The 103,106-nt window shown below is 42.8% G+C and overlaps 5 protein-coding genes across 6 annotated transcripts in view; 4 read left to right on the plus strand and 1 right to left on the minus strand.

Moving 5' to 3' along the window:
- cnrip1b (cannabinoid receptor interacting protein 1b) overlaps positions 1-2,773 on the plus strand; it is a 9,173-nt gene extending 6,400 nt beyond the window's left edge. The window contains exon 3 of the mRNA XM_046367838.1: positions 1,669-2,773. Coding sequence (XP_046223794.1) covers positions 1,669-1,833 — 165 coding nt within the window. The 3' untranslated portion in view covers positions 1,834-2,773. The remainder of the gene's footprint in view (positions 1-1,668) is intronic.
- Positions 2,774-6,397: 3,624 nt separating this feature from the next.
- On the plus strand, positions 6,398-50,373 carry LOC124048080 (calcineurin subunit B type 1-like). 2 transcript variants are annotated; one of them, XR_006841175.1, is made up of 7 exons: positions 6,398-6,587; positions 26,408-26,447; positions 38,709-38,885; positions 40,488-40,547; positions 40,794-40,978; positions 47,234-48,544; positions 48,584-49,030. XR_006841175.1 is itself a non-coding variant. In XM_046368492.1 (6 exons), exons 1-6 carry the CDS (start codon positions 6,585-6,587, stop codon positions 47,279-47,281), a joined length of 513 nt encoding a protein of 170 aa, XP_046224448.1. In that variant the 5' UTR covers positions 6,398-6,584; the 3' UTR covers positions 47,282-50,373. The 2 variants fall into 2 exon arrangements, 1 of the variants encoding a protein (XP_046224448.1); XM_046368492.1 differs by having other exon boundaries at positions 47,234-50,373.
- An 82-nt stretch (positions 50,374-50,455) lies between these two features.
- On the minus strand, positions 50,456-56,953 carry pno1 (partner of NOB1 homolog). The gene is made up of 7 exons (XM_046368491.1): positions 56,652-56,953; positions 56,148-56,297; positions 55,977-56,060; positions 55,387-55,447; positions 54,709-54,826; positions 54,516-54,586; positions 50,456-50,994 (listed from the first exon to the last, which is right to left on the minus strand). The coding sequence occupies exons 1-7, from the start codon at positions 56,850-56,852 to the stop codon at positions 50,927-50,929; spliced, it is 753 nt and encodes a 250-aa protein (XP_046224447.1). The 5' UTR covers positions 56,853-56,953; the 3' UTR covers positions 50,456-50,926.
- Positions 56,954-57,154: 201 nt separating this feature from the next.
- On the plus strand, positions 57,155-71,793 carry dnaaf10 (dynein axonemal assembly factor 10). Its single transcript, XM_046368490.1, has 8 exons — positions 57,155-57,510; positions 57,932-58,032; positions 60,549-60,679; positions 63,575-63,676; positions 63,928-64,043; positions 67,549-67,683; positions 70,494-70,591; positions 70,937-71,793. The coding sequence occupies exons 1-8, from the start codon at positions 57,325-57,327 to the stop codon at positions 71,142-71,144; spliced, it is 1,077 nt and encodes a 358-aa protein (XP_046224446.1). The 5' UTR covers positions 57,155-57,324; the 3' UTR covers positions 71,145-71,793.
- An 11,755-nt stretch (positions 71,794-83,548) lies between these two features.
- On the plus strand, positions 83,549-88,388 carry c1d (C1D nuclear receptor corepressor). Its single transcript, XM_046368494.1, has 5 exons — positions 83,549-83,661; positions 84,327-84,469; positions 85,979-86,045; positions 86,197-86,252; positions 87,299-88,388. The coding sequence occupies exons 2-5, from the start codon at positions 84,332-84,334 to the stop codon at positions 87,713-87,715; spliced, it is 678 nt and encodes a 225-aa protein (XP_046224450.1). The 5' UTR covers positions 83,549-83,661; positions 84,327-84,331; the 3' UTR covers positions 87,716-88,388.
- The last annotated feature ends 14,718 nt before the right edge of the window (positions 88,389-103,106 follow it).

The following is a 103,106-nucleotide window of genomic DNA, read 5'->3' on the forward strand; positions in this document are numbered from 1 at the left end:
AATTTAGACCCTGCGTTAATTTGAAACAGGCGTTGATTTGCTGAAATGTGGGCCGTTGCCTGTCTATTAAAAGGGGCAGGTGGCTATTTGAGACTTCATTTCTGTATATCTACATCATATAGCCTGGTCACAGACCTTTTTAATATCTCTATCATATAGCCTGGTCCCAGATCTGTATCATATAGCCTGGTCCCAGATCTGTATCATATAGCCTGGTCCCAGTTCTGTATCATATAGCCTGGTCCCAGTTCTGTATCATATAGCCTGGTCACAGATCTGTATCATATAGCCTGGTCACAGACCTGTTTAATATCTCTATCATATAGCCTGGTCCCAGATCTGTATCATATAGCCTGGTCCCAGTTCTGTATCATATAGCCTGGTCCCAGTTCTGTGTCATATAGCCTGGTCCCAGATCTGTATCATATAGCCTGGTCCCAGTTCTGTGTCATATAGCCTGGTCACAGACCTGTTTAATATCTCTATCATATAGCCTGGTCCCAGTTCTGTGTCATATAGCCTGGTCCCAGATCTGTTTAATATCTGTATCATATAGCCAGGTCCCAGACCTGTTTAATATCTCTCATATAGCCTGGTCCCAGTTCTGTGTCATATAGCCTGGTCCCAGATCTGTATCATATAGCCTGGTCCCAGTTCTGTGTCATATAGCCTGGTCACAGACCTGTTTAATATCTCTATCATATAGCCTGGTCCCAGTTCTGTATCATATAGCCTGGTCCCAGTTCTGTATCATATAGCCTGGTCCCAGACCTGTTTAATATCTGTATCATATAGCCTGGTCCCAGTTCTGTGTCATATAGCCTGGTCCCAGATCTGTTTAATATCTCTCATATAGCCTGGTCCCAGATCTGTATCATATAGCCTGGTCCCAGTTCTGTATCATATAGCCTGGTCCCAGACCTGTTTAATATCTGTATCATATAGCCTGGTCCCAGATCTGTTTAATGTCTCTATCAGATAGCCTGGTCCCAGATCTGTTTGATATCTGTATCATATAGCCTGGTCCCAGATCTGCTTGTGTGGTATAATCAACTCCTATGGGCGTTGTCATGTCATGACCATAGGTTTTGGGGCAAGACAGCACAAACAGATCTGGAAACCAGGCTATGCATGATCCATACGAACACATTCACAACAATCCCTATAGCCCAATACGCATGTAGGATGTTCATTATCAGGCGTCAACTGTTCATGATGCAAATTATGAGGAAAGCTCTGAAGCAGTGTGTCTGTTTATTATTATTATTATTATTATTATTATTATTATTATTTATTATTATTTGTCTTTTCTTACTAGACATGACTTTGCTTATAGCTCGCTACTTTATTGAGTAGGAATGTACGAACTGTGACAAGTGGTTCTCTCACCTAGTTACCTTAAGATGAATGTACAAAATGACTAACATGTCACTGTAGATGTATAATTAGGGCTGTCACACCTCCTCAATGTCAACTTGTTTTGACATCGCATTTTCTTTATTTTTTTTTTAGCTGTATAGATGATGTATTTCTGGATGTTTTCAGTGTATTTTGAGCTCTTTCAGACAATCGAAAAAAGAAAACAAAAAATGTGTGCACTTAAAATGACAAAACGTTAACTTGAGTTAACTGATTAACTCTGACAGACCTAAATATTTTCCCTCACAGTTCACAGAGGTGGGCTCTTTTGAAGTGGTGTGGCAGGTGAAGTACTACAACTACAACAAGAGGGACCACTGCCAGGGAGGCAACAGTTTCAACAGCATCGAGTACGAGTGCAAGCCCAACGAGACACGCAGCCTGATGTGGGTCAACAAGGAGCTGTTCGTCTGATGGACCAACCAACACAGACAGCATCAGGGTTGTGTTCATTAGGCACCAAAACGGAAGTTAACGTAGTGAAACTGGGCGGTACTACCTGAAATTACAAAAGCTGAAGAACATACGCACATCCAGGTGCTTTCCGCAGGTGCTGGAGTTATAGGCAAACTCATGGAAAACAGAAAGGAAAACGCCTCACCTGAAATTAGCCAATGAAAATACCTGTTACAGTTTTCCGTTGCAAAATGTTTTGCTACGGTGTGCCCTAATGAACACGACCCTGATGCCACTGAAATGAGAGATGGATGACAATCAGCTGCTGTGTGTTTCAGCTGTAGCCAGCCTGTAAACCCCTCAAAGTGGATCATTTGCTGACTACTCGTGAAACTGTTAACCCAAACATCTTTTCCTCCGAGTCTGTTGTGGCATAATGTTCACCCTCAGGTCTATTCTGTTCCATGGAGTGTGTGTGTGTGTGTGTGTGTGTGTGTGTGTGTGTGTGTGTGTGTGTGTGTGTGTGTGTGTGTGTGTGTGTGTGTGTGTGTGTGTGTGTGTGTGTGTGTGTGTGTGTGTGTGTGTGTGTGTGTGTGTGTGTGTGTGTGTATCCATGAAGGTAGTATGTTAGTACGCTGTATGTGCAGATGTTGCGTGTGTTATAGTACTGTAATGAGCAGTCAGTGCTTTTAAAAATGTATTTTAAAATTGTTTTAGCTTTTTATGTTCAATTAAAATGTTGTCCCATGTGTCATTTTCCCATGTGTTGACAGAGGACAAGTAGTATAGGACATCTGTAGAAGTGAGTGTTTACATTTAGAAGATTTTACTAAATATTTTCACTAATTAAATCATTGAAATTATCTTATTTCTCTCTTTATTTTTGTCAAAATAAGTGTTATTATATTAGTTGGGAAAACACTATCAATACTGAACAACAATATATGTAAAGTGTGAGATAGATATATTAGTTGGGAAAACACTATCAATACTGAACAACAATATATGTAAAGTGTGAGATAGATTTGAGCCAAACTGTAACTCAGTAAAATCTTTGAAATTGTTGCAATGTTGAATTTATTTTGTTGTTCAGAATATATATATTTTTTAAACAATATAACTTACTATGAGATATGTAGTGAAAATGCAACAAAATGTTGTTTAATTATCAGAGCACTGTGTTACAACATCTTTATTAGATTGTGGATATGTTGTTAATCTAATTCATGGTAGTTTTAACATTTTGTGGAGGTATTTGTAAATATAGTAAATATATTTGGGAAGACATTTGTGTGCTTTTTGTTTGGTCATTTGAATGCTAGGAAACAACAAGTAAGTCTTAGTAATAAACTATGTAATTACTATTTTCCCATGTAATTTCTTAATACCTGGACATTTCTACACCCTAGAATATAGTAAAGTTCAACCCAGTTAATTGTGGTTTTCGGTCAGTTGCATCTTATTTTTTATTGAAAAAAAAGGTTTATAGTCTAAGAAAACATGAAAGAAGCGTGCTATTTATCCATCCATAGCATTCTGGTATGACGTTGGGGACTTGCCTTGGAAATGAAGTATGAAAACATTCTGCTGTGATGAATCTTGCATGAAAATGCACTCTTTAAGTAGGTTGCATAATAATGTTGTGGTCCTCTGTGGCTTGCAACACCAGGATTTTGTGTTTGATTCCCGCTGGGACCACCCATACAAAGAATACATGCGGTAGCCTAGTGGTTAGAGTGTAGGGACAGCAGGTAGCCTAGTGGTTAGAGTGTAGGGACGGCAGGTAGACTAGTGGTTAGAGTGTAGGGACGGCAGGTAGACTAGTGGTTAGAGTGTAGGGACGGCAGGTAGACTAGTGGTTAGAGTGTAGGGACGGCAGGTAGCCTAGTGGTTAGAGTGTAGGGACGGCAGGTAGACTAGTGGTTAGAGTGTAGGGACGGCAGGTAGACTAGTGGTTAGAGTGTAGGGACGGCAGGTAGACTAGTGGTTAGAGTGTAGGGACGGCAGGTAGCCTAGTGGTTAGAGTGTAGGGACGGCAGGTAGCCTAGTGGTTAGAGTGTAGGGACAGCAGGTAGACTAGTGGTTAGAGTGTAGGGACGGCAGGTAGCCTAGTGGTTAGAGTGTAGGGACGGCAGGTAGACTAGTGGTTAGAGTGTAGGGACGGCAGGTAGCCTAGTGGTTAGAGTGTAGGGACGGCAGGTAGCCTAGTGGTTAGAGTGTAGGGACGGCAGGTAGCCTAGTGGTTAGAGTGTAGGGACGGCAGGTAGACTAGTGGTTAGAGTGTAGAGGAGGTAGGGTAGCCTAGTGGTTAGAGTGTAGAGGAGGCAGGTAGACTAGTGGTTAGAGTGTAGGGACGGCAGGTAGCCTAGTGGTTAGAGTGTAGAGGAGGCAGGTAGCCTAGTGGTTAGAGTGTAGGGACGGCAGGTAGACTAGTGGTTAGAGTGTAGGGACGGCAGGTAGCCTAGTGGTTAGAGTGTAGGGACGGCAGGTAGCCTAGTGGTTAGAGTGTAGGGACGGCAGGTAGACTAGTGGTTAGAGTGTAGGGGTGGCAGGTAGCCTAGTGGTTAGAGTGTAGGGACGGCAGGTAGCCTAGTGGTTAGAGTGTAGGGACAGGTAGCCAGGTAGCCTAGTGGTTAGAGTGTAGGGGCGGCAGGTGGACAGGTAGACTAGTGGTTAGAGTGTAGGGGTAGCAGGTAGCCTAGTGGTTAGAGTGTAGGGACGGCAGGTAGCCTAGTGGTTAGAGTGTAGGGACGGCAGGTAACCTAGTGGTTAGAGTGTAGGGACGGCAGGTAGCCTAGTGGTTAGAGTGTAGGGACGGCAGGTAGCCTAGTGGTTAGAGTGTAGGGACGGCAGGTAGCCTAGTGGTTAGAGTGTAGGGACGGCAGGTAGACTAGTGGTTAGAGTGTAGGGGTGGCAGGTAGCCTAGTGGTTAGAGTGTAGGGACGGCAGGTAGCCTAGTGGTTAGAGTGTAGGGACGGCAGGTAGCCTAGTGGTTAGAGTGTAGGGGCGGCAGGTGGACGAGTGGTTAGAGTGTAGGGGTAGCAGGTAGCCTAGTGGTTAGAGTGTAGGGACGGCAGGTAGCCTAGTGGTTAGAGTGTAGGGACGGCAGGTAACCTAGTGGTTAGAGTGTAGGGACGGCAGGTAGCCTAGTGGTTAGAGTGGTTAGAGTGTAGGGACGGCAGGTAGCCTAGTGGTTAGAGTGTAGGGACGGCAGGTAGCCTAGTGGTTAGAGTGTAGGGACGGCAGGTAGCCTAGTGGTTAGAGTGTAGGGACGGCAGGTAGCCTAGTGGTTAGAGTGTAGGGACGGCAGGTAGCCTAGTGGTTAGAGTGTAGGGACGGCAGGTAGCCTAGTGGTTAGAGTGTAGGGACGGCAGTTAGCCTAGTGGTTAGAGTGTAGGGACGGCAGGTAGCCTAGTGGTTAGAGTGTAGGGACGGCAGGTAGCCTAGTGGTTAGAGTGTAGAGGAGGTAGGGTAGCCTAGTGGTTAGAGTGTAGGGGCGGCAGGTAGCCTAGTGGTTATAGTGTAGGGACGGCAGGTAGCCTAGTGGTTAGAGTGTAGGGACGGCAGGTAGCCTAGTGGTTAGAGTGTAGGGACGGCAGGTAGCCTAGTGGTTAGTGTAGGGACGGCAGGTAGCCTAGTGGTTAGAGTGTAGGGACGGCAGGTAACCTAGTGGTTAGAGTGTAGGGACGGCAGGTAACCTAGTGGTTACTAGTCCAACCACTAGGCTACCCTGCCACCCCAATACGATGACGGCCTACCGCGGCCAAACCCGGGCGAAGCTGGTCCAATTGTGTGGCCGCCCAATGCGACTCCCAATCACAGCCGGATGTGATACAGCCTGGATTCGAACCAGGGACTGTAGTGACGCCTCTTGCACTGAGATGCAGTGCCTTAGATCGCTGTGCCACTCACAAGGATATGTGAGAACCTTAGGGGTCAATGCTGGATGATAAAGCCCATAAGACCCCCTGTCCCTAGCGAAAGAGATGGGGGGGGACTGGACACGACATCCACAGGGCCCTTATGTCTACTGTCAAAACATAGCGGTAGCCCAACAGTAGGTCTGGACAATGGGGATATTCCTGCATGCACTGCACAGTTTCCACCACTGAGTGGTGCACTTGTGCAAACAGACATTGGATGAGAAAAAAATAGACCTTAGTTCCCCGGATGTACTGTAATTCTAGTATTTTACGAGTTTACGAGTTTCCCACGTGTTATGAACGCAACATTAATCCACAACATGGCGTTGAGGATGTGCTGAGATCTTCAAAATAAAAGTGATCTGTTTCACATAGCACTGAAGGGAGAGGAGTGTGCATGCGAGTTGTCCTTCCATTGTGCCCTTGAACATTGGCAGAACCCACTCTTATTTTCTATTTGGGGTAGGCTACATTGGAAGACTGGCAGTGGCTTAGACCCAAAGCATGAATTGCAGATTTTCTTTGTCCATATACTGCTCTACAGTAAGGAAACAAATAAGTAATGTTGAACTTTCCCTTTAAAACATATGGACTTTTATTTAGAAATGTAGGCTGCATGCCGGCTCCTCTCATCCCCCTCCACACCTACCTTGTCCCTCCTCCTCGTTCCTGACCCGCCCTGCGGGTTTCCCTGTGCCACTGCGGTGAAACCAACGGTAAAAGAGGATCTGGTTTAAAAAGTAAACAACAACCTGAATATCACGAGCGAGACCCCCCGGTTTATATAGTTTTTTTTCTTTCCGTTCACATCTCCGGGTCAACCTATTTCATCATCCAACCGGCAAAATGGTAAGCAAACGGCCGCGACACTTATTGTTACCCACCAAACGACAGAGAAACGCCACAGTAAATATGGTCAAATGTCTGCAGGTAGAGGGACTATAGTCTACGTTTTCTTGACAGTTTGTTGTGTTATTACCGTGTTATATGTGTCGCAGAGTGAGACGAAACCATACCGCCCTCCCTCGCAAGGGAAGAGGAAACGCTTTCCGTGCCAATTTCGCCTCTGTTTATTGGGCAGTGCTATGGCCGAGATATGCCCTTCCCAGTCGTAACCCTGTCTACGCTGTAAATCCAGCGATATGTTGTTATCCTAAAGTAGATACAAGTCAACACTCTCTATCATAGCATGTTGGGGGAAAAAAACATATTGTGCGACACTAGGAGATTTGACATGTTCTGCTTTCATGTTGTTTCCCCTGACCGTGAGTGAGTGACTATCTTGACCGATCTGTAGCCTACCCTAATTTGCTGTAATCTGCTTTATAAATAAGATTACATGGTGTGTACGTTGCATTTAGCAGGCAGGACTAGACATAAACAAATCAAGGAGAGGGGATGAGAAAAGACCGACGCATGTAGCCTTGGTGTTGCAACACTCAATAACCCCCTTTTATTTCGTCTCGCTACAGTGTGACTTAGTTCTGATCAAGATTACAAGGTAGCTACTGTCGCGCTCTCGAGCTCTAGCAACTTTATTTAACCTTTATTTAACTAGGCAAGTCAGTTAAGAAAAGGAAAAAAGGCCTCCTGCGGGAACGGGGGCTGGGATGAAAAATAAAAATATATAGGAGGAAACACACATCTTGACAAGAGAGACAACACTACAAACGGAGAGACCTAAAACAACAGCATAGCATGGCAGTAACACACGACAACACAGCACGGTAGCAACACAACATGACAACAACATGGCAGCAGCACAACATGGACACCTGCTCGTCCAACATCTCATTCCAAAACCATGGGCATTAATGTGGAGTTGGTCCCCCCCTTTGCAGCTATAACAGCCTCCACTCTTCTGGGAAGGCTTTCCACTAGATGTTGGAACATTGCTGAGCATTAGTGAGGTCGGGCACTAATGTTGGGCGATAAGGGCTGGCTCGCAGTCTCTGTTCCAATTCATCCCAAAGGTGTTTGATGGGGTTGAGGTCAGGGCTCTGTGCAGGCCAGTCAAGTTCTTCCACACAGATCTCAACAAACCCTTTCTGTATGGACCTCGCATTGTGCACGGTGACATTGTCATGCTGAAACAGGAAAGGGCTTTCCTCAAACTGTTGCCACAAAGTTGGAAGCACAGAATCATCTAGAATGTCATTGTATGCTGTAACGTTAAGATTTCCCTTCACTGGATCTAAGGGGCCCAAACCATGAAAAACAGCCCCAGACCATTATTCCTCCTCCATATAACTTTACAGTTGGCACTATGCATTAGGACAGGTAGCGTTCTCCTGGCGTCCGTCAAACCCAGATTCATCTGTCGGACTGCCAGATGGTGAAGTGTGATTCATCACTCCAGAGAACACCTTTCCACTGCTCCAGAATCCAATGCTGGCGAGCTACTTTTACGCTTCAGTACTCAGTGGTCCCATTCTGTGAATATGTGTTGCCTACCACTTCGCGGCTGAGCCGTTGTTGCTCCTAGATGTTTCCACTTCACAATAACAGCCCTTACAGTTGACCGGGGCAGTTCTAGTAGGGCAGAGTTTGATGAACTGACTTGTTGCCACATTGAAAGTCACTGAGCTCTTCAGTAAGCCCATTCTGTGGCCAAAGTTTGTCTATGGAGATTGCATGGCTGTGTGCTCCATTTTATACACCTGTCAGCAACGGGTGTGGCTGAAATAGCCGAATCCACTAATTTGAAAGGGTGTCCTCATACTTTTGTATATATAGTGTAGATCATTTTAGGCCAGCCAACAGGATACCACATCGATGAAGGCTCCACGGCTAGGCTACTCTGGGTTGTGAGTGACTGAGGTGGGGTGCAAGGAGGACGGCGGCACTTGCTTAAGCATGAATGACCTGATATGGGGACCGTATGCTGCCTAGCAATCGAGCACCACCCACATACATACATATCGACTGAGCGCTAGCCGGGTAGCACTAAACTAAGAGATAAAAGACGTGGCTTATTACCAGCACAAGTCATGATTCATCCTGTCTAGTTGCCTGGAGACGCTCCCTGTGTGGTGCCTGTCAGTGCATGTCTGCCCACTCACACAGGATTTATTAGCATAACTGTTGCATTGCTTCTTAGCGCAAGGAGCTAATACAATTGTGAACAGGCCTATATGATCTCATGAGTCCAGGTGAGCTAATGAAACATGCACCCCTGGACAAATCTTGGCTCTAGTATGATAACTGTGCATTGAATGGGTTCTAGAACAAGGAGCTAAGGTTGCATTTACACAGGCAGCCTAATTCTGACATTTTGCCACTTAATTGGTCCATCAGATCAGCTCTTCAGTCACTTAATTGATATTTTGACCAAATCGGATCTTTAGCCACTAATTGGGCAAAAGATCAGAATTGAGCTTCCGGGTGTAAACGCAGATCTCTTGAGTCCAGGTAGCCCAATGAAAGGTGTATACACCATCCGTTCTTGGAAATGTGATTTTTTTTCTTCCAATGAGCTTTGAAGACCTCCTGCCTATAAGGTATCAAACAGTCCAACGGGCAATCAGTCGAGCAATCCTGCATCTCAGCATTTTCACAGTCTGGCCAAACATAAGCCAGTATATGCCATATAGAGCTAGCTTTTACAGTCACGGTGCCTCGTGTAGGCCTTCTCACCTCTGTGCCGCAGACTTGGACTTTACACTCAGGCAGTTTATTCTTAATACATACCAATTCCCTCTTGACCACCCACCCACACACCCTACCAAATCCACACCATCCACCAACTCTGACAGAAGCATCAGATGGAAGGATGAAAGTCAGCTGGTTTACAACCTTTCTGCAGGAGTATAGTTTGACACCCTGCCCTAAACACACACACACACACACACACACACACACACACACACACACACACACACACACACACACACACACACACACACACACACACACACACACACACACACACACACACACACACACACACACACACACACACACACACGAGAGGATTAGCTAGTGAGAGTATTTAGCCTACTGATATTTAGATTATTCTTTTCAGATTAGCACGTAATCCGACCACATAGTGTTTCTCTAGCTCTCTTCCATTCATGTGGTTCTAGCTCTCTTCCATTCATGTGGTTCTAGCTCTCTTCCATTCATGTGGTTCTAGCTCTCTTCCATTCATGTGGTTCTAGCTCTCTTCCGTTCATGTGGTTCTAGCTCTCTTCCCTTCGTGGTTCTAGCTCTCTTCCATTCATGTGGTTCTAGCTCTCTTCCATTCATGTGGTTCTAGCTCTCTTCCATTCATGTGGTTCTAGCTCTCTTCCATTCATGTGGTTCTAGCTCTCTTCCGTTCATGTGGTTCTAGCTCTCTTCCATTCGTGGTTCTAGCTCTCTTCCATTCATGTGGTTCTAGCTCTCTTCCATTCATGTGGTTCTAGCTCTCTTCCATTCATGTGGTTCTAACTCTCTTCCATTCGTGGTTCTAGCTCTCTTCCATTCATGTGGTTCTAGCTCTCTTCCATTCGTGGTTCTAGCTCTCTTCCATTCATGTGGTTCTAGCTCTCTTCCATTCATGTGGTTCTAGCTCTCTTCCATTCATGTGGTTCTAGCTCTCTTCCATTCATGTGGTTCTAGCTCTCTTCCATTCATGTGGTTCTAGCTCTCTTCCATTCATGTGGTTCTAGCTCTTCCATTCATGTGGTTCTAGCTCTCTTCCATTCATGTGGTTCTAGCTCTCTTCCATTCATGTGGTTCTAGCTCTCTTCCATTCATGTGGTTCTAGCTCTCTTCCATTCATGTGGTTCTAGCTCTCTTCCATTCATGTGGTTCTAGCTCTCTTCCATTCATGTGGTTCTAGCTCTCTTCCATTCATGTGGTTCTAGCTCTCTTCCATTCATGTGGTTCAGCTCTCTTCCATTCATGTGGTTCTAGCTCTCTTCCATTCATGGTTCTGCTCTCTTCCTAGCTCTCTTCCATTCATGTGGTTCTAGCTCTCTTCCATTCATGTGGTTCTAGCTCTCTTCCATTCATGTGGTTCTAACTCTCTTCCATTCGTGGTTCTAGCTCTCTTCCATTCATGTGGTTCTAGCTCTCTTCCATTCATGTGGTTCTAGCTCTCTTCCATTCGTGGTTCTAGCTCTCTTCCATTCATGTGGTTCTAGCTCTCTTCCATTCATGTGGTTCTAGCTCTCTTCCATTCATGTGGTTCTAGCTCTCTTCCATTCATGTGGTTCTAGCTCTCTTCCGTTCATGTGGTTCTAGCTCTCTTCCCTTCGTGGTTCTAGCTCTCTTCCATTCATGTGGTTCTAGTTCCATTCATGTGGTTCTAGCTCTCTTCCATTCATGTGGTTCTAGCTCTCTTCCATTCATGTGGTTCTAGCTCTCTTCCATTCATGTGGTTCTAGCTCTCTTCCATTCATGTGGTTCTAGCTCTCTTCCATTCATGTGGTTCTAGCTCTCTTCCATTCGTGGTTCTAACTCTCTTCCATTCATGTGGTTCTAACTCTCTTCCATTCATGTGTTCTAGCTCTCTTCCATTCATGTGGTGACTCTCTTCCATTCATGTGGTTCTAGCTCTCTTCCATTCATGTGGTTCTAGCTCTCTTCCATTCATGTGGTTCTAGCTCTCTTCCATTCATGTGGTTCTAGCTCTCTTCCATTCATGTGGTTCTAGCTCTCTTCCATTCATGTGGTTCTAGCTCTCTTCCATTCATGTGGTTCTAGCTCTCTTCCATTCATGTGGTTCTAGCTCTCTTCCATTCGTGGTTCTAACTCTCTTCCATTCATGTGGTTCTAACTCTCTTCCATTCGAGGTTCTAGCTCTCTTCCATTCATGTGGTGACTCTCTTCCATTCATGTGGTTCTAGCTCTCTTCCATTCGTGGTTCTAGCTCTCTTCCGTTCATGTGGTTCTAGCTCTCTTCCATTCGTGGTTCTAGCTCTCTTCCATTCATGTGGTTCTAGCTCTCTTCCATTCATGTGGTTCTAGCTCTCTTCCATTCATGTGGTTCTAGCTCTCTTCCATTCATGTGGTTCTAGCTCTCTTCCATTCATGTGGTTCTAGCTCTCTTCCGTTCATGTGGTTCTAGCTCTCTTCCATTCATGTGGTAGCAGCCAGGAATCATGTTCTGACTTGTGCTGCTACAGACAGTTCATTGAGACAAGAGGGCCACAATAATAACCTCAAAGGTGGCAAATGGTAACTATTCTGTAAAACAAATCAAGCAGGTTAGTTGTAATCAAATGAGTCATTATATTAAAGAAAGAATGGTGCTATTTAGCAGATGCTTTAACCCAAAGAGTCTCACCGAAACACTTTGATCCAATGGTAGTCCATGCATACATTTTAGTGCGGTGACCCCAGCGGGAATCGAACCCACTAACCCACAACCGACAGGCAGCCCAACTCTGATCATCTTCAACTAACTGGTCTTTTTACCAAACAGATCAGAGTTTTTTTTTTGACAATATTTGGACATAATATCAGAATTGGGCTGCCTGTGTAATCGCAGACTTAGTTTCAACCTCCAACCCCCCCTCCCCAAAGAAGTGCTTGAAAATCAGTCGAATCAATATACATGCTCTCTGCATTAGTTAGTCTAACATATCATCTGTGTAAATACATTTCTGTATGTCATGTCAGGTGTCGGGCCAGGTGGAGAGTGTTAATGGTGCCAATTATATATGGAAGTTGGCCCTGCATCTACTTACAGTATTATCTTATAATTGGCATGTGTAATATACAATACTATATGAGATACGGTCAGAACCGGAGATTATTATTTTGGCGTTCGTTTTGAAGGCCTGATTGTGATTTGGACGACACGACTCCTGCTTGTTTGGACCGGAATAGAAATAACAAGGAGAGTTAGACCAGACACACATCCTCTCCCTATGGGTTCCCTTTATCCGGATGGGTATCTCTTCTAATTAGCTAGGCGTTGTTTGCCGTAGAGATCCATCAGCTGAACCAACAGTGTTGCCAGATTGTTAATCATGAAAAAATGTGTGTTTTGTGCTGTGTGCTAATTGATTCTGAATGAAACATACATTATTGATGAGAAAACACAGTCGGTGGCTCTCTCTCTTTCTCTGTCTCGATCGTTCTCGCTCGCTCTCTCGCTCGCTCTCGCTCTATCAATCCCTCTCTCTCTCTCTCCAGCTGCCTCTTTCTCTGTCCCCCTCTCCATAACTCTGCCCTCTGAGAGGCTTCATTTACATTTTAAGCAGCATATTAAGATGTGAGCTTTAATTAACACAACTTGTTTATTGATGAGAGGAAAAACAAAACAACCAGCCATGATATTTCTGACACAACCAACTGCATAGCCTAGTGGTTAGAGTGTTGGACTAGTAACCGAAAGGTTGCTAGATTGAATCCCCGAGCTGACAAGGTGAAAATCTGTCGTTCTGCCCCTGAACAGGCAGTTAACCCACTGTTCCTAGGCCGTCATTGAAAATAAGAATTTGTTCTTAACTGACTTTCCTAGTTAAATAAAGGTAAAATAAAAATGTAAAAATTCTGACACAGAAGAGGTGTTACTTCTGACACAACCAGCCTCGTTATTTCTGACACAACCAGCCTCGTTATTTCTGACACAGAAGATTTGTTATTTCTGACACAACCAGCCTCGTTATTTCTGATACAGAAGATTTGTTATTTCTGACACAACCAGCCTCGTTATTTCTGACACAACCAGCCTCGTTATTTCTGACACAACCAGCCTCGTTATTTCTGACACAACCAGCCTCGTTATTTCTGACACAACCAGCCTCGTTATTTCTGACACAACCAGCCTTGTTACTTCTGACACAGAAGAGGTGTTACTTCTGACACAACCAGCCTCGTTATTTCTGACACAACCAGCCTTGTTACTTCTGACACAGAAGAGGTGTTATTTCTGACACAACCAGCCTTGTTACTTCTGACACAGAAGAGGTGTTACTTCTGACATAACCAGCCTCGTTATTTCTGACACAACCAGCCTCGTTATTTCTGACACAACCAGCCTTGTTTTTTCTGACACAACCAGCCTCGTTATTTCTGACACAACCAGCCTCGTTACTTCTGACACAACCAGCCTCGTTATTTCTGACACAACCAGCCTCGTTACTTCTGACACAGAAGAGGTGTTATTTCTGACACAACAAGCCTCGTTATTTCTGACACAACCAGCCTCGTTACTTCTGACACAGCCAGCCTCGTTACTTCTGACACAGAAGAGGTGTTACTTCTGAAGCAACCAAACGGTAAGAGAGTTGACCTGAGGCCTAAACTTAGTAACTCTATAATCCTAAACACTCCCAATCTCCTTTCCTGTAGGCCTAAATCCTTACCTCACTCAACCTGCATTTATTTGACCAGTGTGGGCTACAATACGCCCAGAGCATTTTTATAAACAGACCTTTATTTAGAAAATAGTTACATCATGCATTGCCACGTTTTGGAATGAGACTGACCTTACCTCCTCTGGCTAAACTAGTATTCCACATAATTCTATACATCCTAAAAAATAGCTCTCTTTTATTAACAGATGTAAACCTTTATTTTGAAAACAGGCCTAGTTGCGTGCGTTGCCACGTCTTCCGAATGGGATTGATGCTGTCCGTATGACAAAGTGTAATGTATGTATGTATGTATGTATGTATGTATGTATGTATGTATGTATGTATGTATGTATGTATGTATGTATGTATGTATGTATGTATGTATGTATGTATGTATGTATGTATGTATGTATGTATGTATGTATGTATGTATGTATGTATGTATGTATTAGAGGTCGGCCAATTAATTAGGGACGATTTCAAGTTTTCATAACAATCGTTAATCGGTATTTTTGGACACCGATTTTCCTATTTTTATTTTACTTGATTTAATTATTATTATTATTATTTTTTTAAGTTACACCTTTTATTTAACCTTTATTTAACTAGGCAAGTCAGTTAAGAACACATTCTTATTTTCAATGACGGCCTAGGAACAGTGGGTTAACTGCCTTGTTCAGGGGCAGAACGACAGATTTTTACCTTGTCAGCTCGTGGATTTGTTTTTGCAATCTTCCAGTTACTAGTCCAACGCTCTAACCACCTGATTTACATTGGAATCCACGAGGAGCCTGCGTGGCAGGTTGACTACCTGTTACGCGAAGGCTGCAAGAAGACAAGGTAAGTTGCTAGCTAGCATTTAACTTATCTTATAAAAAACAATCAATCTTAACATAATCACTAGTTAACTACACATGGTTGATGATATTACTAGTTCATCTAGCATGTCCTGCGTTGCATGTAATCGATGCGGTGCCTGTTATTTTCTCATTGAATCACAGCCTACTTCGACAAACGGGTGATGATTTAACAAGCGCATTTGCGAAAAAAGCACTGTCGTTGCACCAATATGTACCTAACCATAAACATCAATGCCTTTCTTTAAAATCAATACACAAGTATATATTTTTAAACCTGCATATTTAGTTAATATTGCCTGCTAACATGCATTTCTTATAACTTGGGAAATTGTCATTTCTCTTGCGTTCCTTGCGAGCAGTCAGGGTATATGCAGCAGTTTGGGACGCCTGGCTCGTTGCGAACTGTGTGAAGTCCATTTATTCCTAACAAAGGCCGTAATTAATTTCCCAGAATTGTACATAATTATAACATAACATTGAAGGTTGTACAATGTAACAACAATATTTAGACTTATGGATGCCATCTGTTAGGTAAAATATGTAACGGTTCCTTATTTCACTGAAAGAATAAACGTTTTGTTTTCGAAATGATAGTTTCCGGGTTCGACCATTTTAATGACCAAAGGCTCGTATTTCTGTGTGTTATTATGTTATAATTAAGTCTATGATTTGATAGAGCAGTCTGACTGAGCGATGGTAGGCAGCAGCAGGCTCCTAAGCATTCATTCAAACAGCACTTTCCTGCATTTGCCAGCAGCTCTTCGCAATGCTTCAAGCATTGCGCTGTTTATGACTTCAAGCCTATCAACTCCCTAGATTAGGCTGGTGTAACCCATATGAAATGGCTAGCTAGTTAGCAGGGTGTGTGCTAATAGCGTTTCAAACGTCACTTGCTCTGAGACTTGGAGTAGTTGTTCCTCTTGCTCTGCATGGGTAACGCTGCTTCGAGGGTGGCTGTTGTCGATGTGTTCCTGGTTCGAGTTCAGGTAGGAGGTAGGAGAGGGACGGAAGCTATACTGTTACACTGGCAATACTAAAGTGCCTATAAGAACATCCAATAGTCAAAGGTATATGAAATACAAATCGTACAGAGAGAAATAGTCCTATAATTCCTATAATAACTACAACCTAAAATGTCTTACCTGGGAATATTGAAGACTCATGTTAAAAGGAACCACCAGCTTTCATATGTTCTCATGTTCTGAGCAAGGAACTGAAATGTTAGCTTTTTTACATGGCACATATTGCACTTTTACTTTCTTCTCCAACACTTTGTTTTGCATTATTTAAACCAAATTGAACATGTTTCATTATTTATTTGAGACTAAATTGATTTTATTGATGTATTATATTAAGTTCAAATAAGTGTTCATTCAGTATTGTTGTAATTGTCATTATTACAAATAAATACAAACAATTGTCTGATTAATCTGTATCGTCTTTTTTTGGTCCTCCAATAATCGGTATCGGCGTTGAAAAATCATAATCGGTCGACCTCTAGTATGTATGTAACACCAGGGAAGTAGCCAAGTTAGCGTTGTGGTGTTCTGAGAAAAGGGAAAGTTAAATTCTAATAGTCTAATCCCATGTATCCCCTTGCTCTTCGCTGCTTAAAATACCTTAGCACGTCTGGACTGGAGGGAACACAGTGTGTGTAAAGTGTGTGTAAAGTGTGTGTAAAGTGTGTGCGTGCGTGCGTGCGTGTATGTGCAGGCAATTTCCATACAGTGAAAACATTACACTTCACAACACATTATTACACACTACATCTACAATACATAATCCATAGGTACCTGTGTGTAAAGTGTGTGTGTGTGTCTCCACAGTCCATGCTGTTACATAAGGTCTAGTGTTATCTTTTTCTTTAAATCTGATTGTACTGCTTGACTGAGTTACATGATGTGGAATGGAGTTCCATGTTGTCAAAGGCCTATGTAGTACTATGTGTTTCCCGTAGTCTGTTCTGGCCTTGGGGACTGTGAAGAGTCCTCTGGTGACATGTCTTGTGGGTTATTCATGAGTGTCTTGAGCTGTGTGCTAGTAGTTTAAACAGACAGCTTTCAACATGTGAATAGTAGTGATGAAGTCACTCCCTCCTCTACTTTGAGCTAGGAGAGATTGACATGCATATTATTAATGTTAGCTCCCTGTGTACATTGAAGGGTAAACTGTGCTTCTCTGTTCTGGGCCAATTGTAATTTGCCTATGTCTCTCTTTGTGGCACTTGACCATATGACTGGACAGTAGTCCAGGTATGACAAAACTAGGGCCTGTAGGGCTTGTTTTGTTGATAGCAGTGTCAAGAAAGCAGAGCAGCACTTTATTACGGCCAGACCTCTCCCTATCTTAGCTACCATTGCATCTGTATGTTTGACCATGACAGTTTACAATCCAGGGTTACTCCAAGTAGTTTAGTCTCCTCAACTTGCTCAATTGCCACATCATTCATTACAAGATTTAGTTGAGGTTTAGGGTTTAGTTAACAATTTGTCCCAAACACAATGTTTTTAGTTTTTGAAAAATGTAGGACTATCTTATTTCTTGACACCATTCTGAAACTGACTGCAGCTCTTTGTTAAGCGTTTGCAGTGATTTCAATTGCTGTGGTAGCTGATGTGTGTAGTGTTGAGTCATCAGCATACATAGACACACAGGCTTTAGTCAGTGCCAGTGGCATGACATTTAGTAAAGATTTTAAAGAAGAAAGGTGCCTAGATAGCTGCCCTGGGGAATGCCTGACTCTACCTGGATTATATTGGAGAGGCTTCCATTAAAGAACACCCTCTGTGTTCTGTTAAGACAGGTAACTCTCAATCCACAATATAACATGGGCTGTAAAGCCATTACACAAATGTTTTTTCCAGCAGCAGATTTTGATTGTTAATGTCAAAAGTTGCACTGATGGCTAACAAAACAGTACTCTCACAATCTTCTCTCAGCCAATCATCAGAAATGTGTGTAAGCACAGTACATGTTGAATACTCTTCACTATGAGTGTGCTGAAAGTCGTTTTTTTAATTTGTTCGTCGTGAAATTGCATTATTGGTAACAGGCTGATTGGTTGGCTGTTTGAGCCAGTAAAGGGTGCTTTGCTGTTCTTAGGTAGTGGAATGACTTTTGCTTCCCTCCAGGCCTGAGGGCACACACTTTCTCTGTAGGGTTAGTTTGAAGAGGTGGCTAATAGGAGTGGTGTCATGCCTACTTCCACTCCGGTGCTCGACGTCGCCGGTCTACTAACCACCGGCCCTGTCAAAGTCATTACGTACACCTGTTCACCATCATTACGTACACCTGTTCACCATCATTACGCACACCTGTTCACCATCATTACGCACACCTGTTCACTATCATTACGCACACCTGTTCACCACGATTACGCACACCTGTGCACCCTCATTAAGCTCACCTGTTCACCATCATTACACACACCTGTTCACCATCAATACACACACCTGTTCACCATCATTACGCACACCTGTTCACCATCATTAAGCACACCTGTTCACCATCATTACACACACCTGTTCACCATCATTACGCACACCTGGTCACCATCATTACGTACACCTGGACATCATTATTTCCTTGATTACTCCCCCTTTATTTAGCCCTCAGTAGCCATTAGTCACTAGGTAGTATTGTTTTGATTCACATTCTGCACACATCTTATGTTTTGTTTATCTGCATTTATTCATTCTTAAAATCACCTTCTGCACCTGCTTCCTGACTCCCGGCGTATACGTAGCAAGTGGCAATATCGTCCGCTATCATCCTCAGTAATTTTCCACCAAAGTTGTCAGACCGAGGTGGCTGGTCATTGTTGATAGACAGCACAAATTGTTTTTCACCTCGTCCACATGCACTTTACTGAATATAAATGACAATGTTTGTCTTGTAGGTTCAGAATTAGTTGTTATCATGTCATGCCTAAGTTAGCTAATCTTGCCAATGAATAAATTAAATGAATGATGGCGACGAGTTCGCCTTTTTACCCAATATTTCATTTAATCAATCAGAGTCTAAGCCCTGTCTAAGCCAGGGGATGGGGGTTCTACTAAGCTATATGGAATTGTTTTTGGAAGGTACTAAGCTATTTGGAATTGTTTTAAGAAGGTCATACCAAGGATCATTTTAGCTCATTTTTTATTTTAAGACCCCTGGAAGTAAAAAAAACCAAACATTTATTTGATTAAAAAACATATCTTCCTGCTATTAGCCCATTCAAACGCATGGAACAACAGATAGTCCCCCCCCAAAAAATATCAAAAGGAATTTTGTTCTGAAGTATCTCTCCTATATCTGAGAGATATAAGAACAATTGGGAATTTTTATTTTCTATCTTTAAAAAAAAAAATTACCCCCACATTTTTGGCATTACTGTCCCCATATATACTGTACTTACATACATTTTTTCAACTGGTACTCGCGGAGCTTCAGACAAGTTTTGTGAGGCCTGTGAGTATCCTAGAGTAAGAGATGTATAGGAAATGTTCGTGAGAGTGACCGTTGTGCAGAAGGGGTCATATTAGGGGGTCCTATTAGAGTCTAGCCTGGACGGAGACACGAGTTTCCTGACTCTTGACGAGGCCATAGAGCAAAACGGAGAACACCATTGTGTTCGTAAGTGTCTCTTCTTTCCATAGAGGGTCATAATAGGTTGTAGGCTAATACGTTTGTAGACCGTTTGGACGATACAGACCGATTCTCAGGCTGTCACAGGGTCTGACAAACACCTCTCTAGCTCTGTCACCTTTCTCTCCAGATGTGGAAGTGTTACATAGGCTGTGCAGCCAATTCTGCCCCACATTGTAACAAAACAGATAATAGCCTGTTGTGTCTTAAATGGGTGGAATTTACACCAGTGAGCAGTTCTGCATTTGTGACAGATTTCACACCAGAGGCTCTACACACACACACACACACACACACACACACACACACACACACACACACACACACACACACACACACACACACACACACACACACACACACACACACACACACACACACACACACACACACACACACACACACTCTCTCTCTCTTTCTGCTCTGGCTCATTTGCAGTCAGGCTTTGGTCTCTGTCGGAAGTCACTAACATTCAGGCTTTGGCCTATGTCACGCTATGTCATAATCAGGCTTAGGCCTATGTCACGCTATGTCATAATCAGGCTTAGGCCTATGTCACGCTATGTCATAATCAGGCTTAGGCCCTACGTCACTGTCTTGTTTCAAGCAAGCTAATGCACAAGTGACCAGACCTGGGTTCATATACTATTTAGGGTGACTTACAGACAGTACCAGACCTGGGTTCAAATACTATTTATGGTGACTTACAGACAGTACCAGACCTGGGTTCAAATTCTATTTAGGCTTTGGTGACTTATGTCATAATCAGGACAGTACCAGACCTGGGTTCAAATTCTATTTAGGCTTAGGTGACTTAGAGACAGTACCAGACCTGGGTTCAAATTCTATTTAGGGTGACTTAGAGACAGTACCAGACCTGGGTTCAAATTCTATTTAGGGTGACATAGAGACAGTACCAGACCTGGGTTCAAATACTATTTAGGGTGACTTATAGACAGTACCAGACCTGGGTTCAAATTCTATTTAGGGTGACTTAGAGACAGTACCAGACCTGGGTTCAAATACTATTTAGGGTGACTTGTATATAGTACCAGACCTGGGTTCAAATACTATTTAGGGTGACTTGTAGATAGTACCAGACCTGGGTTCAAATACTATTTAGGGTGACTTGTATATAGTACCAGACCTGGGTTCATATACTATTCAGGGTGACTTGTATATAGTACCAGACCTGGGTTCAAATACTATTTAGGGTGTTTCAAAGAGATTTGGCATGTATTTAAAAACACTCAAAAACACAGTGTATTTTCCAATACTCCAACATACTTCCATGCGTTTAAAGACATTCTCCGGTACTTTTGTATATTTTCTAGCCAGTAGTTCTGAAAGTAACGGTCACGAGACAAAAGTGGTCCCCGAAAATGGCGTACTACAATCAGTGTAGATGAACGGGAGGAGGCTGGTTAAAGAAGGATTTTTAAGCCTTGAAACAGTTGACATGGATTGTGTATGTGTGCCATTCAGAGGGTGAATGGACAAGACAAAAGATTTAAGTGCCTTTGAATGAGGGTGTGGTAGTAGGTGCCAGGCGCTCCAGTTTGTGTGAAGAACTGCAACGCTGCTTGGTTTTTCACGCTCACAATAGTTTCCCCGTGTGTATCAAGAATGGTCCACCATCCAAAAGACATCTAGTCAAATTGACAACACTGGGAAGTATTGGGAGCCAACATGCATCCCTGTGGAACGCTTTCGACATCTTGTAGAGTGTATGCCATGACGTATTGAGGACAAAAAAGGGGAGGGGTCAACTCAATGTTAGAAAGGTGTTCCTAATGTTTGGAAAACTCAGTGTATATACAGTAAAAAAAAGTTTGGACACACCCACCCATTCCAGGTTTTTTATTTATTTTTTACTATTTTCTACATTTTAGAATAACAGTGAAGACATCTAAACTATGAAATAACACATATGGAATCATGTAGTAACCAAAAAAGTATTAAATAAATCCAAATATTTGAGATTCTTCTAAGTAGCCTCCCTCTCTCAACCTGCTTCATGGTCTCTTGGGTGGCGCAGCGGTCGAAGGCACTGCGTCTCAGTGCTAGAGGGGTCACTACAGACCCTGGTTCAGCGGTCTAAGGCACTGCATCTCAGTGCTAGAGGGGTCACTACAGGCCCTGATTCAGCGGTCGAAGGCACTGCATCTCAGTGCTAGAGGGGTTACTACAGACCCTGGTTCAGCGGTCTAAGGCACTGCATCTCAGTGCTAGAGGGGTCACTACAGACCCTGGTTCAGCGGTCGAAAGCACTGCATCTCAGTGCTAGAGGCATCACTACAGACCCTGGTTCAGCAGTCTAACACACTGCATCTCAGTGCTAGAGGTGTCACTACAGACCCTGGTTCAGCGGTCTAAGGCACTGCGTCTCAGTGCTAGAGGGGTCACTACAGACCCTGGTTCAGCGATCTAAGACACTGCATCTCAGTGCTAGAGGGGTCACTACAGACCCTGGTTCAGCGGTCTAAGACACTGCATCTCAGTGCTAGAGGGGTCACTACAGACCCTGGTTCAGCGGTCTAAGACACTGCATCTCAGTGCTAGAGGGGTCACTACAGACCCTGGTTCAGCGGTCGAAAGCACTGCATCTCAGTGCTAGAGGCATCACTACAGACCCTGGTTCAGCGGTCTAAGGCACTGCATCTCAGTGCTAGAGGGGTCACTACAGACCCTGGTTCAGCGGTCTAAGGCACTGCATCTCAGTGCTAGAGGCATCACTACAGACACCTTGGTTCGAATCCAGGCTGTATCACATCCGGCCGTGATTGGGAGTTCCATAGGGCGGCGCTCAATTGGCCCAGCGTCGTTCGGGTTTGTCCGGTGAAGGCCGTCATTGTAAACAAGAATTTGTTCTTAAACTGACTTACCTATAAGGTTAAAATAAATCAATAAAATTAGGTAGTCACCTGGAATGCATTTCAATTAACAGTGTATACAGTAACAGTGTATACACCCTCTGAAATGTCAAGACAATCCATGTCTCAATTGTCTCAGGTAAAATAAGGGTTTTCAAGCCTGGTCTCCTCCCCTTCATCTACACTGATTGACGTGGATTTAGTGACATCTAGTGACAACAATAGGGGATCACAGCTTTCACCTGGATTCACCTGGTCAGTCTATGCCATGAAAAGAGCAGGTGTCATTAATGTTTTGGACACTCAGTGTATATATTTTCTGGGACCAAGTAAAAAAAAAAATGTTTTGTACAATTTCAATTCATTTATTCAGTTTATATAACATGTACCCGCGAGCTGCCACTCCAAATAAATCAAAAGTATGAAATACATACAGAGAAATTATCATTCGGGTCAAAAAGGAAAAAAAATGTTATGTAAAAGAAAAATAAACAAAAAGAGGCCTATACAGTTGACATGTCAGAGCATAAACTAAACCAGGAAGTTGAAGGTACTGTCCATACATCCCCGAAGTAGAAGTGTGATGAGGCATATATCTGGGGAAAGGTATAAATCAAGTTCTAGAATGTTGAAAGATTCCAAGAGCACAATGGTCTCCATCATTGGGAAATGGAAAACATATGGAACTACCTAGACTCTGTCTAGAGCTGGCCATCTTGGCACACTGAGCAACAAGGCAAGGAGGGCCTTGGTAAGGGAGGTGACCAAGAACCCAATGACCACTCTGACAGAACTGCAGAGTTCCTTGGCTTAGATGGGAGAACCTGCCAGAAAGACAAGTCTCTACAACACTTCACCAATCTGGGCTTTTTGGGAGTGGCTAGACGGAAGCCACTCCTGAGAAAAAGTCACATAACAGCATGCCTGGACTTAGCAAAAGTCAATAGTATGCAAGTATAAACACCATGGGACCACGCAGCCATCATACCGCTCAGGAAGGAGACGCATTCTGTCTCTTAGAGATGCACGTCCTTTGGTGTGAAAAGTGCAAATCTTGAAAGGCACCAGGCAAAAGTTTCTGTGGCATGATAATAAAAAAAAAAACTCTTTGGCCAGAATGGAAAGCGCAATGTTTGGAGAAAAGCAGGCACAGCCCATCACCCATCTAACACCATCCCTACTGTGAAGCACGGTGGTGGCAGCATCATGCTCTGGGGATTCTTTTCAGCGGCAGGCACTGAGAGACTGGTAAAGTAAATAAATTGAGCCAAATACAGGCAAATCCTTAAAGGGAATCTGCTTCAGAGTGCAAACAACCTTAGACTGTGGCGCAAAAATGTACGTTCCAACAGGACAATGACCCCCAAGCAAACAGCTAAAGCAACACTGGAATTGCTTCAGAACAAACATGTAAAAGTCCTTTGGTGGCCCAGCCAAAGCCCAGACTTGTATCCCATTGAACATCTGTGGAAAGACTTGAAGATATCACTGCTCCCCATCTAACTTAACAGAGCTCGATCAAATCTGAAAGGAAGAATGGGAGAAAATCCCAAAATCCAGATGTGCAAAGCTGATACAGACATACCTAAGCTGACTCAAAGCTGATACAGACATACATACCTAAGCTGACTCAAAGCTGATACAGACATACCTAAGCTGAATCAAAGCTGATACAGACATACCTAAGCTGACTCAAAGCTGATACAGACATACATACCTAAGCTGACTCAAAGCTGATACAGACATACATACCTAAGCTGACTCAAAGCCGATACAGACATACATACCTAAGCTGACTCAAAGCTGATACAGACATACCTAAGCTGACTCAAAGCTGATACAGACATACCTAAGCTGACTCAAAGCTGATACAGACATACCTAAGCTGACTCAAAGCTGATACAGACATACATACCTAAGCTGACTCAAAGCTGATACAGACATACCTAAGCTGAATCAAAGCTGATACAGACATACCTAAGCTGACTCAAAGCTGATACAGACATACATACCTAAGCTGACTCAAAGCTGATACAGACATACATACCTAAGCTGACTCAAAGCTGATACAGACATACATACCTAAGCTGACTCAAAGCTGATACAGACATACCTAAGCTGACTCAAAGCTGATACAGACATACCTAAGCTGACTCAAAGCTGATACAGACATACCTAAGCTGACTCAAAGCTGATACAGACATCTCAAAGCTGATACAGACATACCTAAGCTGACTCAAAGCTGATACAGACATACCTAAGCTGACTCAAAGCTGATACAGACATCTCAAAGCTGATACAGACATACCTAAGCTGACTCAAAGCTGATACAGACATACCTAAGCTGACTCAAAGCTGATACAGACATACCTAAGCTGACTCAAAGCTGATACAGACATACCTAAGCTGACTCAAAGCTGATACAGACATACCTAAGCTGACTCAAAGCTGATACAGACATACCTAAGCTGACTCTAAGCTGATACAGACATACCTAAACTGACACAAAGCTGATACAGACATACCTAAGATGACTCAAAGCTGATACAGACATACCTAAAATGACTCAAGGCTGTAATCTCTCCGCCAAAGGTGCTTCTACAAAGTATTGCTTCGGGGGTGTGAATACTTATGTAAATGAGATATTTCTGTATTTAATTTTCAATCCATTTACAAACATATATTTAATCAATTTGGAATAAATTTGTAACACAACAAAATGTGGAATAAGTCAAGGGATCTGAATACTTCCTGAAGGCACTGTACATGTATATTTCTATTCTGGTCTTAAATTATTTTACAAAACATTTTTTTGGGGGGTGGGGATATTACTGCACTGTTGGAGCTAGAAACATAAGCATTTCACTGCACCTGCGATAACATCTGCAATACTATGTACGTGACCTATGAACTTCGATTTGATGGCTCAGTTTGTAGAGTATGGCGCTTGCAATGCCAGGATTTCGGGTTTGATTCCGGCGACCACCCCCATATGTAAAATGTATGCACTAATGACTTAAGTCGCTTGGGATAAAAGCAGCTGCTAAATGGCATGTCATTTATTACTAGCTAGCTTGCCTGTTGTCTTTTAGCCCCGTTTTGACCTCCTACACACAACCAGGAGAGGTTATCCATCTGCCCGAGTTATCCTCGTGTTAACGAGACAGGCCATTGTATGATGTGTAAATGTGGGCCACGTCGGGTGTCATTTGGGTTGTCACTGAGTTGTAGCTGTTGCATATTGATGTGCGTGTGAAGTGAGCTTTGTGGAAATGCTAATATAATGAATGATAAGAAATGCTCATTTTTCATTTTGTTGTTGTTGTTGTAAAACATTTTGCTACCGTGTGCCCTTATGAACACGAAACACATGTTATAGCTCTAGTCCCTGGGAGGGTTGACCTGCAATTACTAGGATGTGTATTAACCTCCATTTTGAGATAGTAGCACTGGAATAAGCTAGCAGTAGATCCTCTGCAGTACAGTCTGAAAGACCTGACAAGAATACATCATAATGAATGTATCCCAATGGTTTCCTATGTTTGACCAATATTTCTGTTTTCATAATGCAAATGTCTCACCTTTGCCTCCTGTATGTCTCACCTATTGTCTCACCTATTGTCTCCTGTATGTCTCACCTATTGTCTCACCTATTGTCTCCTGTATATCTCACCTTTTCCTCCTGTATATCTCACCTTTGCATCCTGTATGTCTCACCTTTTCCTCCTGTATATCTCACCTTTGCCTCCTGTATATCTCACCTTTGCCTCCTGTATATCTCACCTTTGCCTCCTGTATGTCTCACCTATTGTCTCCTGTATATCTCACTTTTGCCTCCTGTATATCTCACCTGTGCCTCCTGTATATCTCACCTGTGCCTCCTGTATATCTCACCTGTGCCTCCTGTATATCTCACCTGTGCCTCCTGTATATCTCACCTTTGCCTCCTGTATATCTCACCTATTGTCTCCCGTATGTCTCACCTATGGTCTCCTGTTTCTCCTCTTCAGGGAAATGAGGCAAGTTACCCCCTGGAAATGTGCTCGCATTGTAAGTATCTTTGATTTACTAACTAACTGCCTTTGTTTGTCCTGCATCAACATCAGAAAATGAAACTATCCTCACTCCCCTCCGCTCTCTGCTTGTCTGAGCTTGTATTGAGTATTCAACATTATAACAGAGCTTCATATGCTCAAATGCAACCCAACAAAAAGGACAGCATATATAGATTAGACTAACACCACACAGGGGCTTTCTGCTGGAGCCGGGGACACACTCAGGAGACTCGGGGACACACTCAGGGGAGACTCGGGGACACACTCAGGGGAGACTCGGGGACACACTCAGAGGAGACTCGGGGACACACTCAGAGGAGACTCGGGGACACACTCAGGGGAGACTCAGGGAAACACTCAGGGGAGACTCAGGGAAACACTCAGGGGAGACTCGGGAAAACACTCAGGGACACACTCAGAGGAGACTCAGGGACACACTCAGGGACACACTCAGAGGAGACTCAGGGACACACTCAGGGGAGACTCGGGGACACACTCAGGGGAGACTCGGGGACACACTCAGGGGAGACTCGGGGACACACTCAGGGACACACTCAGGGGAGACTCAGGGAAACACTCAGGGGAGACTCGGGAAAACACTCAGGGAAACACTCAGGGGAGACTCGGGGACACACTCAGGGGAGACTCGGGGACACACTCAGGGGAGACTCGGGGACACACTCAGGGGAGACTCGGGGACACACTCAGGGGAGACTCGGGGACACACTCAGGGGAGACTCGGGGACACACTCAGGGGAGACTCGGGGAAAACACTCAGGGGAGACTCGGGGACACACTCAGGGAGACTCGGGGACACACTCAGGGGAGACTCGGGGACACATTCAGGGAGAGGGGGGACACACTCAGGGAGACTAAGAAGGTGGGACACACTCAGGGAGACTCGAGGGGACACACTCAGGGGAGACTCGGGGGACACACTCAGGGAGACTCGGGGACACACTCAGGGGAGACTCGGGGACACATTCAGGGGAGACTCGGGGACACATTCAGGGGAGACTCGGGGACACACTCAGGGGAGACTCGGGGACACACTCAGGGGAGACTCAGGGACACACTCAGACACACTAAGGGACAAGCAGGCAGCTCAACAGTAGTTGCCGCGGTAGACCGAGGATAAGAAGGTGTGTGACCCTGACCCGAGCCGAGACCGAGGAAGGACTTCACCATTCCTGGATATTTACAGCTTCGCAAGGACCCTCCCACTCCCCACAGCCCACAGCCCATGCTCCACCCCCAATGAAACACAAACAAACACACATAGCACTAGCAACAGCCAGTGCCTGTATGCAGCCTCCCAAAATAACCAAGGCCTGCTTGTTGGAGTTCCTTGTTGCTAGGGGTTTCCCAGAGCCGGAGCAACGGTTGTCGAGGAGAGGGGGGTTGGGGGGGGGGGGGTGGATTCCATTACAATGGTTTATAAGGAGGACAGGACACCCACTCCCATAGATTTATGAGCCTAAAGCTATTGTATTAGAACTGTTCTACTGAATGATGTAGCCTGCAGTCTAATGAATGTGGAGATATTACTATCAGTCTGAATGCTGAAAACCTTACGTATAGATTTAATGTAGTTTTCTGCACAACAGAATCCATGTAGGGAGCATTACATGCTGCTGTCCTAGCCATTATCCATCCACTAGCCTTCATTACATGCTGCTGTCCTAGCCATTATCCATCCACTAGCCTTCATTCCATACTGCTATCCTAGCCATTATCCATCCACTAGCCTTCATTACATGCTGCTGTCCTAGCCATTATCCATCCACTAGCCTTCATTCCATACTGCTGCCCTAGCCATTATCCATCCACTAGCCTTCATTCCATACTGCTATCCTAGCCATTATCCATCCACTAGCCTTCATTACATGCTGCTGTCCTAGCCATTATCCATCCACTAGCCTTCATTCCATGCTGCTGTCCTAGCCATTATCCATCCACTTGCCTTCATTCTGTCAGTTGCACGAGAATCCAGAATCCATCCCCCTCCAAACCACACACACAGCCTCATTGGCTCAATAAAAATCCATTATGCTAAAAGGGTTGGTGTCATGTGTTGGCCTGGCAGCATAAGTACAAGGCTGCTCATTTAAAAGTACACACACACCCCCACAGACACAGGGGTCTAATGGACAAAACGATGATGTAATCTTTCTGTGTGGTGAGATTAATGTACTGCTACAATGCTCATTTGATTGCTCGTTGCGCAACAGTTTTCTTCTTCTCTGAAAAATGAAAGCCAGGAGCTGTGTGTGTGCCTGTGTACCATGCATACCAGGGTTTTTTCCAGTAATGAGCCGGCTTTTGGCCGATACATTTTTTTATATATATATATTTTTTGTTGTTGTTGAAAAGCCAATAAATAAAATTGCCTCCCGTCCGGGAGAAGAAGAATGAAAAAAAAATAAAAATAAAAGAATTTGGGATCTATCATCCCACAGTTTGTTTTGAAATAATTTTCTCGACAAGCTGATGTTTTAGTCATTTAGCAGACCCTCTTATCCAGAGTAATTAGAATTAAGTGCCTTGCTCAAGGGCACATCGACAGATCAGTTTCGGGGATTCAAACCAGTGACCTTTTAAGTTACTGGCCCAACACTCTCAACCACTAGGCTAGCTGCTGCCCCTGACTAATAGAATAGATCAACCTTTTCTTCTATGTGGGGACAGTAGATTGACAGGCTAGTGATTTTGATGTTCGTTACTTGTCTTGTTATCTGAGGCAAAGTTCATGTGGAGGACAGTCCTTCAAACATCTTCAAAAGTGCTCATCAGAATTAGGTAAGAATTAGAGCACATCGTTGCATCCTAGACTTGCACGTTCTGTTATTATGAATTACCATCATCTAAAAGAGGATTTCTGTCATTCTGAGCACCGTGGGTGGACGCCCTAATCAGGTTACTGACCCAACGCATGTGGGTCCGGTCAATTTTAAATGCTGTCTGTCAAATGTTCAGCTTATATGTCTATTTATGTCGGTGTTTGTTTGTTTGTTTGTGTGTGTGTGTGTGTGTGGTTTGGGGTGGCTAGCAGCAGGTTCTTGTTGCCTAGTAACACAGTTAAAAGTGAATCCAGTATTGATGAGCAAATGGTCTCTTTCTGCTGTGTGGAGTATCATCATAATGATTTTAGTCACTAAGGAGGACATCCCTCCAAGCAGGACATCGTTAGCATATCTCAACGAGACTATTCAAAATGGGGACTGCATTTCAGTAAGGGCTTCCGATTAGAGATCCTACGTCTTGCCTTGTGTATCAGACATCACAGGTTAGTATTGGGATCCCGAGTGGCACAGCGGTTTAAGGCACTGCATTTCAATGCAAGAGGGGTCACTACAGTCCCTGGTTCAAATCCAGGCTGTATCACATTGTATCATAATTAGTTCTTAACACTTGCCTAGTTAAATGAAGGTTAAATATATATATGTTCTTTAAGTTTAGCTTCATCCCCCGTCTCTCACTGTGGTCGTTCCATAGGTCCTCTCTCTCTCCCTCACTTACTAACAAACGTGACAACCCTCTTGGCCATGTCTCTTAGCCAATGACACTATTGAAGAGTAATGATTCTGTAGCATGGGTTGGAGACATTTCAAGCTGGGGAGTGAGGTTACCAAGCCAACTAATACAATATATGCCATTTAGCAGACGCTTTTAGCCAATGGGACTCACATTTTCATGTGAGTGGTCCGAGCGGGAATCGATCCAACTGTCTTAGCGATGTGCCATGCTCTACCAACTGAGCTACAGAGGACAACAACTCTGTTATGTTTGCTCATACTGATGGCCTCAAATGTTGTCATACTTTAACTGACAATACAGTCTACTACTCCTAGTACAGACTTTATCCGACAGTCAAACAATCAATCAAATTTATTTATAAAGCCCTTTTTATATCAGGCGATGTCACAAAGTGCTGTACAGAAACCCAGCCTAAAACCCCAAACAGAAAGCAATGCAGATGTAGAAGCACAGTGGCTAGGAAAAAACTCCCTAGAAAAGGCAGGAACCGAGAGGAACCAGGCTCTGAGGGGTGGCCAGTCCTCTTCTGGCTGTGCCGGGTGGAGATTATAACAGAACATGGCCAAGATGTTCAAATGTTCATAGATGTCCTAGGGCTCAGGTCCTCCGAGAGAAGAGAAAGAGAGAATTAGAGAGAGCATACTTAAATTCACACAGGACACCGGATAAGACAGGAGAAATACTCCAGATATAACAGACTGACCCTAGCCCACCGACACATAAACTACTGCAGCATAAATACTGGAGGCTGAGACAGGAGGGGGTCGGGAGACACTGTGGCCCCATCCGATGACACCCCCGGACAGGGCCAAACAGGAAGGATATAACCCCACCCGCTTTGCAAAAGCACAGCCCCCACACCACGAGAGGGATATTTTCAACCACCAACCTACTACCCTGAGACAAGGCCGAGTATAGCCCACGAAAATCTCCCCCACCGCACAATCCCGAGGGGGGTGCCAACCCGGACAGGAAGATCATGTCAGTGACTCAACCCACTCAAGTGACGCACCCCTTCCAGGGACAGCATGAAAGAGCACCAGTAAGCCAGTGACTCAGCCCCTGTAATAGGGTTAGAGGCAGAGAATACCAGAGCAGAGAGGAGAACCAGCCAGGCAGAGACAGCAAGGGTGGTTCGTTGCTCCAGAGCCTTTCCATTCACCTTCACACTCCTGGGCCAGACTACACTCAATCATATGACCCACTGAAAAGATGAGTCTTCAGTAAAGACTTAAAGGTTGAGACCGAGTCTGCGTCTCTCACGTGGGTAGGCAGACCATTCCATAAAAATGGATCTCTATAGGAGTTCGTCACTCCAATGCCTTTACGTTCACATTCATGTACAGCTGTGTATCATCCGCATAGCAGTGAAAGTTAACATTATGTTTCTGAATTACATCACCAAGCGGTAAAATATACAGTTTAAGTCTGAAGTTGACATACACTTAGGTTGGAGTCATTGAAACTTGTTTTCCAACCACTCCACAAATTTCTTGTTAACAAACTATAGTTCTGGCAAGTCGGTTAGGACATCTACTTTGTGCATGACACAAGTAATTTTTCCAACAATTGTTTACAGACAGATTATTTCACTCATACTTCACTGTATCACAATTCCAGTGAGTCAGAAGTTTACATACACTAAGTTGACTTTGAAAATGATGTCAGGGCTTAGAAGCTTCTGATAGGCTAATTGACATAATTTGAGTCAATTGGAGGTGTAAATCAAATCAAATGTATTTATATAGCCCTTCGTACATCAGCTGATATCTCAAAGTGCTGTACAGAAACCCAGCCTAAAACCCCAAACAGCAAGCAATGCAGGTGTAGAAGCACGGTGGCTAGGAAAAACTCCCTAGAAAGGCCAAAACCTAGGAAGAAACCTAGAGAGGAACCAGGCTATGTGGGGTGGCCAGTCCTCTTCTGGCTGTGCCGGGTGGAGATTATAACAGAACATGGCCAAGATGTTCAAATGTTCATAAATGACCAGCATGGTCGAATAATAATAATAAGGCAGAACAGTTGAAACTGGAGCAGCAGCACGGCCAGGTGGACTGGGGACAGCAAGGAGGGGTACCTGTGAAGGTATTTCAAGGCCTACCGTCAAACTCAGTGCCTCTTTGCTTGACATCATGGGAACATCAAAAGAAATCAGCCAAGACCTCAGAAAAGATTGTAGACCTCCAACAGTCTGGTTCATCCTTGGGAGCAACTTCCAAACGCCTGAAGGTAGAACGTTAATCTGTACAAACAATAGTACGCAAGTATAAACACCGTGGGACCACGCAGCCGTCATACCGCTCAGGAAGGAGACGTGTTCTGTCTCCTAGAGATGAACGTACTTTGGTGCGAAAAGTGCATATCAATCCCAGAACAACAGCAAAGGACCTTGTGAAGATTCTGAAGGGAACAGGTACAAAAGTATCTATATCCACAGTAAAACAAGTCCAAAACCACAATAAAAAAGCCAGACTACGGTTTGCAACTGCACATGGGGACAAAGATCGTACTTTTGGGAGAAATGTCCTCTGGTCTGATGAAACGAAAATATAACTGTCTGGCCATAATAACCATCATTATGTTTGGAGGAAAAAGGGGGAGGCTTGCAAGCCGAAGAACACCATCACAACCATGAATCACGGGGGTGGCAGCATCATGTTGTGGGGGTGCTTTGCTACAGGAGGGTCTGGTGCACTTCACAACATAGATGGCTTCATGAGGAAGCAAAATTATGTGGATATATTGAAGCAACATCTCAAGACATCAGTCGGGAAGTTAAAGCTTGGTTGCAAATGGGTCTTCCAAATGGACAATGACCCCAAACATACTTCCAAAGTTGTGGCAAAATGACTTAAGGACAACAAAGTCAACGTATTGGAGTAGCCACCACAAAGCCCTGACCTCAATCCAATAGAACACTTGTGGGCAGAACTGAAAAAGCATGTGTGAGCAAGTAGTCCTACAAACCTGACTCAGTTACACCAGCTCTGTCAGGAGGAATGGGCCAAAATTCACCCAACTTATTGTGGGAAGCTTGTGGAAGGCGACCCGAAACGTTTGACCCAAGTTAAACAATTTAAAGGCAATGCTGTCAAATATTAATTGAGTGTATGTAAACTTATGACCCACTGGGAATGTGATGAAAGAAATAAAAGCTGAAATAAATAATTCTCTCTACTATTATTCTGACATTTCACATTCCTAAAATAAAGTGGTGATCCTAACTGAACTAAGACAGGGAATTCTTAGGATTAAATGTCAGGAATTGTGAACAACTGAGTTTAAATGTATTTGGCTACAGTGTATGTAAACTTCCAACTTCAAATGTACAGTTGAATATGTATGTACAGTATATCACAAAAGTGAGTACATCCCTCACATTTTTGTAAATATTTGAGTATATCTTTTCATTAATGACTGTGTGTTGAGTTATTTTGAGGGCACAGCAAATTTACACTGTTATACAAGCTGTACACTCACTACTTTACATTGTAGCAAAGTGTAATTTCTTCAGTGTCGTCACAGGAAAAGATATACTCAAATATTTACAAAAAGTGTACTCACTTTTGTGATATACTGTATATATATGTATGTATGTATGTATACCTCTATAGTCTACCACTCCTAGTACAGACTTTAACCAACAGTCCAGTGTACAACCGAATAGTGGTGTCAGCCAGACTCAAACACATGATGTCACCTAATAGTGGTGTCAGCCAGACTCAAACACATGTCACCTAATAGTGGTGTCAGCCAGACTCAAACACATGATGTCATCTAATAGTGGTGTCAGCAAGACTCAAACACATGATGTCACCTAATAGTGGTGTCAGCCAGACTCAAACACATGATGTCACCTAATAGTGGTGTCTGCCAGACTCAAACACATGATGTCACCTAATAGTGGTGTCAGCCAGACTCAAACACATGATGTCACCTAATAGTGATGTCAGCCAGACTCAAATCCTAATTTTGGAGGAAGGGACAGTTTACTGTAAGTGTGAAGTAGCAAGGCATAAATTAAAGGAATATTACAAAAACTATCTTTTGGTATTTGTTTCATTAGTCCATTGTTGACATAGTCCTAAAATGTTTTGCTTTTCAGCAATCGAGTTTAAAAGTTATGTAACTTTTCAAATTTAAGAATCATCCGTGTATGATGTATTTTGCATCATGATGTAAAACACAGCATCGTGTGATGTAAAACACAGCATCGTGTGATGTAAAACACAGCATCGTGTGATGTCACACAGCATCGTGTGATGTCACACAGCATCGTGTGATGTAAAACACAGCATCGTGTGATGTAAAACACAGCATCGTGTGATGTAAAACACAGCATCGTGTGATGTAAAACACAGCATCGTGTGATGTAAAACACAGCATCGTGTGATGTCACACAGCATCGTGTGATGTAAAACACAGCATCGTGTGATGTAAAACACAGCATCGTGTGATGTAAAACACAGCATCGTGTGATGTAAAACACAGCATCGTGTGATGTAAAACACAGCATCGTGTGATGTAAAACACAGCATCGTGTGATGTAAAACACAGCATCATGATGTAAAACACAACATCGTGTGATGTAAAACAGCATCGTGTGATGTAAAACACATCATCGTGATGTAAAACACATCATCGTGATGTAAAACACAGCATCGTGTGATGTAAAACACAGCATCGTGATGTAAAACACAGCATCGTGTGATGTAAAACACAGCATCGTGATGTAAAACACAGCATCGTGTGATGTAAAACACAGCATCGTGTGATGTAAAACAGCATCGTGTGATGTAAAACAGCATCGTGTGATGTAAAACAGCATCGTGTGATGTAAAACACAGCATCGTGTGATGTAAAACAGCATCGTGTGATGTAAAACACATCATCGTGATGTAAAACACGGCATCGTGTGATGTAAAACACAGCATCGTGTGATGTCAAACAGCATCGTGTGATGTAAAACACATCATCATGATGTAAAACACAGCATCGTGTGATGTAAAACACAGCATCATGATGTAAAACACAGCATCGTGTGATGTAAAACACATCATCATGATGTAAAACACAGCATCGTGTGATGTAAAACACAGCATCATGATGTAAAACACGGCATCGTGTGATGTAAAACACAGCATCGTGTGATGTAAAACACAGCATCGTGTGATGTCAAACAGCATTGTGTGATGTAAAACACAGCATCGTGTGATGTAAAACACAGCATTGTGTGATGTCAAACAGCATCGTGTGATGTAAAACACAGCGTCATACGGAGATGATATCTGTGTTTTGAAAGTTACATAACTTGAAAAACCACTTAATTATCAGGTAGAACAGGAATATGTGAATAGCCCTGCATTAGGGGATAATCTCAGACATTGGGTTCAGTCCCACACACAGAAATATCATAATCTACTGTATCTGTGTACTGCAATCTAGTTAACCACTTTCATTAGGCCTAAACAAATGTCAGTTGGTACATTGTCAATATATCTAAGAAAAAGTAAGAAAAAGTAGTGAGAGACAGATGGCACAAGGCAGATTTGTTCCCCAGAGATCTGGTTGTGGAGTGCCTGCAGCAAATGCTGCCTCTATACTCGTATACCACTCACACAGTCATCCCTCTAGCTTCTGTTTAGTCATCAGGCTAATGCATGGTGGCGTTGTCCAACCCAAAATGCACACACACACACATCTCCCTCTCCCTTTCTCTCACACTCATTCCATTTCTCTCTGGCTCATAGCTTTCTGCAACAGCTAAGTGTCTCTGTTTTTACATTTACATTTAAGTCATTTAGCAGACGCTCTTCTCAGTTTAACTCCCCCCTCCTCTCTCTCTCTCCTACCTACCTTCTCAGTTGACCCCCCGCCTCTCTCTACTACCTACCTTCTCAGTTGAACTCCCCCCTCCTCTCTCTCTCTCCTACCTACCTTCTCAGTTAAACTCCCCCCTCCTCTCTCTCTCTCCATTCGGTGAGGTTTGTCTAAAGATGAATAGCTATATCTGACTATAAGGTAGGACAGATTAGAGTAGTATTGTGTGGGGAGGGGGGGGGGGGCAGTAGACCGGTTCACGTGATCATAGCGTGTCTGAATAAGCTTATACTGTAGTTAGTATCTATGTTATTACAAGGCTTACCCCATGCTACTGTGAGAGGGGACAACAGAACCTAGGTGGGATCAGTACTCTCTGTAATGGCAGGAGCTCACAAGGCACAGGGCAACAAGCTCTCCTCGGGGACTGGGACAGCTAGGGCTGTTTGTACGACTCACATCGACATGGCCAACAACAGATGTAAGTTCACTCAACTGGAAGATTTCAGGAAATGTTTGTGTAGTTAACTTGACCCCGACCCCCCCCCCCTGTGTGTCAGGTCTGTTGCCGTGTTGGGTCGGTGTAGGTGGGGAGGAAGAGAGTAGTCCTCGCCTACATACCGTCATTAGACCACATTATGTATGTGTGTGGGTACAGGGTTTGCTGGGTGCCTACCTGCATAGATCTACCCGTGTTAATGTGGTAATGTGTTGCGTGTCCATATTCCAGGAGATCTAGGTAAGTTGACGGCTACTTTTAACGGCAAAGGTTTTTACTTGCTATGACTGTGATACTGTATGTGGTTGTCTTGCCTACGTTGGTTGAATACACTGACTGGAAGTCGCTCTGGATAAGTGTAAAATAATTACCAAAATGTAACGTCTCTACTCATGTAATTTTGTTCATGATCCCTCTCTTTTCTCCTTTCTCGCTCTCTCTTTTCTCCTTTCTCGCTCTCTCCTTTCTCCTTTCTCGCTCTCCTTTCTCGCTCTCTCTTTTCTCCTTTCTCGCTCTCTCTTTTCTCCTTTCTCGCTCTCTCTTTTCTCCTTTCTCGCTCTCTCTTTTCTCCCATCTGTCTGTCGGTCTCTCTTTTCTCCCGTCTGTCTGTCGGTCTCTCTTTCTCCCGTCTGTCTGTCGGTCTCTCTTTCTCCCGTCTGTCTGTCGGTCTCTCTTTTCTCCCGTCTGTCTGTCGGTCTCTTTTTTCTCCCGTCTGTCTGTCGGTCTCTCTTTTCTCCCGTCTGTCTGTCGGTCTCTCTTTTCTCCCGTCTGTCTGTCGGTCTCTCTTTTCTCCCATCTGTCTGTCGGTCTCTCTTTTCTCCCGTCGTCTGTCGGTCTCTCTTTTCTCCCGTCGTCTGTCGGTCTCTCTTTTCTCCCGTCTGTCTGTCGGTCTCTCTTTTCTCCCGTCTGTCTGTCGGTCTCTCTTTTCTCCCATCTGTCTGTCGGTCTCTCTTTTCTCCCGTCGTCTGTCGGTCTCTCTTTTCTCCCGTCGTCTGTCGGTCTCTCTTTTCTCCCGTCTGTCTGTCGGTCTCTCTTTCGGTCTCTTTTTTTCTCCCGTCTGTCTGTCGGTCTCTCTTTTCTCCCATCTGTCTGCCGGTCTCTCTTTTCTCCCATCTGTCTGTCGGTCTCTCTTTTCTCCCATCTGTCTGTCGGTCTCTCTTTTCTCCCGCCTGTCTGTCGGTCTCTTTTCTCCCATCTGTCTGTCGGTCTCTCTTTCTCCCATCTGTCTGTCGGTCTCTCTTTTCTCCCATCTGTCTGTCGGTCTCTCTTTTCTCCCATCTGTCTGTCGGTCTCTCTTTTCTCCCATCTGTCTGTCGGTCTCTCTTTTCTCCCATCTGTCTGTCGGTCTCTCTTTTCTCCCGTCTGTCTGTCGGTCTCTCTTTTCTCCCGTCTGTCTGTCGGTCTCTCTTTTCTCCCGTCTGTCTGTCGGTCTCTCTTTTCTCCCGTCTGTCTGTCGGTCTCTCTTTTCTCCCGTCTGTCTGTCGGTCTCTCTTTTCTCCCGTCTGTCTGTCGGTCTCTTTCTCCCGTCTGTCTGTCGGTCTCTCTTTTCTCCCGTCTGTCTGTCGGTCTCTCTTTTCTCCCGTCTGTCTGTCGGTCTCTCTTTTCTCCCGTCTGTCTGTCGGTCTCTTTCTCCCGTCTGTCTGTCGGTCTCTTTCTCCCGTCTGTCTGTCGGTCTCTTTCTCCCGTCTGTCTGTCGGTCTCTTTCTCCCGTCTGTCTGTCGGTCTCTTTCTCCCGTCTGTCTGTCGGTCTCTTTCTCCCATCTGTCTGTCGGTCTCTCTTTTCTCCCGTCTGTCGGTCTCTCTTTTCCCCCATCTGTCTGTCGGACTCTCTTTTCTCCTGTCTGTCGGACTCTCTTTTCTCCTGTCTCGGTCTCTCTTTTCTCCTGTCTCGGTCTCTCTTTTCTCCTGTCTCGGTCTCTCTTTTCTCCTGTCTCGGTCTCTCTTTTCTCCTGACTGTCGGTCTCTCTTTTCTCCTGTCTGTCGGTCTCTCTTTTCTCCTGTCTGTCGGTCTCTCTTTTCTCCTGTCTGTCGGTCTCTCTTTTCTCCTGTCTGTCGGTCTCTCTTTTCTCCTGTCTGTCGGTCTCTCTTTTCTCCTGTCTGTCGGTCTCTCTTTTCTCCTGTCTGTCGGTCTCTCTTTTCTCCTGTCTGTCGGTCTCTCTTTTCTCCTGTCTGTCGGTCTCTCTTTCCCCCAGTCTGTCGGTCTCTCTTTTCTCCCGTCTGTCTGTCGGTCTCTCTTTTCTCCTGTCTCGGTCTCTCTTTTCTCCTGTCTCGGTCTCTCTTTTCTCCTGTCTCGGTCTCTCTTATCTCCTATCCGTCTATCGGTCTCTCTTTTCTCCCATCTGTATGTCTGTCACTCTTTTCTCATGTCTCTCTTTTCTTGTCTCTCTCTCTCTACTCCAGTCGATGCTGATGAGATTAAGCGTCTGGGAAAGAGGTTTAAGAAACTGGACCTTGATAACTCTGGGTCCCTTAGCGTGGAGGAGTTCATGTCCCTCCCTGAACTCCAGCAGAACCCGCTGGTCCAGAGGGTCATCGACATCTTCGACACCGATGGAAACGGAGAGGTGGACTTCAAGGGTAAGCCAGAGTAGCCTGGTCCCAGATCTGTTGTCTCCTTCTATAGCCTGGTCCCAGATCTGTTGTCTCCTTCTATAGCCTGGTCCCAGATCTGTTGTCTCCTTCTATAGCCTGGTCCCAGATCTGTTGTCTCCTCCTATAGCCTGGTCCCAGGTCTGTTGTCTCCTCCTATAGCCTGGTCCCAGGTCTGTTGTCTCCTATAGCCTGATCCCAGATCTGGTGTCTCCTTCTATAGCCTGGTCCCAGATCTGGTGTCTCCTATAGCCTGGTCCCAGATCTGGTGTCTCCTTCTATAGCCTGGTCCCAGATCTGGTGTCTCCTATAGCCTGGTCCCAGATCTGGTGTCTCCTTCTATAGCCTGGTCCCAGATCTGGTGTCTCCTTCTATAGCCTGGTCCCAGATCTGGTGTCTCCTTCTATAGCCTGGTCCCAGATCTGTTCTCCTTCTATAGCCTGGTCCCAGATCTGTTTGTGCTTTTGCCTATACCATTGTGTATGACAATTTGTACTAGTGAATAAATGCTTGGGGCCGACAATGTCTTTGAATTTAAGCTCATTTGCTGAAATCAAAGTCAATAATATCAGGGACATCAGTGTTGGTTAACGTGTCTATTGTCCTCCTGTCTGAGAATGTCCCAGCAGAGTACGTGGTGGCCTACACTAGAGGGGTATAATACAAACCAGGATCAATGAGCGGTCCAGAAAATGAATGGTCCGAAATAAAATTTTGTTTAGCAAGAAAAGCTTGATATGGGCATTGTCTCATTGACTCAACAACCAAACACACACATCTAAGTTTAGCTTTCTTAATTAACCAGAATATTATTTCTGTCTGTTCACCTCAGTTAGCTGGCAAACTCATTGATCCTGCTTCCTGATAGTTGTTGGTTAAATATACAATCTCCACAGGACCTTGTAATCAGCAGGTTTCCATATCACCATGCAGTAAATTCATTAATAGACCAATAACAAAGAGAGTTCTGAACCTAGTTCTCAGTTTTCCCCTCCCCACTCAGAACATATCCAGACAGTCCTAGCAAGAATCTCACTTGAGAAATAGCTATTTTTACCTAATTTAATGGAAATCATTAGACTAAGGTACTTTTATAATTTTATATTGATATAAAATGGCTGCATTGTGCCTTTAATCACATTGCATGATTAACAAAAAAGGATCTTGATGACCAGGGAGACACTTAACACAGGACCGTCAGGACTAGATAGCCCGGATTCCATCCGGATACAGCCCGGATTCCATCCGGATACAGCCCGGATTCCATCCGGATACAGCCCGGATTCCATCCGGATACAACACAATTGACATTTTTAAAGATAATTTCCGATTGAGCCGACATGTCCATCGTTTCACCGTGAATGCGGTCTCCGTGAAAACATTGCCTATAAAAGTTGCATAGAGGAAAAGGGGCGTTCTGATTGGATATAGCCCTAAACATGGATTGTAGTAGTTTGCTACTGATATTTTGATTGAACTTATGAATGCATAAGTTGTGTATTTTCTCACTCCGATTTATATAAAATCATTGCGTACAGTATAAGAAGTGAAAATAATGTCTGACTCTAAACCATCTGTCCCCCCCATCAGAATTCATTGAGGGAGTCTCACAATTCAGTGTCAAGGGTGACAAGGAGTCAAAACTTCGGTGTAAGTAGACAAATCTACTCCATCTCCACTACATCCTACACCTATACACCTCTCACCACACAAAGTTACATGATCTGATCTACAAAAACCATCCCCTGTCCTCCACTTGCCAAAGTAGAAAAGGAGTGCCTGACAGCATCAATGATGAGGCTTTCTCCAAAATACAACACCAAAAAGGTCTGTGTTCACGATCTCTGACTTACCTACACATCCTTCCACGTTTCTCTGACCCCCCCCCACCCCTAGTTGCCTTCCGGATCTACGACATGGACAAGGATGGCTACATCTCCAACGGAGAGCTCTTCCAGGTGCTGAAGATGATGGTAGGAAACAACCTGAAGGACACCCAGCTGCAGCAGATCGTGGACAAGACCATCATCAACGCAGACAAGGACGGAGACGGCAGGATATCCTTCGAAGAGTTCTGTTTAGTAAGTCTGGGGTGGTGGGTGGCTAGGGAACTGGAGTGGTGGGTGGCTGGGGAACTGGGGTGGTGGGTGGCTGGGGAACTGGGGTGGTGGGTGGCTGGGGAACTGGGGTCGTGGGTGGCTGGGGAACTGGGGTGGTGGGTGGCTGGGGAACTGGGGTGGTGGGTGGCTGGGGAACTGGGGTCTGGGGTTGTGGGTGGCTGGGGAACTGGGGTCGTGGGTGGCTGGGGAACTGGGGTGGTGGGTGGCTGGGGTTGTGGGTGGCTGGGGAACTGGAGTGGTGGGTGGCTGGGGAACTGGGGTGGTGGGTGGCTGGGGAACTGGGGTGGTGGGTGGCTGGGGAACTGGGGTGGTGGGTGGCTGGGGAACTGGGGTGGTGGGTGGCTGGGGAACTGGGGTGGTGGGTGGCTGGGGAACTGGGGTGGTGGGTGGCTGGGGAACTGGGGTGGTGGGTGGCTGGGGAACTGGGGTGGTGGGTGGCTGGGGATACTACAGGATGCTACTGTACCTGTAGACTTTAGCCAGTTAGCATTGGCTTGCGAAACTACCTCTAACTTCCTTCATACTGCACGCAGAGGACATTTTTCAGAATTGTGCAACCCTATTGGGGGGTAACTCCAGTTCTGGAGGACTGTTATGGTTGATGGCTTCTCCTACCCAGCCCGAACACACCCGATGGCTCATTCAGTGGAGGGTTATGTATAGAGCATGATTCCAGCCCCATTTCACTAAGAAAGTTCTGTATTCTGTTTCACGCTTCTGAATAAGCTATATTAGGCACGTATTTTTCTAAGGCAGCGGTTCCTAAACTTTTCCGTTCCCGGGGACCACCAAATCACCGTCAAAAACTCTCGAGGACCACCATTGGCAGTAAATTTAGCAGTGAATGTAACAAATTAGTCTTATTATTATTATTATAAACTATTGGAATTTTGAAAAGTAATGGCAAATTGCTTATAATACAATTAATACTCCCAACTGTTATTTTCTTTGGAAAATAAAATTGTATTTAATTACATTTATCAAAAATAATTGGCTGAACACAGGTTGGAAAACACTGCTCTAGAGTCTTGAACTGAAACACTGTTCTTGTGGGAGTATTATCTTCAGGACAACTGTTGGACCGTGGTTATAGTTGGTTTGTGCTGGAGTAGACCAAGGTTGTCGTGAAGGGACTGTGTGACTTCATTTGAAGAGACTCATTCATTAGAATAGCTGAGTGTAAGACAGTATTACAGAAAATACAAGGAGTGAACGGAATACTGTAGTTATACTAGTGTTAACAGGATACTGTAGTTATACTAGTATTAACAGGATACTGTAGTTATACTAGTGTTAACAGGATACTGTAGTTATACTAGTGTTAACAGGATACTGTAGTTATACTAGTGTTAACAGGATACTGTAGTTATACTAGTGTTAACAGGATACTGTAGTTATACTAGTGTTAACAGGATACTGTAGTTATACTAGTGTTAACAGGATACTGTAGTTATACTAGTGTTAACAGGATACTGTAGTTATACTAGTGTTAACAGGATACTGTAGTTATACTAGTGTTAACAGGATACTGTAGTTATACTAGTGTTAACAGGATACTGTAGTTATACTAGTGTTAACAGGATACTGTAGTTATACTAGTGTTAACAGGATACTGTAGTTATACTAGTGTTAACAGGATACTGTAGTTATACTAGTGTTAACAGGATACTGTAGTTATACTAGTGTTAACAGAATACTGTAGTTATACTAGTGTTAACAGAATACTGTAGTTATACTAGTAACAGGATACTGTAGTTATACTAGTAACAGGATACTGTAGTTATACTAGTAACAGGATACTGTAGTTATACTAGTAACAGGATACTGTAGTTATACTAGTAACAGGATACTGTAGTTATACTAGTAACAGGATACTGTAGTTATACTAGTAACAGGATACTGTAGTTATACTAGTGTTAAGGGGTTAACAGGATACTGTAGTTATACTAGTGTTAACAGAATACTGTAGTTGTACTAGTGTTAAGGGGTTAACAGGATACTGTAGTTATACTAGTGTTAACAGGATACTGTAGTTATACTAGTGTTAACAGAATACTGTAGTTATACTAGTGTTAAGGGGTTAACAGAATACTGTAGTTATACTAGTGTTAAGGGGTTAACAGGATACTGTAGTTATACTAGTGTTAACAGAATACTGTAGTTATACTATTGTTAACAGGATACTGTAGTTATACTAGTGTTAAGGGGTTAACAGGATACTGTAGTTATACTAGTGTTAACAGGATACTGTAGTTATACTAGTGTTAACAGGATACTGTAGTTATACTAGTGTTAACAGGATACTGTAGTTATACTAGTGTTAACAGGATACTGTAGTTATACTAGTGTTAACAGGATACTGTAGTTATACTAGTGTTAACAGGATACTGTAGTTATACTAGTGTTAACAGGATACTGTAGTTATACTAGTGTTAACAGGATACTGTAGTTATACTAGTGTTAACAGGATACTGTAGTTATACTAGTGTTAACAGGATACTGTAGTTATACTAGTGTTAACAGGATACTGTAGTTATACTAGTGTTAACAGGATACTGTAGTTATACTAGTGTTAACAGGATACTGTAGTTATACTAGTGTTAACAGGATACTGTAGTTATACTAGTGTTAACAGGATACTGTAGTTATACTAGTGTTAACAGGATACTGTAGTTATACTAGTGTTAACAGGATACTGTAGTTATACTAGTGTTAACAGGATACTGTAGTTATACTAGTGTTAACAGGATACTGTAGTTATACTAGTGTTAACAGGATACTGTAGTTATACTAGTGTTAACAGGATACTGTAGTTATACTAGTGTTAACAGGATACTGTAGTTATACTAGTGTTAACAGGATACTGTAGTTATACTAGTGTTAACAGGATACTGTAGTTATACTAGTGTTAACAGGATACTGTAGTTATACTAGTGTTAACAGGATACTGTAGTTATACTAGTGTTAACAGGATACTGTAGTTATACTAGTGTTAACAGAATACTGTAGTTATACTAGTAACAGGATACTGTAGTTATACTAGTAACAGGATACTGTAGTTATACTAGTAACAGGATACCATAGTTATACTAGTAACAGGATACTGTAGTTATACTAGTAACAGGATACTGTAGTTATACTAGTAACAGGATACTGTAGTTATACTAGTAACAGGATACTGTAGTTATACTAGTAACAGGATACTGTAGTTATACTAGTAACAGGATACTGTAGTTATACTAGTGTTAAGGGGTTAACAGGATACTGTAGTTATACTAGTGTTAACAGGATACTGTAGTTATACTAGTGTTAACAGAATACTGTAGTTATACTAGTGTTAAGGGGTTAACAGGATACTGTAGTTATACTAGTGTTAACAGAATACTGTAGTTATACTATTGTTAACAGGATACTGTAGTTATACTAGTGTTAAGGGGTTAACAGGATACTGTAGTTATACTAGTGTTAACAGAATACTGTAGTTATACTAGTGTTAACAGGATACTGTAGTTATACTAGTGTTAACAGGATACTGTAGTTATACTAGTGTTAACAGGATACTGTAGTTGTACTAGTGTTAACAGGATACTGTAGTTATACTAGTGTTAAGGGGTTAACAGGATACTGTAGTTATACTAGTGTTAACAGAATACTGTAGTTATACTAGTGTTAACAGGATACTGTAGTTATACTAGTGTTAACAGGATACTGTAGTTATACTAGTGTTAAGGGGTTAACAGGATACTGTAGTTATACTAGTGTTAACAGGATACTGTAGTTATACTAGTGTTAAGGGGTTAACAGGATACTGTAGTTATACTAGTGTTAACAGGATACTGTAGTTATACTAGTGTTAAGGGGTTAAAAGGACACCGTAGTTATACTAGTGTTAAGGGGTTAACAGGATACTGTAGTTATACTAGTGTTAAGGGGTTAAAAGGACACCGTAGTTATACTAGTGTTAACAGGATACTGTAGTTATACTAGTGTTAACAGGATACTGTAGTTATACTAGTGTTAACAGAATACTGTAGTTATACTAGTGTTAACAGGATACTGTAGTTATACTAGTGTTAACAGGATACTGTAGTTATACTAGTGTTAAGGGGTTAACAGGATACTGTAGTTATACTAGTGTTAACAGGATACTGTAGTTATACTAGTGTTAACAGGATACTGTAGTTATACTAGTGTTAACAGGATACTGTAGTTATACTAGTGTTAAGGGGTTAACAGGATACTGTAGTTATACTAGTGTTAACAGGATACTGTAGTTATACTAGTGTTAAGGGGTTAACAGAATACTGTAGTTATACTAGTGTTAAGGGGTTAACAGGATACTGTAGTTATACTAGTGTTAACAGGATACTGTAGTTATACTAGTGTTAACAGAATACAGTAGTTATACTAGTGTTAAGGGGTTAACAGGATACAGTAGTTATACTAGTGTTAAGGGGTTAACAGGATACTGTAGTTATACTAGTGTTAACAGGATACTGTAGTTATACTAGTGTTAACAGGATACTGTAGTTATACTAGTGTTAACAGGATACTGTAGTTATACTAGTGTTAACAGGATACTGTAGTTATACTAGTGTTAACAGGATACTGTAGTTATACTAGTGTTAACAGGATACTGTAGTTATAATAGTGTTAACAGAATACTGTAGTTATACTAGTGTTAAGGGGTTAACAGGATACTGTAGTTATACTAGTGTTAACAGAATACTGTAGTTATACTAGTGTTAACAGGATACTGTAGTTATACTAGTGTTAACAGGATACTGTAATTATACTAGTGTTAACAGGATACTGTAGTTATACTAGTGTTAACAGAATACTGTAGTTATACTAGTGTTAAGGGGTTAACAGGATACTGTAGTTATACTAGTGTTAAGGGGTTAACAGGATACTGTAGTTATACTAGTGTTAACAGAATACTGTAGTTATACTAGTGTTAAGGGGTTAACAGGATACTGTAGTTATACTAGTGTTAAGGGGTTAACAGGATACTGTAGTTATACTAGTGTTAACAGGATACTGTAGTTATACTAGTGTTAACAGGATACTGTAGTTATACTAGTGTTAACAGGATACTGTAGTTATACTAGTGTTAAGGGGTTAACAGGATACTGTAGTTATACTAGTGTTAACAGGATACTGTAGTTATACTAGTGTTAAGGGGTTAAAAGGACACCGTAGTTATACTAGTGTTACCAGAATACTGTAGTTATACTAGTGTAACCAGAATACTGTAGTTATACTAGTGTTAACAGAATACTGTAGTTATACTAGTGTTAACAGGATACTGTAGTTATACTAGTGTTAAGGGTTAACAGGATACTGTAGTTATACTAGTGTTGTTAACAGGATACTGTAGTTATACTAGTGTTAGGATACTGTAGTTATACTAGTGTTAACAGGATACTGTAGTTATACTAGTGTTAACAGGATACTGTAGTTATACTAGTGTTAAGGGGTTAACAGAATACTGTAGTTATACTAGTGTTAAGGGGTTAACAGGATACTGTAGTTATACTAGTGTTAAGGGGTTAACAGGATACTGTAGTTATACTAGTGTTAACAGGATACTGTAGTTATAATAGTGTTAACAGGATACTGTAGTTATACTAGTGTTAACAGGATACTGTAGTTATAATAGTTTTAACAGGATACTGTAGTTATACTAGTGTTAACAGGATACTGTAGTTATACTAGTGTTAAGGGGTTAACAGGATACTGTAGTTATACTAGTGTTAAGGGGTTAAAAGGACATGCTAATTTATACTAGTGTTAACAGGATAAACTGTAGTTATACTAGTGTTAACAGGCACTATAGTTATACTAGTGTTGTTAACAGGATTAGTTATACTAGTGTTAAGGGGTTAAAAGGACACCGTAGTTATACTAGTGTTAAGGGGTTAAAAGGACACCGTAGTTATACTAGTGTTAAGGGGTTAAAAGGACACCGTAGTTATACTAGTGTTAAGGGGTTAAAAGGACACCTTAGTTATACTAGTAACAGGACACCATAGTTATACTAGTGACAGGACACCATAGTTATACTAGTGTTAAGTTGCCTCTCTTAGTTGGAATCATGTTGCGTGATTTTGAATATCATTAAGAATCAATCTGTTCCCGCCTGCTTTTACTATAGAATTGGAATTAGAACTACAATAACAACTATTTGGTTCTGTTCCTTCTCCCTTCCCCTAGGTGGTGGGTGGCCTTGACATACACAAAAAGATGGTGGTAGACGTGTGAGCATGTCCCTCCGCTCCTCTCCCTCCCCTCGCTTTCTTCTCCATCGGTCTCTGAAGATCTGCTCAAGACGTCTGGCAAACACTTGGTGTATCAATGGAAGTATTCTCTCTCCCCGTGAAGCCACTTCTTATTCCCTAAACAAGCCACAAGCTTCGCGAAGCCAATTTAGTTGTGTTATTGAACTCCAATCCTCTCGATAACCTGAAGGACAGCTATTTTTTGTTTGTAAGAGCATCCCAGTTTGAGGGAGGGAGGGGAAAGGTTGGCTTGATTATATTTTGTCAACATTTCCTTTTTTGTAATGTTATTATTTTTTTTTTAAATATTTATTTTTGTTCTGGTTCTTTTTTTTAAATAGACAAGTATATCTATAAATGTTTATTTAGTGGGGAAATGTGTCATTATCTGAGGTGTTGCGTTTAAATAATATACTTGATTTGGGTTACAATTCAAAACGTAGGGTATAAAGTGCCAACCAGGACATATGGTATTGTTATCATTAAGTATCCACCATTGCGGTCAGTGATGGACTGGTCTGTGATGAGTCAAACGTACGCTGCAAGATCACTAATGGTTAGATGCTAATTTCATTTTCTAAAATAAACAGCAGTTTCTTTTGCACTATTTGACTCTTGAGCAGGTTGGATTAGATCAATTAAGACATTTGACTCTTGAGCAGGTTGGATTAGATCAATTAAGACATTTGACTCTTGAGCAGGTTGGATTAGATCAATTAAGACATTTGACTCTTGAGCAGGTTGGATTAGATCAATTAAGACATTTGACTCTTGAGCAGGTTGGATTAGATCAATTAAGACATTTGACTCTTGAGCAGGTTGGATTAGATCAATTAAGACATTTGACTCTTGAGCAGGTTGGATTAGATCAATTAAGACATTTGACTCTTGAGCAGGTTGGATTAGATCAATTAAGACATTTGACTCCTGAGCAGGTTGGATTAGATCAATTAAGACATTTGACTCCTGAGCAGGTTGGATTAGATCAATTAAGACATTTGACTCTTGAGCAGGTTGGATTAGATCAATTAAGACATTTGACTCTTGAGCAGGTTGGATTAGATCAATTAAGACATTTGACTCTTGAGCAGGTTGGATTAGATCAATTAAGACATTTGACTCTTGAGCAGGTTGGATTAGATCAATTAAGACATTTGACTCTTGAGCAGGTTGGATTAGATCAATTAAGACATTTGACTCTTGAGCAGGTTGGATTAGATCAATTAAGACATTTGACTCTGAGCAGGTTGGATTAGATCAATTAAGACATTTGACTCTTGAGCAGGTTGGATTAGATCAATTAAGACATTTGACTCCTGAGCAGGTTGGATTAGATCAATTAAACTTCCGATCACATTAAACATACAATACCTGTTGGAAGTTTAGAGTGATGGTTTTATTATGTTTATACTTTGAGATTATTATTCTAAGCGTAGAGATAGACGCCAAGAAAGTGATGTCTTTGCGTCTTTATTTGTATTGGACTTACTTTAACGACACGTTTTTACGTTGAACCATATGACAATCCCCCAATGCAAAGTAAATGGGCGGCAGGTAGCCTAGCAGTCAGAGGCGAGCCAGCAACCGGAGGGTTTGCTAGTTTGAATCCCGGGTCCGACGGGAAAAAATCTGAAGGAAGTGAGCTGGTAACCAGAGGGTTGCTGCTGGTGTCAAATCCTAGATGGCATAACCTGCCGTTGTACCCTTGAGCAAGACCCTTAACCCTAGATGGCCCCCCCCCCCCCCCCCCCCACAGCAACTGCTCCATGGGTGCCGTAGTGTGGCAGCGTCCCCTGCTCTAACCTGTGTGTGTATGTGTCTTGGGATAAAGTCAAATGTTCTGTTGCACCTTGTGTACAATTGAACGAATAAAAGGATCTTATACAGCTTGATCACTCAAATTAAAAAAAAATAAAAAAATCTTTAACATGGACCATCTAAGTATTTTATTATATTATATCTTAAACTGAGGAATATCCTAAAATATCGAGATGAGAAAGATTTTATGAATGTCAGTGAGTTTGAGGGAATATAGAATGTTAGAGACTCAACTGCAGGCAGCATAGTGACTGTATATTAGGTCAATGTTTGCTCATCTTAGTAGAGAGGCTGCAGCAGCCAATGTCAACCCCCCCCCCCAAATCAATAGTGCATTTACAGTACAGGGTTCTTTCTAATGCAACAACGGAGTTACTCGTAAACGTTTGACATGATCAATGGACATACGGTACATTTGAGATCGTACATTAGAAAGTGCAGATTTAAGAACCTATCACGATCGCCTCATCGGTCCTCTCCCTCCGTGGTATTCACAGTAGGGAGACTTGACACAAGTTTAAGGTGAAATGGGCATCCTGAGAATATAATTGTAACAAAAATGGCGGCGGGTTGTATTTTAATGATTTGATAGTTGGTTTGGAAACCATTGTTTTTAGTGAGACGTGTCAAATGCCTCCCTGCATAGTGTACTACTTTTTAACCAGGGCCCATAGCTCAGGTCAAAATGAGTGCATCATATAGGGCACTGTAAGTGGCTTTTCTTGGGCCTCCTAAGTTTGCATGATGATTTTCCTTGTGCATGTAGATGATCCATTTAAATAATCCTTGTTAAAACACGTGAATAGTGAGGTTAGTAACAACGATATTTAATAATCTACTGGGAAACATTAGATTTTGTCCTAACCTTGTTAAATGTTGACATTATGGAGCAGTAAGCCAAACGAACTGAACTAAACTTTGTATCCCCCCCCGGATCAGCGCAATGAGGATTCTATTCCTGGTCCCAAAGTCAACTGCCACTCACTGTACTCAACACGGTTTTGTATAGAAGCTTTCCATTCCGTTATCTATATAGTTCAGATTTTACTTCCGCAAGTACTACTTTCTCTATTTTCTTTGAAGGGGACTCGGGGGCTCTTTTAGTTTTGTGTGGAAACTGAAACGGTTAAGTTTGACTAATAGTTATTTTCCCCTTTCTCTGCATGGTGCATCTGATGCTGTGGGACTGTTGGAAACTTGATATTGTATGAAAATTATAAAAAAAACATTAAAAAAAAACACTTTGAAACATTTTAAGTACAAGTTGTGTGTGTGATCACTTTGTTTCCCTGTTGTGTCGTGGTGTTTCTGGATCAATTTGGCACTTTACAGTCTCACATTAGGGTTTCTGCATTTTTATTTACATTAACTCAAATTTTCACTTTGTAACAATTAATTGTTGGCCTCCAAATACTTTTAGGTTCAGATTTTATTTAAATCAAACTGAAATCCAGGGGCAAATCATTTACATGCAAATATCCCCTGTGGGAAGAGATATGCACACATGACTGTAAGTCGCTTTGGATAAAAGCGTCTGCTAAATGGCATATATTATTAGATAGGCCAGTCCAGATGTCGAAGGCAGATAGGCACTCCCCAGATCAATATGTCCAGCTTCAACAACAAAAGTCCTGGAAGATGTCAGGCAAGGGCCCACATCCAAAAACAGTCTCAGGAGTGCTGATCTAGGACCAGGTCCACCCATCCATATTACCGTAGGTTTAAAAAAAGGCAAAACCGGTCTTCGATCAGAATCTTGGTGAATACCTGACTTTCATCAGGAGACGAGAATATAAATCCACGTGTGACTTTAGAATCTCTCTGCTGTCCTGCTGGCCACGACCCTGATGTTACCGTACACCTTAGATGGGGGACTTCCTGTATGGGGAAATAGACATGTATAATATCAATAACATAGTACCAGTCAAAAGTTTGCACACCTACTCATTCAAGGGTTTTTCTTTATTTTTTACTATTTTCTACACTGCAGAAAAAAATAGTGAAGACATCAAAACTATGTAGTAACGGGGGAAAAAAAGTGTTAACTTCTTTGGGAGAGGGGATAGCATTTTCACTTTTGGATGAATAGAGTGCCCAGAGCAAACTGCCTCCTACTCTGTCCCAGATGCTAATATATGCATATTAGTAGTAGTATTGGATAGAAAACACTGAAGTTTCTAAAACTGTTTGAATGATGTCGGAGTATAACAGAACTCATATGGCAGGCAAAAAATGTGAGAAAAAAATCCAAACAGGAAGTGGGAAATCTGAGGTTTGTAGTTTTTGAACTCAGCCCCTATCGAATACACAGTGGGATATGGGTTATGTTGCACTTCCTAAGGCTTCCACTAGATGTCAACCGTCTTTAGAACGTTGTTTCAGGCTTCTCCTGTGAAGGGGGGCCGAAAGAGAGCGATTGAGTCAGAGGTCTGGCAGCAGACTCGTTCTCAGTCACACGCATTTCACATGAGAGGTAGCTCTCGTTCCATTGCTTTTCTACAGACAATAGAATTCTCCGGTTGGAACATTAGGATGTTTTTATCATAAATGTTCAATAAAGATTGATTCTATACTTAGTTTGACAAGTTTGTACGACCTGTAATGTAACTTTTTGAACTTTTCATCCGACGTTCGGCTGGACCTGAACACGCGTTTGGATTTGTTTACCAAACGCCCTAACAAGCTATTTGGACATAATTGATGGACTTTAAGGAACAAATCAAACATTTGTCGTCAAACTGGGATTCCTGGGAGTGCATTCTGATGATCATCGAAGGTGAATTAATATTTATAATGCCATTTCTGACTAATGTTGACGGCGTAACATGGCGGATATTTCTTTTGGCTGTTTTGGCCTCTGAGCGCTGTACTCAGGTCATGCTTTTTCCCTAAAGTAAAAAAATAAATATCTGACACAGCAGTGGTTGCATTAAGGAGAGGTTTATCTATATTTCCATGTATAACACATGCATTTTCATCAACATTTATAATGAGTATTTCTGTAAATTCATGTGGCTCTCTGCAAAATCACTGCATGTTTTAAAACTACTGAACGTAACGCGCCAATGTAAAATTAGATTTTTGGATATAAATATGAACTTTACCAAACAAAAAACATTGTATTGTGTAACATGAAGTCCTATGAGTGTCATCCGATGAAGATCATCAAAGGTTAGTGATTAATTTTATCTCCATTTGTGCTTTTTGGGACTCCTCTCTTTGGCTGGAAAAATGGCTGGGTTTTTCTGTGACTTGGTGGTGAATCGTTTGCGGAGCTTTCGCTGTAAAGCATTTTTGAAATCAGACACTGTGGCTGGATTAACGAGAATTGTAATCTTTAAAATGGTGCCTAATACTCCCGGGTGGCGCAGTGGTTAAGGGCGCTGTACTGCAGCGCCAGCTGTGCCACCAGAGACTCTGGGTTCGCGCCCAGGCTCTGTCGTAACCGGCCGTGGCTCACAATTGGCCTAGCATCGTCCGGGTTAGGAGGGTTCATCGTGCACCATCCTGCGGCAGGCCGGGTCATCACGCACCAGCGGCTGGCCGGGTTGGGTGGTGCTGTGTTAAGGCAGGCCGGGTGCGGAGGACGCATGACTTTCAACCTTAGTCTCTCCGGCTGGCTTCGGGAGTTGATGACAATGGTGCTACTAAAACTGTGTTAAGAAGCAGTGCGGCTTGGTTGGGTTGTGTATCGGAGGACGCATGACTTTCAACCTTAGTCTCTCCTGAGCCCGTACGGGAGTTGTAGCGATGACAATGTAGTAGCTACTAAAACAATTGGATACCACGAAATTGGGGTGCTGTGTTAAGAAGCAGTGCGGCTTGGTTGGGTTGTGTATCGGAGGACGCATGACTTTCAACCTTAGTCTCTCCTGAGAATTCCACAAAAAAAAAAGATTTAAAAAAGGTGCCTAATACTTGTATGTTTGAGAAATTAGATTTATGAGATTTCTGTTGATTTGTATTTGGCGCCATGCAATTTCATTGGCTGTTGGCGAGGTGTTTCCAGACAGGTTAAACAAATCAAAATAGATTATATTCTTCAAAGTAGCCACCCTTTGCATTCTCTCAACCAGATTCATGAGGTAGTCAACTGCAATGCATTTCAATTAACGGGTGTGCATTGTTAAGTTAATTTGTGGAATTTCTTTCCTTAATGCGTTTGAGCCAATCAGTTGTTGTGAAAAGGTAGGGGTGGTATACAGAAGATGGTCTTTTACCAAATAGGACTAAGTCCACATTATGGCAAGAATTACCACATGATTCCTTATGTGTTACTTCATAGTTTTGATGTCGTCACTATTATTCTACAATGTAGAAAATAGTAAAAAAAGAAAAACCATGAAATGAGTAGGTGTCCAAACTTTTGACTGGTACTGTATATATGCTAATTAGCAGGTGTTTTTTTTAACCTAAAGCCACACCCACACTATTCGTATGGGTGACCCAGGAATCGAACCCACAATCCTGGTGTGACAAGCACCATGCTCTAACAACACTGTGTGGCATTTCCTAAAACACTTCCCATTTTAATACATGGGACTTGGGGGCAATGGTGAAACATGATTATATGACGAATTCACATGGCCAATAGAGTGTGGTGTGGAGAAGCGCCGCCGATCCTTCGTGTCTGGAAGTAATTTAGTCATTGGCATTTCTGGGTTAATCATTATATCAATAAACGTCTTGATTAATTTAACAAATACGATAGTCAGTTTAAAAACAGGTTAAGGGTACAAGACTGTGTACATATCTGGATGTGTTGGCAAAATCACTACATATCCCATCGAGCCAAGCGGGGAGAGGCTGCATGTTGTCAGTTCCAAGACCAGTAAGAAATGTCTAGCTAAGCTGATGCCAATGGATCTCAAAACTGAACTTGTATCTGAGGTAAGTAGCAATGAAAACCTTTTCCACCGTCATATTACGACACATATTTCAAACCATTCAACAAAACAAATAATTTAAGTTTCTTTCCAGAGTTTTGCAGTTGAGGATGCGGTATTTATGAAGTTTGGCAATGAGGACGAAAAGTGGCATAGTTTAGCTATCCAGCTAGTTTAGCCAGGGAAAACAAACTCGGGCCTCGTTCGCTTGTGAGCTCAGCCGGGTTCACATGCGCACTTAAGCTAATTCAGGAGACAGTTTGTATGCCTTGATATCAGGAGCTGGCGGCGATAAGTTTGATGAAACAATTCAGAGAAACAAATCAGATGACGTATATTTAAGGTGATCGAATCGATATTCAATCTCGAAATCAGTTGTAACCGTCAACAGTAAAACAAAGCTTAAGAAGACGTATGAGTGAAACCTGAAAATGAATGGCGTCACTTCTGGACACTGTATCCTCCCCTTCCTCACCACCACTCTACCAACTTCCACATCTCTTTCAGTCTTACCTAAGATGAGGTTGCATATCGCTGTCCGTGCCATCTTAATATTCTGGAAAGATCCTAATATGTGTACTTTTCTGTAAAATATTAAAGACACCAACAAAAAAGAACACGATGAAACCATAAATAACAGTCTTTGAATGTAGGCCTAGAATTCTAACTATTACATCATAACATGGGGCCATATAGCTCTACTCACGAGTCTGCCAGAACAATCCTGGTCTTGGTCACATTTTCAATGGTGAATTTTGTTTTGCCTCCTTTCCCTGCTATCCTCCCAATAGCTCTGGACAAATGGTCTCCTTTCAGTGGTTTTACTGTCAACGAAACAAACAAAAAAATAGTACGGTGAGAAAGAGTTCACACACATTAAATGCACTTAGTATGGGCAGAGACCGTGCATACTTTATTTAATTGACAGTGACAATGTACATCAATCAAAAGTTATGAAAATGTGCCATATTTAGCCAGCTGGCTAGTTTTCATCTGTTGTCCCGGGGCACAAAATATTAAAAAAGGTAGACAATAAGACTGGTTTTACTGACAATAAAAACAATTAATTGAAAGAAAGAACCAAGACCGACAGTGAAAAATGTGCACTTAGTCGTGAAAAGAGCTTGCATACTACAAACAGGGATGAAATTAAGATAACACACTAGCCCAAGGCTAGTACTTTTCAGACCGGGCTAGTAGAAAGTGTGCCTAACTAGCTCGGTGACTAGTGAAATGTTGACTTTTCAGATATCACATGGCACAGAATGTCACCGGGGCAAGTACACATTGTGGTTTACAAGCCTGGCTGGCCAGTGCCCATAATCCATTCCTGACTACAAATATTGTAGGTTGTAAAGGTAGAGCCAGGCATGCCCTTAGTTACCGTCTGTGACATCAAAGGTTTCCAGGAAAAGTTCATCCAATCTGATGAGAGCAAGGGCATCCTGGGGAGACAGACAGAGTGTTGTTTAGATTCAACACAACATGGGAGTTGTATTGTCAATAGACGTTAGGGTTCATTAATAGCCTATATTTAGACTAAATTTTAGAGGCCTCCCAAGGGAAAGAGAGACAAGGTGTCAGATTCCTTTCACATGATAAACAGTGGGATTGTATTCTCAATAGGCTTTAGGCCAGTAGACTACTGCATGCTAGCGGTTCTGGTAGACTTCCAGGCTCTGCGCTAATGCTAGTTAGCAATGGCTCACAAAACTGCCTTAAACTCCACGCAGTGACAAATGGTATCCATGACTTCATCTGACTCTGGGTACGTAGAAAAACATAACAATAACTTCAACAATCTCTCAATATCCCTTTAAACATATTTGACTTGAAAGAAGGGAGATGGCCTGTAATTCTCACTATATCAATATAGAGCAGAGATAGTAGAGTGCTGTTGGATGACTGGATCCTTCTCATTTCATCACCCCAACAAGATAATGCCTTCCTTTCCCAGAAGGTGCTGCTGCTTACCTCAACCTGGAATCCTAGAACGAAGGCTCGTACGAAGTCTGCAGCTCTCGTGAGAGAGCCAATGTCCTGTGTGTCTTTACATGTCTGCAATCAAAGACACGTTCTTATTAAGGCCTACTTTCTAGACACCAATACCAATAAACATCACTCAGGTAATCTCATTGCATTTACTTTAATTTCCACATTTCTGGTTTTGAGGTTGAATCTGACTTGGAGCTGTAGGTTCTCGACGATGGGTGTGAATATCTTCAGCCAGTTCTCCTTCAGAGGGGTATACCTGTGGGCCGGGACAGCAACCTTACGCATCTCATCAGAACCACCCTGAAACAAGGAGACAAAAAAAATATGACAGTGGAAATGTTAGAACTGGCATCGCAACTTCTCACAGTGGTATGCGCAGATTCATGACATTGTTGTGTAGCCTACACAAGAAGAAAACCCGCACCGGCTGACTTAAATGTAGTCTTGTGAGACAGTGCTACTTAATATTTGTGCGGGCTTAAGGCTTCAATTTAGGCAGTGTAAGAATAATCATAGCAATAGCGTGACATTGCGCATGTGCAAGACCCGGGACGGGACGAGAAAAATGTTCTACCCTAACAGGCAAAGTTCAAGCTAAGTGTAATAATTCAGTAATATATGTACTAATATATAAACATGTTGGATTTACTTTACCTTAAGTTTGTCGCCTGAAATGGGTGGAAACTGAGGCCGCTTGCATGCTACGGAGTCCTCAGCCTCCATATCGACTCCATCCATCTCGCGTTTTCGCTTCGATGTCTTCTTTGATTTCACCTTGACGAACGCTTCTGTCGTGTCTTCACTGTCTGTAGTAGTAGCAGCTACCTCCGTTGTTGGATTATTATCAGTGTCCATAACGAATTTCGTTTTTAACAGTAAATAAAGCCAAAATGTTAGGAGAGGTACATGAAGTTGGACACGAGGTTGTTCCCGTGTTTTTGAAAGGACCCAAAGTCTGTTCAACATGCGCCTGAGTGCAGTGTTTAATTCTGTATGGATTAAAAAAACACATGTTTATATGGCATTATATATATATATATATATTAATGTCTGCTAGGGAATATAATGTAATGTTTTGGAAAAATATAACGACATTCACAAGTATTCAACAAATATATTGTCTTTGCTATTTTTCATCCGGCTAAAATGTAGACAGCACTTTATGTGGCCTTCCATGTCGTTCGTTTTGCTACAAAATCGTGTTGACAGAGTTGCCGAACCAAAAAAAACAAGCTTGCTATTATATTAATGTCAGAAAAATATTTTTATCTTTCATTATTAGCGCTCATAACTTTTTCATCGTCGTTATTGTCATTCCAGGGAAGAAATGTCGACGCCATTTGAGAAACCACAAATTATAGCTCACGTTCAGAGAAGTTTAAACTACACAGTGTTTGACAGCAAATGGATTCCTTGTAGTGCAAAGTTTGTCTGTCTGGGAAACTATGCAAGGGGCACCGGAGTGATGCAAATATACGAGGTGGAACATGGAGAGGTTAAACTCATAAAAGAGGTAGCTCATGTTGTATTGTTTTGTGCTTTGTTTTCGAGCCAGTTCAAGCTTTTAGCCAGCTAGCTACGTTAGCTTTCTAGTTTGTTCTAGAAATGTCGTTCGGGATACCTTTCGTTACCATAGCAACTAGTAACGCAAGGACCCCCCCCTGTCCGTCTGTGACACTGCAGCAGCGATTGTTAAATAGATTGGTTTCTACGGTCACTTGACTGTTGTTTAACAGTGCCGTGTCAAAAAACAAACATACACGAATAGCAACCATGCATGTTCATGTTGTTATCCGTTGCAGTCGTTTGGACTCTAGCGATTACTATTTAGACCCTTGTTTCCCAAAGACAAGAGAGTAACTTTTTTTTTAGGCAATTAATCTAATGAATTTCAGTTATGGACAAGCATAACAATGTCCTGTTATCTTTCACAGATCGAGAAAGCAAAGCCCATCAAGTGTGGGACATTCGGGGCCAGCTCTCTACAACAAAGACATATAGCAACCGGGGACTTTGACGGAAATCTCAATATATGGTAGCCTATTTATTTACCAACTATTTGAAAAGACACATCACATGTCATATAGATTTACCCTACCACCAGCATGTTCTGCTATACACCATAAAAGCTATCCCTAATAAGGACATTGGTCCAGACGCCTGGTCGCAGGTCTGTTTGTACTAGCCAACTCCTTTGCGACCACATAGGAGATGGTGGCTATACAGCATTAACAGATCTGGGATCAGGCAATGTGTCTGTTAAGTCAAATTAAATGCTGTTTGTCACATGCTTTGTAGACAACATGTATCGACTAACAGTGAAATGCCTACTTACGGGTCCTTTCTAACAATGATGAGATAAAAAAAAAGAGTAACACAAGGAATAAATACACAGTGAATACTGAATACAAATAATATGGCTATGTGTATGTATGTATGTATGTATGTATGTATGTATGTATGTATGTATGTATGTATGTATGTATGTATGTATGTATGTATGTATGTATGTATGTATGTATGTATGTATGTATGTATGTATGTATGTATGTATGAGTAGACTATAAAATATATATATATACACACACACACACACACACATACTGGACTCCAGTATGTGTCGATGTGTGGGTAGAGTCCAGTATGTGTGTGGGTAGAGTCCTGGATGCGTCTGGGTGTGGGTAGAGTCCAGTATGTGTGAGTGTGTGGGTAGAGTCTAGTATGTGTGGGTAGAATCCAGTATGTGTGAGTGTGTTGGTAGAGTCTAGTATGTGTTGGGGTGTGGGTAGAGTCCAGTATGTGTCTGGGTGTGGGTAGAGTCCAGTATGTGTGGGTAGAGTCCAGCATGTGTCGGGGTGTGGGTAGAGTCCAGCATGTGTCGGGGTGTGGGTAGAGTCCAGGATGTGTCTGGGTGTGGGTAGAGTCCAGCATGTGTCGGGGTGTGGGTAGAGTCCAGGATGTGTCTGGGTGTGGGTAGAGTCCAGGATGTGTCTGGGTGTGGGTAGAGTCCAGCATGTGTCTGGGTGTGGGTAGAGTCCAGCATGTGTCTGGGTGTGGGTAGAGTCCAGCATGTGTCTGGGTGTGGGTAGAGTCCAGCATGTGTCTGGGTGTGGGTAGAGTCCAGCATGTGTCTGGGTGTGGGTAGAGTCCAGCATGTGTCTGGGTGTGGGTAGAGTCCAGCATGTGTCTGGGTGTGGGTAGAGTCCAGCATGTGTCTGGGTGTGGGTAGAGTCCAGCATGTGTCTGGGTGTGGGTAGAGTCCAGCATGTGTCTGGGTGTGGGTAGAGTCCAGCATGTGTCTGGGTGTGGGTAGAGTCCAGCATGTGTCTGGGTGTGGGTAGAGTCCAGCATGTGTCTGGGTGTGGGTAGAGTCCAGCATGTGTCTGGGTCCAGGGTAGAGTCCAGCATGTCTGGGTCTGGGTAGAGTCCAGCATGTGTCTGTCCAGGTGTCTGGGTAGAGTCCAGCATGTGTCTGGGTGTGGGTAGAGTCCAGCATGTGTCTGGGTGTCTGGGTAGAGTCCAGCATGTGTCTGGGTAGAGGGTGTCTGGGTAGAGTCCAGCATGTGTCTGGGAGTCCAGCATGTGTCTGGGTAGAGTCCAGCATGTGTCGTGGTGTGGGTCCAGCATGTGTCTGGGTAGAGTCCAGCATGTGTCGGGGTAGAGTCCAGCATGTGTCGGGGTAGAGTCCAGCATGTGTCTGGGTAGAGTCCAGCATGTGTCTGGGTAGAGTCCAGTATGTGTCTGGGTAGAGTCCAGTATGTGTCTGGGTAGAGTCCAGCATGTGTCTGGGTAGAGTCCAGCATGTGTCTGGGTAGAGTCCAGCATGTGTCGGGGTAGAGTCCAGCATGTGTCGGGGTAGAGTCCAGCATGTGTCGGGGTAGAGTCCAGCATGTGTCGGGGTAGAGTCCAGCATGTGTCGGGGTAGAGTCCAGCATGTGTCGGGGTAGAGTCCAGCATGTGTCGGGGTAGAGTCCAGCATGTGTCGGGGTAGAGTCCAGCATGTGTCGGGGTAGAGTCCAGCATGTGTCGGGGTAGAGTCCAGCATGTGTCGGGGTAGAGTCCAGCATGTGTCAGTGTGTGGGTCCAGTAGAGTCCAGCATGTGTCAGTGTGTGGGTCCAGTAGAGTCCAGTATGTGTCATTGTGTGGGTAGAGTCCAGTATGTGTCGGGGTAGAGTCCAGTATGTGTGTGGGTAGAGTCCAGTATGTGTGTGGGTAGAGTCCAGTATGTGTGTGTGGGTAGAGTCCAGTATGTGTGTGGGTAGAGTCCAGTATGTGTCAGTGTGTGGGTCCAGTAGAGTCCAGTATGTGGCATTGTGTGGGTAGAGTCCAGTATGTGTGTGGGTATAGTCCAGTATGTGTCCATAGAGTCAGTATAAGGGAGTTGGTGGAAAAAGGGTCAATGCAGTAGTCTGGTCAGCCATTTGATTAGCTATTTAGCAGTCTTGTGACTTGGGGGTAGAAGCAGTTCCTGTTGGTTCCAGACTTGGTGCTGTGGTACCGCTTGCCGTGCAGTAGTCATCTGATCCTGATATCCCCTTGTCTGTCTGTAGGAACCTGGAGGTGCCTGATGTGTCTGTGTACTCTGTGAAGGCCCACAAGGAGATCGTGAACAGCATAGATGGTGTCGGGGGCCTGGGGATCGGTGACGGGGCCCCCGAGATCGTAACTGGGAGCAGAGATGGTAATTATCACATCTATTTTTTTAAGATGACTTTAATCCTGAGGGTCTGGCTAGGATTCTTAGGCAATCACTCATAGCACGCTGTAGTAGAAGATGGCATACAGACAGAAGTCATAAATGCAATAACATCAACTGAGTTTTAGTTTCAAGTACAGGATACACATGGTGTACAGTGTACACCATCCAACTGAATGCTTTCACGCAGGTTCCTTCTAGACAACCCAACAACAATAAGAAATAATTAAAGATAAGAAGACCAACATATACCAACAAGTAAATGGCTCAGTAGAATAGAATAAACATTTTAGCATAAATATAATACAGGAAGGCACAATTTATAGTAAAATATTTACAGAGCCTTCAGATAGGATTTACTAAATGTAAATGTACTCTCCTTGAATTTTTCCAGATTTTGTTGTTACAAAAAGAGGGATTCAAATTGATTAAATTGTCATTTTTGTTTGGTCAACGATCTACACAAAATACGTTAATGTCAAACTGGAAGAAAAATCCTAACATTTTAATTAAAAAATATATATTTTTAAATATAAAATAATAATAACTCATCTTGATTAGATAAGTATTTAACCCCCAGAGTCAATACGTTTTAGAATCACCTTTGGCAGTGATTACAGCTGTGAGTCTTTCTGGGTAAGTCTCTAAGAGCTTTCCTCATATAATTTGTACAATATTTGCACATTATTCTTTTTAAAAGTCTTCAAGCTCTGTCAAGTTGGTTGTTGATCGTTGCTAGACAGCCATTTTCTAGTCTTGCCATAGATTTTCAAGGCGATTTAAGTCAAAACTGTAACTAGGTTACTCAGGAACACTCAACGTTGTCTTGGTAAACAACTCCAGTGTATATTTGGCCTTGTGTTTTAGGTTATTTTCCTGCTGAAAGGTGAATTTGTCTCCCAGTGTCTGCTGGAAAGCAGACTGAACCATGTTTTCCTCTAGGATTTTGTCTGTGCTTAGCTCTATATATTGGAAAACCTCCAAGGTCTTTGTGGTTGAATCTGTGTTACAATTGCCCCCTCTGTCGAGCAGTGAATTTCTATGTGTGGGGTACAGAGATTAGGTAGTTATTTTTATTTTTTTACCTTTATTTAACCAGGTAAGTCAGTCAAGAACATATTCTTATTTTCAGTGACGGCCTGGGAACGGTGGGTTAACTGCATGTTCAGGGGCAGAACGACAGATTTGTACCTTGTCAGCTCGGGGGTTTGAACTCGCAACCTTCCGGTTACTAGTCCAACGCTCTAACCACTAGGCTACGCTGCAGCCCCAAAAAGTCATGTTAAACACTATTATTGCAGTTTTACTCCTAAACTTATTTAGGCTTTCCATAACAAAGTGGCTGAATACTTATTGACTCAACATTTCAGCTTTTAATTTGTAATTCATTTGTAAAAGTTTGAAAATACACAATTCCACTTTGACATTATGTGGGTAATTGTGTGTAGGCCATTGAAAACACATCTCTCTTTAATCTATTTTAAATTCAGGCTGTAACAACAAAATGTGGGAAAAAAGTCGAGAGGTGTGAATATTTTTGGGGGAATGTTTAAATTGCACAGTATTTAAGTTGTGCAGTGTTTAGCAATAATAAATACGAGTCTTGTAGCAGCAGTTGTGTGTGTGTGTGTAGTATTACTGTTTATGGATGAGTGGGTGTGTCCATGAGTGAGTGTATGTGCAGAGTGTCAGTGCAGGTGGTCAGTCCAGTTCAAGTACAGTCTGATGGCTTGTAGATATAAGCTGTCACTGAAGCTGTTGGTATCGGACCTCATGCTCCGAAACCGTCTGACAAAGGCACGGCGGTTGGAACCAAAAATCTTACATTTGGACTCATCAGACCAAAGGACAGATTTCCACCGGTCTAATGTCCGTTGTGTTTCTTGGCCCAAGCAAGTCTCTTATTATTGGTGTCCTTTAGTAGTGGTTTCTTTGCAGAAATTTGACCATGAAGGCCTGATTCACACAGTCTCCTCTGAACAGTTGATGTTGAGATGTGTCTGTTACTTGAACTCTGAATCATTTATTTGGGCTGCAATTTCTGTCTGAGGCTGGTAACTCTAATTAACTTATCCTCTGCAGCAGAGGTAACTCTGGGTCTTCCTTTCATGTGGCGGTCCTCATGAGAGCCAGTTTCATTTTGCGCGTGATGGTTTTTGAGACTGTACTTGAAGAAACTTTAAAAGTTCTTTAAATTTTCCGGATTGACTTACCTTCATGTCTAAAAGTAATGATGGACTGTCGTTTCTCTTCGCGTGTTTGAGCTGTTCTTGCCACAATATGGACTTGGTCTTTTACCAAATAGGGCTATCTTCTGTATACTATACCTACCTTGTCACAACACAACTGATTGGCTGGAATGCATTAAGAAGGAAAGAAATTCCACAAATTAACTTTTAACAATGCACACCTCATAATTGAAATGCATTCCAGGTGACTACCTCATGAAGCTGGTTGAGAGAATGCCAAGAGTGAGCAAAAAGCTGTCGTCAAGGCAAACGGTGGCTACTTTGAAGAATCTCAAATTTAAAATATATATTTGGTTAATACATGATTCCATTTGTGTTATTTCATAGTTTTAATGTCTTCACTATTATTCTACAATATAGAAAATAGTTAAAAATAAAGAAAAACCCTGCAATGAGTAGGTGTGTCAAAAACTTTTGACTGGTACTGTACCTCGCTTCTACTCCAGTGTTTCCTTTATTCTGTCAGTTGCTTGTGTATTCCTCAATGTTGATGGATGAGTCCTGGATGGATGAATCTTTTAACATGTTCCAATCTGTATTCTCAAAACAGTCCTGCAAAGCCGGCATCTTACGTGAGGCATCATAATAGGTTTTTAATGTTATCCCTGCTGTCTGTTTTCTGTCTTCCCAGGGACAGTGAAGGTGTGGGACCCCAGACAGAAGGACTCACCTGTAGCTAACATGGAGCCAGGGGAGGCGGAGGCCAAGAGAGATTGCTGGACTGTAGCTTTTGGTACGTATGAGAGAGAAATGCTAGCATACTGGTAACCCATGGTTTCCCAAGCTGCTTCGCTCCTGTCACTTCACTCATCTGCGCTCATCTCAAATCTGCATTGGGCCGCAGAATTAATAGATCTCATGTTGTCCTTTGCTTACAGAATTTAGCAAAGCATAGGTCCTAAATGTTCAAGTTACAACATTTTAAAATCCCATCATAGTGATCAGTTAACCCGTCTAAGGTCCGTTTGACCATTTCTTTCCCAGGCCACGCCTTCAACGACCAGGACCGCTGTGTGTGTGCTGGATACGACAATGGAGACATCAAGCTCTTTGACCTCAGGAACATGTCTCTCCGGTGGGAAACCAACATTAGAAATGGGGTGAGACCAACTGAAGATACCAATGGCCGGGGTCCTGCACCCAGATTAAAGGGAAAGTGCAAGAGTTTGGCAATTAAGCCTTTTCTATTTACCCAAAATCGGATTAACTGATGGGTAACAATTTTATGTCTTAAGAGTGCAGTGTGCTAGCAGTACCTGTATACCTCCAGTCATTGTGCTAACGCTAGTTAGCAACAGCTCACAAAACTACCTACAACCTCCTTCATAGTGGATACAGAGACATAAAAATGTTATCAATTAGTTCATTTGACTCTGGGTAAATAGAAATTAGGGCTGGCTTCCTGGACACAGATTAAGCCTTCTTCTCATCTTCTTTTTCTAAACCCAGTTCTATTCAGAAATGCAATTTCAATGGAGATTTTAGTTGAGAAGAATGATTAGGTTCTGTTCTATCCACATCCAGGAAGTTCAGCTTTACAGCGTGATTGACATTTAAAGGTGATGTTCCCGCTTTAGCGGAGACTGCATTCAGGGTTAAACGCTGGATATGTCGACTCAAATCAGAAATGACCTTCACATCACGGAATCTGTAACGTTTCAGCTTTACCGACTGAATAGAGCCTTTAATCTGTGTCCGGGAAACCAGCCCTATATGTCTGTAGAACGATATGGTAGTGGTGGTCTATACCTGCTTTTTGGTCCTATCGATATTGACACAGTAACAACCCAAACCTTCAAATGGTGAACAGCCAACCTTTATTCATTAAAGGTCCTGTGCAGTCAAAATTTAGTTTCACCTGTGTTTTGTATCATATTGTACAACAGAGGATGAAACTAAAGCTGTAAAAGTGTAAAAAAAAATTTCAATCAGTCTTATTTCCTGATAGTTGCTGGTTGAAAATACAGTCTACACTGGACCTTCTAATCAGCCTGTTTGAATGGGCGGGAGTTTTGGCCTGTGTAGTAGACCAATAACAATGAGTTCCAAACCCCTCTGCCAGTAACAGCTAGTTAAGTTTTCCCCTCTCGGATTTTGCAAGAAGCTAACCACATAGCCAGATAAACCAAATGTACAACTGCAGCACATTTAGGACATTTTAGACAGTTCACTTAATAGTTGGCAAACATTGAAGTGTGAATTCCATACAGTAACTAGGTCACCTGGCGCGTGCTGCACAACAGTGAATGACTCACGAGGCTCCGGTCTCTTGTCATGTGACTGGGGACAACCGGTAAGTTTCAGAATGAAATAATCATGTAACAGGCCAAATGAAGGCAAGCTCATAACCCAGTGGGCAAGCTGACTGCAGGTATTGACTTAAAAAGTCGAAATTAACATTTAAAATATGTTAAACATGAAGATAAATCAAAATACCCCAGTATAAAGCCTTATTTCCAACCTCTACATTGGACATTTTTAAATGTTTTTCCTGGATAATTGTTGTATATGTAGTGTTTCATGCTCTTATACATCTATCTATATTCTATAAGGGCCTATTTATTTTCCCCCTTTCAACACTGAGACCCAATAGAGGAAAAAGTACATTTTTAATATATTACATGTATACTTAAATACACTACAAATGTAACAGAATTTACTTCAGATATGAGATATATACTAGTTAAGTACATCTGTACGTATGCTTTACACATACTATAATTTCACTTCAATACACATATTAAAACTGTACTTTAAATGAATACTATTTGAGTATACTATATGTTCACTATCATTACCCTGCAATACATTGACGCACACAGTAATGGAGAACAATGACCTTCCATGTTGTTGTGGGTTTTTTTCTTCTAGGGGGTAGATCAGCTTTAATATTGTAGATACATTGATAGAAGCTAATTTTCTTCATAATTTCCAATTCCCCATACAGTCCATTCAGAAAGTATTCAGACCCCTTGACTTTTCCCACATTTTGTTACGTTACAGCCTTATTCTAAAATGGATGACAAAAAAAACAAATCCTCGTCAAATCGACACACAATACCCCACAATAATGACGAAGCGAAAACAGGTTTAGACTTTTTTGCAAATGTATTAAAAATAAATACCTTATTTACATAGGTATTCAGGCCCTCTAAATTAAGCTCAGGTACATCCTGTTTCCATTGATCATCCTTGAGATGTTTCTACAACTTGATTGGAGTCCACCTGTGGTAAATTCTATTGATTGGATATGATTTGGAAAGGTGCACACCTGTCTATATAGGGTTCCACAGTTGACAGTGCATGTCGGTGCAAAAACCATGCCACGAGGTCGAAGGAATTGTTCTTGAGCTCCGAGACAGGATCTGGGGAAGGGTACCAAAATATTCCTGCAGCATTGAAGGTCCCCAAGAACACAGTGGCCTCCATCATTCTTAAATGAAAGAAGTTTGGAACCACCAAGACTCTTCCTAGAGCTGACCAAACAGAGCAATCGGGGGAGAGGTGACCAAAAACCAGATGGTCACTCTGACAGAGCTCCAGAGTTCCTCTGTGGAGATGGGAGAACCTTCCAGAAGGACAACCATCTCTGCAGCACTCCACCAATCAGGTCTTTATGGTAGAGTGGCCAAATGGAAGCCACTCTGCACTTGGAGTTTGCCAAAAGCCACCTAAAGGACTCTCAGATCATGAGAACCAAGATTCTCTGCTCTGATAAAACCAAGATTGAACTCTTTGGCCTGAATGCCAAGAGTCACATCTGGAGGAAACCTGGCACCATCCCTACAGTGAAGCGTAGTGGTGGCATCATACTGTGGGGATGTTTTTCAGTGGCAAGGACTGGGAAACTAGTCAGGATCAAGGGAAAGATGAACAGAGCAAAGTACGGAGATCCTTGATGAAAACCTGCTCAGGACCTTCGACTGGAGCGAAGGTTCACCTTCCACAGGACAATAACCCTAAGCACACAGCCAAGACAACACAGGAGTGGCTTCGGGACAAGTCTCTGAATGTCCTTGATTGGCCCAGCCAGGGCCCGGACTTGAACCCGATCAAACATCTCTGGACAGACCTGAAAATAGCTGTGCAGCAACGCTCCCCATCTAACCTGAAAGAGCTTGAGAGTATCTGCAGAGAAGAATGGGAGAAAATCTCCAAATACAGGTGTGCCAAGCTTGTAGTGTCGTGCCCAAGAAGACTCGAGGCTGTAATCACTGCCAGAAGTGGTTCAACAAAGTACTTAGTCTGAATACTTGTATAAATGTGATATTTCTGTTTTTTATTTGATCTTTTAAATACATTTGCAAACAATTCTAAAACCTGTTTTTCTTTGTAATTGTGGGGTATTGTATGTAGCTTGATGAGTAAAAGGTTCAGAGGTCATTTGTCTCGGAGCCAGGAGCTGAAGTTAGTTCTACTGAGGTCATTTCTCTAGGATTGCTCGGCTGTCCGGCTGTCCACTCCAGGGACTCAGTACCTGATTGATATTTACATTTACATTTAAGTCATTTAGCAGATGCTCTTATCCAGAGCGACTTACAAATTGGTGCATTCACCTTATGACATCCAGTGGAACAGATATCTTCTTTTATTACTGTCCTGCAGGTATGCCACGTGGAGTTTGACAGGAAGGATATCAACATGAACAAGCTAGTGGCCACTTCGTTGGAGGGGAAATTCCACGTCTTTGACATGAGGACCCAGCACCCCACCAAGGGCTTCGACTCCGTCTCCGAAAAGGTAATTGGCCGAATTAGAAGGCGGAAAAAAGTGTCAAAGGTTATTTTTCATCCCCTGGTGACGGTGAGTCAGTTGTGGTTACGGATGGGGAGAGAGAATTATTTTGACTTTTTTCACAACTGGATCAGTGTGGCGGCCATGTTTTTCTTACACGCTCATGTCCATGAAGCTGCCTGCCAAAGATCACATAAGGACTGTGGAGAGTGTGGCTTTTTAATCGTTCCTCCATGAAATGAAGACACACTTGACAAACTTGCGTTAAAGCCCTGGGCCCAGATTCACAAAACCTTAAGAAATGTCTTACTGACATTTCTTTTCCTTAACTAAGTTATAGATGTGTGAAGAAAGTTAAGCAAAGTTGATATTCCTCTGGAGCTGTTGTCCAGGGTTGGAGTAGCCAGGAGGAAGGCATGGCCAGCTGTTGAGAAATGGTTATTGAAATGTTCTATTATCATGGATTTATCGATGGTGACAGTGTTTCCTAGCCTCAGTGCAGTGGGCAGCTGGGAGGAGGTGCTCTTGTTCTCCATGGACTTTACAGTTAGGGCTACAGGATGCAAATTTCTGCTTGAAAAAAGCTGGCCTTTGCTTTCCTGACTGACTGCTTGTATTGGTTCCTGACTTCCCTGAGCAGTTGTATATCGTGGGGACGATTCGATGCTATTGCAGTCCGCCACAGGATGTTTTTGTGCTGGTCAAGGGCAGTCAGGTCTGGAGTGAACCAAGGGCTATATCTGTTCTTAGTTCTGCATTTTCTAACTATTTTTTAAATATTTTTTATTTATTTTTCTAGCTCTTTTTTGCTGATGTTTTTATTGCGCATTCCTTGGTTATCCATTTTTGGTTTTGATATAGCTAGTCTGATGGCTATAATGTATGAAAAATAACATTTTTTTTGTTTTTTTTGTGTATAAAGGGTTCACGAGCCAACTAAAAAGATATATTCTCGAGACATAAAGCAGATAAATAAATGGAAATATCAACACTGTTATAGTGGGTCGAATCCTATCATCCCTGTCACATAGGCCTATTCATTGCTTTCAATCACATCACTTATGGCAATGCCACATAAGATATTTACAAAGTTCTTTAAAAATATATATTTACAAACTTCCTAAGAAAACTGAATTCCTAAGACCATTTTGAGGAATTGCACTTACGAACTCTTATGAACTTCTTTTTAAAAAAAATTCACAAGAAACTTCTTACGAAGTTATGTTTTGTGAATCCGGCCCACTTTCCACTATATAGTGCACTACTTTTGACCAGAGAGAACCTTTTGACTTCTGTGGGTAGCCTTGCGGTTTGACCAGAGCTCTGTGGGTAGCCTTGCGGTTTGACCAGAGCTCTGTGGGTAGCCTTGCGGTTTGACCAGAGCTCTGTGGGTAGCCTTGCGTTTCGAGCGTTGGGCCTGTAACTGAAAGGTTGCTAGTTCGAATCCAGGACCCGACAAGGTGAAAAATCTGTGGATGTGCGTTTGAGCAAGACACTTTACCCCAATTGCTCCAGGGTCAAATCCTGGCCCGGCTCTCCAAGGGTGTCTGTCATTGGGGAGAGTTGGGATGTGCAATTTTTATTTTTTTGAATTTGCATATACACATGCATATTAATACACACTAGCACATGTATGAAATGGGACAAATATAATACACCCACCAAAGTATTATTTTAACCGGAACCCTTTGGGCCCTGATCAAAAGTAGTGCTCTTTTAGGGATTAGGGAACTATTTGTGACGCGGCCCTGTCTCCGTTCGTCTGGTGTTTTGGGGAGATCAGAGAGGACTTTGCCTTCATACCTCTTTAAAATATTTGTGTTGTTCATTGAGAGATCAACAGTCTGCACATAAATATATCTAATCTCATATTGGATGGGATTTGAAGGTTGGAAGTGTTTTTCAATCCACTCTGATTTGTTGTTGTTGTTTCTAGTTTCATGCCTCTTTCCCTAATCAAAGTTGTTGGGTTGTACATCTGCCACAGACATGGGATATTACTAACCTTTGGCTGAATATATGCTACTAGACCTTTGGCTTGAACTTGCAATCACAGAAATAGAATGACCACCCATTTAACTTGAATGCAAATCCCATTATATGAATTATATTTCTCTGCTTGCAATATCCATTTAAAAAAAATGTTTAATTATTTGGGATTGGTGTCCGTTCCACGGGACAGTTGAGCTAACACAGGCTAATGCGATTAGCATGAGGTTGTAAGTGACAAGAGAATTTCCCAGGACATAGACATATCTGATATTGGCAGAAAGCTTAAATTCTTGTTAATCTAACTGCACTGTCCATTTTACATGATCTATTACAGTGAAAGAATACCATGGTATTGTTTCAGGAGAGTGCACAATTTTGAACATAGTTATTAATACACAAATTAGGCACATTTAGGCAGTCTTGATACAAAAGCTTGAACAGAAATACAATGGTTCATTGGATCAGTCTAAAACTTTGCACATACACTGAATCTAAATTGCACCTGGGCTGGAATAATAGCCTTTCTGATGGTAAAAAAAATATAAATATACAAAATGTTTTTTTTCTTTTGTTTTTGTATGATCTTTTACCAGATATATTGTGTGTTATATTCTCCTTCCTTCCTTTCACATTTCCATTAACTTCAAAGTGTTTCCTTTCAAATGGTACCAAGAAAATGCATATCCTTGTTTCAGGGCCTGAGCAACAGGCAGTTAGATTTGGGTATGTCATGATAGGTGAACATTTTAAGAGGGGGCTAATCCTTAATAAGAGGATTAGCACATTGTTTTGTATGTAATGGATTCTTTCCATTTCATCCCAAGGCCCATAAATCGACGATCTGGCAAGTGAGACATCTGCCCCAGAACAGAGACATCTTTATGACAGCAGGGGGAGCTGGAAACCTTCATCTATGGAAATAGTAAGTCACTTTATCGATTCTCCACTAACTTGGTCAAATGGATTTCTACCCATAACCTCAGAAACATGTCTCTATAATGGTAAACTAACATCAAACATGGTTAGGTAAGAGTCGAAATCAATGCTCTTCACTCCTGGTTTTGGAGGGACACTGCTGGTACAGTGTGTGGTCTGAATCCTAACTTGAGATCAACATGCATAATTGGCATCAGTGTATGATGTACTGTATGTGAAAGTCTGAGTTATGTGCTTTTATCTCAAGTTACATGTAGGATGTATCCCTGAATGAGTCTAGACTAGTGTGTAGATGCATCCTTGATTCCCGCTGCCTTTGTCCTGTTAACAGTGAATACCCGGCTCAGAGAAGTAAGAAGGACTCAGATGAGGTGGACATGGGCGTGGCCGGCACTGTCACCCTGCTGCAGAACGTCACTCTGTCCACCCAGCCAATCGCCAGCCTGGACTGGAGCCCCGACAAGCAGGGTCTGTGCGTCTGCTCCGCCTTTGACCAGTCCGTCCGCGTCCTCATCGTGACCAAGCTCAACCGTGTGTGAGGTGTACGGTGGAGTACCCCCTAGACTCTGATCTTGGGTCAGTTTTGCATCCCCCCCAGGTGGTGAAGGTACATCAGAAGCAGATGTATGATTAGCAAAGTAATGTCAGTAAGGAAGAGGTGAACCCCAGCAGGACTGTGACCCAACTAGCTATCTATCTTCAAGGCCTGCTATTCCATGTTAAAATGACTAACAGAATACCCAGTTGGCCTCCACGGATGGCAGTGAGAAACGCTCCTCCTTGTAATTCAGTAGAAGCGCTCTCTCACCCTCTCTAGTGTCCCTCTCTCTATCTCCAGTCCCCCTCCCTCTCTCGTCTCATCAAACAGTTTCTATTGAAGTCGGCCCATCTGTGGAACTCTATATCCTTTGTTTCTCTCTCTTCCAGCCATCCTTTCTCCTGTTCAAACCACGTGTAGCCTATGTTTCTAATGGCAGGTTGATACTCTGAACAAAAATGCTTTGCTAACTGAAGTTAGCATATTTTGCTGCTTGAGAAAAAATGCTTGTGGTCATTATCTTTTAGGAGGCAGCGTGTGTTTGATTGGCACATGCCTCCCGTTTTGCCTATAGATGTTCTTACTGTGACTTTGTTATAAAACCCCCCCTACTGGGGAGGACTCGTTCCAGATTAAAATGGCCTTTTTGAGAACTAGTATTGTCTTATTGCTTTGGACTTTTAATACTCAAGTCTGTGACCTAAATTTACACGTATAAAGTGTTGTAAAGGTACCGTGTTTTATGGGCTGAAATAAAAGATTGCAGAGATGTTCCATATGCAAATTTGTTTACATCCCTGTTGGTGATCATTTCTCATCGGCCAAGATAATCCATCTACCTGACAGGTGTGGCATATGAAGAAGCTGATTAAACAGCATGGTCATTACACAGGTGCAACTTGTGCTGGGGATAATAAAAGGGCACTCTAAAATGTACAGTTTTGTCACAACACAATGCTACAGATTAGACTTTGAATGAGTGGGCAATTGGCATGCTGACTGCTTGAATGTCCACCAGAGCTGTTGCCAGAGAATTGAATGTTCATTTCTTGACCATAAGCCGCCTCCAACGTCGTTTTAGAGAATTTGGCAGTACGTCCAACCGGCCTCACAAATGCAGACCATGTGTAACCACGCCGACCCAGGACCTTAACATCCAGCTTCTTCACCTGCAAGATCGTCTGAGACCAGCCACCCGGACAGCTGATGAAACAGTATTTCTTTCTTTTATAAAGCTCTGTTGTGGGGAAAAACTCATCCTGATTGGCTGGGCCTGGCTCCCTAGTTGGTAGGCCTATGCCCACCTGTGGCTCCGCCCCTTCCCAGTTATGTGAAATCCATAGATTATGGTTTAATGAATGCATTTCAATTGACTGATTTCCTTATGAACTAACTCAGTAAAATGTTTGAAATTGTTCCATGTTGCATTTATTTTTTTGTCTAGAACATATTTTGTTGCTGTCTGGACCAGCGGTCCGTATTGACCTTGTTCTGGGTTCGGACCGCGGCCCGTCTGGTGAGTAGGGGTGTACCACAGTGTGCTGACCTGAGTGAGGGCCGCAGGGCCAGCCCAGTCTGGAAGTGCTGCAATACCTCCCTACGCCTCTTGTCGCAGCAGCAGATGCCCCACATGAAGGTTGTAGTCCCAGAAGTCTTGGCTCAGCAACCTGGTACCTCAGCAGAGCCCGTTGGATCCAGGTATCTCAGCAGGGCCCGTTGGATACAGCCCCCCCCCCCTGATGATTCTGTTCCATGTAATGCATGTGAATGGGGTTGTTCCTCATAGAGCCAGGTCCTGTGATCTCAGTGTCAAGTCTAATCTATCTGTCTAGAATGTCAGTCCCACTGACTAGAAATCATCACGCATGTAGTGTCATTACTTTAACAAACTCAGCAAAAAAAAGAAACGTCCTCTCACTGTCAACTGCGTTTATTTTCAGCAAATTTAACATGTGTAAGTATTCGTATGAACATAAGATTCAACAACTAAGACAATTTCCACAGACTTGACTAACAGAAATTGAATAATGTGTCCCTGAACAAAGGGGGGGGGGGGGGGGTGTAACAGTCAGTATCTGGTGTGGCCACCAGCTGCATAAAGTACTGTTGTGCATCTCCTTCTCATGGACTGCACCAGATTTGCCAGTTCTTGCTGTGAGAATTTACCTCACTCTTCCACCAAGGCACCTTCAAGTTCCCGGCCTTACAACAGGCCTACAAGCCCTCAGTCTAGCCTCTCTCAGCCTATTGCGGACAGTCTGAGTGCTGATGGAAGGATTGTGCGTTCCTGGTGTAACTCGGGCAGTTGTTGTTGCCATCCTGTACCTGTCCCGCAGGTGTGATGTTCGGATGTACTGATCCTGTGCAGGTGTTGTTACACGTGTGCTGCCACTGTGAGGACAATCAGCTGTCCGTCCTGTCTCACTATAGCGCTGTCTTAGGCGTCTTACAGTACGGACATTGCAGTTTATTGCCCTGGCCACATCTGCAGTCCTCATGCCTCCTTGCAGCCTGCCTAAAGCACATTCACGCAGATGAGCAGGGACCCTGGGCATCTTTCTTTTGATGTTTTTCAGAGTCCGTAGAAAGGCCTCTTTTTTTCTGTACAGCACTTTGAGATATCAGCTGATGTACGAAGGGCTATATAAATACATTTGACTTGAAATTTGACTTTTAGTGTCCGAATTTTTCATAACTGTGACCTTAATTGCCTACCATCTGTAAGCTGTTACTGTCTTAACGACCGTTCCACGACAGTTCCACAGGTGCATGTTCATGAATTGTTTATAGATTATTGAACAAGCATGGGAAACAGTGTTGAAACCCTTTCCAATGAATACCTGTGAAGTTATCTGGATTTTTACAAATTATCTTTGAAAAACAGAATCCTGAAAAAGGGACGTTTCTTTTTTGGCTGAGTTTGTGTCTTTGTATGTATGGTGTTTCTGATCTTGCCTGCATTCTTGGAGAGGAAGATGAACAGGGTCTGGATGAAGTCTGCCTTGCCCCACTGACCCTGCTCTTTCAGCTAGTGGTACTCTGTGTCCCGGACCTGTAGCTGGTTCTCTATGGTAGGCGTGCCAGGATGACGTGCCGTGGACTTGGCATTGCTCAGGTCCTCATCGTCGCCGTCAGACTGGAAGAAGAAGGGTGGCGGGTAGCCTAGGGGGTTACGAGTTTTGGGCTTGTAACTAAAAGGATTGCCGGTTCAAATCCACGAACCGACTAGGTGAAAAGTCAGTTGTTATGCCCTTCAGCAAGGTACTTAACCCTAATTGCTCTGGATAAGAGCGTCTGCTAAATGACTCAAATGTAAGAAGAAGAAATGCACTGATTCATATAAATATTTATATGATGTTCTGGAATAAAGGGAATCGTTCAAAACTGCTTTGGATTGCTTATGTCTACAATGATGTACCTTCCTATCGCAGGACCTGCGGTAGATTAGCATCCTATCCAGGGGTGTGCTTGGCACATCAACCTGCCTCACGCTACAGAATCAGGAGATGGCCTCCTGCTGTTCTAGCTCCTCCATCCATACTTATCTGCTGAATAGTGTTGCTTCTCCAGGGCCAACTCCAGGAGGAAGTGGAGTCCTGGGTCTTTGGGCTTGAGCTTGATGGCTGAGGTATAGTGGATGACAGCCTTCTCCAGACCGTCCAGAGGAAACTGACCATCTTCACCTGGTAGTGGTTTCTTTGCAGCAATTTGACCATGAAGGCATCTGCCCCAGAACAGAGACACAGTCTCCTCTGAACAATTGATGTTGAGATGTGTCTGTTATTGAACTCTGTGAAGCATTTATTTGGGCTGCAATTTGAGGTGCAGTTAACTCTAATGAACTTATCCTTCGCAGCAGAGGTAACTGAGTCTTCCTTTCAAATCACCTGCGCCGAATACAACAGGTTTAGACCTTACCGTGAAATGCTTACTTACAAGCCCTTAACCAAAAATGCAGTTCAAGAAAGATGTACATTTTTCAAGTGTTCTACTCCGCTAGCCAGCACCTCGCCTAAATAGGTTTGTGTTTCTTTCGCCTCTAGATAAAGAAAATATTTACCAAATAAACTAAAGTAAAAGTTACAATAACGAGGCTATATACTGGGGGTATCGAGTCGATGTGCGGGGGTACAGTTAGTCAAGGTAATTGTACATGTAGGTAGGGGTTGTAAAGGGGGTAGAAGCCGTTAAGGAGCCTTTTGGTCCTAGACTTGACGCTCAGGTACCGCTTGCCGTGCTGTATGCACTACCTTCTCTAGCGCCTTACGGTTAGATGCCCAAGCAGTTGCCATAGCGGCCAGGATGCTCTCGATGGTGCAGCTGTAGAACTTTTTGAATACCTGGGGACCCATGCCAAATATTTTCAGTCACCCGAGGAGGAAAAGGTGTTGTCGTGACCTCTTCACGACTGTCTTGGTGGTGTGTTTGGACCATGATAGTTTGTTGGTGATGTGGACACCAAGGAACTTGAAACTCTCGACCTGCTCCACTACAGCCCTGTTGATGTTAATGGGGCCTGTTCGGCCCGCTTTTTCCTGTAGTTCACGATTAGTTCCTTTGTTTAGTTCACATTGAGGGAGCGGTTGTTGTCCTGGCACCACACTGCCAGGTATCTTACCTCCTCCCTATAGGCTGTCTCATTGTTGTCGGTAATCAGGCCTACCACTGTTGTGTCATCAGCAAACTTAATGATGGTGTTGGAGTCGTGTTTGGCCACGCAGTCGTAGGTGAAAGAGGAGTACAGGAGGGAACTGAACACGCACCCGAGGGGCCCCAGTGTTGAGAATCAGCGTGGCAGACGTGTTGTTGCCTACCCGTACCTCCTGGGGGCGGCCCATCAGGAAATCTAGGACCCAGTTGCAGAGGGAGGTGTTTAGTCCCAGAGTCCTTAGCTTAGTGATGAGCTTTGTGGGCACTATAGTGTTGAACGCCGAGCTGAAGTCAATGAACAGCATTCTCACATAAGTGTTCCTTTTGTTCAGGTGGAGAAGGGCAGTGTGGAGTGCGATTAAGATGGCATCATCTGTGGATCTGTTGGGGCGGTATGCGAATTGGAGTGGGTCTAGGGCAGGGCTGCCCAACCCTCTTCCTGGAGATCTACTGTCCTGTAGGTTTTCAGTCCAACCCTAATTTAGCATGTCTGATTCAGCTAGTTAAGGTCCTGTTGAGCAGCTAATAAGAATAATCAGGTGTGTTTAAATTAGGGTTGGACTGAAAACCCACAGGACGGTAGATCTCCAGGAAGAGGGTTGGGCAGCTCTGGTCTAGGGTATCCAGGATGATGCTGTAGATATGAGCCATGACCGGTCTTTCAAAGCACATCAAGCTACCGACGTGAGTGCTACGGGTCGGTAATCAGGCCTACCACTGTAGGTTACCTTCGCTTCCTTGGGCACTGGGACTATAGTGGTCTGCTTGAAACATGTAGGTATTACAGACTCGGCCAGGGAGAGGTTGAAAATGTCAGTGGAGACACTTACCAGTTGGTCAGCGCATGCTTTGAGTACACGTCCTGGTAATCCGTCTGGCCCCGCGGCTTTGTGAATGTTGACCTGTTTAAAAGTCTTGCTCGCATACTATCCACCACTGCGACCTGTATGCTCTCGTTGGCTGGCCCTCGCTACATATCCATTTCCAAACCTACTGGCTCCAGGTCATCTATAAGTCTTCGCTAGGTAAAGCCCGGCTTATCTCAGCTCACTGGTCACCATAGCAACACCCACCCGTAGCACGCACTCTAGCAGGTATATTTCTCTGGTCATCCCCAAAGCCAACACCTCCTTTGGCCGCCTTTCCTTCCAGTTCTCTGCTGCCAATGACTGGAACGAATTGCAAAAGTCACTGAAGCTTGAGACTTACATCTCCCTCACTAACTATAAGCATCAGCTGTCAGAGCAGCTTACTGATTACTGCACCTGTACACAGCCAGTCTGTAAATAACCCACCCAACTACCTCATCCCCACATTATTTTTTTGCTCTTTTGCACCCCAGTATCTCTACTTGCACATCTATCACTCCAGTGTTAATGCTAAATTGTAATTATTTCGCCACTATGGCCTATTTATTGCCTTTCTACATTTGCACACACTTCATATAGATTTTTCTATTGTGTTATTGACTGTATGTTTGTTTATCCCATGTGTATCTCTGTGCTGTTTTTGTCACACTGCTTTGCTTTATCTTGGCCAGGTCAGTTGTAAATGAGAACTTGTTCTTAACTGGCCTACCTGGTTAAAAAAAGGTGAAATATTTTTTTTTTTAAATCCGCTACCAAGAGCGTTATCACACAGTCATCCGGAACAGCTGGTTTTCTCATGCATGCTTCAGTGTTGCTTGCCTCGAAGCGAGCATTAAAGGCATTTAGCTCGTCTGGTAGGCTCACGTCACTGGGCAGCTCGCGGCTGGGTTTCTCTTTGTAGTCTGTAATAGTTTTTAAGCCCTACCACATCCAACGAGAGTCAGAGTCTGTGTAGTACAGGGGTGTCAAAGTCAAATGGACGGAGGGCCAAATAAAAAATTTAGCTACAAGCCGAGGGCCGGACTGTTCGAATGTTCATTGAAATTTTTTTAAATGACGCATATAGTAATATAATAATATAATAAATAATAATAATAATAATATATAATAATAATAATATAAATAATAAATAATAATATAATAATATATGCTATTTAGCAGACGCTTTTATCCAAAGCGACTTACAGTCATGTGTGCATACATTCTATGTGTGGGTGGTCCCGGGAATTGAACCCACTACCCTGGCGTTACAAGCGCCATGCTCTACCAACTGAGCTACAGAAGGAAGGACCATAGTCTAGTGAACCTAATTGAACCTACTGAAAACCTAACAAATATATTCCAATATGATCAGATAAATAAAGCAATATTTTCTTATGGCTCTGTCAGTAATCTTTAATTTTCAACAGACACAAAAGACAAATTTCCTTTATATAAAAATCCCCATAACATGAACATTAAATGAAAGAAACCGGTATTCAAGGCACCATCAGTAGCCTATATTTTCTATTTTAGCAAAAGTGGGCTAAATTTACTTCAAAGAAAAAAACAATAATAGCAATTTTCTATCATCCACTCAACTGAAATATTTTTAAAATATAATTGGATTGAAATACAATAAAATAAAGTGCAAAAATCTATTAATCAAAAACAACACTTTGTTTAAGGAGAAGTAACATGCAGTGAAAACAAATATTAAACTTTAACTTTTAAACTTGAACTGAGTAAAAACGTCGAAAGTCAGCGGCAAGCATACCTATTTTATCAGCCAACTGTGCGCTCGGGAACGCACTGGTAGAGAGCTTCTCTTTCATGGTCTGGCAGCTGGGAAAGTGGCTCAAATTTTCTTTCCGCATCTGCGTCTCCCACAGAGTCAGTTTGGTTTTAAATGCCTTCACTGTACTGTACATATCAGAGATGACACGATCCCGACCCTGCAGCTGCAAGTTCATTGCATTCAGATGACTCGTAATGTCACACAGAAAAGCCATTTCACACAGAAACATTTCGTCTCGGAGTTGTGTTGTGTCTTTCCCTTTGCTGTCCAAGAACAGACAAATCTCCTCACGAAGCTCGAAACATCTTTGAAGCACCTTTCCCTGGCTTAGCCATCGCACCTCTGTGTGATAAGGCAAATCACCATGCTCCGTTTCTAACTCCGTCAGAAATGCCTTGAACTGGCGGTGATTCAAACCTTTGGCTCTGATAAAGTTAACTGTGCGCGTGATGATGCTCATTACATGCTCCATTTTCAAGGCTTTACCGCACAACGCTTCCTGGTGTATGATACAATGATAAGCTGTCAGCTCACCTGTCGCGTTTTCCTCTTGCATCTTTTCCCGTATCTTAGCCACCAGTCCGCTCCTGTGTCCACACATCGCAGGTGCTCCGTCGGTTGTCAAACCCACGAGTTTTTCCCAAGGCAGCTCCATCTCATTTACACATCTTGACACCTCTTCATACAAATCATGCCCCGTAGTTGTGCCATGCATAGGACGTAAAGCCAAAAACTCCTCTGTCACGCTTAGGCTGGAGTCCACTCCGCGGATGAAAATTGACAACTGGGCAATGTCAGAAATGTCGGTGCTCTCATCCACAGCCAAGGAATATGCAATGAAATCTTTTCCCTTTTTCACAAGCTGCTCTTTTAGATTGATGGACAACTGGTCTACTCTCTCGGCAATGGTGTTTCTGCTCAGACTCACATTTAAAAAGAGTTGCCTTTTTCTGGGCAAACTTCGTCACAAACTTTAATCATGCAGTTTTTGATGAAATCCCCCTCCGTAAATGGCCGGGCTGATTTAGCGATCTCTTCTGCCAAAATAAAACTGGCCTTGACAGCAGCCTGGCCTTGTGATTTGGCTTTTTTGAACAGAGCCTGTCGAGATTTGAGGCCTCGTTTTAATTCCTCTGCCTTTTGTAGCCTTTGTTCCATGTCCATATTCTTGTTTATGTCCGCGTGTTTCGTTTCATAATGTCGTCTCAGATTATACTCTTTCAGTACCGCCACACTTTCTCCACACAGAAGACACACAGGTTTTCCAGCTACCTCCATGAACAAATACTCCGACTCCCACCTTGTTTGAAACCCCCGGTTCTCAGTGTCCACCTTCCGTTTTGCCATTTTTGATGGGTATCTGAAAGTTAATTTTACTGTGATGCTGACAACTGCTGTGCCAATAAATATTGAAATGAAGCAGCCTACTGCTCGGTGCGTCACCGTTGCATTGTGGGAAATGTAGTATTGGTGCGTGTAAAAGATCTGCGGGCTGCCGGCTTGCTGCGGTCTGCGGGCCGGTTCTAATAATAAATCAAGATCATCCCAGGGGCCGTAAAAAACCTTCTCGCGGGCCGGATGTGGCCCGCGGGCCTTGACTCTGACATATGTGGTGTAGTAGGATTCGATCTTAATCCTGTATTGACGCTTTGCCTGTTTGATGGTTCGTCTGAGGGCGTAGCAGGATTTCTTAAAAGTGTCCCGCTCCTTGAAAGAGGCAGCTCTAGCCTTTATTGCGGATGTAATCCATGACTTCTGGTTGGGATATGTACGTACGGTCACTGTGAGGACGACGTCATCGATGCACTTATTGATGAAGCCGATGACTGAGGTGGTATAGTCCTCAATGCCATTGGATGAATCCGGAACATATTCCAGTCTATGCTAGCAAAACAGTCCTGTAGCGTAGCATTCACGTCATCTGACCACTTCCGTATTGAGCGAGTCACAGGAACTTCCTGGTTTAGTTTTTAATATATACTTGGTATTTTGACAAGTAGGGCTATCTTCTGTATACCAACCCTACCTTGTCACAACACAACTTATTGGCTCAAATGCATTAAGAAGGATAGAAATTCCACAAATTAACTTTTAACAACCTCATTAATCTGGTTGAGAGAATGCCGAGTGTGCAAAGCTGTCATCCAGGCAAAGGGTGGCTACTTTGAAGAATATCTTGCTAGCTAGCTAGCTAGCTAGCAAGCAACATTTAACATTAACTTGCTAGCAATTCAATTATATTTAACACATAGATACATTACATTAACTCAGAGCTTTAATATCTAAAACACCTTGGTCAGTCACACTGCATGTTGTGGTGGCAAGCTAAAGACTCTGGCTAGCTAACTAGCTGTGTTAGCGAGCTTGATAAACTCTTGGGCCAATTATGCACCACCCTATGGGACTCCCAATCACGGCCGGTTGTGATACAGCCTGGAATCGAACCAGGGTCTGTAGCGACATCTCTAGCACTGAGAAGCAGTGGATGCCATTATCCATTATCCATCTGAAGAAAATTCTAAATTGCAATGGGCCTCGGCTGTTCTGTCAGTTGACTGTGGGTTGGGGAAACTCCAGGGCAGGATTAGAATACCCCTGTGTTATAGTAACTCTGTAGAGGGTGGTCAGAGTGACAGGACATTCATACTAGATCTGCTCTTTCAGATCCCTAAAAGCCACAGCCATGGGATTCTGCTCGTGTGACCAGCACATATTACATCTGGATGAGGTTTGAAAAGAGACACTCTAATCCATTAGGCCTCATTCAATAGTTTATATCATTATCTAAAGTACAAAGATTTACCAAAGGTTTCCATACACATTTTGACGATACTGTAGCACTCTGAAATCATCTTACCTGAGAATTGCTGCCATCTGCTGATAAAACCTTGATACTGACAACAGTTTCACCAACTTTCAATGTTGGGAATGTTGGGAATCACTTTCTCCATTCACTGAAACATTCATGTTTTTATCAGGAACCTTGGGCATTATAGTCACTGGAGTTACAGTAGAATGAAACTGTGCCTAAATGAGGTACAAAACTCCCCCCAGCACATTACATGTCATATAATAAGTCTTTAGAATAGTACTTTAATTTCTTAAGGTTATGGCTATCCTCCTCTCATTTCAGTAGGTAATCATAGATGTTTGGGGAAAATGTAGGTTGTAGTTGACCGTGCAATATTTCATGGAGGTGTCATAATCGGCTACCACATCAATCGCAACCCCATTCAAACCTTAATTTAGTCTGATGGAATTTGAACTATCACCACACAACTGAAAAATAAAAATGCATCGATTTGCAAGAAGCATGAAGAACAAATTATGGTTTATGTCCACAGTGTATAATATTTTACAGCGTTTCCTCCGACACTCACTGTCTATGTTGGAAACCACCCTACCTGACACCCTAGACCCACTCCAATTTGCTTACCGCCCAAATAGGTCCACAGACGATGCAATCTCAACCACACTGCACACAGCCCAACCCATCTGGACAAGAGGAATACCTATGTGAGAATGCTGTTCATCGACTACAGCTTGGCATTTAACACCATAGTGCCCTCCAAACTCGTCATCAAGCTCGAGACCCTGGGTCTCGACCCCGCCCTGTGCAACTGGGTACTGGACTTCCTGACGGGTTGCCCCCAGGTGGTGAGGGTAGGCAACAACATTTCCACCCCGCTGATCCTCAACACTGGGGCCCCACAAGGGTGCGTTCTGAGCCCTCATGTACTCCCTGTTCACCCACGACTGCGTGGCCACGCACGCCTCCAACTCAATCATCAAGTTTGCGGACGACACAACAGTGGTAGGCTTGATTACCAACAACAACGAGACGGCCTACAGGGAGGAGGTGAGGGCCCTCGGAGTGTGGTGTCAGGAAAATAACCTCACACTCAACGTCAACAAAGCTAAGGAGATGATTGTGGACTTCAGGAAACAGCAGAGGGAACACCCCCCTATCCACATCGATGGAACAGTAGTAGAGAGGGTAGTAAGTTTTAAGTTCCTCGGCGTACACATCACAGACAACCTGAATTGGTCCACCCACACAGACAGCATCGTGAAGAAGTCGCAGCAGCGCCTCTTCAACCTCAGGAGGCTGAAGAAATTCGGCTTGTCACCAAAAGCACTCACAAACTTCTACAGATGCACAATCGAGAGCATCCTGTCGGGCTGTATCACCGCCTGGTACGGCAACTGCTCCGCCCACAACCGTAAGGCTCTCCAGAGGGTAGTGAGGTCTGCACAACGCATCACCGGGGGCAAACAACCTGCCCTCCAGGACACCTACACCACCCGATGTCACATGAAGGCCATAAAGATCATCAAGGACAACAACCACCCGAGCCACTGCTTGTTCACCCCGCTATCATCCAGAAGGCGAGGTCAGTACAGGTGCATCAAAGCTGGGACGAGAGACTGAATAACAGCTTCTATCTTAAGGCCATCAGACTGTTAAACAGCCACCACTAACATTGAGTGGCTGCTGCCAACACACTGACTCAACTCCAGCCACTTTAATAATGGGAATTGATGGGAAATGATGTAAAATATATCACAAGCCACTTTAAACAATGCTACCTAATATAATGTTTACATACCCTACATTATTCATCTCATATGTATACGTATATAATGTACTCTATATCATCTACTGCATCTTTATGTAATACATGTATCACTAGTCACTTTAAACTATGCCACTTTGTTTACATACTCATCTCATATGTATATACTGCACTCGATACCATCTACTGTATCTTGCCTATGCCGCTCTGTACCATCACTCATTAATATCTTTATGTACATATTCTTTATCCCCTTACACTTGTGTCTATAAGGTAGTAGTTTTGGAATTGTTAGCAAGATTACTTGTTGGTTATTACTGCATTGTCGGAACTAGAAGCACGAACATTTCGCTTCACTCGCATTAACATCTGCTAACCATGTGTATGTGACAAATACATTTGATTTGAAACCATAATTTTGCTCTCTGTGCAGCGTTTTGCTAGCGCTCAAATTATGTTAACAGTCCTGCCCCTCACAATATGCACTTTTAGCGATTGAATGTACATTTGGTTTTCTGCAATCCAACACAGTAGAGGGCGCCATTGAGCATCGGTTTCGTGTCGATAGGCGAAACACAAAACATAGAAGAAGAGAATGTTGCCGCTTACGTATTTCCGGTTGGACAACAACGTGTGGAGAAACAGGTAGCTAGCTAGCTTCTCATTATTACATTAACCAGATAATGTAATAGATAATATATTAGACAAACTATTCAACAATGAGTAGTTAACGGAGTGTTGCGAGGGGATTTGTCATTGACAGGAATAAAGTGTTTTCGCTGAGCCGTAGCTTGCTTAAACGCTAGCTAGCCAGCAATATGCATGGCTATTTCAGCCACATTATCAATGATATTGCTTCGCCTCTTCCTATTAATCTTGGCTACATCAAAGCAGGTGGTATAGATGCGTGTAAAACAGACGGGTTGGTTTAGATTGTTGTTAACGTGTAAAGTATGTTCGTCTCCAATGTTTTTTGAAAACATAAATAAGTTACTAATATATATTGTTACATGAATCCTATCAATTTGGATGCAATCAAATTATATTTAAACAAAATAATGTTGCAGGAATGCTAATCTTTTGTTTCTAACAACCAAAATGATTTCAGAACAATCTGCAATGGTGAGTGTCGAGCCTCTGCTTCTTGTTGAGGTGGAACGACTCATGGTATCATTAGTAGCTAGCTAGCGACCTTGTCTAGTGTCTACAGTACACTCAATACTTTAAGTCCCTCTGGATAAGAGCGTCTGCTAAGTGAATAAAATGTACTATGTCTATCTAGCTAATGTTAATTTGTCTTAATCTCCCAGACAACATGGCAGAGGACATCCCTGTGGAAGACTACCCTACTGAGATTGAGGAGCAGCTCACAGGGTTTGAGTCATCAGTCGGTGCTGTCAACAACATGGTGCAGACCATCCTATCCATGCCAAGAAATGAGCTGGTGAAAAAAGTATGTTTTCAGACTGACCGGGTAGAAGGACTTGGTATTGAGTTCCTCTGAAGTCCTGCGGCGTATTCAGCTGATTACCGCTTAAGAACCAAACGGAGCACAAACAAAACGAGGAGAGACCTAGCTGAATTTGTCCAATAGAAACTCTAGTTTTCGATGCAACACATTTTCCGTTTGTAGTTTAACGGTTTCTGTCGCAAAAGGTTTTGCAACAGTATCGGCGTAATGAATACACCCCTGGTGATTGGGAATGTCCCTCTTGAGTAGGTCACGTATTCAAACGAACAGAACAGCAATATTTAGACCTCTGCTGACCCTCACCAATTAAGAGGTTTAATTACACTACTGAACTGGGGTGCACATAGCGCCCTGCTCAAATCTACAGCTCCGGGTCATATTGTCAACAAGGCAGGCAGCATAAGGCATGCTTCAGAAACAGGCTACAACATGTATTTTCTATAAAATATATTTGTTTGAATTCTCAAACTATACTGAACAAAGATATCAACGCAACATGTAATGTGTTGGTCCCATGTTTCATGAGCTGAAATAAAAGATCCCAGAAATGTTCCATACGCACAAAAAGATTATTTCTCTCAAATTTTGTGCATAAATTTGTTTACATCCCTGTTAGTGAGCATTTCACCTTTGCCAAGATAATCCATCCACCTGACAGGTGTGGCAAATCAAGTAATTGATTAAATGGCATCATTACACAAGTCCACCTTGTGCTGGACACAATAAAAGGCCACACTAAAATGTGCAGTTTTGTCACACAACACAATGCCACCGAAGTCTCAAGTTGAGGGAGCGTGCAGTTGGCATGGTGACGGCAGGAATATCCACCAGAGCTGTTGCCAGAGAATTTAATGTTAATTTCTCAACCATACGCCGCCTCCAACGTCGTTTTAGAGAATTTGGCGTTCAACCTGCCTCACAAACGCAGACCACGTGTAACCATGCCAGCCCAGGACCACCACATTCGGCTTCTTCACCTGCGGGATTGTCTGAGACCAGCCACCTGGAAATCTGATGAAACCAAGGAGTATTTCTGTCTGTAATTAAAGCCCTTTTTGTGTGGAAAAACTCTGATTGACTGGGCCTGGCTCCCAAGTGGGTGGGCCTATGCCATGGTTCCACCTCTGCCCAGTTATGTGAAATCCATAGATTAGGGCCTATGGAATTCATTTCAACTGACTGATTTCCTTATATGAACTGTAACTCAGTAAAATTGTTAATTGTTGCATGTTGTTTATTTTTGTTCAGTATAGTTTTGCTTCAGAAGGCAGATAAATCATGTGTGTTTTCTATCAAACACTTATTCATGTGAAAACAGGGAATACTAACTCATTACTGCTTGCCAATTTCACCAGTGGCTCTCAGCTCATGCCCGGGGTGCAGCCTGGTTACAAAACGAATACAAATCACTTTTAACTCTAACTCTGCCTACCTATCGAACTGGGCGAGCTAAAACAAACCCTCTCAATGTGTCTCTTGTTTTCTTAATAGCTGGATCCTCTGGAACAAGCCAAGCTGGACCTAATGTCTGCATATAGCCTCAACTCTCTTTTCTGGAGTAAGTTTGCTTTGTTTTCCTGCAGATCCAAGTTAATATTATGAAATGATATCCAGTCTGCACATTTTTGGGGGGGAGGTGTAAAGATGTTGAAATGATTTGTCACCACAACACTCCCCATGTTAAATTACAGTGTCATTCTTGTTTACAGTGTACTTGGTCACACAAGGAATAAACCCAAAAGAACATGCAATCAAACAGGAGTTGGTAAGATATTACATTTTTACCCTGAAGAGAATTCCACTCCTCCCAATCCTATTTTGTTCAGTCAATTGTCAACTTGCATAACCTGCATTCAAAACCCCACATACACAGTGTACAAAACATTAGGAACACCTGCTCTTTCCACGACAGAGCATGTTTACATACACACTAATAATTCCATATAAAATTATGGCAGAAGGCAGAGTATGGCGTAACATTAGCCATGTAAACACCTTACTCTGCTTATCTGTCATGGAAACAGCAGGCGTTCCTAATGTTTTGTACACTGTATGTATGGTTATAATGGAAGTAAGCATACGCCGATTTAAACACATTTTTCGGCATTTATCAAATGTCCCATCAGTAGCCTGATTTCAGATGTCCATGTAAACATGATTGTTAAGGAAATCGTTCTTCTTGCATAGCATGTAAACATTTTAAACAAGCTTATTATATTAAGCTGACTACCCACAATAATCATATTGTTTGCATGTAACGTTGGTCAGGTGAATCCAGGGGTCAGCTATAATCCCTTATTGATGACACTTGTTGAATCCACTTCAATCACTGTAGATGAAGGGGAGGAGATGGGTCAAAGAAGGATTTTTCAGCCTTGAGACAATTGAGACGTGGGTTGTGTATGTGTCCCATTGAGGGTGAATGGACAAGGCAAAAGATTGAAGTGCCTTTGAACGGGGTGTGGTAGTAGCTGCCAGGTGCACCGGTTTGTGTCAAGAACTGTAACGCTGCTGGTTTTTCACGCTCAACAGTTTCTGTGTGTATCAAGAATGATCCGCCACACAAAAGACATTCAGCCAACTTGACATAATAGTGGGAAGCACAGGAGTCAACATGGGTCAGCATCCCTGTGGAACGCTTTGGACACCTTGTGGAGTCCATGTCCTGACCTATTGAGGGCAAAAGGGGTGTAAACTCAATATTAGGAAGGTGCTCCTAATATTTTTTCCACTCGGTGCCTACTGTAGATGGGTGACATAATAATATATTTTTTTATTTCTAAATCCTTTATTTTCTTGTCACCTGACTAGGAGAGGATCAGGACGTATATGAACCGTGTGAAGGAGATCACTGACAGGAGGAAAGCAGCCCGTCTGGACAAAGCAGCGGCGTCTCGCTTCCTCAGGAACGCATTGTGGAAACCAGAGGAAGGGAGGTCAAAGGACACGCCGGGTTGTGGCCCTCAGGACACGCCGGTTTGTGCCCCCCAGCACACACCAGGTCGCGGCCAGCACAGGCCAGATCGCGGCCACCGCACACCAGGTCGCGGCCAGCACAGGCCAGATCGCGGCCAACGCACGCCAGGTCGCGGCCAACGCACGCCAGGTCGCGGCCAGCACACGCCAGGTCGCGGCCAACGCACGCCAGGTCGCGGCCATCACACGCCAGGTCGCGGCCAGCAGAAAAGCTTTGATGGCCATCAGTCAAAAGGACCCAAACTCAGCTGAGAGGAGGTGGAGCAACACCAGGGGCTGGATCCTCGCTGGCCTCTACCACGTTTCCTCGGCCCCCTTTTTCTATGTGCACCTGTCTGAAAGTACCCGATAGGTACAAGCAGCGCCTTATCACTTGTTACCATGGACACGTGACTCATGAGCCACTGGTGTTTTTGTAATGCGCGCAGACACACACACACTTTTTTTTGTGCAGAAATAGAAGTTCATCAAATTGTTTTAGTTTATTTTCACTCTTCAAAATTTTTTAAAAAGTCATTGTCATAACATCCGACAAAATGTCTGGGTGATCTAGATGTTCTACCGGCCCTATTATCTTAGATGAGAACAATACTTTTTACATGAATCTGTTTAACTTAGACATCAAAACGTTTTTTTTTTTTTTTTGCTTCCTGTGATTATGGTTTTGGATCCATCTTGTTTCAACTATAAAGTCTTTATTGATGCTGTTCATGGTTCATTCTGGTAACACCCTACATAGCATCCTCCATCTGTAGGGCCCTACTGTGATTAAAGAATGCCACTCGGGAAACCGTCTCCAACACTCGTGATCATGTCAATTGTAGATCCGACATGTCGCCCGTGTTTAGAAAGTATTTTGGTTGGTAAACACTGTCCTGTGTCTGTATTGGATCTCTCTTGTTTCAACTATAAAGTATTTTATTGATGCACGGGTACTGTTCGTTCTGGTAACACCTTACATAGCATCCTCCTTCTGTAGGGCCCTCTGGGGCATCTTTATCCGTCTGTGTTCCAAATGGTGGCCTTTTCTCGACAGAGTGTGTAACTTTTGGATCGGAGCCCTATGGGGAAACAGGGTACCATTTTAGACACTACCTCAGTCTTCATTTATTACATTCTGCAACTAATCAGTTTGTCCCTATAATCAAGCTCAGGAAGTAAGGGGTCTAAGAGATGCTAGAGGCGTCACTGAAGACCCTGGCATCCGTTATCCATCTGTTATCCATCCGTTATCCATCTGTTATCCATCTGTTATCCATCCGTTATCCATCCGTTATCCATCTGTTATCCATCTGGCGCAGGGGTCTAAGAGATGCTAGAGGCGTCACTGAAGACCCTGGCATCCGTTATCCATCTGGCGCAGGGGTCTAAGAGATGCTAGAGGCGTCACTGAAGACCCTGGCATCCGTTATCCATCCGTTATCCATCTGGTGCAGCGGTCTAAGAGATGCTAGAGGCGTCACTGAAGACCCTGGCATCCGTTATCCATCCGTTATCCATCCGTTATCCATCTGGTGCAGCGGTCTAAGGCACTACATCTCAGTGCTAGAGGTGTCGCTACAGACTGGTTCGATTCAGGCCGTGATTGGGAGTCCCATAGGGCGGCTCACAAATGTGCCCAGCGTCGCCCGGGTTTGGCCGTCATTGTAAATAAGAATTTGTTCGTAACTGACTCTGACTTGCAAGAGACGTGAGAATGGCTGGCTAGAGTCCATACAGTCAGAGACATGAGAATGGCTGGCTAGAGTCCATACAGTCAGTCATGAGAATGGCTGGCTAGAGTCCATACAGTCAGAGACATGAGAATGGCTGGCTAGAGTCCATACAGTCAGAGACATGAGAATGGCTGGCTAGAGTCCATACAGTCAGACATGAGAATGGCTGGCTAGAGTCCATACAGTCAGAGACATGAGAATGGCTGGCTAGAGTCCATACAGTCAGTCATGAGAATGGCTGGCTAGAGTCCATACAGTCAGAGACATGAGAATGGCTGGCTAGAGTCCATACAGTCAGAGACATGAGAATGGCTGGCTAGAGTCCAGCCAGTCAGAGACATGAGAATGGCTGGCTAGAGTCCATACAGTCAGAGACATGAGAATGGCTGGCTAGAGTCCATACAGTCAGAGACATGAGAATGGCTGGCTAGAGTCCATACAGTCAGAGACACGAGAATGGCTGGCTAGAGTCCATACAGTCAGAGACATGAGAATGGCTGGCTAGAGTCCATACAGTCAGAGACATGAGAATGGCTGGCTAGAGTCCATACAGTCAGTCATGAGAATGGCTGGCTAGAGTCCATACAGTCAGAGACATGAGAATGGCTGGCTAGAGTCCATACAGTCAGAGACATGAGAATGGCTGGCTTGAGTCCATACAGTCAGAGACATGGGAATGGCTGGGTGGTAGCCTGTTAGTGACAGTCAGTCTAAGGTTCAGGGCATTATCCTGCTAGTGACAGGCTAAGGTTCAGGGCAGGGTACTGGGTTGTTGCCTGCTAGTGACAGGCTAAGGTTCAGGGCATTATCCTGCTAGTGACAGGCTAAGGTTCAGGGCATTATCCTGCTAGTGACAGGCTAAGGTTCAGGGCATTATCCTGCTAGTGACAGGCTAAGGTTCAGGGCATTATCCTGCTAGTGACAGGCTAAGGTTCAGGGCAGGGTACTGGGTTGTTGCCTGCTAGTGACAGGCTAAGGTGACAGGCTTAACGACATTAATTATTCATTATTTAGTTGATTTCACGTTTTTCTTTTTTTAAATCGATACCAATAGCACCTCACTTACTCAGCTCTACTCAGCCGGTCTCCCTCTTCCTGGTCTCTACCTCCACCCTGTATAATCCTGACAAGCCATCGTCTTTCCCCTCCATCAGGATGAAGAACAAAAAGAATGAGAGGTTTTTTCTTTTCTTGTCTGTGCTTATCACCATTTTTTTGACTTGGCCCTGTTTCCCCAAAATGGTTAGAACCTTCGTAGGAGCATTGTTAAATCTCCGGACTGTTTACAAAAACCCTCGGTACTAATGTTTCTCTTGAAAATAATTGGGTATATCAATAAAATGTCAAATGTATTTATAAACCACTTTGTACATCAGCAGATGTGAAAGTGCTTTTCAGATACCCAGCTGAAACCCCCCAAAAGCAAGCAATGCAGACCCAGGACAAACTCCCTAGAAGGCAGGAACCTAGATGACCCGCAGCGTCAGATAATATCCATGAAGGTTATAGTAGAGGGGGCCAGATAATAACCATGAAGGTTATAGTAGAGGGTCAGATAATAACCATGAAAGTTATAGTAGAGGGTCAGATAATAACCATGAAGGTTATAGTAGAGGGGGCCAGATAATAACCATGAAGGTTATAGTAGAGGGTCAGATAATAACCATGAAGGTTATAGTAGAGGGGGCCAGATAATAACCATGAAGGTTATAGTAGAGGGTCAGATAATAACCATGAAGGTTATAGTAGAGGGGGCCAGATAATAACCATGAAGGTTATAGTAGAGGGTCAGATAATAACCATGAAGGTTATAGTAGAGGGGGTCAGATAATAACCATGAAGGTTATAGTAGAGGGTCAGATAATAACCATGAAGGTTATAGTAGAGGGGGTCAGATAATAACCATGAAGGTTATAGTAGAGGGTCAGATAATAACCATGAAGGTTATAGTAGAGGGGTCAGATAATAACCATGAAGGTTATAGTAGAGGGTCAGATATTAACCATGAAGGTTATAGTAGAGGGGGTCAGATAATAACCATGAAGGTTATAGTAGAGGGTCAGATAATAACCATGAAGGTTATAGTAGAGGGGGTCAGATAACCATGAAGGTTATAGTAGAGGGGGTCAGATAATAACCATGAAGGTTATAGTAGGGGGTCAAATAATAACCATGAAGGTTATAGTAGAGGGGGTCAGATAACCATGAAGGTTATATTAGAGGGGGTCAGATAATAACCATGAAGGTTATAGTAGGGGTCAGATAATAACCATGAAGGTTATAGCAGGGGGTCAGATAATAACCATGAAGGTTATAGTAGGGGGTCAGATAACCATGAAGGTTATAGTAGAGGGGGTCAGATAATAACCATGAAGGTTATAGTAGAGGGGTCAGATAATAACCATGAAGGTTATAGTAGAGGGGTCAGATAATAACCATGAAGGTTATAGTAGAGGGGTCAGATAATAACCATGAAGGTTATAGTAGAGGGGGTCAGATAATAACCATGAAGGTTATAGTAGAGGGTCAGATAATAACCATGAAGGTTATAGTAGAGGGTCAGATAATAACCATGAAGGTTATAGTAGAGGGTCAGATAATAACCATGAATGTAAGTCGCTCTGGATAAGAGCGTCTGCTAAATGACTTAAATGTAATGTAAATGTATAGTAGAGGGGGTCAGATAATAACCATGAAGGTTATAGTAGAGGGGGTCAGATAATAACCATGAAGGTTATAGTAGAGGGTCAGATAACCATGAAGAATATAGTAGAGGGTCAGATATTAACCATGAAGGTTATAGTAGAGGGGGTCAGATAATTACCATGAAGGTTATAGTAGAGGGGGTCAAATAATAACCATGAAGGTTATAGTAGAGGGTCAGATAGCCATGAATGTTATAGTAGAGGGTCAGATAACCATGAAGGTTATAACCATGAAGGTTATAGTAGAGGGTCAGATAATAACCATGAAGGTTATAGTAGAGGGGGTCAGATAATAACCATGAAGGTTATAGTAGAGAGGGTCAGATAATAACCATGAAGGTTATAGTAGAGCACATATGTCAGAAGTTATAGTAGAGGGTCAGATAATAACCATGAAGGTTTTTAGGCCCCTGGGATGATCTTGATTTGTTATTAGAACCGGGGGGTCAGATAATAACCAGAAGATTATTTACACGCAGGGTCACATTTAATAACAATGAAGGTTATAGTAGAGGGTCAGATAATAACTTCATTTCAATATTTATAGCACAGCAGTTGTCAGCATAATAAAATGAAGGTTATCAGATACCCATCAAAAATGGCAAAAGGTTATAGGTGGACACTGAGAACCATGGGGTTTCAAACAAGGTAACCATGAAGGTTATAGTACGGGGGTAGCTAAAACCTGAAGTGTCTTAGTGTGGAGAAATAACCATGAAGGTTATGAAAGAGTATAATCTGAACATGACATTATGAAACGAAACAACGGACAAAAACAAGAATATGGACATGGAACAAGGTCAGATAATAACCATGAAGGTTATAGTAGAGGGTCAGATAATAACCATGAAGGTTACAAAAGGCAGAGGAATAAATGAGGTCAAATCTACAGGCTCTGTTAAAAAGCCAAATCACAAGGCCAGGCTGCTGTCAAGGCCAGTTTTATTTTGGCAAAGAATGTAAATGTATTTACGGAGGGGGATTTCAGATAAAAACCATGATTAAAGTTTGTAGAGTTTGGTCAGATAAAACCATGAACTCTTTTTAAATGTAGAGTCTGTCAGAAAACCATTGAAGAATATAGTAGACCAGTTTCCATCAATTATAGTAAGAGCAGATAATTAAAAAGGTTATAAAGATTTCAATAATATTCCTTGAAGCTGTTATAGAGCAGGGTCAGATTGCCCAGTTGAATTTTATAGTAGAGGGTGGATCCAGCCTGAAGCGTGACAGAGGAGTTGAAGGTTTAGTCCTATGCATGGCACAACTAACGGGGCATGATTTATATGAAGAGGTGTCAAGATGTGTAAATGAGATGGAGCTGCCTTGGGAAAAACTCGTGGGTTTGATAACCATGAGCAGGTTATAGTGTGGACACAGGAGCGGACTGGTGGTTATAGATAGAGGGAAAATAACCATGAAGGTTATAGTAGACAGGTGAGATGATAGCTTATCATTGTAAGGTTATACACCAGGAAGGGTCAGATAAAAGCCATGAAGGTTATAGTGGAGCAGGGTCAGATAATAATCATGAAGGTTATAGTAGGGTCAGATATTAACCATGAAGGTTATAATAGAGCCAGTTCAGGATATTAACCATGAAGGTTATAGAAAGAGCATGGTCAGATTAACCTTAGGTTATAGTAGAGGGTCAGATAAGCCATGGAAAGGTTATAAAGATGGGTCAGATAACCATGAAGAATATAGTAGAGGGTCAGATATTAACCATGAAGGTTATAGACACAGGGTCAGATATCCATGGAGGTTATAGTAGAGGGTGTGAAATAACCATGAAGGTTATAGTAGAGAGGGTCAGATAATGCAATGAAGGTTATAGTAGAGGGTCGGGATAATATCCATGAAGGTTATAGTAGAGAAGGCAGATAAAACCAAGTTGAGTGGATGATCAGAAAATTGCTATTATTGTTTTTTTAGAGGAAGTAAATTTAACCATGAAGGTTTAGTAAAATAGAAAATAAGGCCATGAAGGTTATAGTAATCAGATAATAACTTTCATTTAAGTTTATGTTATGGGGATTTTTAATAACCATGAAGGTTATAGTTTTGTGTCTGATATTAAAATGAAGGTTATAGACAGAGGGTCAGAAAATATTGAAGGTTATTTATCTGATCAGATAATAATTTGAAGGTTTTAGTAGGTTCAGATAGGTTCATAACTATGAAGGTTATTTAAAAAATGTTAATGAACATTGAACAGTTATAGTAGGGGGTCAGATATTAACCATGAAGGTTATATTAGGCCCTCCGTCCATTTGATTTGAACCATGAAGGTTATAGTAGGGTCAGATATTAACCATGAAGGTTATAGTGGAGGGGGTCAGATAATATCCATGAAGGTTATAGTAGAGGGGGTCAGATAATAACCATGAAGGTTATAGTAGAGGGGGTCAGATAATAACCATGAAGGTTATAGTAGAGGGGGTCAGATAATATCCATGAAGGTTATAGTAGAGGGTGCAACACTTCTAGATTCTAATGGCAGATGGCTTTTCATGCATATTATGGATGTAGAAACAAATTCACTGTAGAGGATGTGCTACAGAGTGGAAAATATATAACACAGTCATTCAGTTGCAGAGCGCAAATTGGAAGTTGCATATATTATAGTGGCAAGTCACCACTATAGTAAGTGTTGATTGGGCAATGCAGCTTTGGGGTAGGAAAGTTATTCTTACATTCAGTACCAATCAAAAGTGTGGACACACCTACTCATTAATAGCACATATGGAATCATGCAGTAACCAAAAAAGTGTTAAACAAATCCAACTATATGTTATAGTTGAGATTCTTCAAAGTAGCCACTGTTTGCCTTGATGGCAGCTTTGCACACTCTTGGCATTCTCTCAACCAGCTTCATGAGGTAGTCACCTGGAATGCATTTCAATTAACAGGTGTGCCTTGTTAAAAGTTATTTATGGCAATTTTCTTCCTTCTTAATGCTTTTGAGGCACATCAATAGCATGTGTTATAATCTGATTGCTGGTATACTTTAGTGTGTATGTGAAATTTAGGGTAGGGCTGCCAATTTGGCATTTCCTTCATTTTGGGGCTATTGCCAACACTAACTGTCATGTAAAACGTAGGTTCTGCATTTAAAATATACAACAATGTGCGATTAACATACAGTTAATGTACAGTTCTAGGATGTTAGTGCACTGGCAATTTACATTTAGTTTAATTTAACCTTTATTTAACTTGGCAAGTCAGTTAATAAGAACCAATTCTAATTCACAATGAAGGCCTACCCACAGCCAAACCCTAACGATGCTGGGCCAATTTTGCACCGCCCTATGGGACTCCGAATCACGGCCTGTTGTGATACAGCCTGGAATCAAACCAGAGTCTGTAGAGGCACCTCTTACACTGAGATGCAGTGACCTTAGACCGCTGTGCCACTCAATAGACCTATGTATAGTCCAGAAAAAATAAGATCAGTCTTTACTGGTATCCTAGAGAGGCAATATTGAAAATATTAAAGATCATCTGAACCTTGTCTGACCTTTGTGGCCCTGGGTCTAACTAGACGGCAATGTGCTGCATGGAACAGAAGGGGTCCGTCCACCTATTTCTCCACAGACAACGTGGCTCTGTGCTGCGTAGCTTATAGCACCAGATGACAAAGGCTTAGTCAGATAATCCTCGTCGCCATCTGCCCCATGGCCGCCCCCACTCAGAACCTCCCAAATTCAAACCTCAAAAACAGGGCACTGGTGGCAACAGATGCTAACATGTGTAACTAGCAGGTGCTTCATTAGGAAAACAGATCGGCGTACACCTGCTGAGGCAGCTGCTCGGGTTGGGTTTTAAACTGTAGCATATACTATTTATCAGGATACGTACAGTATGATTACATACCGATTTAGATCGTATGTCATTTGTAACATATAGAAATGGTAGGCTGGAGATGGTTGGAACAGAAGGCAACGCTAGATGAGATGGGAAAGCTTCACACGTCCTGACGATCGCTGTGGCTATCTGTTGCCTTTACGTTGTTCCGTTTCAGACAGGCTCACCAGTAGTGGGCGCCTCTTGAATCCAAATCAACACACGGCATTCAATACTGTTCATTTGTATTTTTGAAGCATCAAAAACATTTGCATACAGTAGATTACATTGTTGTTCTTAAACAGAGAATTGACCATCAAGTGGAGGTGGGCATATAATCTTTTCAAGGATCATGTCTACGTAGCCTTAGTCAGGATCAGTGGGGTCTCGAGTGTAATGACTGTTAAGCCAACTTACGTTCCCCAGTCAGAAAATAAATCATCACTCAAACAGAAAGGGGAACTAACAGAGAATCACTGACAACAACCAAAACTAAACAGGTGTTTTTTTTAGGAGGGGTTCTGAAATACACTCACGGAGGTGTCCACTGAAAGTTCACCTAGCAACAACAACTGCAACCGAAGACAACCACCGCGAGCGACCACAACATTTCCCCAAGAACAGGGAAACAAAAGAAAAACCCCACCAAAATAAAAGACAGGAAACGAACCAAAATAAAAGACAGAAAACGAACCAAAATAAAAGTAGAGCAAAACTAAACCAGGGAAATCAGATAAAAGGATTGTTTGTGTAGAAATCAAAAATAGCTCTCACACACTAAAAGGTGTTAACCATCCACCTCTCTCCAGACAACAGGAGGACCGGGCCAGCCACTCTTAAATGGCACCTGGGTCAACACAGGTGAAACACCTCCCCACTAACAAGATGCCAAACCAGCACAGGTGAAACACCTTCCCACTAACAAGATGCCAAACCAGCACAGGTGAAACACCTTCCCACTAACAAGATGCCAAACCAGCACAGGTGAAACACCTTCCCACTAACAAGATGCCAAACCAGCACAGGTGAAACACCTTCCCACTAACAAGATGCCAAACCAGCACAGGTGAAACACCTTCCCACTAACAAAAGATGCCAAACCAGCACATGTGAAACACCTTCCCACTAACAAGATGCCAAACCAGCACAGGTGAAACACCTTCCCACTAACAAGATGCCAAACCAGCACAGGTGTAACACTTGTTGGGAACATTTAAAGTAACGCATAAAACAAAAATCAAAGGAAAGTTAATACACCACTGAGTTATAATTTCAGTGTTGAAATATAATACTAAATATCTGTATCCCTTTAATTGACGAAGAAAAAGCTCCTGGTAACTGCATATATTTTGGGAAGAACGTTGCAGGTATCTGACTGGCTGCTTCCTGTACTCTGTGTGATCGTGTCATAGAACATCACGTCGTATTTTTAAACGTGTGAAGAGAGGAAAGGCACATGACTGCACGTCTGAGTGAGTCTCTACAGTAAATATATATATATATATTTATATACAGCGCATTTGGAAAGTATCCAGACCCTTTGACTTTTTCCACAATTTGTGACGTTACAGCTTTATTCTAAAATGGGATTAAATAAATAAAAAATCCTCATTAATCTACATACAATACCCCATAATGACAAAGCGAAAACAAGTTTTCATAATTCTTTTTCAAATGTATTACAAATAAAAAAAACAGAAAGACCTTATTGACATAAGTATTCAGACCCTTTGCTTTGAGACATTGAGCTCAGGTGCATCCTGTTTCCATTAATCATCCTTGAGATGTTTCTACAACTTGATTGGAGTCCACCTGTGGTAAATTCAATTGATTGGACATGATTTAGAAAGGCACACACCTGTCTATATCAGGTCCCACAGTTGACAGTGAATGTCAGAGTAAAAACCAAGCCATGATGTCTCTTCAACCAAGAGAAACAAAAGTCTCTTTGGCGTGAATGCCAAGTGTCACATCTGAAGGCAACCAGGCACCTCTCATCACATGGCCAATACCATCCCTATGGTGACGCATGGTGGTGAAGCATGGTGGTGGCAGCATCATGCTGTGGGGATGTTTTTCAGTGGAAGGGGAGACTAGTCAGGATTGACGGAAAGATGAACTGAGTACAGAGAGATCCTTGATTAAAAATCTGATTCAGGGCGCTCGGGACCTCAGACTGGGGCGAAGGTTCACCTTCCAACAGGACAACGACCCTAAACACACAGCCAAGACAACGCAGGAGTGGCTTCAGGCTTCCACCCCCAAACCATAAGACTCCTGAACATCTAATCAAATGGCTACCCAGACTACTTGCATTGCCCCCCCCTTTCTACGCTGCTACTGTCTATTATCTATGCATAGTCACCTTAATAGCTTTACCTACATGTACATATTACCTCGACTAACCGGTGCCCCTGCACATTGACTCTGTACCTGTACCCCCTGTATATAGTCTCCACATTGACTCTGTAACTGTACCCCCTGTATATAGCCTCCACATTGACTCTGTACCTGTACCCCCTGTATATAGCCTCCATATTGACTCTGTACCTGTACCCCTGTATATAGCCTCCACATTGACTCTGTACCTGTACCCCCTGTATATAGCCTCCACATTGACTCTGTAACTGTACCCCCTGTATATAGTCTCCACATTGACTCTGTAACTGTACCCCCTGTATATAGCCTCCACATTGACTCTGTACCTGTACCCCTGTATATAGCCTCCACATTGACTCTGTACTGGTACCCCATGTATATAGCCTCCACATTGACTCTGTACCTGTACCCCCTGTATATAGCCTCCACATTGACTCTGTACCTGTACCCCCTGTATATAGCCTCCACATTGACTCTGTACCTGTACCCCCTGTATATAGCCTCCACATTGACTCTGTACCTGTACCCCCTGTATATAGCCTCCACATTGACTCTGTACTGGTACCCCATGTATATAGCCTCCACATTGACTCTGTACCTGTACCCCCTGTATATAGCCTCCACATTGACTCTGTACCTGTACCCCCTGTATATAGCCTCCACATTGACTCTGTACCTGTACCCCCTGTATATAGCCTCCACATTGACTCTGTACCTGTGCCCCCTGTATATAGCCTCCACATTGACTCTGTACCTGTACCCCCTGTATATAGCCTCCACATTGACTCTGTACCTGTACCCCCTGTATATAGCCTCCACATTGACTCTGTACCTGTACCCCTGTATATAGCCTCCACATTGACTCTGTACCTGTACCCCCTGTATATAGCCTCCACATTGACTCTGTACCTGTACCCCCTGTATATAGCCTCAACATTGACTCTGTACCTGTACCCCCTGTATATAGCCTCCACATTGACTCTGTACCTGTACCCCTGTATATAGCCTCAACATTGACTCTGTACCTGTACCCCCTGTATATAGCCTCAACATTGACTCTGTACCTGTGCCCCCTGTATATAGCCTCCACATTGACTCTGTACCTGTACCCCCTGTATATAGCCTCCACATTGACTCTGTACCTGTACCCCCTGTATATAGCCTCCACATTGACTCTGTACCTGTACCCCCTGTATATAGCCTCAACATTGACTCTGTACCTGTACCCCCTGTATATAGCCTCCACATTGACTCTGTACCTGTACCCCCTGTATATAGCCTCCACATTGACTCTGTACCTGTACCCCCTGTATATAGCCTCCACATTGACTCTGTACCTGTACCCCTGTATATAGCCTCCACATTGACTCTGTACCTGTACCCCTGTATATAGCCTCCACATTGACTCTGTACCTGTACCCCTGTATATAGCCTCCACATTGACTCTGTACCTGTACCCCTGTATATAGCCTCCACATTGACTCTGTACCTGTACCCCCTGTATATAGCCTCCACATTGACTCTGTACCTGTACCCCCTGTATATAGCCTCCACATTGACTCTGTACCTGTGCCCCCTGTATATAGTCTCACTATTGTTATTTTACTGCTGCTCTTTAATTATTTGTTACTTTTCTTTATATTTTGTGGATTTTTCTTAACTCAAATCAAATGTTATTTGTCACATGCAGATGTTAATGCGAGTGTAGCGAAATGCTTGTGCTTCTAGTTCCGACAATGCAGTAATAACCAACAAGTAATCTAGCTAACAATTCCAAAACTACTGCGTTGTTGGTTCAGGGCTCTTAAGTAAGTGCTACACTGTGAAGTCTACAACTGTTGTATTTGGCACATGTGACTAATAAGATTTGATTTGACAAGTCTCTTAATGTCCTTGAATGGCCCAGCCAGAGGCCAGATCGAACATCTCTGGAGAGACCTGAAAATAGCTGTGCAGCAACGCTCCCCATCCAACCTGACAGAGCTTTTATAGGATCTGCAGAGAGGAATGGATTAAACTGCCCAAATACATGTGTGCCAAGCTTGTAGCGTCATACCCAAGAAGACTCGGCTGTAATCGCTGCCAAAGATGCTTCAACAACGTTCTGAGAAAAGGGTGTGTGTAAATGTATATATATATATATATATATATATATATATATATATATATATATATATATATATATATATATATATATATATTTATTTTTGCACAGATTTCTAAACCTATTTTTGCTTTGTCATTATTGGGTATTGTGTGTAGATTTCTGAAAAACATTACATCTGTTTTAGAATAAGGCTGTAATGTAACAAAATGTGGAAAAAGTGAAGAGGTCTGAATATGAATGCACCGTACAGCTCCCTGAGCCTGGGGGTGTAGACTCGCATGGTACCCTATCGCTTACACATGGGCCCTAGTCAAAAGCATTGCACTAAATAGGGAATAGGGTGCTATTTGAACCTCACAGCCGTAAGCACCTTAGACTTAAAGCTTCTCTGTGGAGAACAGTCTGTGACAGATATCTCCTAGCCTCTCTGTGTATAACATTCTGTGACAGATATCTCCTAGCCTGTCTGTGGAGAACAGTCTGTGACATATCTCCTAGCCTCTATGTGGAGAACAGTCTGTGACATATCTCCTAGCCTCTATGTGGAGAACAGTCTGTGACAGATATCTCCGAGCCTCACTGTAGAGAACAGTCTGTGACACATCTCCTAGCCGCTCTGTGGAGAACAGTCTGTGACATATCTCCTAGCCTGTCTGTGGAGAACAGTCTGTGACAGATATCCCCCAGCCTGTCTGTGGAGAACAGTCTGTGACAGATATCCCTAGCCTGTCTGTGGAGAACAGTCTGTGACACATCTCCTAGCCTGTCTGTGGAGACAGATATCTCCTAGCCTGTCTGTGGAGAACAGTCTGTGACATATCTCCTAGCCTGTCTGTGGAGAACAGTCTCACATTTGGGGATGAGAGCAGCAGTAGACGAGGTCTATCTAAGATGTCTGCTGTGGCTTTGAAGTAAAGAAGTACAGGTAGGATTAATACTGCTCTGAGCAACTTGGACTCAGGGGGAGACGTAACATAGTAAATGTAAATCCGGGACAGTCCAATTAGTTTGATGCAGTATGCTAACGTTCTTTAGCTAGGTTTCTTAGCCCATACAGAGCATTTGGAAAGTATTCAGACCCCTTGACTTTTTCCACATTTTGTTAAGTTACAGCCTTATTCTAAAATGGATTACATGTTTTTTCCCCTCATCAATCTACACACAATACCCCATAATTACAAAGCGTAGACAGATTTTTAATTTGTTTTTGCAAATGTATTAAAAATGTAAAAAAACAGATACCTAATTTACATAAGTATTCAAACGCTTTGCTGTGATACTTTAAATTTAGCTCATGTGCATCCTGTTTCCGTTGATCATTCTTGAGATGTTTCTACATCTCGATTGGAGTCAACCTGTGGTAAATTCAATTGATTGGACATGATTTCGAAAGCCACACCTGTCTATATAAGGTCCCACAGTTGACAGAGCAAAAACCGAGCCATGAGGTCAATGGAATTGTCCGTAGAGCACTGAGACAGGATTGTGTCGAGGCACAGATCTGGGGAAGGGTACAAAAAATGTCTGCAGCATTGAAAATCCCCAAGAACACAGTGGCCTCCATCATTCTTAAATGGAAGAAGTCAAACTGAGCAATCAGGGGAGAGGGCCTTTGTCAGGGAGGTAACGAAGAGCCCGATGGTCACTCTGAAAGAGCTCAGGAGTTCCTCTGTGGAGATGGGAGAACCTTACAGAAGGACAACCATCTCTGCAGCGCTCCACCAATCAGGCCTTTATGGTAAAGTGGCCAGACGGAAGCCACTCCTCAGTAAAAGGCACATGACAGCCCATTTTGGAGTTTGCCAAAATGCACCTAAAGGTCTCTCAGACCATGAGAAAAAAAATTATCTGGTCGGATGAAACCAAGATTGAATTCTTTGGCTTGAATCCCAAGCATCACGTCTGGAAGAAACCTGGCGCCATCCCTACAGTGAAGCATGGTGGTGGCAGCATCATGCTGTGGGGACGTTTTTCAGCGGCAGGGACTGGGAGACTAGTCAGGATGGATGGAAGGATGAAGGGAGAAAAGTACAGAGATATCCTTGATTAAAAACCTTCTCCAGAGCGCTCAGGACCTCAGACTGGGGTGAAGGTTCACCTTCCAACAAGACAACGACATTAAGCATACAGCCAAGACATTGTAGGAGTGGCTTCACGACAAGACTCTGAATGTCCTCAAGTGGCCCAGCCAGAGCCCAGACTTGAACCCAATCAAACATCTCTGGAGAGACATGAAAATAGCTGTGCAGTGACGCTCCCCATCCAACCTGACAGAGCTTGAGAGGATCTGCAGAGAAGAATGAGAGAAACTCCCCAAATACAGGTGTGCCAAGCTTGTAGCGTCATACCCAAGAAGACTCGAGTCTGTAATTGCTACAAAAGGTTCTTCAACAAAGTACTGAATAAAGGGTCTGAATACTTATGTAAATGTGATATTTAAGTATTTTTGCTTTGCTTTGTCTTTACTGGGTATTGTGTGTAGATTGATAAGGGAAAAAAACAATTGAATCCATTTTAGAATACAGCTGTAACATAACATAATGTGGAACAAGTCAAGGGGTCTGAATACTTTCCGAATGTTCTGTATGTTAAGTTTCATATGGGGTGTATTCATTTGTGGATGTCCATCTCCTATGATATGTTACAAATTACAACGCATACAATATATTACTAACTGCAATTCGTACAATATGTGCCGAATTTGCTAAACGTATGATAAGGTACGATATTCCAATATTATGCCACTAATGTTCCCTAGGTGGTTAACGTTAGCTTAGGGTTAAAGGTTACGGTTAAGGGAAGTGTTAAGTATTTGCAAAGTAGTTGAAAAGTAGTAACTCATTGCAAAGTTGCTAATTAGCTTAAATGCTAAAGTTGATTTTTGAAAACAC

Source organism: Oncorhynchus gorbuscha, linkage group LG11, assembly GCF_021184085.1.
Source record: "Oncorhynchus gorbuscha isolate QuinsamMale2020 ecotype Even-year linkage group LG11, OgorEven_v1.0, whole genome shotgun sequence".
NCBI lineage: Eukaryota > Metazoa > Chordata > Actinopteri > Salmoniformes > Salmonidae > Oncorhynchus > Oncorhynchus gorbuscha.

Coding starts and splice junctions, on each gene's coding strand:
- LOC124048080 (XM_046368492.1), top strand. Junction 26,448..38,708: donor CCTGGAAATGTGCTCGCATT/GTAAGTATCTTT, acceptor TCTCTACTCCAG/TCGATGCTGATGAGATTAAG. Junction 40,548..40,793: donor CAAGGAGTCAAAACTTCGGT/GTAAGTAGACAA, acceptor CCCCACCCCTAG/TTGCCTTCCGGATCTACGAC.
- pno1 (XM_046368491.1), bottom strand. CDS start 56,852: ATGGACACTGATAATAATCCAACAACGGAGGTAGCTGCTACTACTACA. Junction 54,827..55,386: donor AACCTTTGATGTCACAGACG/GTAACTAAGGGC, acceptor TTTCGTTGACAG/TAAAACCACTGAAAGGAGAC. Junction 50,995..54,515: donor GATATGCAACCTCATCTTAG/GTAAGACTGAAA, acceptor TTCCCCATACAG/GAAGTCCCCCATCTAAGGTG.
- dnaaf10 (XM_046368490.1), top strand. CDS start 57,325: ATGTCGACGCCATTTGAGAAACCACAAATTATAGCTCACGTTCAGAGA. Junction 63,677..63,927: donor TTGCTGGACTGTAGCTTTTG/GTACGTATGAGA, acceptor TTTCTTTCCCAG/GCCACGCCTTCAACGACCAG. Junction 67,684..70,493: donor TCGACTCCGTCTCCGAAAAG/GTAATTGGCCGA, acceptor TTTCATCCCAAG/GCCCATAAATCGACGATCTG.
- c1d (XM_046368494.1), top strand. CDS start 84,332: ATGGCAGAGGACATCCCTGTGGAAGACTACCCTACTGAGATTGAGGAG. Junction 84,470..85,978: donor GAAATGAGCTGGTGAAAAAA/GTATGTTTTCAG, acceptor TTTTCTTAATAG/CTGGATCCTCTGGAACAAGC. Junction 86,253..87,298: donor ATGCAATCAAACAGGAGTTG/GTAAGATATTAC, acceptor TCACCTGACTAG/GAGAGGATCAGGACGTATAT.